This window comes from Cynocephalus volans, chromosome 6, assembly GCF_027409185.1.
Source record: "Cynocephalus volans isolate mCynVol1 chromosome 6, mCynVol1.pri, whole genome shotgun sequence".
Lineage (NCBI taxonomy): Eukaryota > Metazoa > Chordata > Mammalia > Dermoptera > Cynocephalidae > Cynocephalus > Cynocephalus volans.
Window position 1 is genome coordinate 8,957,103 of NC_084465.1, and position 121,830 is coordinate 9,078,932.

The window sequence follows — 121,830 nt, forward strand, 5'->3', positions numbered from 1 at the left end:
GAGTGTGTTTTTAGTTACTACAATTTTGTAAATTCTCCAGTTTTACTTCTGATATTGATATTCATCCTGTTGTGGTTAGAGAAGATACGCTGAATGATATCTATCTTTTAAAATCTATTAAGGCTTAATTTGTGGCCTGATTTATGGTCTATCCTAGAAAATGTCCCACGTGCACTGGAGGAGTGTGAGTATGCTGCTGTTGTTGGGTAGAGTGTTCCCTATATGTCTGTTGGATCTAGTTGGTTTACTGTGCTGTTTAAGTCCTCTTTTTGCTTAATTATTGTCTGTTTGGTTGTTCTATTCATTAGTGAGAGCAAGTGGGCCACTGAAGTCTCCAACTATTACAGTAGAACTGTCTATTTCTCCCTTCACTTCTATCAGTTTTTGTTTCATATATTTTAAAGGACTGTTAGTAGGTCCATAAATGTTTATAATTGCTCTATATTCTTGTTGTATTGAAATTTTTATTAATATATAATGTCCTTCTTTGTCTTTTATAATCTTTTTTGGTTTAAAGTCTATTTTGTCTGATGTTAGTATAGTCACCTTTGCTGTCTTTTAGTTACTATTTGCATGGAATATCTTTTTCCATACTTTTGCTTTCAATCTATTTGTGTCTTTGGATCTAAAGTGAATCTATTGCAGACAGCATGCAGTTGGAATATGTTTTTTATCCAATCTGCCAATCTTTCCATTTTGATGGAAGAGTTTAATCCATTTACATTTAAAGTAATTACTGATAAGGAGGGACTTACTTCTGTCATTTTGCTGTGTCTTCTATATGCCTAATAGCATTTTTGTCCCTCATTTCTGCATTATTGTTTTCCTTTGTGTTTAGTTGATTTTTTTTTTGTAGTGAAACATTTAAATTCCTTTCTCATTTCCTTTTGTATATATTCTATAGCTGTTTTCTTTGTGGTTACCATGGGAATTACATTTAACATCATAACACTACAACATTCTACTTTGAATTCATACCAGCTTAACTTCAATCACATACAAAAACTCTGGTTCTTTAAAAGCTCCATCCCTATCCTTTTTGGTTGTCGATGTCACAGAATTACATTTTCATACACTTTCCACCCAAAAACATAAACTAATAATTCTTTTAAATGCCTTAGTCTCTTAAATCATGTAGAAAACAACAAGCAGAATTATAAACCATTGTTGCAGTAAAGCTGGCTTTTGTAATTACCCACATATTTACCTTTATTGAGATTTTTATTTCTTCATGTGGCTTCAAGTTACTATCTAGTGTCCTTTTATTTCACCCTGCAGGACTCCCTTGAGCATTTCTTGCAGGGCAGTTCTAGTGGTAATGAACTCCTCAGCTACTTGTTTATCTGGAAATGTCTTAATATTTCTCCCTCAGTTTTAAAGAATATTTTTGCTGAACGTAGGAGTTTTGGTGGACAGTTTTGTTTTTTTTTTTTATCTTTTAGCACTTTGAATATATCAGCCTGCTGCCTTCCAGCCTTTGAAGTTTCTGATGAGAAACCTGCTGATAACCTTATTGAGAATCTCTTTTATGTGATTAGTAACTTCTCTCTTGCTGCTTTCAAGATTTTCTCTTTGTCTTTGGATTTTGAAAGTTTGATTATAATGTATCTCAGCATGGGCCTCTTTGAGTTCATTTTACTTGGAGTGTGTTGACCCTCTTAGTTTTTTTTTTTTTTTTTTCTTTTTTTTGGTGGCTGGCTGGTACAGGGATCCAAGATCCAAACCCTTTGGCCTTGGTGTTATAACACTGTGCTCTAACCAGCTGAGCCAACCGTCCAGCCAAAGTTTTATATTCATGTCTTTCATCAAAGCTGGGAAGTTTTCAGCTATTATTTCTCCAAATATTCTCTCTTCCTTCTCTCTATCTCTTCTCTTTCTGGGGTTCTCAAAATGAATATATTGGTCCACTTGATAGTGTCCCAGAAGTTCCTTAGGCTCTGTTCACTTTTCTTTAATCTTTTTCTTTGTGCTCCTCACACTCAGCAGGTTTCATTGTCCTATCTTCAAGTTTGCTGATTATTTCCTCTGCCTGCTCAAATCTGCCTTTGAATTCCTCTAGTGAATTTTTTACTTCAGTTATTCTAATTTTCAGCTCCAGAATTTCTCTATTGTTTCTTTCTAGGTTTTCTATCTCTTTGTTAATATTTCCATGTTGTTCATACAGCTATATCTTTCCATTCTCCACATTTCCTGATCTGCCATTAGGTCTTTTTCAGGAACAGTTCTGTTGATTTATTTTTTCCTTTGAATGGGCCATACTTTCCTGTTTCTTTGTATGCCTTGTAATTTTTGTTGATGTTGTTGAAAACTGGACGTTTGAATCTAGTAATGTGGTAACTGGAAATCAAATTCTTCTCCTTACCCAAGGTTTGCATTTTTTGTAGTTTGTTATTGTTACTGTAGGCTGTCTCTGTGCCAAAGATTAGCCTGAAGTGTAAACTTAAGTTCTTTTCAGGTCTTTTCTCAGCCTGTACCTTTCCTTGGGCACATAGTCACTTTCTAGTTTCCCCTGTTTATGCAGTTACTTTTGAATGCCCCAGTCTTTTTTTTTTTTTTTAAACATGACGGGTAAGGGGGTCTTAACACTTGACTTGGTGTTATCAGCACCACGCTCTCCCAAGTGAGCTAATGCGCCATCCCTATATAGGGATCTGAACCCGTGGTCTTGGTGTTATCAGCACCACACTCTCCCAAGTGAGCCACGGGCCGGCCCTGAATGCCTCAGTCTTTAATGTCTGGCTCCCAGAAGGGAAAAAAGAGGAAAATGATGTGGGGAGAAGGGCACTCCCTTTAAATCCCCTAGATGTCACTTCAACCAGAGTGGGAGCCAACAACAATGGAGGGAGGTGCAACAACAGTGGCTGTGAGCCTATCAGTCTGCACTTCTGTAATCAGAAGCAGCAATCAGTGATCAAAGCACAGGTCTCTGATATTTGGAAGAAAGGCTCCTTTTGCCCACCCTGGCTCCCATAGCTGTGTGCAAGTTGCTCCAGGAACACATGCACATCTTCCTGCCACAGGGCTGGGAGTGGGGGATGTGTAGATGCCACTGTGCTAAGAGCTGAAATTGACTGAAATTAACCACAATAATCACCAAACCTTCCCCTGGAAGTTGCAAGCTTTTATTAGACTCCAGAGTTCCATACTTTACCAGTGCATCTGTCTAGCTGGGGAGACATATTCCTGGTGCTTCCTACTCTGCAATCTTCCCAGAGTCCCACTTACAACTGAGTTTTATATAGTGAATTTAAATTCAGTATTTTTGCTAAATGCTTATTAATTCTAACAATTTATTTGTAGATTCTTTTAGATTTTCTAAGGATATGATTATATCATCTGAGAAATTTGAAAGTTTTGTTTTCCTCTTTCCAAACTTTATACATTTTAGTTATTTTTCTTACCGTATTGTATTGGCTAGGATCTCCAGTGTACTGTTCAATAAAGGTATTGATAATAGACATCTTGTCTCACAATTTCAAAATGAAAAGCTTTCAGCCTCTTACCATTAAGTACATGTTTTGCACTATACATTTTGTAAATAGCCTTTATTGAATTAAATTTTCCTTCTATTTCTAGTTTGCAAAAAATTTTTGGAACTTGAATGAATGTGGAATTTTATCAAATCCTCCTTTTTGAGTACCTATTGAAATAATTATAATTTTTCTCCAGTGTATGTATAATATTCCATAAATTATGTTAGATATTAAATACTTTATTACAAAATAGACTTTCTGTTAGATGGTTTTGCCCAACTGTAGGCTACTTTAAGTGTTCTGAACACATTTAAGATAGGCTAGGCTAAGCTATGATGTTCAGTAGGTTAGGTGTAATAAATGTATTTTTGACTTTCCATATTTTCAGCTTACAGTAGGTTTGTTGGGATGTACCCCATCGTAAGTTAAGGATCATCAGTATGCTATTTAATTATCATTTGTTCAAACTATTTTTTAATTTTCATTATGATATATATTTTGGCTCATGGGTTAATTCGAAGTATATTTCTTAATTTCTAAACATGGGAATTTTCTACTTACCTCTCTCTGGTTGATGTCTAGCATAAATGAATTGTGATAAAAGAATATACATTACTTATCAATCCTTTAAAAATTGAAACTCTCCTAATTTTTCAATACGTGGTCAACTTTTCCAGGTGTCCCATGTTTTCTTGACAAGAGTGTCTGCTCTTCAGTTGTTGGACTTGGAGTCCTTGATTCATACTCATCTTTTTACTTTCAATCTTTCTGTATCTCTAAGTTTTAGATGTGTCTTTTGCGCAGGATTCTGACCTCTATCCACTAGTCATGCGAGGCTTCCAAAAGTTCCACTCAGCTTCTCAGCTGCCCCTTCAAGACTGAAAAACACACTCAGAGTCGAAGCAGTCTGGAGTGCAGGGCTTTGACTTTCTGTCTCCTGTTCTTCTCAAATCTCCATCTGGTATTTCCTGTCTAACTAGTCGGCTCTTTGATGCTTTTAATGAGATGCTTTTCATATTTTCCATATTTTTGTTGTTCTCATAGGAAAGATTGTTTCAAATTGCTTTGATCATCAAGGAAGGTGGAGAAATTCCCAGGGAGAGGAAAGAGACTGCTTTTGACCTGGTTTTCAAAATCACTAATTAGTTACCTCTGAACAGTAGGAAGATGTATATATTTCCTCCAAACTTTATAAAAGGTAGTAACAAGAACAAAGAGATAAGGGCCCGCCCATGGCTCACTTGGAGAGCGTGGTGCTGACAACACCAAGTCAAGGGTTCAGATCCCCTTACCGGTCATCTTTAAAAAAAAAAAAAGAACCAAGAGATAGCCTGTGCCTTCCTTCTGAAGATTACAGTGAGATTTATAAAATGAGACACCAAAAGAATGTGAAGTCCCCACATAGGCCACGAAGGGCAAGAGTCCCCTGCTAGAGGTGGGACTGGGCTGAGCTAGCTCTTGAGTGAAATGTGGCCCCAGCAGCTATTGTCTGGATGATGGTCAGGAGAGAATTCTTGGAGCTTGTCCTGATTCAGACCTTAAATTGTATCACAAGACAAGGCACATGAATTTAATGGCCACAGGTGGGAAGAAGGGGCAAAAATACCAGCAACTGCTTCTGTGATTAAAATGATGAACAAAGCAGGCAGCACCTGGATTTGAACCAGGGATCCCTTGATCTGCAGTCAAACACTCTACCCCTGACCTATACCCCCACTTATGTGTAACTTCTCTTTAGCGCCTTTTCATCTATGGCGCTGCAACTAGTATATCTACTTATTTACAATTCAGTGTTTTTTCTGCATGTTCCAGAAACTGGCAAGCCACTCCACTACAGTCTGCCCTCCCTGCTTTCCCTCTCCAACCTTAACTAGTCGCATCACTCCAGCCCTCTTCTTTCTCACATTGCGGTAAGGACGCCCACCTTTAAACGTGGAAAGGACATTTGACTCTAGTATTTTTCCATAAGTCCACACGGAACAATGAGACAAGGGCTGCTAGTCCCACGTTTTTAATGAAACTCACACTCAGTCCAGGGACAGGCTCCTCCACACTCCAAGGCTTTAAGGAGGGGCTCATTATTTCTCTCATCCATTTATTCATTCAACAAACACTCACGGAGCTTGTTAGGCGACAAGCCTTGTCATCCATGTTGAGGACACAGAGACACATAAGAACATTGCCCTCGTTCCTCAGACAGTTTTAGTCCAGATGGAAGACAAACCCATGAACCAAAACGTTTCCACAGAAGTTGCAGTAGCCTGTGGGAGCAGGCGTGGGGAGCTACCCTGCCTGGGGAGTCCAGAGGGGCTTCCTGGAGGAGATGACAAGGACAACAGATGACAAGGATGCCAGATGAAGAAACTGGGGAGGCCTTCAGGACAAGGGAGGAATAAGAGCAAAGGTAAAAATAAAAGCGTGGAAAGGGGAGGTCAAGTGTGTCTGGAACTCAGTGAGGCTTGAGACTGATGTGACAGGAAGGCGTCCACCCAGCAAGCACTTTGGAAGGCTGGATTTCCACCACCATGAGTGAGACTCACAGTCGCTGCCCTTGGAGGAAAGCTTGTGACACACCCATGGCAAGCCACCTGGATGAACCCTCACAGCCACACTGCTGTCTCTTTCTAAATACAAGTACATGGTCTTGGCCAGAATAGAATCCAGGTCCGGAGGGCACCAAAGCACACGGTTAACACAGTACAGTTAATACGAGAGATGCTGGGTGGGGGTTAAGGACCAAGATTGGTGACAAGGGCAATTATTTGCCTCCTTGTAAGTTTTACTCTTTGGCATCTAAAAGTGACTCTAGCAAGGGGGCACCTGGATTTGAACCAGGGACGCCTTGAACTACAGGCAAATGGTCTACCCGTGAGCTCTGCCCCATGGCTTATTTGTAGGTCACAATTGCACCCTTTGAAGTGTGTGGCAGACTGCTGTTTCTGGACTCTTCCAGCCAAGTTCTTTGTAGGCGCAGCCTGGCCCGTGACAGCCTGGCCCTCACTGTCCTCACTCACTCACTGGTCCACCCATAAACACCTACTGACCATCGGCCATGCACCAGGCACATCCTTACCTCTGCCACCCTGTTCGTCTGCCCTGCAGAGGGCGGTCATTGGCTTCCTCATCTTAACAGCACCCTGCTCCGCCTCCTCCTTTCCTGCACTTGGGCGCTGGGGAGCAGAGAGGTCTCTGCAGGGACAGAGGAGCAGGTCTGGAACAAGAACCTGGCCACACCCCCACACTCCGAGACACAAGGTGAACCCCTTTCTCCCTTCCCGCCATATGCATCGTTCACTCAACCCCCTACAACCTGCTAAATATTGTGGAGAGGTAAGGTGAACCCGCTCCAGATTCCCTCTCAAGGAGAAAACTAATTTGGGGGGTGTGGGGTGACACCATGATCACCAGCTTGTGGCCGCACAGGGCACAGAAGACTGGGTTTTAAGACTCACAGCAGAGGGCAGGGAGGAGTGTGGGGACGGGGTGTGTGGGATCGAGCCAAGACGGACCCCTGATTGGTGGAGAAGCCAAAAGGGCTTTGGTTCCCCTGTGAACCCTTCCCAGTGCCCCGCCTGCCTGTCCTCTCCCCGTAGAAACAGTCCCCGACAAAGTCTGTGCTGCCCACAAGAACCTGCCAAGTAGCTTTTTTGTGCAGAATTATCAACGAGGGTCCCTGACACCCTTGGCACTGGCTGTGCCAAGTTCACCCAACACTCTGAAGTAATTTCATACTCACCATGCTGTCTTCTTTTTTCAAGGCCACTTCAGCATGACAGAATTGACTGGATTGACCCAAGGGCGTGCTATTTTTAGTTCCAACTGGCCCCAGGAGAAGGGGGTGTCAAACTAGCCAGCCCACTCAGCTGCAGGAGCTGGAACTGGTCCCTGAGCTGAGTGTCCCAGGCCCAGCCCCCTCCAGGACAGAACCTCTCCCTCGCCAGCCTTGCCTGGGCACCTTTCCCCTGGCAGTGAGCCCACTCCCGGACCTCCAGCCCCCCGTCTCCACCACGCCATCTCTTTCTGCCCCCCATAACACTCAGGGGGTCTGGGGGGACTTGTTTGAGCAGCTCTGTTTGGAAACAGTGCCCCAGGCTCTGAGGGACAGGAAGGCAGAGGGAGCCCAGGAGAAGAGAGAGAAGCTTAGGCTTGGTCCCTTGGGAGGTAGGACAGAAAGGAAGACACATAGAGGACACTGTGAGGACAGAGCCCACGGGAGAGGTGGAACCACTGAGACGCTGGCTGGGAAAACAAGGTGCTCCGACATGGTTTTCAGTCGACTGTGGTTACCAAGAAAGAAACCGTAGCTAAGCATAGTTTCAACTTACTCAGGAAAGCAAGAAACGTGGGCTCTCAGCAGTGGAGTTTTCAACCTGTCTAAGTGGCGGTCACAGTGGTGGCGGGAGAGACGGCAGGGTCCAAGGGTCCCCCAGCCCTTTGTTAGACCCGAGGTGCAAAGGTCACTGTTGTTACTGCTGTTTTATGCCAAGGAAAAATTTGCAATTTTTACATCATCATCTCATAAAACAGAATTTTTTTTAAAAATTTATGTAGCAAGTCTTATAAATTTTTTAGCGTTATGTCATATTTCCAACAGTTAGAGAAAATTGGTATTCTTTCTGAGGTTGAGGGACGGTGGTGTGACTTTAAGACAGGCAAAAATTCCTTAGCTCTGACACCAAAAGCTCAACTGATGAATTGGACTTCATTAAAACTGACAACGTTTGCTCTTTGAAAGACACTGTTAAAGGAATGAAAGGACAAGTCAGACTGGGGGAATATTTGCAAACTGCGTATCTGATGCAGGGCTTGAACCCATAATGTATAAAGAACTCTGGAGTCTCAATTATAAGAAAACAACCCAAATGAAAAAATGCACGGAAGATCTAACAGACACCTCACCAAGGAAGATAGATGATGACTGTAAACATATAAAAATATGCTCACCATCATTAATAATTAGGGAAGTACAAATTAAAACCACAGTGAGATACCGCTAAATGACATTAGAATGTAAATCAGAAAGACCAACCATAACAAGTGTTGGCAAGGACGTGGGGCAGGTGGAACCCTCATGTCGTGTTCGCGGTAATGTGAAATGCTACAGTCACTTTGAAAACAGTTTGGCGGTTTCTCCAAAAGTTAAACATACATCTACTCTATGGCCCAGCTGTTCCACTATTTACTCACGAGTAGTGAGAGCATGCAGCCCTACACTTCTGCACGAACTGTCCACAACTGTGTTTGCTCAAGCCAAAAACTCAGAACAACTCAAATTTTATCAACAGGTGAAAGGATAGACAAATCGTGGAATATGCATACAGGGAATGCTGCTCACCAATAAAAATGAACGAGCTATGAACATATACAACAACAGAAATGGATCTCAAAAATTGTCTTGAGTCAAAGAAGTCAGACCACAACAAAACCCAGAGTACCTATGGTGAGATTCCATCTATGTGAGATTCTGGAACATGCGAGCTCCTCTGTGGAGAGAGAGCAGGTCATGGGGGGCTGGGGAGAGGCAGTATTTAGGGAAATAAGGAAATGATGCTTTGCCTGGAGCGGGAAGGCAGGGGTGGGGTGCAGCGCTCCATTTCCTCTCGGTCCCCAAAGCCTTGCAAGGCCGGGACCCCGCACCCCGTCGCGTGGAAGAGCTTCTGCTTTCGCCCCGGGAGGGGGTCTTAGGGAAAGCCGAGCACGCCCCGCTGATTCACCGCAGCCCGCGCAGTCCCCGGCAGCGCCCTGAGCCCCTCGGGAGGTCCCGCCAGGCTGGTTGTCGTCGTCCCGCCCCGCCCCGCTGGCCTCGCTCCGGCCGTGGTCCCCGCCGCCCCAGCCCCGCGGGCGGTCGCGCTGTCGTTCCCTCGCGCTCGCTCCGCAGCGCCGCCTGCTGGGCGCCCGGCCGTCGTGCAGCGTCCCCAGGCGCCCCCGCGGCGCGTCTCCTGCCCCGCCCCAGGCCTGAGCCCCCGGCTGAACTCGGGGGGTTCCGCGTCCGTGTTGAGGAGCCTTCCCGCCGTGGTCCCTCTGGGCCTTGACCTCGGCTCTGCTTTGGCCAGAGGACACATCTGGGACCGGGTCGTCACTAGCAACTTTGCCGCCTCTAGAAACGTTGAACTCTGGGACCCCTCGTCCCCGCCTGTCCCCATCTCTGATGCGTCCCTCCCCCACCTCCTGCTCCTTCCCCCCCCCCCCCCCGTCTGGTTGGCCTTTTGATGTTGACATCCGCGGGTGTTGTCATGGGTCCTAGGAGGGGCAGGACGGCGGGGATGGAGCTGCGTGGACTCCGGCTTCTAGAAGAACCGGCGTGTGTGAACAAAACCTTGGCCTCGGGGCATGCTGGGAAGACGGTAGAGTGACACCGCACCTCTTGAAAGGTCCTCTTAGATCTGTGTCCTCACCAGTCATTTCTCTTCTCCACTAGGCCAGTCTCTACCTGCCCCTCTCCCTTGTCCCAGGACGTCTGTGTCAACAACTGATAAACATGAAAATCACTCCTGTGCATTTCTGGGCCCTGTTGCTTGGGAAATTGCCGTCTAAACTTCTGCCTTTGCACCAAAATCCTTCTAAAATTAAAAATGGGATACCCTGGATGGGAAACCTTCATAATGCACAGCCAAGGACTCTACCACTGAACTATATATAACCCCAGTGTAAAATAAGTTATTCTATTGCTACATTTTGTGTGACCAGCCACACCAAGGCTCCCGAGACGCACTGACTGACCATTATATTGGCTCTCTATGTAGCCGAGAGGCTAGTTATCCAGGGACCTCACTGCCTGCCGTCCACCTCCACCACACGCTGACCACGACAGTCACACCCAGGACTCCTGCCTTCCCTCGGCATCCCTGAAACTCCAAGATGGATTGCTTTAGTGCCACACGGAGCCCCTTGCTGTTGGATGACTGCTTCTCATGCCCCGTGGGACCTCCGCACATGACCCACCAGGCCATCTGCCCTCACTCTGGGGGTGAGGCACGGCCTTGGGCAGTCCTTGGTAGCCCCTCTCTTGGGACCCAGCAGGGGAGCCTGGCCATGACCCTGATCTGGAACCAGAGACTTCTCCTTGCGCTGAGGTCTGCACTTCAATGACCAGGTCCCATGGGATGCATTTGCCTTTGGGAGACACCCACGGGGACCTCACCCACTGGGCACTGCCCTTCCCCAGGTGACCTGCGGTCAGCTCTCTGCCTTCTCAGGCCGCCTCTGTCATCTGTTTGGGGAAGGGCACCCACGTCAGTGGGAGGACAGTGAGGATGAAGCTGCTGTGAATTCTGGTCTCTGGGAGACCTGAGTTATCCTGTGAAAACAAAGGGAACTCCCAGCAATGAAGTGAGCATATGCTAATAATAACTAGGGCCCTGGAGTCGGAGAGAACTGGGCTTGTATTCAGACCTAGTCTGTTTGCTTGTTTGTTTAGAGTTCCTTGCTTTTCTTTTCTTTTTTTAATTAGCATATTCATTGTTACGAATCATACTTATTCTTTATGCCCCTTATCCAATCTCTCCCTGTCCCCTGCCCCCTCTAATAAACATAGATTTCTCTCTCCTTCTGATAGAGGAACCATTTCTCTGTTGATTTCTGCCTAGATGACCTGTCCCATGCTGGGAGGTGGGTTCAGGTCCCCACTGTTACCGTACAGCAGATGCTTCTTCTGTTACTCTGGAGTGTGATTTGTGGAGAGAGAAGTTCCCATTTTTTTTCTTTTCCTTTTTTTTTTTTTTTTGGTCTCCGCTGGTGACTCTCCTTTGGTCAGTGCATTTGAGTGTCCAGTGGGCCATCTGCACGGTGGCTGTGGCGACTGCTATGGCGACTAGTCTCTTTTGCAGCAGCCGTGGGTGGTGGGCTACCCGCGTGGAAATGGTGTTTTTGGTGTGCTCTTTACCTGGTTACAGGTGCATTTGGCTTCCCCCAGCTCTCTGCCTCCAGACCTAGTTTAAAACATGGTTTTTCCACTTACTAACTGTGGGACCCTAAGTAAGTCATTTAACCTCACTGAGCCTCTATTTCCATATCGTCAATGTGGGGATAACAATAGTGCCTGTTCCTGTGGTCGTTATGGTTATTAAATGAGAAAGAGCACTTAAAAGCATCTGGAACAAAGTAAACTCTCAATAACCTTTAGTTCTCAAAACTATTGATAAAATGCTATGAAATAAAAAAAATTTTTTAAACGCAGCCTCAACAGCCACGAACTTTTGACAAATCACAGTTCATCAACACTTCTTAAAATGGCAAAGAATTGGAACCAACCTAAATGTCCAAACTTGGGAGAACCGTGGGAGTCAAGGTGTAGCAAGGGACGAGGCCGTCCCAAAGGCACCTCTCCCTGTCTTCCTAGCCCCTCTCCATATGGTCTGTTGCTTCCCTGGCCTCAAAGGACAATTCCACATTCCACAGTCCCCAAGCCAGATCCTTCTAAGCCTAGTGTGCATGTCACTGCCTCTGCGGAGACACCGCTCCCTGCACCTCTGGCTCCCCGGACCTCTGACACACCTGCCTCATCAGGCAGATCCAGAGTCACTGCCACACCTCTCAGCAGGGTCGTGCCACCTCTCTGTATCCACAGTGGCCGCATCTGTGCTGAGAAGTCAGGCAGAGGCTAGGACAATTCGCCTGAATCCTGCAGCATCATATCACCCATAGTCACATTTGGTGCCTGGGCTTAGAGCAACTTGACCATGTAAGGAGGGGAGAATCCAAGCCTGTTGCAGCCGCACTGCAGGATTGCAAAAGCGCGAGGGGCCCAGTAAAGAGGAGAGAGAACTCGCCTCTGGCATGGGCAAAATACTCAGCAAACAGAGGTCACTGATGAACTCGATAAAGGCTGCTTCCGTGGGTCAGGTAAAACGGAAGCTGGGCTGGAGAGGGAGGTACAGACGTGGAGTCGGTGAATAGAGAGGATGGTTTTGAGTAGTTTTGCTGGGAATGGGGAACAGAAAAATCAGGTGGGAGCTGGAGAGGTCAGGAGGTTAAGAGAGACTTTTTTGGGAACACAGTTGATTGCACATATCTGTGGGGTACAGAGTTGAATAGTATTACCTGTGCGCGATGTGTGAGGCTCAGGTCAGGATAATTAGTATATTCAACATTACACCATGCAATCAATTTTTGTGGCCCTTGACCTGTGCTCCCTTACCCCTCCCCCTCCCCCATCCCCACCTCCCGTAACCTCAGTTCTGTTCTCTCCTTTTGAAAGTTCAACATTTTATTACGGTTATTGTATCTTTCTTTTTTTTATTTATTTGTTCATTTTTTAGCTCCCACTTATGAGTGAAGACATGTAGCATTTCTCTTTCTGTGCCTGGCTTATTTTGCTTAACATGATTTTCTCTAAGTTCATCCATGTTGTTGCAAATGGCGGCATTTCATTCTTTTGTATGGCAGAGTAGTATTCCGTTGTGTAAATATACCACATTTTTCTTATCCGGTTGTCTGACGATGGACGTTTAGGTTAGTTCCAATTCTTGGCTATTGAATATACAGCTGCAATAAACACGTGGGTGCCGATGTCCCTTCAACATGGTGGTTCCCATTCCTTTGAGTATCTGCAGTGGGATTGCTGGATCACATGGCAGCTCTATCTGTAGTTGTTGGAGGAACCTCCATACTGTTTTCCATAATGGCTACAGTCCCACCAACAGTGTAGGAGGGTCCCCTTTCTCTGCATCCTCACCAGCGTTTGCTATTTTCTGTCTTTTTCATAATGGCCAGTCTGACTGGGGTGAAACAATATCTCAGGGTGGTTTGATTTGCATTTCCCTGATGATTAGTGATGTGGAGCATTTTGTCATGTTTCTATTGGCCATGTGTATGTCTTCCTTTGAGAAATGCCTATTCAGCTCCTCATTTTTTAATCGGTTATTTGTTTTTTTACTGTTAAGTTGTTTGGGTTCCTTGTACATTCTGGATAATAATCCTTTGTCGGATGTATAGTTTGCAAATATTTTCTCCCACTCAGTTGGTTGTCCTTTCGCTCTGCTAGTTGCTTCTTTTACTGTGCAGAAGCTTTGTAGCTTGATATAATCCTTTTGTCACCTGTGCTTTGGGGGTCATATTCATAAAGTCTTTGCCCAGTCCTACTTCCTGACATGTTTCCCCTGTGTTTTCTTTTAGGAGTTTGATAGTTTCAGGTCTTATATTTAAGTCTTTAATCCATTTTGAGTTGATTTTGGTGCATAGTGAGAGGTACGAGTCTAGTTTCATTCTTCTACACATGGAGCTCCAGTTTTTCCCAGCACCACTTATGGAAGAGGCAGTCTCTTCCCCAGTGTGTGTTCTTGGTGCCTTTGTCAAAGGACATCACAGACGCGAGGGAGGCAGTTGCAGCCACCGGCCTCTGCTGCCCCCACGAGGTGAGAGACTTTTTAAAGGTGGGCACTATTAAGGCATGTTTGCATGCCTCTGTCATACTCCTGTAGAGAGGGAGAAATGGTGCAGGAGAGAGAAGACATCATGGCAGCACAGTGCTTGAGAAGGCCGGGGGTGGAATGTAATTCACGAGTGACAGGTGGGCCTTGGTGAGAGCGGGAACACCTCCTCTCAACAGAGGAGAAGGCAGATTCTGTGAGTACAGATGGAGACTGGTTGGTTGCAATTGATGGAAGAAAAGTGAAGATGGTTCTCATCCCATTGCCTCAATTTTCTGAATATTCAAGATTTTCAGCTACAGTAGAAGATGGGAGGGAGAGTTGAGGGTTTGAGAAGAGCACAGAAGCGGTGAAGGACCAAGCTCACTGTAAGAACCCAAATGCCCCAAGGGATCACACCCTGATCACATAAGTCCTTCTCGGCCACACCCCATCATGGCGCTGGTTGCCCTTCTCTTCCGCATTCTCCTTCCCACCGGCGCGAATCACACGCCAATCAGCTCACCCCCCCCCCAAGCCCCATGCCTATGCTAAATAGGGATTGTATTTTGAACCAATCAGCTTTCCCTTAAAGCCCTATATATATGTGTGTGTGTGCTGCCTAATAAAGGAGCTCTCTCCGGTGGATCGTCAACTGGTGTCGTTGACTCGTCCTATCACTCGCCCAGCGAGGATAAACGCGGACCAGAGACCTGGGTCGCAGGTGAGTCTAGTCTGCACAGCTGGGTGGTTTTCCCCAGCAATGTCCCGCTGCTCAGCTGTGAGCGTGGAACCAGCAAATACCTGGTGAGCAGAACAGAGGGAGAGGGGCAGGGCAGGCAGGGGTATTTGCAAGTGTGATGGCTGCACTGGGCTGGGAGGGGAGGCCACCAGGGGAGGGAGTGGCGGGGAAATGACATGGGCGATGGAGAGGGGTCTTGACGAGGTCAGAGGAGAGAAGGTGGTGGTCAGCACTGCACGGAAGTCAAGACCTCAGAGGTAGTAGCGTGACTGGTGACCACAAGGTGTGCATTTCAGATTCCTACCGTGTATTCAACAGTGCTTAGCTTAGGGCCACCTGCCACCCACGGGTCAATGTGCCCCTTGAGAACAGGATCCTGCCTTACTTTTGTTATGAATGCCAGCCCTGAGCCCAATCCTGGTACATAGTAAGTGTTTGATAGGTATTTGTTGAATGAATGAATGAATGGAAACTAAATCCTGCATAACTGCTGTGCTAAGTGCTTCCACCTTCTCTAAACAAGAAATGGAGAAGCTTATTTGAGTTTAATGCAGAACAAAGGACAGAACTCAGGCCAGGCAGCTGAACTACAAATAAAAGATTCCAGGTATCTCCTTAAAAGTTCAGTGTTTTTCCATAAGATTTTATTCCTTAGAACCTGGTGCTGACAAACAATTACACCAGTCCCATGTGCCCACATTCTCCCCGAGCTGCTTCAACGAGGGCGCCCTTCTCAGAACCGGACCTGGAGAAGAGGCGGGAGTGGCCTTGGGGAAAAGGAAGGGACAGTGGAGGTCACGTGGGGAGAAGGAGAATGGGATGAAGGGGGTCACTGGCTAGTTGGTGCTTCCACAGACATGTATCGAGACCCTACCATGGTCAACCTGTCCCAGGTGCTGGGGACCCCTCGCTGATTAAGGCTTCCTCTGGGCACCCAAGGAGCAAATGGTCCAGAGAACTGTCGCCACTGCAGATACAGCTGCCAAGGGACAGAAGATCCTCGCCTAGTCTCAGGCCTCCAGGAGAGGTCTCGGCGGCCAAGGGCTCTTTGGGGCTTGAGCCTCCTGTGCAGAGCAACAGAGTGCAACGCTGTTCTTGTTGATGTCTCTGTGCCCAGCACGGGAGAAGGGAAAGCAAAGATTGCAGGGCTGTGGGACTAGACCTCCAGGTTAGGCAGAACGTGAGGAGGAGCAAAGGTCGCTGGCTCAGCTCACCCACCACCTCATTAGCCCAGTGCCCCTTCTTCCCCTCTGGCCTCCATCAGCCAAACGCCGCTGGGCCAAGCAAGGCTTTGTTTCAACTCTCGGTCTGGTCCTATTGCGCCCTCTGGCGGACGTCCGTTGTTTCTGTGCACCCAGCATCTAATCCTCCAGCTCCTCTGGATTCTCCCATTGCTTCCCCTTTGTCACCACCTTTTTCCACAAATACTGTCTCCCAAAAGATGAACTCTGAGAGTGGAGAAAACAAGGGGGTACCCGGACTTGAACCAGGGACCTCTTGATCTGCAGTCAAATGCTCTACCACTGAGCTATACCCCCTGCTGGGATAAGGATTCTTATAAATATTATTTCAGCTTTACAGTCATGTTTTATTACCATGACAGTCAGTGGCAGAGATTCAACTTCAAACACCACAAAGTAAAAGAAGAAATTTATTGGGTCACAATGTTACCAAACCCCAGTCCGGCTGCCTGCCCCCATACAAAAGCCCTGGGTTGGCTCACCAAAATCTGTTACCCCAGGCATCCAGCTCCTGTCTGAGGCTCAGCAAAATCTTGTTACTGAACCCAAGTCCAGCTGCCTGCCCCAAACAAAAAACAAACAACTTAAAAGTCAGATGCTGGTGAAAATGGAAGTCGGTTCTTATTCAGGAACAGCGGTGACCTGAGAAGAGATGTCAGGCTCACCCATCTCCCTATCAACCTGAAGGACAGTGGCCAGACTAAAGCCATCTCAAAGACTCAGATTTACTGAGGGGTTTTTAAAGACGGGGTCAAGGGAATGGAATGTAAGAAACGAAAAGCAGAAGGGAGGGGTCGTGTAAGGGGCCAGGCGCGAATTCTCACCGAGGCTCCTCTGGCTTCTGCTCCCGTCCTTGCTGTTGTCTCAGGGTCCTGCTGGAGGGTGGGGTCAGCACAGCTTTACTGATGTCGCCTTTGGTTTCTCAGGGTCTGGATAGTATGTGTCTCGTGGCAAGTTTGCAGCTCCAGGCTGACTGGAAAACCACTTTACATTTATGTAATAAGGTCATCATGCCCCATAACCAAGATTCAAAATATCAAATAACCATGGAGAAAAGAGAGAACTCAGAGAAGCGCATGCTGAGAAAAAAACTATGTCTTTTTTTTTCCCTAAAGCCCATGTGGCTTTAGGTCCCAACATGGCCTCAGTCCTGCTCACTCCTACAACAATGAAGAAATATCAGTGAAGAACCTGACCTTCAAGAACTCAAGTGTTCAGAACTCTCTCCCTCCAGCTTTTTTCCTTGGTTGCCTCTTGGGTCAGCTTTAATGTCTCAAACCAGTGTCACCGTGCAGCTGAGACCCAGCCTCCCGCATTGGTAGGCTCACATCTCCACTGTGGTTGCCGGAGAGAAAAAGGCTTGAGTCTGAAAAAATCCTAGGGAAGGACTTTAGCTGGTTTGGCTTGGGTTCTGTGCCTATTCATGACCAACCACCGTGACCACGGGATAGGACATGTGAGTGGTATAACCATTTCAGGAGTGAGGTCTTGTCAGAATATATCTGCTCCCACTCAGAATAGATGCCTATAGTGTGCAGAGGAAAGGTGGTTTTCCAAAAGAAGTCAGGGGTAGCCAAGGCATGGCCACAGGCGACCATCACTGCAGCTCTAGTGCCTTCTCAACGGAGTCTACCATACTGAGGAAGACTAGCAGTGACTTTTTCTGGTGCTCAGAGCCATCGCAAGCCCTACAAAGCCACATTCCTCAATGGCAATCATTCATTCATCCAACAAGTGTTCAGGAGATGCCTGCTGTGTGCTTGACCCTAACAACCACACAGGTCCTGGTCTCCAGACATAACGTCCTGACATGGCAACAAATGACGATAACTTTGGGAACACAGAAGAGAGAGCATTAACTAAAAGCCTGACCGCAGATGGGGGTAATGACGTGTTCCCCGTTTGAAGTGGGTCTTGCACTCCGAGGAAGGAGCTTACTTAATAAACATGGGAGGTTAGCAGGAATTCCAGGTGAAAATGTCAGTAAGAGCAGAGGAGTCAAGTGCAGTCTAGACAAGAAGGTGCAAGGATGGTCGTTGCACAGCGTTGGGTGAGATGTGGGAGAGGAGCCTGGAAAGAGATGTTGACGCCCAAGGGCTATTTGTAGCACAACAGGACCCCTGTGCAGAATTAATAAGCCCTGAGGGTGACTTCAGAGGAGAAAAGGGACAATCGGACCTGCCAATGCGTTGGGGCTGGAGCTTAGGGCATTGGACTGCAGGTGAGGAGGTTGGGTTCAAGGCCAGATGCCCTCTCCCTATTCTGGCTTTCACACATGAACGTCCTTCCGTTTTACTCACATTGGAGTCCACTTAGGAGATGAAATCTCTTACTCAGGGGGTGTCTTCACTGTGCACCCCAAGAGGCAATTTCCCTGTTGTGGGTTGAATTATGTTGCTAAAAAGATATGCTGAAGTCCTAACCTCTGATGCCTGTGAACATGACCTTATTTGGATATAGGGTCTTTGCAGATGTAATCAATTCAAGATGAGGCCATTACGGTGGGCCCCTAATCCAGTATGACTGGTGTCCTTGTATAAAGAGAAGAAATGCAGATGAACACAGAAGAACGTCATGTAAAGACAGATGTAGAGATGGGAGAAAACTGTCTACAAGCCAAGAAACATGAAGGATTAAAGCCACCACTAGAAGCTAGAAAGAGGCAAGAAAGGGCTCTACCCCAAGCCTCAGAGGAAGCAGGTGCTGCTGGTACCTTGATTTCAGACATCTGTCCTGCAGAACTGTGAGAGAATAACCTTTCGTTGTTTTAAGTCACCCCATTTGTGGGACTTTGTTATGGCTGCCCCAAGAACCACTACAGTGCCCATGCAGGGGTTAGTGGGGCCCTGAGTCCGAGGCTAGGATTTGGCATGCACAGGAAACAGTGAAGTGGCCCCAAAGGGCCCCTCCAGGCCAGTAAGTGCCAGCTTCTCCAGCTTTGCTGACCTGCTCACATGTGGGGGTCCTGGATTGCTGGGGCTGCAGCCTCTCTGGCCTGGAAATAGCTTTCCCTGGAGAATTTTGCTCTCCAAGGAAGCGGGGTGCTGAGTAAGAGAAGGGAAGGAAATATTCAACTTAGATTGGGAGAAAATAAATGACATCCGCAGTGTGTGGTGAAGTAGAGAACTGCCCACTACACAAAACCCGATTCCTCACATAGGAAGCCAGGGGGCCGGGCCAGGTGCTCTCAGGTAACGTCCACCTCCTCTCACCCACCAGAAGAGGGCAAGCGAGGCGGGGACCGTAGCACTCTGGGGAGGGTGGCAGAAGGGGCCAATCTGCAGTGGAGGTGAGTGTGGCCACATCCTAAAACATGTCAACTGAGCCCTTTTCTCTCTTCAACCTGTCTAGGCCTCTGTTTCTTCACCTGTTAAATGGGGATAATAAAAGTTCTCACAATTGTAAGGATTAAATGAGATTCTTTAGAGCAGGGATCAGCCAACCATGGCCTGCCACGGGGATACATCCCTGTGAGCTAAAAGTGGACCTGACATTTTTAAATGGCTGGGGGATGGGAGAATATGAGACCCCATAAGATTTGGGGTAAAAGTAAATAAGATAATTAAAAAGAAAAAAAAAGGCAGAGTACATGCTTAATAAATATTAGCCATTGCATTACAAAAAAACTTAGTGGCACATGAAAATTATATGAAATTCAAATTTTAGTGTCCATAAATCAAGTTCCATTGGAACCCAGCTGCTCTTTACTGTCTGTAGCTGCTTTCCTGTCACAAGGACAGAGGTTGCAATAGAGACTGTATTGCCTGTGAAATAACAAATATATAGAGTCTGGCCCTTTTCAGAAAAAGTGTGCTGACCCCGGGCTTAGACTCCTTAGGGTAGCGCCCATCTCATAGCAAGTGCTTAGTAGGCAATGGCAGTGTTATTACAGCAGCCAGCAAGCACGGTCAGCTGCAGAGTCCAGAGGCCTTGCTCCCAGTTCTCCCCATCAGCAGCAGCTGCAGCCCCAGTGCCAATCCTCACCTGCAAGACTTCCAGGTAAACTCCTCTCAGACACAAAAACTACAAAGTCTGACGCCATACTAGGGTGGCACAGGTGTGCAGGCATGGCATGTGTGTGCATTGGTAGGAGTATACACTGTACAGCCTCGATGCAGGCATCTGGCAACAATTCTCGCAATTATAAAAGCACAAAACTGTGACCCAGGAATTACACTTCTAGAAACTTAGAAGTATATGTGTGCATTTGTGAAATGATATTTGCACGGAGTTATTCCACAGCCACATTCTTTTAATTACAAAACTTTGGAAACAACCCATTGCTCGTCATCTGAGGATTGGTTAAATAAATTACGGCACAGCCATACAATTGAATACTAGGCAGCCGTTAAAAAGTGCTGATGCGCTTTATGCACTGATATGGAAAGACTGCCAAGAAGAAAGAAAAAAGCAAGCTTCAGGGCAATGTGTATACACCGTAGTATGCCACCATTAGTGGAAAAAGAAAGAGGGGCACTAACATATTTGCTTACATGTGTGTGAAAAAACCGTGAAAAGATATAGAAGAAACTGGCAAGTCTAGTTGTGCAGGGAGGGGAAGTGGTGGCTGGGGACAGGGGTGAGAAGGGATATTGTCGAATACCCTTTTGAATTTTTAAAAATTTTTTTAAAATTTAAATTTATTAGCATATTCATTCTTAAATATCATGATATTTCTTTATGCCCTTTACCCGACCTATCGCTTCCCCAAACCCCCGTCTCCCTCCCCCATCTCTAGCATCCTTAGGTTCATTCTCTCCTTCGGAAAGTTCAACATATTGTTGTGGTCTTTTCTTTCTTTCTTTCCTTCATTCCTTCCTTCTTCCCTCCCTTCCTCCCTTCTGAATTTTGAACCATGTAAATATATTATTTTTTCAATAGTTTATTACCTATCCAAAAAGGAAGTGGACCAAGAACAAAAATTCAAGGAGGCCTCAATTTCTCCCTCTTTGCATCGGTCATCTGTGCTCCCACATAAACATGTATGTTCTTTACAAAAAGTAAATATAAACATTATTAAAACACCCATAATATTTTAAAGATATTAGGAGTAATACAGTTCCCAAACCCAGTTGTTTGTGTAAACTATAATAAAATACGAATAAAAAAGGACACATACTTGCAATTTTTAGGCACCTGCTGTGGACGGAACGTCCCCCCCACAACTCATTGAAACGACCTCCATTGTAATGGTGTTAAGAGGGTGGGAAATCCAATTAGGGTTGTTGAAAGGTAGGGCCTTTGAGAGGTGATTGGATTGTGAGGACTGTGCCCTCTTGAATGGATTATTCCATTCATGGAGTAATGAGTTATCACGAGCATGGTTCTGATGGCTTTATAAGGAGAGCAGGGGAGCCACTCAGCTCTCTCCTGCTCAGGCCGTTCTCACCACGTGATACCCTGCATTGTTGTAGAGAGTTCCCACCAAGAAGAAGGCCCTCACCAGGTGAGCCCCCTGGACTGTACACTTGCCAGTCTCTAAACTGTAAGAAATAAATTTCATTTCTTTGTCAATGACCCCGTTTCAGGTGTTCTGCTATTAGCAACAGGAACGGACTGATACAGCACCCTAGGTCAAACTTACCAAAGCACCGGCTCTAGCACTAGTGTTAGCACTGGTCTCCCACTGGACTGATGCCTTGAGAACACCACCGTGCCTCATTTGCCTTTGCAGCTCCATCACCCAGCACAGTGCCTGGCACATGACTTGGGTCCAGTGAATATTTCTGGAATGACAAGGGCCAATCCAAGCCCCTGGAGGATTGCCTTCTGCAGCCCAGCCAGCAGAGGCAGCGCCTCCCAGCCCTGTAACGTTCAGCAAACCGAGGGAGGGCCACAGAGAGAAGAGGCCTGTGGCCAGTGCCTGCTGCCCCGGCTTCTGACCCGCAGCTCGGTCACGCTGTCCTATAAACTGTTCACCCTCATGGTCGTCAGCAGTTTACCTTCTGTATGAACCTTCGAGGGCTGCCATAACAAAATACCGCAGACTGGGTGGACTAAACAACAGAAATTTATCTTTTTCATAGTTTTCTCAACAGCCACCCAGTCTATTGTATTTTGTTACAACAGCCCCAACTGACCAGTACAGTCAATATGATCCTTTTTGTTGCTGTTTCTTTTGTTTTGTTTTGTGTTTGATTGTTATCAAGCACTAGCATTCTAAGATGACAAGGCTGGTGAAATGGGACCTCCCACATATTCAATCCTGTCCTATCCTTTTGGAAAGCAATTTTGGCAATACTGTACTTATTATATTGACTTGGTCATGACACTTCTAGGAATCTATTTTAAAGAAATAAATGTCCATGGAAAATAAATCCAGGAAGAGCATCACCGTACTATTTATAATTTAAAATTAGAAGAAACCCTAAATGATCAGTAGTAGGAGAGTGGTTAACAACATTCATTCATGGAATGTTATGTAACCATTTTAAGGAAACATCTAGCTTTACTAAGCATCTTCTGTATGCCAGACACTGCACTAAACAGGATAGACAGAGATGAGGAAAGTGATGCTTGCTTTCAAAGAATTTGCATTTTAGTGGAAAGAGACACAAAACATTCATCCAATCATTCAAATATTTAGTAAGCACCTACTATGTGCCAACCATTATTCTTGGCACTGGACATAAGCAGGAACAAAAGAAAATCCCCCAAAATCTCATGGAGCTGACTTTCAGGGAGGAGCACAGATAATAATTTAACCATATGACCAACTCAGACTGGGTCTGTCGTTTAACCATTGCTTAAGCTTTCTTGAAGATGCAGCAGAGCCCAAATTTGCGAGACATGCAGCCTGGGCATGTGCAGTAGAAAAAGCCTTGTTCTCTAAATAACACCCAGAATCAATGTCCCCCACCCCCCCCCCCCCCCGAACCAAGGAAGCCAGGACATGAGCCCTTTCAGAAGCAAAGGGTCTGTTGTCCAGGCAATTCTGGTGCTGAAAACCGCCATTCCATACATTACCATAAATGGCCAAACTTAAATCCCACCCAATCAAAACCTGGCCCACCAGCACTTCTGCATACCAACCTGTCCCTTAACGCATCGTATTAGTCCGTTTCTGTTGCTTATAACAAAATACCTGGAACTGGGTGATTTACAAGAAAACAAAATTTATTGCTTATAGTTTCGAGGCTGGAAGTCCAAAGTCCAGGCAACACCTCTGGTGATAACTTTCTATGGTGGCAACTTCAGTGAAGGCAGGTATCACATTGCAAAATGGCGGAGCAGAGAGAGCAAGAGAGACAGCTCCTCATGCACTTCCTTTTTAAACCCTCAGAGCCATGCCCATGACCAGCATTTTTAATCCATTCACTATGCGCATGGTCCCACAATCTAATCACCTCTTCAAGGGTCCACCTTTCAATTACCATAATAGGATTTTCACTCTCATCTGTTTACAGTGGGGGTTAATGAGGTTGGGGGGCATGCATTCTACAGCACCCATAAAAGTTTGACCTAACCCCAGATTGGGGAAACAGATTTGAGCATCGCCTCATTGGTGGTCTGCCATACAATAAAGTTCTCTCTTCTCACAGAGCTTTCTATGTGCATCAGGCACGAACCTATTGTTCAATAACAATTTGGCGATAGAGATGCAACCCATGGACCCTTGACTGCCTACTCAAGGCTCTGTAACCCCTAGAAGGATTGCCAACCCTTGTTGCTGACCCTAAGCAACCACCTAGACAACTTTTAGTCTGGCAGTTTGGCCATTGAGACCTGCTGTCCCCACCACAATGTGGCAAGTCCCTTGACACCCATTCAACTTTTGTGAAAAGAAATTGCTCCAGAAAGAAGACATCCCTGGGTGAGTGACCTCACTATTTGCCTGTACCCTACTTTGTCTTTTGATCTCATGAGAATTGTGGGTTAGAGTCCCACCCTAGAGAGACCTTGGTGGATTAGAGTCTCAGGACTTGGGTTTGACTTCCAGGAAAAATTACAGACAATATAAAAGATTATAACCATGGAGGTGCTCACTTAACTTGGTTTGGGATTTCAGGTTACGAAAGTACTCAATTTTCTGTTTATTTTGTATGCTAGTCTTGTTCTGTTTGTTTTATTGGCTGATTGAGACTAGATTCTTTGGTGACCATAACAAAACCTTCTAAGTCCTGCATTTATGAGGGTTGCCAGACTCTGAAAATAAGTTGTTCCCTCTAGTCCTTTAGAATACTCTCAGGTGACTGAGAATCTTGCAGAGTGTCAGGATCTTTACCATGACATGAAGCAGTCTCATAGGAACTCCCATCAGAAAACATCCTGTTCCTGGGTCAGAAGGAACTTTCAAGTGTTCGTCTGGGAGCACATAAAGGATTGATCTTCCCAGCGTCTCAAGCAACCCAACACTGCCTAGTGTTTAGGACCCTCTGTGACATGTGAGTAGATTGACCAGATCAGGGGTAAAATCCAGAGAAGTGATACCTATAAGCAGCACAGTTGCTGATCCAAAACTCACTCCCTAGAAAAAGGATCTTTGTTCTGGTCACCTTAGACAAAGTTCTCCCCAAATTGTGGGAAATGTAAATAGCATTCCCAATTGCAGTCCTTCAGGATGTATCTTTCAGAATTGGGCAAAGATAAGCTATGAACAAATGAAAAGAACAAATATCAGATTTAAAACTAGTTAAAATCCTTTGTATACTCAAACTTCTTGCTTTAGATCTCCTGCAGCAGGGCAGTCCAGCCTGTAGTCAAGTGGTTAAGATTCTGAACTTCCAGCCAGGGAGCCAGTTACTTAGAAACGTAAATTTCTTCAAAATGTTAACATCCAAAAAATTAGCCAAGTGACATATGAGCAGATGTAAACTTACTGCCTTGCTTTCTTTAAAACTAAAGGGCCGCAGCCACGTGCAGTAGATAAAGCTTTAATTTGTTTCATTTATTGAGATGTTTGAATCCACTGTCCTTTTTAAATTCATGAGTTTTATACTGTATCTGTCCCATGATCTTTATTTGTTTCTGTTTTTATGTATGCATATATACACATGTAAGCTGTATGTTGTGTGTACATGTATATGTCTATACATGTGTTTGTATACTGTCTACATCGTACCAAATTGGTTTTTAAACAAGGCACACTCATAAATTAAGTAAATAAGCCAAAATGCTGTTCAAGTTCATGTGACTTTTGTAATCTTTGAAAAAATAAAATTAGTTTTTAAGTTATTGATAAAATAAATTTAATATGTCTTCAGGATTTAATTTAGATATTTTTGCTTAGATCTATACTGGTCTCTGATAGATGTTTTACGGTCATAAAATGTTGCTTCTGTTATATCTTTGATATTTGCTTAATTTGCCTATGAGCTAAAGGCTGTGAGGACTGGCTGCTGGGTTTCCCCCACAGTCTTGCACATACCTTGTTGTGAGCTCATGTCTTTGGTTATGAGCCTCTGAATTCAGGGGTCTAGATAGGTGACTATGGTGATGCCTGAGGACATGTGTGTCCACAGTGCATGGGTTACCAGCTACAAAGCAAAGCCAAGCCCAAAATGATCTTGTGCTCCCTGTCCCAGCTCTGTCCCCTGGCTATGCTGGAAGGAGTCATATCTTCAGACATTATCTTTGTAGCCCTGTTCTCTGTCTTGGGCTCTGTACCTGATATGTAAATGCAGGCAAGCTTTGACCTTCATGGCTGCCCTGGGTACCACAGTGACCCAGGATGGCTAGAAAGGACATTGTGGAGGGTACCTGTGTCCAGTATCTCAAAGACCTTCATTAAAACTGGTTGATACAGGTTTAGCTTGGTTTTACTTTTTCCAAGGGAAAAGGGTTAATTTAAATCGCTAGTTTTGTTTTCTATGAATGACTTAAATATAATTGTTAAAAACAAGTAAATTAGGTAAATGCAAATAGATAAATGTTTATACATAAACTTGTCTTAGTTTCAAAAATCTTTTCAGTAGTTTGAAATCTCAAGGTCATGTTACGTTAAATTAAGTATAAGGTAATCATAAATGTCCGAGTCATTTCTAAGTTAAAATACTGAAACATTAATTATTAAACAGAAATTTAAGTTTATATATTTTTACATCCTGTTTTACACGGTATTAAAAAAATCTAAATATATTTAGATCTGTTAAAAAAAGAGGAAACATGTCTTTCCAGAAATTAGGAAATGGTTTTTATCTACAAATATTGATATAAAACAGTTCCAAATTGCTTGCTTCCTAGGTTTTTCACTGGAAATTGGGGTTACTAAGAGTTAAAAGTACAGTTAATATATGTAATTAAAATGATGAGGTAGAAACAATTCTCCACACAGACTGTGTAAGGAAAGTAGGATGTCAGGGAAGTAGAATATGTTTTTGGTAAAAAAGTTTATAAGAAATGAGGATGTGGTTTTTGTTGAAGGAAAAGAAATTTGTGTAGTTTTGAGGGTATTGAGAGTTTCAAGTTAAAGGAGTAAAAAGAAATGTTATGAACAAAACTGAATGAATATCATTGAAAAAACTATAAGAGGTTATGAAAGGTTTATAGAAATCCTGTGTAGCCAAAACTGAGATTGAACAGATTTGTTTATAAAGGTTTATTAAAATTAGCTTTAGTATTAATAGTACACTGGTACAAAAGTGAAACTTGGTTTTCTCTTTTAAAAAAGATTTTCACGTAATGTTGATAAAAGATGGTAAAAGATTTGTGTTCACTTTTTGAGTAAACTGCAGGGAAAAAAAGAGTGAGAGTAAGAAACAGATTCTGTATATTTGTCAGGTCTTTGAATTACTTAGGGTAACTGAGTAAGAATTTTGGGGTTTTTTTTTTCAACATAGGTAACTTTATATTTTTATAAATGTGTTATTAATTTATGTTCCAAAATTGTATGAAATTCCTAAAATCTGACATATCTTGATGTATGTTACCAGTTGTAGTTTTGGCTATCCTAAAAATTGTTGTGGGCCAAAGAAATAACCAAATTTCTTTGCAAATGGTGCCTTTAACCATGCCATTTTGAGTGTTAATTGTCCACAGTATGTTGCTTTATTTTGATGCTTCTTCTAAAAGATTTTTACAAGCTACTATAATAGTTGTGTCTTCCGAAAAGTTCATGAAAAGGATAAAACACTCTGACAGGTGCTCTAATATAACACAGTCCTCTGCTTGGTGACTTTGAAATTATTCAAGTGGACTGGGTGAAAACTCCAGAACTCTAATGAAAATGAAAAAATTGGACTCGTAGAATTGCTAGCCTAATCTCAAGGAGAACAGGAATTAATTACACAAGACTGAATTGATAAAGGACTGATATAATTTTTTAATAATTTTTTTGAAATATCAGTAATCCTTCTTATGTTTCGTTTTCCAGATTTTAAGGATATTTATTCTCTTTGCGGCTATTTATAGCTTTACAACCATTTGGTAAAGTATATTTTTATGAACAAAATTGAAACATTTACCTTTCTCTCTACTTGATCCCCCAAAGATTTTGACACTATTCCTGAGTATTCTTATTTATGTCAATAGTTATTTGCACAAGTTCAATAAGAATCTGTTTTGTAACAGATTGGAGACATTGGTTATTTTATCAAGGCTTTGACTAGAATGCCATATTTTCAGATATGATCAGACTGCTTTGAGGAATTGAAATGGCCTTTATAAAGCCAGACTTGGAGAAAGACTGGTTTGACACCTTGCCTACATGATTGCAGCGTTCCTAACCTTGTGGCAAGTAAATAATATCATTTTCTCTCAGGCCCAAGAACTTGAATATATTTGCGGGACCGCCAGAAAAGAGAAATTCACCCCAGTCTACAGGTACAGTGTGAGAATGAGCCAAATCCTTGGACTGGCTTCCTAAGCCTCGAGAGGCTTTTAAAGGTCTAATCTGAGCTTCCTTATAAAAGTCACAGCAAAGCCAACTTTTAAAAATCCTATATGATAAATCACAACTCTTGCTGCATAATTTTTATTGCAATTATGCAAATAATCAGCCCAGAGGCTAATCTTATTTTGCAAATAAGTTAGTTTTGTCATAAATATCTTTGATAATAAAGGAGGACCAGGGAGAGAGAAAAATCATGTTTCAGAAAAAATATAGTACACCTGTTATTAGATTCTGGCCCTATGCATTGTTTTTGAGTTTTTATTATCTGGGCTGAATTCTGAATTTTTAATTTCTTCCAATATCTGGCTGCAACTCTTCATACTAATGTTTCAACTTACATATAAACAACCTTTGTGCCTATTGCTGTATGGATTATTCGGAAAGTTTACTGGGATACCTGATGCAAATTACTAACTAGGAAAAAATTGCCAGATTGCCACTTTGTCTGTTATATAAAAATATGCCTCTGGTTGCTTATTGTTTCCTACAGATGTTCCCCTACAGTAACAAGACTTGGAAAAATCATCACCCTGAAGACCAGTTATGGCCTCAATGAAAGGGTGTTACACCTCTTTTCCCTTGTAACGGATATGAAGAAAAGAACTTTGCGAATACCTCTTGGTGGTTGGCCATGCAATAAAGCTCTTTCTTCTCACCAAAGTCAGTGTCACAGAGTCTGGCTTTCTATGCACATCGAGAAGCTAGGCCATTGCTCAGGAACAGTAGTAAAATAATTATACGTCAGGTAAATATCCGTGCTGTGAAGAAACACCCAGCAGAATTAAGGACCATAGAAATGACTAGAGTGGCAGGCACATGTTGTTATTTTAGATCGAGTACTAAGGGGTCACATCTGAAAAGCGATCTGAAGGGCATAGGAAGCAAACAGTGTAGACGTCTGAGGGGAAGGGCTTTCAAAAGGGGGGAGCAGTGAGAGCAAAGGCCCAGAGGCATGACCAAGTGTGACCAGGTGAAGGGAGGACAGGAAGGAGCCAGGTGGGCAGCGCAGACCACAGAAACCACAAGAGATCTTGCTGCAGAACACAACTTTTGAGTCAGGGGGTGGGGGGCAGATGAGATGAGAGAGGTTGGCAAATGAGGACTTTGGACATTATTCACATTGTCGGAAGTCACTGAAGATTCAAGCTGGTGAGTGCCATGATTCCAGTTTTTATTCAGTCCATCACTCTGATAGGTTTGTAAAAGAAGGGAGTGAGTGGGATAAGATTATTTAGCTACATGGAAAATGCTCATTTTAAATGTGGAAGGGGGGTTACTTAACCACTTATATTTTACAAGTGTATGCGTAAACACATGAGACAGAACAAAAGACTGGGAGGCATGATATCAAAATCACGGTAGTGATTGGCTGAGGTGTTTGGGGATTTCTTTCTTTTTTTTTTTTTAAAGATGACTGGTAAGGGGATCTTAACCCTTGACTTACTGTTGTCAGCACCACGCTCTCCCAGGTGAGCTAACCGGCCATTCCTATATGGGATCCGAACCCGTGGCCTTGGTGTTATCAGGACTGCACTCTCCCGAGTGAGCCACGGGCCGGCCCTTGGGATTTCTTTTCTCTCTAAAGATTTTTCTGTAACATGCTTCATGTTACATTTATGACTCTTTAAAGGGCTGTCAGCTCTCCACTACCTACATAAAATTGAAATTCCAAGGTTTGGCAAACAAGGCCTTTCATTTAACCACCGGGTCCAGGACATCAGTAACTGTTTTTTCATCATACATGCCCAGAACTCAACACGTGTTGATTTAATGACTCCAAATCCACCAACCTCTTCATGCCAGGTCCCCTCATGCCACCCAGCTCCAGGCACTCTGATTTCCCATTTGTGAACACTTGGTTCGTGCTATATGGAATTCTACATAGAATGATTTCCTCCCTTGAGACACTAACTTGTCCTTTGAGAACCAGCACAAGTGTTATGCTCCCAGGCGCACATCTCTGATGCTCTAGGCAGATGGTCTCTCCCTCGCCTGGGTTCCCATATCAATGTGTGCTCCACTATTTCACTGTTACTGCTTTGTACTGGATTCAAACCCTTTAGTGTCTCACACACACACACACCCTCAGAGCTGGATTCTCTCACAGCAGATCCCACATTGTAGTTATTTCTACACATCCTGCACCAGGCATGGAAAATGCTATTGAATAAGTAAGTAATTAAATCCATAAACTGCAATCCCCCAATTGCACTGTAGTTTCACAGTAAAAGGACAGAGACTCTGTCTCAAACTCCTGCTCTCTTCAGCAGTGCTTGGAACAGGTAGAGCGAACACCTCTCAAGCACCCCTGACATCAGGACTGCAGTAGCACAGCACTCTGTGCTCAGAAGGGCCTGTGTTTGGTTTTATGCTCTACTGTCACTGTCTCAAAACTCCTAATAATCGTACCTTTTAACTTGTGTTTTGCAGGTGAAGTCCAAAGGGGCAGAGGGCATGACCTGAGCAGAGGAGATGCACACAGTATGTTCCTTGCTGCTCTATTTGCATCTAAGGCTTGTGACACCCCATTACACAGAATTCCAGGGGCCCAAGATACATGGAGTCCAGCGAGAATCAGTGTGATACCGATAAGCATGTTCCATCTACTTCTGAGAAAATGGGGTGCTGACAGCCTGAGAGGCCATACTTTCCTTGGAACCAGAACTTTCTTCAAAGGCAGAAAGAAGGTGGTGGTGCTCTAATAAACACAAGCAACCATGGAAACGCATCATATGCTTTCTACTTTGCACTACACATGTCCTTGCACTTGTGTTAGCCAACCACTCACTCTGGAAATGATGACTTAGAAGGAAAGGGAAAGAGAGGGCAAGCCATAGCTCCTTTTCCTTACAGTCCCTCCGCTCGTTATTAATCTGAAGACAGCACTAGTAGAATGTGCACATATCAGGAAGTGAAATAAAAATAATTGAGTTCGTTGTATGTGGTGTTTCCTCTGTTCTGCTAAGAATGAAATGCATAAACATGTACAAACTGCAAATATGAATTATGTAATTCCAGTGATTCTGTCTTATATTTACAAATTATATCTTATATCTTATAAATATAAATTCTCTTATATTTGCACTTAAAACTGTCATTTTACAATACAAAGATGAATGGTAAACTTAACGCTAATAATTTAAATTTTCAATTTTTTTTAGAATGACGCTAAAGAGCAAATAATCACCTATGCAGGTCAAGAGAGAGACTGTGGAAGAAAGGATAAAGCTTTGCATTTTAGTACCCTCAATGGCACTTTTTTCTTGGCTTTTAAACAAGGGACCTCACATTTTTATTTTGCACTGGGCCCTGCAAATCATGTAGCTGGCCTGATTCTGCCTGCACGCTGTAGTTGCCAACGCCCTGTGCAAGGGCAATGGCAACCATAAGGCTGGTGAAGGGGCTGGCTTGCAGTGACAACATTGAAAGCTTCACAGAAGTAAAACCACAAGCCCGGGAGAACCAACTGACAACTTCAGGCAAACTAAACACCAGTTCAGTTAGGACAGCTTTGAAAGAGGCTCCCACCTCCTATAGTCACAGGGCAGTCTGTGCAGGAAGTCAGATGTAAGTGTGCCAGGGAGACAATGTCAAGCACCAACAGAGCCCCTAAGGGGCAGTGGGACCTGAGGCCTCACATGGGGGTATTTGGATGGATGAGCCAGAGAAACTGGGACCACCCCCCCAAAACCCCTTTCATCTTCCGGAGAGTAGAAGGAGCCTCCTTACCCCTGCTAGGAGAAAAGAAGACAGCCTGGAGGCCAAGCAGTGGCCTCTCCTGGAGCAGGCGAGAGCCTCTCCTACCTCACTTACCCCAGGCCAATGGCCAGTCACGTCTCAGCATGGCCCAGCAGGGAAACACAGTCCCAGGAGGAAATGAGCTCTATGCCAAAGAATTGCAGGACCTGGATAATGTGCATTAGTCTCCTAGGGCTGCCTCAACAAAGTATCACAAACTCAGGGGCTTAAAACAGCAGAAATTGACTCTCACAATTCTGGAGGCTAGGAGTCTGAAATCCAGGAGTCGGCAGGGCCATGCTCTCTCTGAAGCCTCCAGAGGATCTGTTCTGCGTCCTTCTCTCAGCTTCCGGTGGGACCGGCAATCCCTGGTGTTTCTTGGCTGGTAGACGTATCACTCCAACCTCACTCCATTATACCAAGACATTCTCCCCTGTGTCTCTATCTTCATGTGGCATCCTCTTCTTATGACACCCATCATCCTGGATTAAGGGCCCACCCTCGTCCAGCATGACCTCATCTTAATTTATATCTTAAGTACATCTACAAAAACTCTATTTCCAACTTAGGTCACAGTCACAGGTACCGAGGGCTAGAACTTCAACATATCTTTTGGGGGAGACACAATTCAACCCACGACAATGTGCCAGCAGCAATCAGAGCAAAGCGTGTGGGTCTGGATCACTGGGGAGGGGGTGGATATGAGGCTGGATAGGAGAGAATTCACCGACATGGATGCCCTCCCCCATGACTCGGGATTCAATGTTCCAGCAAGGTGACCTGGAGCCAGTCTTAACCATCTGCTGAAGGCTTCTTGAAGCTTGGGCATGACAATGGCCTACAGGAAATGAACTGGAAGTCGTAGGGAAGCATAGTAATGAGGAAGGGATCAGAAAGCTCTTGAGGGTGGAAATGTGTCTTAGCTCAGGCTGCCATAACAAAATGCCATAGACTGGGTGGCTTAAACAACAGCAATTTATTTCTCACTGTGCTGGAGGCTAGAAGTCTGAGATGAAGGTGCCAACGTGGTCGGGTCCTGGAGATAGCTCCCTTCCTGGCTTGCAGAGAGCCACCTTCTCACTGTGTCCTCACATGGCAGAGAGAGTTCTGGTGTCTCCTCCTCTTCCTGCAAGGGCACTAATCCCATCATGAGGGCCCCACCCTAATTATCTTGTCTAAACCCAATTACCTCCCCCAAAGGCCCTGTCCCCAAATACCATCACATTTGAAGTGAAGGCTTCAACATATGGACATGATTCAGTCCCAAGCAGAATGTTAGAATGGATTTACCAAGTGAGACCAGAGAACCCACCACCTTTCTTTCCTGGAGGACCAGAGGACTATCCCTGCAATAGGGATGCACTTCTTATTAAGGCAAGGGTGACACAGGTATCTCAGGGTGACTGTTGTCTGTAGCCTGGGGTCGGTGATAGCAGTTGCTGCCACAGAACTGAGATCCCTGGTGCCAAGAGAAATGATGAAATTCCTAATGGCAGAGGCCAGGTCAAATTCAAGACCAGTCCAGGATCTGAATTATTGGTAGCCCCATCGTGATAAGACCCAACATTGTTCCTGGTTCACTTCAACACTTCTAGGACTTTTGTCTAAAAATGAATCTTTTGATTTGACATTGTCAAGAATATTAACTAGTGGCTAACAAGTCAGCCACCTACCTAGTTATCACTTCTTGAAAGGATAACTACCATACACATATTTTTCCCAGTTTGGGAACATGTCTACAGTTGGGATACACTTAACATCTCGCATTGATAATAGAGTGTCACAATGAAATAAACGCACTTTTTCCTTGTTTAGTAAAATAAAAAATAAAGACGTGTCTTACAATCAATAGACCTAAGACTCAATGAAATACAGCAAATGTATAAATAACTAGAATTCAAGGTAGGAAGTGGTAAAGAAGCATTAAAATGGGCATCAGATCAATGACAATAAAATTGGATATGGCACCACTTCTGGAAACATTTTTATTCATCCCACAAACAGAAGGTGCTTTCTGTGGGCTGGGCACAGTGCTGGACACTGAGGTCCTGCCCCCAGGCATTGACAGGCTGGCCCCCCAAGCCCACCTAGATTCTGCCTGTCTTTGAAGCCCTGTTCTTAACGTCAGTCCATCCAGTACTTTTTTTTGAAAGTTCAAAATGGAAGCACAGTTGAAAATAATTGTAATTCACTGCAAGTCATAAAAACCTGGAGTCAAATATTGTTCGTGCATCACAAATGAGAATAATCACTGACAAGGTAAGAAGGCCGAGAGAGGAAATTTACAATTCCTCATAAATATTTCCTTATTTACAGAGGTTATAAATGATTATGGCAATTTACAGAGCTTCCAATAAAAACCAACTCAAGATACAGACGCAAGAGCCCGGGAGCCAGTATGAGAAAACGCCTCATCGGCCTGAGTCCTCCCGAGTTTACTAACATCTGTCACATGCCCTCCCGTGAAGCAGATGGTATAAACGGCACCAGCTTCTCCAGGGCTAGCGCTTGGAAACACACATGGATACACTTGAAGTACTTAGGGTCACAAGGAGGGGTGGGGAGTGGCAGGATTATCTCACAGCTGGGGCTCTGAACTCCCAGGGGGTTCTAGGGGAGTGGGAATCACAGCTGGAGCCCATTGGCTGAGATCCCCAGTAGCTAAGGAAACAAATCTATCAAAATGGCAGGGTCCCAAACTGGACAGCCACCCATGTGAAAAGCCCAAGTTATTAGCCTAAATTGCTCAGGGGGGCTCTTAGCTGACGTAGGCCACGTCCAGGTTTCCTTCCTCCCCTCCTCTCAACTTTCAGGTGCTTCTGCCACATTCATGGCAGCCCGCCCCAGGGTCCACCATTGATGGTAGAGACCCCTACAGCCCCATAACTAGCCCACATAACAAGCCCCCATAACAGGCCTTGGTTTTCTTTGTATCCCCAGTGGCCAGCACATGCTAGGTCTTCAGGAAGGCCCCTTTGCCTGCCCACTCCAGCAATGGCTTGAAGGCAACTCTGATGCCAACTGGACAGGGTCTTACAGGGGTCAAAAGGGCTGGTCATGAGCGCTGGGCCACAGCCAGCCCAGGTCTTTCTGGGTAAATGTGGCCCACACAGCAGCCTCTTCTAGGGAATGGGAGGAAGGGAGACAAGTCAGGGAAAGGTTCCACAAATCTTGTGACAACTCACCAAGTCTCTTGAATTCATGCCTGAGGGACACTCGAGCTCAGCTTACTAATCAGGAGGCTGGGCCTGGCGTGGACCTGTCCACCTGCCGAGGCACCTTAGCATGTGCACAGTGAGCACAGGGAAACCACGGGGTATGGCTAAGAGTGAACAAGCCCTGACTCCCCTTCAAAGGACGGAGTAGTTGCCATCTCCTAACTGGGAAGTGTGTCTCCCAAAATTGCTCCCTTAAAAGAGCAAGGCAAGAGCAAGACACTTCCACCAACACCCACTCCCCACCCCCAACCGTCCCCCACCGTGAGGCTCAGGCTTTGGGGCTACACCCTTAACCAGGGCCCCGCTTCCCTGAAGCAAGAAGCCCCTTGGGCACTTTGCCCACCTCGCAGTCCCTGGGAGAACAGCCCTTCCCCGAGAAAGCCAGACGACAGCACAGGATACTGTGACCCAGTGAACAAGTGCCCCTTCGGAGAGGCAGCTCGGATCCTGTGCCCTCAGTGGCCCCCTTAGGGAGTTCTCTGGGTGCTACCCCGGGCTCTCCATCTTCGCACGAGAGAGAGAACTGTTTAGGGAGCCCCCAGACTTTCCAGGTCACAGCCGCTCAGCTGTCTCTCCCCAAGGCACCCGCTGTGGTCCCGATCGGGTCCCGGCGCTCTCAGGTCTGGGTGCGGCAGAGGGGTCACTGGGGGGCCTTCCCGACACTGCACCTTCGAGGAGGACCGCGGGTGGCTCATGGGTCAGGGAGCCCCTCTCACAAGCCGCACAAGAAAGAGAGACCCGGCTGGCACGGCTGCCCTGGTGGCGCCCTGTGCGTGCGCCAGTGACCCGCAGCGTGGGCCGTGGACAGGCGGCCCGAGCGCTTCTCTCGCAGGGCACACTTGGCGGGCTTCTCCCCGGTGCGCGGCGGCGGTGGGTGGCGCGCGAGACCAGTGGACAAAGCACTTGTCGCACTTCGTGCAGATGCAGGCACGCTCGGCCGCGGTAGCTGGCGAGGGTGGCCGGGGCCGTGTCCTGCCGCGCACACAGCTCCGTCTGGCCAAAGCTTTTGCCACCCTCCCTCTCCTTGGGGGCAGGAGGCGGATCCCCAAAGGTTCCCCTCTCCAAAGCCTCCTTGCCAGGCCCCCCTTCAGCTGCCCAAGCCGGCTCTTGCCTCTCGGACTCGCCCTCCAGCCTCCTCTTCTCTTGGCTCACCAGCCAAGTCTCTGCTGGGAAGGGACACAGAGGGGACAGTGAGTGGTCTCTACCACAGGCTTTGGAGACAAGCCTCACCCCCACCCCTGCCCTTTGCTCTCCTGGTATATCTGAAGGCCCAGGCTCAGCATGAGCCTGACACTAAGGACCCTCACTCTGGTTCCGGCCTACTGATCTCCTCCCTGCCTCTGCCACGGTCCACCTAATGTCACCCAAACCCCCTGTTCAGCCCAGCACTGGGCCTTGGCTTAAGGGTCCTGTCTGCCTAGAATGCCTGGGGCTTCCTCTGCCTCTCACCCCTGCTTCTAGCCTCACCTGTCCCATGGAGCCTCCCAAGGCCAGCACGGTGACATGTCCCCCAACAGCACCTTTGTCTGTGTCACACGTGGCCACAAGACATCCCCTACCACAGCTTCACTACAGAACACCTTCAACTGTATCCACGTTGTAAGCACATGGGCTTTTTCTTGGGATGCTGTCCATGATTTTCCTCAGATTCACAAAGGTCTCTCTACAAAGTTTCCTCTTCTTTTACCCTGTTGATCTGTGTTAGGCTCCTCTCTCTTCCTAACTGCAAGCTCCTGGAAGGGGAGTCTGTGTCTCAGGCACACATAAGTCCCTGCAGTGCCCAGCACCACGCTGGCTACGGGCATGTGTGTGGAATGGAGTCAGGAAACAGCTTCGGGAGTAAAAGGAGAGTAATTTCATGGAACTATAGGACAGTACACGGCAAAAGACACAGCTGGCCTGCTCGCTGCCTCCCCCTCAGGACTCCTGTGCAGAAGGCCCTGCTGGAGGTGCTCTGCAGCCCCCCAGGGACCCCATGTCTCCTAAAGCCTAGGGATGCAGCCTGCAGCCCTGCCTGCCGAGCCTCACCTGAGCACAGGTGTGTAGTCACCTCCTGGGGGCCCTGCTAGTTCCTCCCACGAGCCTCTTCCTCCTGCTTGATCCAGGTCAGAACTCCTGGGGGAGATGCCAGCTGGCCTGTTTTGAAGAGAGAGGAGGAGTCCCCGGGGCTTCTCTCCTCTCACTGCCTCAGTCTGGGACCAGACACCACAGGGCACTCCCCAGAGAACTACAGATCCCAGCAAAGGCAGAGCAGATACTGGGGATTTCTGAGAACACAGACATAAAGAGGCAGGGAGTCAAGATGGGGGAGCCTGGCCTGCAAATGACAGGGTGCAGGCTGTGACAGGGACAGTCAGTAGTCTTCCAACACTGCCCTTCTTCAGTAGTGACAGAGCACTTGGTGTTTTGCAGGGTCTGTGCCCACCTAGAATACAGACCACGTAGGACCTCCCCTGCAAGAAAGGTGCCATGTGGCAGGTTCTGTCTAATGGGAGGTGAGGGGCCCTGCCTGTCCCAGCTAGGTGGCCTCTCAGTGCCTGGGTTTCTTCATCTATGAATACACATGCAAATGAAAAGTTACAACAGGCTTAAATGGGTCAACATCTATAAAGTACATAGTAAGTATTAAAAGTGTGTTTATTAAACAAGAACAGATGTATTGGCCTTAAAGCTAAAGGCATCCCATCTTGATTCCTTCATAATGGCTACGCACACGGTAGTGAGCCGCCTTGAACCACTGCAACAAGGCCACGCCCTAGGAAAGGTGGAGCGACAAGCCAGAAGGAGCCTAGGTCGGTGACACTGTGAGCTGCCAAACAAGCCCTGTCACCATTATTTCGTCTAAGCTATTTTTGGTTGTTCTGTTTTTTTCAGTCTCTGTTACAGCAGCCAACCATATATCCTACAGTGCCCTTGGGTAGACGTCCTTCAGGGACGTCTAGGTGACCTCACCAATCTGTGCCAATCTCTAAAGCCCATCTTAAGAACAAGGAATAATTATTGCTCCTCCTTCCTGCCCCAGCCTTGACACAGGGTAGGAAACAGTTTCAGGAGTAAAAGGAGAGTAATTTCATGCAACTATGGGAGGATATTAAAGAATTCTTGTTAAACGAGTGAGTGGATAACGTTCCAAGCTGCCGGTATCTAACAGCTATCCACATCACTACACGCTGTGCCAGGTTTTGTACCCAGGACTACAGGGGCACAGCTTGTTCCTCTCCACTGTACACGAGGCACCTCTAACACAGTCACACAGCCTGGCTGCCACACACCAGGCTGGCTCCCCACAACTAACCAGGGCCCTGGAAACCAAGTTCCTACCAGGCTTCAGAGAAGGAAGTCGATCAAAATGTACCAACACAGAGACACGAGGTAGCGCCAGGGCATGGGGGGAGCGAGGCATGCACTCCTGTGCGGCTGCAGGGGCTGGACAACACTGTGTGTTTCCAAAGTGGTGGCAGCAATGAATGTGGATACCCCAGCAGCACCGACAGCGGTGTGGGCAAGAAGTGCTTTGACGTGAAAAACTGGAATGTAGCAGCCCTTTGGGCCTGGGACACGGCAGTTGGTAACTGTGCCAGCTGTGGGAACCACATCAAGGATCTTTGCAAGAATGCCACGCTAACCGAGCGTGTGCTACTTCTGAAGAGTGCACCGTTGCGTGGGGCGTCTGTGACCACACTCTTCACTTCCGCAGCATTTCTTGCTGGCTCAAAACGTGGCAGGTGTATCCACTGGACAACAGAGAGTGGGAACTCCAAAAGTATGGCACTAGAAAAAGAATTCTTCATCATGCTTAACTGTTTTGTTATCATTTAATGACTGACTCTCCTGTTACTTAATTATAAATTAGATAGGAGTGTGAAAAAAAAGGAGCAACACAGAAAGATCCTAAGACATATTGTTGAGTGAAGACAGCAGGATGATATGCACAGTAATTTGTGTGTTTTAGCCTGAAGGTTACATGCCAACCTGATAATAGTGGCTCCCCTGGGGAGGGCTGGGTGGGGCAGGTGGCCAGGAGAGAGCCATTTAGCCTTACCTGTAACCTCCGCAGTGCTTAGTGAGAATGTGTTCATGTAAGAATACAAATGCATAACTAATGTAAGAACACATTCGCATAACCAAAATGTCAACACTTTCAAATGTTAGAGGCAGGTCAGTCCCTGTTCTGAAGGACCCTGCTGCCTTGGTTCTCAAACTCTGACCACATCAGAATCACCTGAGGAACGTGTTGGAATTGCAATGCCCAAGTCCACCCGGGCCTACTGAATGAAGACCAGTTTACACCTTTCCTAGAATTCTGGCAGGAGGATCCGCCTGTGGAAATACCCCGTAGATGAAGCAGTCTCGCACCTGCACTGCCGGCCCACAGAGGATGTCGGGGCAGCTCCTAGTGGCAAGGCCGAGTCCTGGGGTGTGAGGGAGAAAGCAAAGCTGTCTCCTGATGAATCTGGAAAAGCTCACAGAGAGGGCAGGACACAAGAAAGAAACCACTAAAAAAGCAAGGAGTACCCAGGCCACGGGTAGCCCCCAAGCCCCCTGAGGAAGCCTCACTCGTCCACTTTCCAGTGCTCACTTGAGCTTCATTCAGAAGCAAAACCTGCTTCACGGCAGAGCTGAGCCCAGGGCTGGGGGGCCTATGGCCCAGGGGCACCTTGGCTAGGCCCTGCCTGCTCTGCATCTGCCTGGCAGCTGCTACAGTCTTGGGGACCGTGGCACCGGCTGCAGCCTCTGAACAAGCCCCTGTCCTGCCCACACCTGCTGCAGAGGCCCAGCCTGTCCAGGTCTTGCTGTGGCGCCTGGGCCCAGCCCCCGTCCCTGCACCACAGGGAAGTTAGCACCACGCGGCCCCTTGCAGCACCAGCACGAAGTGAAACCACAAGGGCCACACGCTGCCCACCTAGCATCTTGCTCCTGGCTCCCAGCACAGGCTGGCTGCTGTCTTCATCCTGCTGCGCCCAGCCCCTTACTCAGCCCTGCTCTCTCTGTGGTGTTCCCACCCCTGCAGGATCCTGAAAATGTTAGTTTTAGCCTCAGTCCTATATGCCAGCCACTCAATACCTTTGTCAATACCCAGCTTCTTCCCTGCACTGGGCTCACTGTGACTTCATTTACCTATTCAAAGAACCTACTTCAAAGGGGAACCTTTCTCCCCACATAAAATGTAAGAATCTAGAAAGCAGGGAGGAGTGTCTCAGCACGATCCTTTGTGTTCCGAGCGAACCGGGCTCCAGAGTTCTTGTCCCCTGCTTCAGAGTGGTCCCACTTTCCCCTGTTATATGTTTCCATAGGACATTTGAATAAAGGGTTCCTCACCTTAAAAGAAAAAAATAAAGCTTTACAACTGCATTCTGATCCAATGCTATTATTTGAAAGATAAAGAAAACTGAGCTCTTATTCTGGTTCATTGCTCATTTCATAATTATTCATTACCATCCTAGTACATGTCAGGCACTGTGTCAGGTGCTGGGTGCGGGGGCATTACAACAGAACTCAGTCCCTTCCCTCAAGGAGAGTGACACCCAGAGGCTCTGCCCTCTGCCCTTCCTCACAAGCTCCCTAAGTGGTCTGAGGCCATAGTGATGGCTCCAGAGGGACAAGCATTGTGGGATGTGGCCAGGCATTCCCTGGGCACCAGAATACCTGGGTCTGGCCCTGACAGTCAGCTATGAAGTCCAGCAGCTCACTTCCCCTTCCTCTGCCTCTATTTCTCCAAATGGGGATTCCTGACACCAGATGCCTTCACCGAGAAAGTGGGAGGCCCAAGCCCACCCTTACCCTCAGGGACTCACCAGTGCCAGGGCTCTCCCCAGCCTCCAAGCCAGGCAGGCTGTGGCTGTCTGCCCCATCTCCCCTCTCCCCAGAGGTCAGGAGATCTAATTTGGTGATGGCATGGTCTGTGGGGAGACAAAAGACAGTGACATGGCTCTCCTCTGCAGGCCTGCAAGGATGCAGGTGCCCTCCAGGCTTGCAGCAGGACCTACTCCCCGTTCAAGGTGGAGAGGGGGCACTGAGTGTACAGGGTCAAGGCCTCCCATCTTGCCAGGCTGGCCATGCAGGAGACAAGCCTGGAAGAAAGGACTCCCATCCACTGCCCTGGCTCCCCTGAGGCCAGCATCCTCCATCACCCTGCCTCCTGCAGCACACTGGGACCCTCTTCTAGAAGACGAAACTTTGTCATGAGGCAAAAGGAAGTAAGGTACTATGTCCTGGGCCTCTGCCTGCCAACGAGGGAGGGAAGTAAGTGGACAAAATGCCAACTGCTCACCTGCCCAAGGCAGTGAGAGAATTCAGCTTTGCAAAAGGCTACAGTGGGAGTGTGGGAAAGGTCTAGTCTAGGTCTACTCAAGTCTTATACAAGCACACACACACACTTGCCAGAAGAACCTAACGTTCCAGAGCTGGCCCTCATTTTCTGGACCTGGAGGACTCTTAAAAACAAGCCCACAATTAATCCTTCATCATTCAGCACGAGTTTCTCGAGAACTCACAGTGTGCAGAGTATAGCTCAGGGAGTCCTAGGGATGCAAATATAAAGTAGGGGAGGCCCCCATACTCCAGAAGTAGACAGGCTGGTGAGGGAGAGCTGTGCACATAAGAGCTGACTCTGGTGCCAAGTGAAGGGCAGGACAAAGAGGAGCAGATTCCAGTTCGTATCTAGTCTCCACAAGACCTTGGACAGTCATTTAACTGCTCTGCATTTCACTTCCTAAAACCTAAAAATGAAAATTCTACCTGCCTGAAGACAGAGGGTTAATGAAATTATCTCAGTGTGACTCTGGCTCTCAGGTTCAGAAGTCTCATTTGATTGAATAAAGGAATTAAGCCAAGGCTTAGAAGCCCCCAAGTAGTCTCTCACCCAGGGAGGCCAGGTATCAAGGTTCTCCTTCACAACGTGCCTGCAAGAGTGCCTGCAGAGCTCCTTTGGCCAGTCCTCTGGGCTACCCCCCTGCTGCTCTGAGAAACACACGGCCACATCTTCAGGAGTCACGGGCACCTGCAAATACAGATCACCCACTGTTGCTTTGCCTCCCACGGATTTGTCAACCTTTTTCCCCGGGGTGACGGAGCCACCAAAGATTAGTCAAAGCCCCTCTCTTCTGAGCAGTAAGAAGTCTCAAAAAGGGGTTAATGTCCCAGAACCCTCAAGAGTGAGGCAGTTCTTCCATTTGGGAAATTAACCACGAATTGGGGTTCTCTTCCTGCATTTATTCTCCAGCCCAGCAAGTTACAGGAAGAGATATAGGTGGGGTTTTGCTAAGTACAGTTTAATAAGTTTAACAATAGAAGCTGGTAACATTCACTAAGTCAAGCAAGGTCACCTTCTATAATGCAATTTGCAACAAAGGCTTGATTTTAGCAAACACTCTCTTCTTACCACAATTTCCCAGTATCTTCACACATCAATCAGTAACCTGTCTGTCTTTGAGCCAGCAACCTTGTTGTGTTACAATTCCTTATCTACAACAGAGACTTTATAGCCTGGGGAAATTCTCCTGTCCTTTGCAAGGTCAATGTTTGAAACTGCAAGGCTTTGGAAAACCAGGCCCTGTGAAGTACATTTGCTTTATGCATACTCCAGAACCCACCATGAGTGACAACCATTTCAGAGAACAGCTAAAACCAGCTCCAGTCTCTCCTCTCCCCACCTCCAAACCAGAGGGCACCACTGACCAAACCACTGGGCAAATGCAAGCTGCTCTAACCATGTTTGCTACAGTCAAAGGGCAGAACCAGCAGCTAAAGAGATTCAGGGTTAGGGCTCCTGGGTCTCCTCCCCTCTCCTAGGTACACATATATCTTCTATTCCAAATGTGGGCTTCATGGAGGGGCTTCCTGGTGATTTCTCCTACCTGTGCCAGTCGTCATTCTCAGAGGTCATTCTGGAATAAGAGATATAACCATCACTGCACAACCATATCCCTCCCAGCAAACCCCATTCCATCTGCCAAAACAGGCATCTTTCCTGTGTCACACTTTCCTTCTGACATTCTTCAAGCCCTTATAGTCAACTGGTGACTAACATTAAGCATCAAGAGGTTGCACTTCTGCAGCCAAGGGGCCTTACTCTACTATGAGTGTGAGAACCCTTCTGTAGGTCCCCTCACCCACATCCAGTTCCTGTACCTTGGGGTCCTCCTCCTTGCTGCCCAGGGGCAGCCACAGGACCCAGAAGTTCCTGTTGCGCAGCAGGTTCTCTATGGTCTCCAGCCGCAGCTACAGCAGCCCGTACTCCTGCAGCAGGGTCCCCAGCATGGCCCACTTGCCCTCCAGCTGGTTCCCGAACCTCACGGCCGTCTTCTCACAGTCTGCCAGCTTCTTTTCAGCTGTCCCTGTTCGAACCTCTAGGCCTTGAAGTTGAACAGCCTGGGACTCCATCTCTCCACAGCCTGCACAGTAGCCAAGAGGGCCAGAAGGGAGATCTCCACAGACTGGATCTGAGCCTCTCATTGGAGGTCAGACCCCATATGCCAGTCCTGCGACTAGAAACAAGGAGATGAGTCAGCCACCAAAAGGAGAGGGGCCAAGAGACATTCCTAGCTGGAACGGAAGGAAACTTCTTCTGGGGGTTAGAAGGCCTCACTGGTCAGACCTCCAAACAGACTCCACTCAGAAGACAATCAAAACAGCAGACATGAACTCCACACAGCCCCCGTGGGAAAAATCTGGAACCAAGACCCAGGGGCAATGGGAAATGATACAATAAGCATTGCTGTCATAAATGAACAGAGTACAACGGATGTGAATCCCAGCTCCACCACTGACTAGTTATATTAGCATAACCAATCACTTAACTGACCACCTCTTCTTCACCCAGGAACAAAGTCCAGAAAGCAGCAGGAGCCAGGAAGTGAGTGAGAAATCTGAGTCCAGAACACGTGCTAGGGGTCAGGGGTCAGGTGCAAACCAGGTTGCAATCTCAGTCCTCACCTTCTAGAGCAAATCCACCCCAGGTAGTGGGCTCAGAGGGGAGTAAGGCCCTGCTGTTCTGGCCTTGTAGATCTCTAAGTTCCTTCTGCCCTGACATCCACTGGTGTGTGACTTCCTGCCCTGCCTGAGATATCAGTCCGTGACCCAGGTGCCTCATCAGCCAGCCCCTGAGTAGTCTCTACACTAGGAGGCCAGGTCATAGCTGACAGGAAATGAGGGCTAGAGAAAGTCAAAAGCCTGCACTTTAGAGTAAGTAGTTAGGACAAGGAAATACTTCAAAGAATTCCCTGTCCACAGGAAGTGGAAAGTGTACCATGTATTACGAGAAGTAATAACATAAAATATCCAGCAATGCCTCCGTGGGGGACAGCTGAGGGACAATGTGTCATTCCTGGAAATAGAACTCTCCTGGAATGTGACTCAATACCTACCCTGCTGTTTGCATCCTGTGCTATTGGAGGTACAAGCCACATTCTCTAAGATTCTATTTTTCTCACTTATGAGGACATCATAATTTCCCTCACTCTTAAGGTGGTTGAGTGGATAAGATGCACTAAAGGCATGGAAAAGCACTCAAGATGTATGACATTATCACATATTCTATTATTAAAGACAAATATAAAGGCCACAGACCAAAGATCAGAACATGCCATGAACCAAAGACTGTGACTAATCCAGTTCTGTGCAAATGAGTTTCCCCAAGACCTCCCCCTAAAGAGCACTCAACAAAGCGTCCCATACATACTAGGTACTAGTCATCAGACACCTGTCCCTTCCTCCTGCTCTTACAGCATGACCTATCCATGGAGAGTTTGGCATCTGACCAGCACAACAAAGTGCAGCATGGAGGAGGCAGATACAGCCTTCACATCCTGACCTCCCCTGCAATGCCTGCCACAAATCTCACATCCAGCAATGAATCTAAAAACCTCTGCAAAGCTATTTCTACCAGGAGATGAGCTCCCTGCCTTCAGAGACACAAGAAAATCTCATCTCAACAGTTCTGGTCACAAAGGCCAGGGACAGACTAGGTCAATCCTGAGCTGAAACACTCTAACCAAAAGCCCCCTACAGTGCAGTTTTCACCCCAGCAGTAGTAGGAAGGACTTTCTGGGGAATTTTGGAAGAGATCAGGATCCATCCTGGAATCCATCCTGGCTAGAGTTAGAGCTCAGTTGGAGACCTTTATGGGACCGTCAAGAGCTAAGGTAGAGACTCTGGCTCCACAGGAGGAAGCTAAGGCTCTAGCCTGGGGTGAATACACCCTCTTCGGACCATGGCGCTAGTCCCAGGCTAGAAAAGGGGAACGGGAATGAGGTGGATTGTCTCTATGAGATGACCAATGGTGGCGCGGGGGGGCGGGGGGGGTGGTACCTAAAGGCCAGGCCCACGAAAAGAAGAGCCTTGGGGTGTCTGGAGTGAGTTCCCACTCCACGCCCACGCACCCGGACCCACAGGATATCAGGGCTGGAGCGAACCTTGGAAATCCTGTGGTTAAGTCCAGTCTCCTTATTCTATAGATGAGGAAACGGGGGCCCCAGAAAGGAGACGGGATTTATCGTGTGGCCTTAGGCGTCCTTGTCCTCCTCCCTCCACCCAGGTTGTCCTTTCCAATTCCAGGAGGGGCAGGGCGAGGGGCTGGCCATTCTCCCAGCGAACGCAGTACATGGCTCCACGTCCCCGCGTCCTCCGTGAGGTTGTCCCGCCCGGGCCCATAAGACGCCGCCGCCGCTGCGCGTGGCCCCACGCAGGCCCGACCGCCCGGTCCTCTCCGCAGGTGGCGCCGGCCGGCCCTGCCTTCCCCGCACGGACGACGCTCGCGCGACCGTCGGGAACCGGGGCGCACGGGTCCGCAGCGCCAGGGCCGGGCACGCGGCTGTGCAGACTACCTGGCCGGCGGCGCCGGCGTAGAGCCCGCCCCGCCCACAGCCCGCTCCCCATTGGCTGGCCCGGCAGGCTCCGCCCCCGCCCCGCGTGCGATAGGTCCCCGCGGCCCGGAGCCGGCTCCGCATTGGCCTACCTGGGAAGCCCCGCCCCTCCGCAGGCGCCGGGACTTGGTGGGCGCCTCGACCCCATCGGCGAATGCGGCTCCTTCGGAGCAGGCCGCCGGCGTCGCCAGCCGTAACCGCCCCAGCGGCCGCTCACCCCCCACCCCAGAGCAGGAACCAGTCACTTCGCACTCGTTTATGCCACCATGTTTATTGAGCACCGACGGGGCAGGAGGCTGCCGCCTTCGCAGTTCTTAAGGGCCTTTACCGTCGCGGCCCCACCAGTGTTTTACAAATAAGGACGCCCGCCCGGAGCTGGGAGAGTTTGGGGCCCGACCAGGGCTCCCACGTCCTGGGTTCCCAGCACCGATCAGAGCCTCCGTTGACTCATTTCAACGTTAAGAACTTCTTTAAACACGTCCTACTGAGAGCCAGGCAAACCCATACAGCCCAGAGCTGAGGACACTGAATGCTTTGGAAGAAATCAAAGGGCGGCTCCCGGCCTCATGATTAACCATGGTTTGTCTTTCTGTGAGATATCTGTATTTACACAGGGTGTTCAGTATTAGGAAAACAGGCCGAGGAGAGCACCTGAGACTAGCAGCTGAGGGTTAAGTTCTGAGCAGCTTACACTTGCCACCACATCCTGTCTGAGCACTTGCTGACAGCCAGCCCATCGCTGAGTTGTGGGGCCGTTGGCAAGGGTTGGAGGTGCCAGAGCAGAGAAGCAGGATCCACAGCACAAAAGGGAGGTGCCTCTTCTCCCCAAACCCAGAGGAGCTTGGCTGAACTGTCACTGGCTTGTATGATACTTACCCTCGCCCCAGAGATAACAGCAATGTGACCATCTACCCCCAACTCTGTTTGAGACTTTAGGACAGGTGTGAGGGTCAGAAGGGCAACAGGAAGCAGCACAGCCAGGGATCCAGACACCTGGAAACAGGCCTGACCACTGGCCACTTCTCATAGTACCAGACAAGACAACAAACTATCAGGATAGCTAGGAACCCATCACTCCAGCTGCAGAATTACCCACACCCATCTGGTCTATGGACAGCACTCAGAGTGGGGTGACTGAGAGGCACAAGCACCTAGCTGTCCTTAAGACTTCTCCAAGAGAGGAGCTACTATTGCCTGAACTTGCACGTGCTTTGCTAAGAACTTGTTCTGCTGACATGACATACAAAGGGCTCCTGGGGGACATAGCCCAGTGGGGAAGTCTACCACACTAAACCCAGTGGGATCACCACTCACTCCAGAAGACTAAGGTCCTTCCTGAGGGACAACACGGAAGAGAAAGGAGGCCCTGAACTTGAAAGGAAGGGCAAAACCAGGATTCGTTTGTCCCAGTGCCTTCAACTTTGACCCTGAGCACTCTAAGGTGAGGTGGGACGCACTGGGGCTATCACCCTCTTTGACAGACAAGGAAATTAGAAGTGGCTGAAGGAGTCACCCAGATCTCCTAGCCCAGCTCTGCCCCAGAGCCCAAATTTCTCAAGAGAACCCTTCCTTTAATGCAACAAAGCAGGCCTAAAGACCAGAGGCCAGTTGGGCTGACCAGCCTCACCCTGACCAGGATCTTTGTCTTAGGGAGGAGTTTCCTGGGCTTGCTTTGTGGCCCCCCAAGGTATCTTTTGGGGTCCAGTGGATCACATGCACCCCATGAACCCTGAGACCATGGGGGGACATGTCACCCACTCCTGGCTCCGGCTTCCCCTGTCAACTGATAAGAGGAGTAAATACTGGATATGACCACCCTGTGGGGGAAGGACTAGGAACACTGGGAATCTCACTGGGCCAAGAAACACACACTTGGGAAGAGGCTTAGTTTCCAGGACAGCAGCCAGGGCACTCCATCAAAACCCACTGGCTGGTCTAGACTGAGCTCCCCTTCCAGCCCTGCCAGCCCCACAGGCGGAAGAGGTGGCAGAATAATCTCTGCCCCTTGGGAGCTCTTGGTCCCCTTTGCAATGACACACAACACTTACGAAAGCACTAGAAAAGCTTTATAAGAAAAAAAAAGTTTCAAGATAAATGAGGCAACTCAAACTTCCAGTGCCTTTTCTTCAGGCCGTCTGTCCACTCTGCTGTTCCTCATGCTGACCAGCAGGCAGGAGGAGACCTCTGCACAAAATCAAAATCCCAGGTCCTCAATGTTTCTATCATCCCTATACTGGAAGGAAGGGCCATGATCTCTGGTCATCTTGACTGTCTGTGGTACCTTCCAAAGCCCCCCATCAAAAATTGGCAACCCTTAAGCCTAAGGAATCCTTTACCAGTCAGGAATGTAGAAAAGGCAGCAAAGGGACAAACTAGAAAACAGGAAACAGAGGCATCTGGACGGGGACACACACACACACACACACACACACACACACACACACACACACACACACACACACACACACACACACACACACACACACACACACACACACACACACACACACACACACACACACACACACACACACACACACACACACACACCACACACACACACACACACCACACACACACACACACACCACACACACACACACACCACACACACACACACACCACACACACACACACACCACACACACACACACACCACACACACACACACACCACACACACACACACACCACACACACACACACCACACACACACACACACACACACACACACACACACACACACACACACACACACACACACACACACACCCTCCAAAAGGGCTGCCACCTCCCATTTGAGTGAAAAAAAGAAAAAACCTCTCTCCAAAGCCATCCCAGAATGAAGCACCAGCATCAGGCACAATGGAGAAAGGCCCCACAGGTAGAGAGCATGTCCTGCCAGAGGTACCCTAGGACAGTAAGAGGGTGCCCCTAGCAGACTCCTGCCTGGTTAGCCCTCCTCAGAATGGCTGGGCCAGGGCAGGGTTGGACTCCCCTGGCAGGCAGAGGGAGCAGGGAAGTGTGGGTCCGCCTGCTCCTGGGCATGAGTCAGCATGTGGACAGCCAGGTGGTGGTTGCGGTTGAAGGCCCGGCCACACTGGGGGCACTGGTATGGCCGCTCACCAGTGTGGATGCGCTGGTGACGGAAGAGGTCCGAGGGCCGGCGGAAGGCCTTGCCGCAGTAGGGACAGGCGGGCCAGCCCTGACTGTTGCCCGTGTGCAGGCGCTGGTGCAGCAGCAGGCTCTTCCTCTGCTGGAAGACGCGCAGGCACTCACTGCAGTGGTAAACCTTGGCCGCCGCTGGCCTCCGCCCCACAAAGGCACGGCCAGCCGGGGAGTGGTAGCCCTCGGGCTCCTCAGGGAGCCAACGGATAACAGGGCCGGGCACCACCACCTCTCCCGGCTCCAGGGTGGAGTGGCCTTCCCCCCAGCTGGTGGGCGAGCTGCCCCGGGCCTCCCCATGCTCCTCGTGCTCCTCCTCCACGTGGGTCCGCTGGTGGATTGTCAGGTTAATCTTCAAGCGGAAGCTCTGCCCGCAGTCAGGGCAGGGGAAGGTCCGTTCTCGCCGGCGAGGGAGGACGCGGGGCAGCTCCCCCCCAGTCCCTGATGGCCGCGGCTCCCCCAATCTCACCCTTGGCACACCTTCGGCATGGTGCTGGCTGGGGCCTCCAGTCCTGTTCCTGGGCCCTCTGGGAAGCCTTCGCTTGGTCTTGCTTGGGGACGCCCCCAGGAAGAGCTGCTCGGACATCATCTCGTCCTCAGATTGTGCTTCTGTCTTGATGGCCACACCACCACCACTACCTGGCAAAAGGAGTCTACGTTGGTTTCCATGTGGACCCCACCAGCCCCTGGGGTCACTCAGCCGGACCTTGCATCTGGCTCAACCCCACTCCTGCCTCCCAGAATCCTTTCTCCTGCAAGTGCTGGCAGCACGGAACAGGGGTTCTGCTCACTGGGCAGGGCCAGGCATGTCGTTCAGTCTTGTTTGCTGTCATGTGCTTCACTCCCGGAGGCTGAGCTAAGTGTATCAGGAGAGGAGATCAAGCTGCAAAGCCAGGAACAGGGGGTCTGGGGTGGCACGGGTCAGACAGAGTGGGAGCCAGACAGTGAGAAAATGACAGGCAGACATAGAGGCAGAAATCCTGGGCAGTGAGACTCTGGCCACAGCAAGAGTTCTGACAACATCCGCTACAATCTGTGAAGGACAGGGAGCCCCGTGGGCCTGCCTGCCTCCAGACTATGGAGAGAGGCCTCTGCGGCCCAGATGTGGTGAGAGACTTACCCCCACTCCAAGTTACTCATGCACATAGCGACCCACACAGAGTGTGCACTCCCTGCCTGGCGCTGCACACTCTGGTGACAGACAGGGGACCCTACGACCTGGGAATCCTGCCTGGTTCTCAGAATGGGTCTCACTTGACTCTAAGCAGGGACTGAGGCAAAGGGGCTACCAAGACACAGCAACAAAAAGGATGAAAAGGATGGTCTAAGGCTGTGACCGGTGATCACAGTGACATGCCCAAGCCCTGAGTCTCAGCAGATGGCTCTCAGGGGTCCCTAATGCTAGGAAGGAAGGATCCTGGTGCCAAGCCCTATCACAAAAGCACAGACTCTAGACAAAGAGACATAAATTTAAATCAAAGGCCAACACACACAAACTGCAAAACATAGGATAACATGACCCTAGGGACTTCACAGGTTGCCATGAGGCTGAAACAAGACCACAAGTGGTCTTTCTATCATCAACTTGCCATGGACCTGGTGAAAAACAGCTTGTTTTTGGGCAGTACCTTTCCAGCCAGACCAGATCATAACAAGGAAAGACCAGGACCACAGACTGATCTAGGGCCCCACAGCCCCCAGGGAAATAATACCTGGGGAGCAAGGGAAGGGGCCCTCAGGAGGAAGTTCCCCCCCAGGTCTCATCACCTGACCCCACCCCACTCCTGAAGGGCCCCCTGAGCTCCTGTGAAGCTCCACCTTATCCCTTCCCTCACCTGACCCCATGCCAGGCAGGATGTCCCTGGGAGGTGAGGTTGGTGGCTCCCTACCTGGAGATTTTCCCTCCTGTTTAATCGAGGACAAAGTGCTGATGCTGGCTTGAGGCCATGTGAGAGAGCATCACGTGAGGGCCTTCCCCAGCACCCGGTGCCTGCAGGGCAGCATGACCACCTCCCCAGCAGGGCCTGGACATGCTCAAGTACCTGCCAGGAAGAGGGGCCCAGGGCTTCTGCCTGGAGGGCTCCAGAGGTGAGAAGAGAGCAACGAAGGCCACACCCCAACCCCCATGCAGGCCAGCTAACAACTTGTTCCTCAGCATCTGACCACCACCCTGATGGGCCGCAAAAGGACAGGGGGCTTGGAGAGTCCCCGGGGCTCTCCATGAGTAGAGCCCAAACTTCCACACTCACTGGGAACACAGGGAAGGGAGTGGATGCCACATCCAGCCTGAGGGAGGTCATATTCAGTGGGGACATACTCAGAAACCAATGGAGAGAAAGCAACCAGAGGCTGAACATCAGGCTGGTGGCAAGAAGGAAGAATGGGGGCAGGAGCCAGACCAGCCACGGGCACCCTGGAGTGTTTGCAATGTCAGGCTAAGTGCCCTCTGAGGCACACATTTTTGTAAAAGGATGAGCAGAAATTGCCTTAAACAGAAGCAGAGAAAGGACTGTGAGGGTGGGGGGTGGGGGGGGTCAAAGCTGGAGTTCCTAAGAGGCCTTCAGAAAAAGGATGTTTACTGAGAAACTGTGACACACTGGCACCGTGCTGGGCACAGGACACAGACTGCCTTGTTGACTGACATGACCAGCGTGAGAACCCTGAGGCCCAACACATGCCCTGTAGCCCTGCCCCCACTCTAGCCAGACGGTGTGCCTAGGCCCCCAACCCACCTGAGGAACCCGCACCTCAGACCATGTCCCATACTGAAAACACCAAAACCTACCTTCTTTTAGGCCTATCTCAGGGATCCCTTACCCAGAAAGCCCAATGGGTCCCCAGCCATCTCTCCAACCCCTGAGCTTCTAGCACGTGCTGTCAGTTCCCTTCTCTGGTGACAGTGCGCTGCTGCCCCGACTGTGCTCACTCACCGGCGCCTGGCCCGGGTGGGAGCGCTCTTGCTCGGGAGTCTCGCTGCTGCTGCTCCAGGGCCTGCCCTTCTTTGGGCTCCTCCTGGGCAGGGCTGATTGGGCCGGGGGTGTGCTCGGGATATGGAGAGAGGCCTGGAAAACACAAATCAGTGACACTGAGCACAACATGGAAGTCTCCCATCCAGGTGGCCAGGGACTCTCTGCGGGATGCAGTCCCTGGGATTCTGGGGCATCAAACCAAAAACACAGGGTGCGATGACGTGGTGGCAGGATTCTAGTCTAAAGCCTCCCTGTCTGAGGGAAGGAAAGCACAGCACAGTAATTCACCTGAGAGTACAGACAGGTCATGACAGAAGAAATGCCACATCACCTGTCCTCGGCCCACGGGGTGGCTGCTGGCCTCCCCAAGAGGGGCCTCCTCCTCCCAGCTGCTCAGTGGCATCAAGGAACCCAAAGGAGAGGCAGGAAATGTATACTGAAGATACGGCCTTTGGAGCTTCAGCATTTCCACCTCAGTAATTACCTTTTGCGACAATTCTTCCTCCCCGCACCTATTCTTACAGCCAAGATGACACAAAATGTTTGCTCAGTGCTTGGCTCCTGGTATGATCATAACCAGCCCAGTTGTCACTGAAGTTTTCAAATGGTGAGGCCCCGAAATGAGCACATATGCCCTCTCCCACAAAAAACAAAGCTCTGATTTTTAAGAAAAAAACCTGCGATGAGAAATTAGCACATGACAAAGGCTGGCAGTGAAAGAGCTGATGGATCTCAATCATCTGACACAAAATCAGCCAGGTTCACATCACTTACCCACTCATGCTGAGAATAGCTCGAAATCAGACGGTTACCATAAATGGAGAGGAAATCTAGAATCAATGAAAAAAGCAGCACTACCTTCAAACGTGAGTTTGAATTTACCATGCTGAATTTTCCTGAACTGCGGGGTCCAGAGAACTATATGTCAGAGACACAGAAGCAACCCAAGTGGGGCCCTGTCCACCTCCACCTCGACCAACATTTCTCTTCTAAGATAAGTGGTAAAACCAGCTGCGGTGTTAGCAGAGGGTGAAATGGTGAAAAATAATCATACAACCAAATTTGTGACTGAGGATGCTGCCACCAGTTCCCCTTCATGTACAAGGAGTTATATGGGACACCAGTGGGCAACGGTGCTTGGCAGACATTATCTACTGAACTGCTGCCAGCCACTGAACATGTTACTTCCATGATAAACCCAAAGACAGTTGTTTCATCAGCACGTCCTTAAAATGTAAGCTCATCTTCTGAAGTTTTATCTTGGATTCTTCCTACAACAAAGAGGAACACACTGTTCATCCTACTAAAAAATCCACAGCATCACAAGGGGTGAGCCTGGGCAAAATGAAAGCCTCAAGAAAGAATCAGAAAAAGAAAGGTCTCAATCAGGATACAAAATCTTGACAGTTCAAGAGCCACCCAGCATTGAAAACCATTTTGTAAACTGTGGAAAGAAGAACCAAGTTCTGGAACAGGTGGATTTGTGGGGAACAGCAGTGGAAAAGCAGCAGCTCCCCAGAGTCACAGCAGACCTGAAGCTGCTGACGTTGCCTCTCCAGAGGCATCACTCCTGCCAGGTGAAGACCTCACACAACCCCCCGGACTCCAGTACCCCCCGATGAAGACAAGACGAGGTCTTCAAAGTTAAGAAACCAACCTCACTGAAGATTATTTCGAAAGCCAGAGACACAGCAGCATCGTCTCCAAGAAAATTCTGCGAGCCCAGCTTTTACCAACTACACGGGAGCAGACGCAGCGTTGACGGCCAGACCCTTGGGCAGGTGGGCCCCTCAGCTCCAGGACAGAAGAACCAGACTCAAAGAAACAACATACACTGAAGTCCCTAGATTTCAGTTTGATAATCTACAAATCTTTTCTTTCTTTTTTAAATGAACATATTCTGAATGTGGTTTCTGTCTTAGAGACCAGGAGAACAGACATTTACTTTCATATTTTCCCTCTAAGAGGGTTTATTTAAATATTTTGAATTAAAAGTGATTTAAAAAGAAAAAAAAAAAGAGTCTGGCTTTTTAGGGACTGTGGTTCAGAATACTACAAAGGTGGCTCCCAAACCCAAGTCCTCTAACAGGCTGGTGTGTGATCCCCTGGGGATCATCCCCAAGATTATCATCTGTGGTGCTGGGTGGGGCCTAGAAAGAACGTATTTATTAAAAGCTTTCTAGAGGAAAAGAAATGAACAAATAATTCACAGAGTAAGAAATGAAAATGACCCCTAAGCATATAAAAGATACTCAAACACGCTCTGTAAGAGAGGTGCCATTAAAACTACACTGACAAACTTCTCACCTATTAAACTAACAAAAACCCTAAGTTTGCCCATATTTTCTGTGGCAAGGTGGTGAAGAGACCCTCTTTCGCAACAATAATGGGATTGCAGTGAAACAACCCTCATGGAGGGGAATTTGGTGATAAATTCTCACAAAATTAACATATTCATAACCTTTTTTTAGGGGGCAGCTAGACCAGCTGGGAATCCAAACCCTTGACCTTGGTGACACCACCATACTCTAACCAACTGAGCTAACTGGCCAGCCCCTACTTTTTAATTTAACTCTTTGAATATATAAAACATTTTATGTTTGCAAAGTCAAAATGATTTAACAAGGTACATTCATGGAAGTCTCATTTCCATCCTTGTCCCCTCTCCAGATAATCATTTTTTTAGTTTCTTATTAATATTTCCAGTATTTCTTTTTGGAAATAAGAACACATAGATACATTTTTTTCCCTATCCCCATCTTATACAATATGTTGAAGGTCGAAGTTTCAGATCCCCATGCCAGCCAGCAACCAAAAAAAAAAAAAATCAAAAAGTAAAAAGAGCAATCTCTAAAATGCTAAAAATAAACAGAAACAAATGACTGCAACTGTATATCAAGTTGGTGACATAACTGCATAGAGAGAATAATTATATCAAGTGGGTTTAAAAATTATTATAAGTCCTGAATGGAATGTATGCAAAGGACAAAAAGCTGCAAAGAAATCTTACATTTCGGTTAGAAGTCTAATAGTTAGTAGTAATATTGGCTTCATTATTTTGAAATTGTAAGATACAGGAAAACAAAATGTTAGAATTAGATAATGCAAGTAACTAATTATGCTAAACTGGGAATTTAAGATTTCCATGTAAAAGGAAAATCATATAAACACAAAATCGAAGAATATTAAATTTGAATTAGAAATATCAATAGAAACTCATGATTTTTTTCTTTTTGAAAATATACATTTTCTGAAAATATCTATAAGTAGTGAAAAAATTAGTAACTAGCACTTATATTGTCGTCTCCAAATACCATTCCTCACTGAAAGGAATCAAATATCCATGGAGAAATTTAGATTTCAGGTCTGGGGCAGGAAATTAATAAATCTGCCACATCTTATTGTGTCTGAAAGCCACTGAGGTCACATCAAAATGACCTACAGGCCAACTTTATAATAGAGGGACATGGCTGATGATCACAAACAGAAAGACACCAGACCTTTTGCGCCTCCTGAGGTGACACAGCCGGTAGTACACAGCACCACCTCTGAAGCAGTCGTGCCAAAAAAAGTTGTACCTGAATGTAAGTAAGCCTCCCGATCTACCTACCAGTTTACAGAAAATAAAACAACATTTTAAATGACACCCAATTCAAAATATGGGAAAAATGGCATTTTAAAAGACATAAGACAAATGAATTAAAATGCCAATAAATAAATGGCATTAAAGGTGGTGGGGGTGTCCTTCAACTGAAAAACAGATAAAAAGGTGGTTTATCTATACAATGGAATATTATTTAGCCATTAAAAGGATTCAAGCACTCATACATGAAAGGCAGACATAAAAGGTCGCATATTGTATGTTTCCATTTATATGAAATGTCCAGAATAAATAAATCCATAGAGACAGGAAGTAGATTAGAGGTTAGTAGTTCCCTAGGACAGGGGAGTGGCGGGAGGGGAACAGGGAGAGATGCTAATGGGCACAGGGTTTCTTTCTGATGGGAGGAGAACGTTCTAAAATTAGACTGTGGTGATTACACTCTGTGAATACACACTTTTAATAGGTAAATTGTACGGAATGTTAATTATATCTCAATAAAGCCGTTAAAAAGGGAGGGGGTTTTTATAGGCTTTTTTTGGACTTAAGAGACTTACAAACCAAGTGTAAAATGTAGACTTTGGTGTATTAGAATTAGGTTCCCAGCACCTATAGAAGACATTTTTTGAGACGATAAGGGAAAAAAGAACAAGGACTAGAAATTAGATGATATTCTGTGGATGGGGTAATGGTGTTGTGGTCATGTTTACAAAGAGGAAAAAACAGCTGGATGACGTACACGTGGCACAGTCAGGATCACTGTTGAGTCTGGGTGATGATCATTTACAGGTTCGCGATTCCATTCTCTCTGTTTTTTTTTGTTGTTTTTTTTTTAATTTTTGTTAAAAAAGCCCCCCGGAGGATTCTTATGTGCAGTCAGCTTGGGAACCACTGTCCTGTGCACTGCTATGGGGAGGAATAGGCCCCAACCTCTCCTCCCAAGGGCCCGCTTCCACAGAGGGACGCTGGAACGTTCCAGGCCTTCCTGCTTCAAGCTGGAGCTGGGGAGCAGAAATCGGGGCTGGAAGACAGGGCAGACACACACACAAGTGAAGACGCCAGGAGGCGGTGATGCTACTGCTGCTGCTGCTGGTGTTACTGAGAGGAATAAAAAGCCCTACTGATGACACGATGCTCAGTGCGTCCTGCTTCACGCCAGCCATCTCACTTGGTCCTCACAACCACCACGTGCAGGGAGTGTGACTGCACCCTCTTACAGATGCAGACACTGCATGGCTCTAAGGAAAAGCTCTCCGCCACCCCTGCTCAGGGGGCCTTGCACAGAGCGCCCCCACTCTAGGTTAAGGGTCTGTGCTCCTTCCTGGCCTCCCAGGGCCCAGCCGCTCCACCATCTTGCCCCCACACTCACCAGCGCCCGGCTTCCCTGGACGTGCTGCCTCCTCCTCGCTCCCCTTCCCCTGGTCCCCCCAGACTCCAGGACAAGGCTCCTCTCCCCTCTCTATCCGGGTGAGGATGTCCGGTTTGGAGATGACATAATCTGCGTGCAGAACAGGGAATGGGTGAGCACTGGGTTACAGATGCCCACAGAGACACAGAGATACCCAAAGTAATAGAAGCCAAAGCAAAGACAGATTGTGGGAGGCCAAACTGTGGACAGAGGCCCAGACCCTCTTACACAGCCTTACCCAGGGAGACCAGCATCTCATAGTTGCCCCTCATCACGTTCTTGTAGAGCTCCTTCTGCCAACTGTCCAGCTTGCCCCACTCCTGCTCAGAAAAATACACGGCCACATCGTCAAAGGTAACGGGCACCTGGAACACAAGTGTCACACTCACTCGCTCACATGCTTATAGGCACAACCTCTTGGGCTTCCCCACTCCAGGGCACCCAAGGCTACCTTGGGGACCTCCCCCTTGCTGCCCGGGGGCAGCCGCAGGATCCAGAAGTTCCTGTTGCGCAGCAGGTTCTCCACGTTCTCCAGCCGCCGCTGCAGCAGCCCGTACTCCTGCAGCAAGGTCCCCAGCATGGCCCACTTGCCCTCCAGCTGGTTCCCAAACTCCACCGCCGTCTTCTCACAGTCTGCCAGCTTCTTCTCAGCTGTCCCTGTCCGTCCCTCCAGAGTCAGCAAGCGGGCCAGGCAGGAATCCACCTTCTTCTCCAAGGCCTGAATGGCAGCCACCACCGTCCACAGTGTGATCTCCGTGGAGTAAAGGTAGGAGTTCTTCTCAGCATCAGACTGGGGCAATGGAGAAGGCGTCGAAGGCCTCTGGTCCTCTGTTTGCTTGTCCCTCTCCAGAGCCTGCTCACAAGAAGAGAAAAGAGAGATGTTATGAGAACTATACAATCAAAACTTCCTCCTGAAAAAGAAATCTGAGAATGGCACCTGACCTGGCAAAGCCCCATTTGGGATCCTAAGGGCCAGTCCTCAGCAGAGCAGGGGTAGATGGGGAGGCTGGGACATCAGCTACAAGCCCAGCCTCGGTGACAGGAGATACTGGTGAGACCAAGGTGTTAGCAAGTGGAGAACAGGAGGAAAAATGTGGCTGAAGAGAGACAGCATCTGCATTCTCAGACAAGTGACTCCCCTTTGTAAATCTCAGTGTCCTCCTCTGAAAACAAAGGGACAAGCCTTTGTAGCTCAAAGAACATGAACTCTGCAGTCAGAGAGCCCAGGGGCAACTCTCAACTCCACTGCTCACAAGAGGGCCGACTTTGCGCAAGGTTTTACAAACATATTTTAACTTTTCTTTCGCATCTAGAAAATAAAGACAATGAAAGTACTTACATAATAGGATTATGAGAATTAATGAGACAATCTTTGTTAAACAGCACTTAGTGGGCCAGCCTGTGGCTCACTCGGGAGAGTGTGGTGCTGATAACACCAAGGCCACAGGTTCGGATCCCTGTATAGGGATAGCTGGTTAGCTCACGTGGGAGAGTGTGGTGCTGACACCACCAAGTCAAGGGGTGAGATCCCCTTACCGGTCATCTTTAAGAAAAAAAAAAAGCACTTAGTACAATTTCTAGCACACAATAAATGGTAGATGGGCGCCCCATGTTGATAGGGCTAGCATGATTATGATGACTGCTATGGGCTGAATGTTTGTGTCCCCCCCCAAAATCCATATGTTGAAGTGCTAATCCCCACTATGATGGTATTTGGAGGGCCTTTGGTCATGAAAGTAGAGCCCTCATGTATTCAATTAGTGTCCTTATAAGAAGAGACACAAGAGAAATGATTTCTCTTTCCACCATGTGAAGACACAATAAGACCGCCACCTGCCAACAAGGAAGCCAGCCCTCACCAGGGCTGGCTAGCCAGCACCTTGACCTTGGACTTCCAGTCTGCAGAACTGTGAGAAATAAATTTGCTGTTTAAGCCACCAAGTCTACAGTATTTTGGTATGGCAGCCCAAGCTGACTAAGACAACGATGACATTGAGGATGGGGATGGTTCTGGTGCAGGGACAGGGTATGAAATAGTTCATAGGGCCTTTTTTCCCTCAACCTCTTTCATTCTATCGTCCTTCAGTGCCTTGGAAAAAAGGCTCTGCAGTGCCTCAGTTACCCTGGTGTATGACGTGGAAGCCCTCTCTGAACACATAAAATGGCCCCAGTACTTGTTCATGTTGCTAAAAGCCTTGCTGGAAAGACAAATTGACATCTCACCCCTCCATTTCACTCATTCTTCAAGGTTAAATCACCATCCAGTGCTGTCCGTTTGACTTGCAACTTATCTCAAATCTGTCCACTCCCCTGCTCTTCCACCACCATCACTGAAATTCCCCCAACAATACGCTGTCCACAAGGTACTCAGTAATCTCTTAAAAACACAAACTAGACTGTTTCAGTCCCCTACTTAAAACTCTTCCACAGCTTCACAGTGTACCTAGCATAAAATCTAAACTTTCCACTTTACTTCTTAACTCCAGAGGTCGCAGCTGACCTCTCTATTCTTATATCCGCCCAGTTATTTGCTGCGCCACAGCTACACCGGCCTCCCCTGGATTCCCAGGATACACCAGCTCTCCTCCACCTTTGCATTAGCTCTTCCCGCACATCTCTGCAGGCTTGGGTCCCCTTCACGTCTAAGACTCCAGCTTAAACATCGCCTCATAGAGACTTGCACTGACAGGTCTAACGTCATAGCACTAATAACTATGATGTTCCATGTTCGCCTGTCTCATGGCTTGTCTCCCCCATGAGAACATAAGCCCTAGGAAGGTATGTGCCATTTGCTATTGTAAGAGGGTACTTCAAAAGGTTCATGGAAAAATAGAATTCCAAGGGCTGGCCAATTAGCTCAGTTCGTTAGAGCACAATGTCAATAACACCAAGGTCAAGGGTTCAGATCCCCATACCTGCCAGCAGCCAAAGAAAAAAAAGGAATACAAATCTTTCCATTAACTTTTTGAAGACACTCTGATCCCAGATTCTAAAAGAGAGCCCCACTGGTGGCAGATGCTCAATAACTACTGAATGAATGAATGAATGATTAAATAATTACGCATACATTCATTCAATAACAATTACTGAATTTCACAGTAAAGGCACAACGAGGATGCAGAAAACATTGATGTGGTTCTTCCTCCTCCAGGAGAAAAACTGCATAGAAATAGTTATAATAGGGCCGGCCCGTGGCTCACTTGGGAGAGCGTGGTGCTGACAACACCAAGTCAAGGGTTAAGCTCCCCTTACCAGTCATCTTTTTTTTTTTTTAAAGAAGGAAAAAGAAATAGTTATTATTATTATAACAAGAGTCAAGGGCAAATCTGTCCTGTTTGGGGAGTTTCCTGGGATCTCAGGTGCTGCAGGACCACACAGGGAAAGGAGCAGAGTCGATAGGAATGGTCAGAAGGGGTACTTGAAGAAGCCAGCCCTGGGCTAGGCGGGGCTGATGATGTCCCCTATGCAGTTAAAAAGGCCTTGCAGGGGCCCCCCCCAAACCTTTTGTCTCCCTTGCACTCAGAGAACAGGAAAGGACACACATCAAACTCACTAACTAAAGGGGAGAGAGAGAGAGCTCCCCTAATAAGCACCCAGAAAAATCGATGTTTCAAAAACTTTATGAGGTATGTTAATAATAGTAGACACCATTTATTGAGGTATTTACAAGTGTCTAGTATGTCAAAAATGGCCAAAGGACTTCTCCGAATTGGACATACTGCACACACTATAAAGGCAACATTCTAAAATCTGCTAATCTTTAGGGAGAGAAGGAAAAAATAACCCTACAATCCCTGCTGTAAACACTGTTCAGTATCTTCCTTTTGGGTAAAAGTAGAATATTAGGTATCTTAAAAGTGGTCTAATTCCAAAGTCCTGGCGTGGGGCTCCGTCCTGTAGCACACGAGTGACCCCGGGCCAGTCCCCTCCCCAAGCCTCAGACTCCGCGGGTGTCCCCTAGGCTGGTGACCTCTGCCCTCTCTGCCCGCCTCGGGGCCGCGGGGCCTTCACTGAGGCCGTGGGTGGGGAACAGCCATTCCGTTCGGAGGCAGCACTCGTGGTCTTCAAGCGTGACTCCGACGCCGCACCTGGCAGGGGCCGCGAAAGGGCCCGGCCTTCCGGTCGTGCGACGTCGGGGCCCCGCCCAACGGGCCTGGTGTTTGGGCCGCCCGCTCGGTGGCCTTCCAGCCCGGCCCGGACGCCCACACGAGGGTGGCCGACGGACCGCGGGGCCCGCCACGGGGCCGGCCGGGCCGTGAGCGGGGGACGGCGAGTGCGGAGGCTGCGCGCGGCCCTCCCGCCGGCCGGCCGGGGCGCGGCCCCAGACCCTCGCGCGGGCTCACGCGGCGGCGGCGGCGGCAGCGCGGCCCGGCCCGGCCCGGCCGGCGTCCGCGGGGCCGGGGCGCTTACCTGGGAGGGCGCCGCTTCGGCCATGGCTGCCAGCGTCCCTCGCTGGGCTGCGGTCCTCGGCCCGGCCTGTCGGGCCTGGCGCGGCGGCGACGGAAAGCGGAGCAGGAGCCGCCCAGCCTCGGAGCTCCTGCCGGGCGGCCGCGAACTGCGTCCCGAGCCACGTGCCCCACTGGCCCTTTAAAAAAGAGCTGCGTTCGGCGGCCGCGCCCGAGGGCGCGCACAGCGCCCCCTGCAGCCCGTAGGACCGCACGCGCGGCCGCCGCCCCCCGGCCTTCCGCGCCCGCCCGGGGGGCCGCGGGGCCCGGACGCAGGCGCGGCCGCCACTCCCACCCGGGGCGCGGAGATCGATGTCTCGGGCGGGCGCGCCGCGGCCCCCAAGCGGGCTTCGTCGGGCGGAGGCGACCGTCTGGCCCGGCCGGTCCCTACACCCTCTGCAGGGCGCTGGGGCTCGGGGAAGCCCAGCGTCCCACGCGGGAATCCGGGCCAGGGGCGAGGGAAGGGAACGCGCAGGCCTCTTGGAAACCTCGGAGCACACACACCGCGGGGCGGGCGCTCCCTGCCGGGGGTCGCAGGTGCGGGCCGACTTGCTGTCTCAGCGCCTCAACGAACCGAAGTGACCCTGTTAGCTTGGGAAAAGAAAAAGTATGCATCGTGTGCCCCGGGGGAAACAGGGGAAAAAATAAATAAAGTTTTTAAATCTCTCGCTTTAGTTTCCCAGAACAAATGTAACGACCTTAGGAGAAATTAATTTTTTTTTAAACCCTCCCCACCCGCAACCCCGTTCTCTTGGGTCTTCAGTTCTTTGGGAACCTTGGACCTCTTCCTTCTCCGCGGGGGCCCAACCCTGAGCACATGCCCTGCCCAGGCGTCCCTGCCGAGCCCCTGGAAGCCCTCTGCCACCCGTCTCCATGTGCCCATCGGCCACCAACTGGAGTTCCAGGCCGATATCACAGGAAGGGTAAATCCATCGCTAGTTCAGGCCCTGAGGCATCTACAGTAAACTGAACTGCTCAGTCTAGGATGACGCATTTTCCTCCTCTGTAACCTGAGAGACTTACTCTGGAAAACCAGAATTAACAACTGAATATAAAGTAAGAATTTTGTATGCAGTTTAAGTTTTCTGTCTTTTCTGCATTTTCCATTCATCTTATAGTTTTTGTTCAATAAGCCAGCAAACTCTTCTCACTAGAAATTAATCTGCAGTTTTGTTTCTTTGTGTATTTGGGTTGTTTTGTTGTTTTCTCTTTGGGCAGGGAGGGGGATCATTTCTCCAAATTTGATCCAAACCAAAGTGAATGTAAAGAAACTGGTACCCTCTCTAAGTAATGGGCTCTCCTAGAATTTGGGGCAAGGTTAGGAAGTGTTAACTTTTAAGGTAACAAAAAATCAAATCAATATTTAGCATTATTCATTTTTGAAATTCTTGTCGAAGTAACCCAACCTAGAAGACAAATTGCAAATGTGTGCTGAAGGTATTAAGAGCATCCATAGGATCTCATCAGCAGTCAGTCCAATACGCTACGGATCATAAAATACTTGGTAAATTTTGACCTTATAAAATAACAGTTAATGTCCAATGCAAACAGAAAGAGTCTGGACAATGAATTGGTGACGAAAATGTTAATATTTAACAAGCACTGATCAGGGAAGAGTGCTATAGCTTTTGACAGCTGGTCTTAGTTTTTAGAAAAAAAAGGTTTCTCTAAGTCAGTGGTACTCAACCTTTAGTGTACATCACGTTTACCTGGGGGTGCTTGTTAAAATACAGACTGCTGGGCACAAACCTCAGCGTTTCTAGGCCTGAGTCTGGAAGGGGTGGGGTGATGAGAATGTGCATTTCTTTTTTCTTTTCTTAAAGATGACCGGTAAGGGGATCTCAACCCTTGACTGGTGTTGTTAGCACCACGTTCTCTCAAGTGCGCTAACCGGCCATACCTATATAGGGATCCGAACCCATGGCCTTGGTGTTATCAGCACCAAACTCTCCCAAGTGAGCCACAGGCCGGCCTTGAGAATGTGCATTTCTAATTAGCTCCCAGGAGATGCTGCTTCTACTGGCCTGGTGATCACAGTTTGAAAACCACTGCCCTGTTTATCAGGCTCCCAAAGGTACCTCCCAGTGCTGTGCTCTGATTTATAAATGTATTTAAAAAACAAACACTTTGCATCACAATGTAGTTTCCTGAGCAGACCAGCCTGGGTGTCAGGCCAGGTATAGCTGTGATATAAACTAAAATTACCTCCATCTTTAATTATTAATTTGTCTCTTGTGAGTTTGCTCTTTTTTGGATTAGATCTCCAGGGCCTGAATGTCTTTGGCTGAATAGGCAACATTGGATTTCTAAAGTGGAGGTCCTGACCCTGGACTACCAGGGGTGCAGGTCACTCTTAAACAGCCAGTCATCGACCTCTGTTACAGAAGGTGGAGTTGTCAGAGGCTGTGGGCCACCAAAATAGCACCTAGCATCACTCAAAGTGGGGTCAGGACCCTCAAGAGCCATTGTCCCCAACACAACTTCCTCAGCCAAGAGATGGGGTTCAGAAAGAGTTCCTGTGGCCCATGTCACCCTACAATCCAGGCATGTAACTTGGATTAGGAAGAGGACACACATAGAACCATAAAGTTATAAGGAGGGGAAGCCTTAGTAGAGGGAGACCAGAAGTATAACCAAGTCCCCCTTCCTCCACGAAGCTTTCCCGATCTCAAACAACACTGAGCTCCCTATTCTGTGAACACCCATTATATTTGTTCATTCAACATATGGTGAGCACCTCTGTACAAAGCACCCATGCTCAGAGCTGTGGAGGCTGGATGCACTGAGAAGCGGTCCTTGCTTTCCATAAGCATCACAAGCTGTTGACTCTCCTTGGTGGCCTTGTCCATGGCTCGACTCCCTTCCCACGGAAGGTGTACCAAGTCAGATCCTCACTGGCTCTTGCTTGGTCGCACTCAAAAACCTTCTAACATATTCGCCCACCCCCCAGCATGACATCTCTTATTAGATCAATATTCTCAAATCACAGCTAGAATCAGGTCACTTTCGTTCAAAATTCTTCAGCTCTCCATTACCAACTGAATAAAATCCTAACTCAACCCATCCCTCACCACGTCTCCTACTACTCTCCTTCTCACACCCCACCCTCCAGTCAAATTGCATGAATTGCTGTTTGTACATGCCCCATAATGTAACGTCTCCTATTTTGGTCATGTCACTTCCATTTAGAATGTCCGTCTTCCCATCCTTAAAGGACCAGTTCAAAAGTCACTTCATAAGCCTTCCCCCCATCCCACATCTAAAATAATTGTTATCTGAATTCTTAAAGCCGTTTAGCCTCACTTAAGACATACTTCTCTACCTTGTGTTAGATTCCCTCAGCAGCCTGTAAGTCCAAGAGCATGATCTGACTTACCCTTGCATCCTCTGCAGAATATTGCACGTGGAGGCTACTCATACTTTCAAGTGAACCACCTCTAAGGCACAGTGGAATTCTGTGCTCGTCTTGGAAAGGGCTGTGCAGAGGTGCCGTAGAGGAAGAAGACTGACTTTGATAGAGCACAAACTCAGCCAGGGCAAAGATCACTGTTTTGTTCAGGGATGGATCCCAAGTATTTAAGACAGTGCCTAGATAACAGGTGCTCAATATCTAACGGTTCGATGAAAGAAATGCACGAGGGAAGCTTTCACAGACAGGGCTTATAAACTCAAACTTTGAAAACGTAAATGATGTTTGGCCCAGAGAGAAGGGCATTCCTGGGAGAGAAAAGGCATGGCTTGTCTATTCAATACACGAGTGCAGTGGGCAGCAGCACAATTGAGACAGTGAAAGGTGAAGAACCCTGGGGGCGCAGGGGGTGGTGTCAGGGCATCGGAGTCTTTCAGTTCTCTACTGAAAAGTTTGCTCTTTATCAGTGGCTACTGAACGCCATTGCAAGGCATTCAGAAAAGCCACGTCCAGTTGTGCTCAGGACAGTAATTCCAGCAGCAAAAAGGACACGATTAGGAGTAGAGCAGTTAGGTTACTTCAGGTGAGTGACAACTAGGATCTTACCTGTGAGAACAGGAAGGAGAGAAAAGACAGGACAGATTAAAGTCACTGTTTGGTATTTAATTCTTCCTTGGGCGTTGACTTAAATCTTTCTAACTTGATCGTCCCTGTCCTTCAGACAGTCCGTGTCCCGTTTTCTGCTCAGCACCTAGCAGAGCAGGCTTTCAATGAAGGACAGGGAAGTAGGCAAGAAGAGCTAATTTTTCATATCAGTGCCTCTAAGTGCATAAAATCATCTGGAGATCTTGTTAAAATGCAGATTCTCATTCAGTGGGTCTGGGATGGAGTCCAAGAGAATGTACTTCTATCAAGCTCCCAGGGGTAGCCAATTCTGCTGGTGCAGAGAGCACACTGGGGGTAACAGGAACTTAGAATCTAACCTTGACATTGAAGTACTTGCAAAAGCTATAGCACCTGATAGTCAAGTGTGTGGACTCTGAAGCAAGACAGTCTGGGTTCACATCTCCACTGCCATGTTACTTTACTTCTCGGGTCTCCCCTCACATCTCACGTCAAATGGAGCAAAACCATACCACATAGGGTTGTGTGCGGCTTAGTTTTTATGTGAGGAACTTAAAACAGTATCTTGCACACAAGTGCCCAATAAATGTTAGCAGTAGTCCAATTATTTAATACTAATTACTTCCCTGCCTCAAGAAAAACAATTTTGCTGGAGAACCAGGACATCTTGCATTTTGCTTTCTCCCCCACAAGGTAAGGCACGAGGCTGGTCACATTAAAACCCTCAACAGTTGGGAGGTAAGAATAATCAAGGATAACACTGAGGGGGTATCATAATGCAAAAGCTCAGGGGTGGGAAGAGACCATGGAAGGAATTTAGGCGTTTGCTCCAGAGGTTTTCCTACATAGAACAAAGCTCTGCACCTTGCACAGCACCTGTCCTCTGACCACTCCACATCATGTCTATAGCAAGGTGACTCCATACCTCACAGTGACCCATTTCTTTTTATCTGTTTGTTTGTTCCTTTTATCCTCATATCCCACTCACTTTTCCCAAGGGCAACTGTAACGTCTTTAATATGTATCTTTTGGTTTCTAAGTGGTCCTACAAAATGTTCTGTGTACGTGCATTTTTTCATTTTGATTTACATAAATGGTATCATGTTATGGATCTAAATTCCTTACATTTCGCACTCAGTGTTGTATGTTAAGATCAATCCATGTGGCTTCATGTATTTTTCTTTTTTAAAAAAAGATGACTGGTAAGGGGATCTTAATCTTTGACTTGGTGTTGTCAGCACCATGCTCACCCATTGAGCTGACCAGCCATCCCTATATAGGGATCCGAACCCATGGCCTTGGTGTTATCAGCACCACACTCTCCCGAGTGAGCCATGGGCCGGCCCAGCTTTGTGTATTTGTAAGCCAGTGTTGCTAACAGCTGCCTGGTACTCCCTTGTGAACCACCATCTTTTACACATCCCCCCTCAACCTTCCCACAGCTAACACCCAGATTGTTTCCAGCTCTCCACCACCACAAGCAGGTCCCCTGAGTGGTCTCATCCACACCCTCTTCCTGTTTGTCCTAGGATTAAGTAAAAGCACAAGTCAGGCTGTGCCATCAGTCCTCTTTGTCACTGCTCCAGGTCAGGCACCTTTTCCACCCTGGCCCCAGGACAGTGTTCTGGACAAATGGAGAAAAACATCCGATATAAGCTTTTTGTTGTTTTGCTAGTAGCAAGTTTTATTCTAGGCAACTATAAATCACCCAAGGGGACATTCACATACGACCCAGGAGCCCACTCAGATCTCCCTAAGCAACAATGGGGCAGACATTCAGCACTTCAAGAGACACGCATTTGTGTGCTTTTCCTGTCATCTCGGGAATAGTCAGTCCCAGGACAAATTTGGAACACATAATCTGAACAACCTCAAGTAATGACTAGTGTAACAGAAACAAACTCAAATAACCACTGGTACAAGATGAACAACTTTAAATAACAAAGTAGTCTTCTGCCCCAGGAGCCTGCAGAACCAGTGAGGACGAGGACAGGGTTAGAAGAGGAAGAGAAGGGTATGGTGAGACACTAAACTGCCAGATCCAGCTCCTTTACAGGAAGCTTTCTTCTCAGAAGGGCCTTTGGGATCTACCCTACCTACTCTCTTCCTCTTGGTCCTTTTGAGACAATTAGCCCCATTTAAGAGCCAAGCACCCCACAAGAGGGAGCCCAGCACTGTGTCCCCTGTTCTCTGGCCTAAGTAAGTGTAGGTGGGCTAAAAGAGCCCATAAACTATTCCCTCCTAGAGGGTAGGCCCAGTCCCCACATTAGGAACAACTTCTACAACTCTTGAAATTTAAAAAACAAATATTGGGCTGTATTTTTTAAAAATCAACTAGTATCTAATTCCAAAAAAGGTTCTTCAGAGTAGGGTAAGCAGTGCATTTAAATTATTTCTTCTACTTGTTATTAATAAAGAGACTACAAAAGAGGAGGAAGGGTTATGCTTTCCAGAACTCTTCCACACACCTGCTCACTCCTGTGGCCCAACTCAACCCTGTGAGAAGACATGAAATGCTAGACAAGACCTGGAACTGGCCACCAGTCCCTATGGGGTCAGAACGCCAACCCCAGCACATGAGTATCAGCATGGATGGGAAAAGCAGAGGCCTGAAGGTGCCCAAAAGACAACACACTCAGCAGCAGGGTGAAGACAGCAGGGAGAGGCCTGGCCCTTGGCTCTTCCTCTTCCATGTAGTTTTCAGGACAGCCTTTGGGCTTGGCTTGGTACTTGGTCAAGGGAAGCAAATCAGAAGCAACTCCCCTCACGAAGCAGTCAGTCCCTGACTCTGCACAGTGTTTCTTAGGGGGGACCAATGCCAGCCCCCTCCGCCCCCCAGACGGGCGAGGGGCTGGCACCCTTAAAGCAGGCCATTAGGCCTTCCAGGCTCCAGGGCCAGCCCACCCCGCTCGCGCTGGTGGATCTTCTGGTGCTGCAGGAGGTGCTGCTTCTGGACAAAGCTCTTCTCACACTCAGTGCAGCTGTAGGGCCGCTCGCCTGTGTGGATTCGCTGGTGCCGCACCAGGTCCGACGGGTGGCTGAAGCTCTTGCCACAGTAACCACAGATAAGGGAGCTCCGGCTTTTCCTCCAAGGGATGTGGCCGGGCAGGGCAACCAGGCTGTTGGGTGAGAACCTCTCCTGGATGCGCTGGCCAGGACCAGGCCCCTCCTGCAGGTGGCAGCGCTGGTGGGTCACCAGACTCACCTTGCAGCTAAAGCTCCTCAGGCACACATCGCACTGATGCAACTTCGCCTTCTTGCTCGGGGGTTTAAGCCGTGGCCTAGGCCTAAGGCTCTCCTCTGGCTCTGTGGCTGTGTAAGACTCCCACCCTGAGTGGCTCCGCAGATGTGCAGCCAGCTGCTGCTTGTAGCAAAAGCTGATCTCACACTCAGAACATTCATAGGAGCTTGAAGTGTCCCTTTTCAGCCTGAGGCCCTGCCCACATTCCTGACCCAGTTGTACCTGCCTATGAGATTTCTGCTTCGAACGGCAGCCCAGAGTTCTGCCACCACTAGGGTCTCTACTGCTCTCAATGGGCTCTTCTAGATTACAGTCCCCAGGACCTGTTTCCAGGAGGACAGAACTACTCTGACCATTCCAGAGATCAGTCTGCTCCGGGCTCAGGAAAGCCTGCTCTTCAGCAATGCCCGAGAACTCTCCAGGAAGATCCACAGAGCCTTCCTGCTTGTACTGTAGCTCTTGCTTGATCATGACCCCATCTGCTGCAAAGAGGAAGTAGACCAACAAAAAAGATCACATTCTAGCATCTTTGGTTTCTTCGGAGCCAAACAAACATCAGTGAATTTCAGAAGGGCTCAACACAAAGCAACCCAGGAACAAGTGCATTAGGACAATCTGGAGGAGGATGAGACTAAGTTCCAAGATTTGTAAGAAACTAAACCTATATTCTTGTATAGACATGTTGACTGGAAGTCTGAATATATTACTCTTACAGAACAATCTCATAAATAACCTCCAAGCTTGTCTACAAATTTATATTTAAACTTGGTGAAAAATGACAAAATGCACTGTAACAACTATACTAATTTAAGAGGGTGTTAAAATAACAAATTTGAGTGATTAAAGAAAATTAAACTAAACCTACAGCTTAAAAATTCATGTATCAAAACGAAAAAAAAAAAAACTCATGTATCCCACTCAGTTCTTCCTATTTCTTCTTCCCAAATGACCTGCTTACCAATTCTTTTTTTTTTTTTTTTTTTTTTGTCGTTTTTTCGTGACCGGCACTCAGCCAGTGAGTGCACCGGTCAGTCCTATATAGGATCCGAACCCGCGGCGGGAGTGTCGCCGCGCTGCCAGCGCAGCACTCTACCAAGTGCGCCACGGGCTCGGCCCTGCTTACCAATTCTTTTCCTGCATTGCCCTCCCTGCTGAAGCTCTGACCCACCTACTCTGTTTAGAGTTCTGACTACAGCAGGTTCTGACTACAGCCAATTACATACTCTATTCTGTGGGGCATGAAGAAGAGCAACATGGTCATTAGTCTTAAGGATCCACACAGTGGAAGGAGTCAAGACATACATATAACAGGTGAATGATAATCATATATGATTCTAGAATAAGTAAATGCCAGAAGAGGTTACGGATAGTACCAGATGAGGTTACTGATAGTACCAGATGAGGTTACTGGTAGGCAGTTCTGCAGCAGAAAAGCTATAGGCTGCAGGGAGCTTCAGGGGATAGGTGGGGGAAGGGGTGGATAATGTAATATTCTGGAGTCACTCACCTGGGTGGGCACCACCAGGGCCTTCCTCCTCCAAGTCACCCAGCATCTCTGTACCCAACTCTGCTTCTCCCTCTGACTGGCCAAGGACCTCTGGGTTGGAGAGAGCACAGTGTGAGCCCAGGAGAAAGTAAAAGCTCACCGCACATTGATCAGCTGTCGACGAACAAGGTGACTAGTAGCAGGGAGTAGATACTAAAACTTCAAAAGATTCAAAGGCTTCTGTTCTTGTCACTTTCCCCTAGCAGTTTGGGACAAATGGAAATTTCTGGACAATCCCAATGGCCGCTTTGGCTAGCTGCTGCCCCTGCAACTCCTTCCCTAGGGCCACCCAGGCCTCAGGCCACCAGCGCAGAACAGCAGCTGCTCTCCCGCCACCACCGCTTCTTCCCAGGCACGTGCCTTAAGTCTTCCCAGTGCTTCCTTTCAGGGCACCTCACTTCACCCTTGCTAAGGCACTACAAGGTATGGTAGGCACTGTGACAAACAAGGAAACAGCCACAAAGAGGGTATGTGACCCAGCCGAGGTCAAATGGTCACCTCTCTGGCCCATTTGCTAATTTCTCCCCCCCCTACTCTGCTCCAGTCACACTGGCCTTCTCAACATTCCTCCACAGACTCTACCAAACAAAATGCATTTATTATGTAACAGGTAATATTTTACATATAAAGATTTACCCCTATTAAGCAGCACTTCTAATCAACATAATATAAACACGAGACCACAATGACTGCCTGTAATTCAAGCCAAATGCCAAGAGAAAATTTTTGGTTTGCTTGTGCTGTCTGCCTCATCCCAGGAAACACAGGATTTCTTGTCAAATAGTCTTAAATACCAAAAACAGCATGACAAAGAGTAGCCTTATTATACCACAATGTACATGATGACAAATCATCTCTTAGTAAACATTATCAAGAACTAAGCAACCACAAAGAAGAAATACAAAAGGCAAAACACAGACCTTTCCAAAAGTTTCTGTAAAAGGGAGGACCCATTTCTCAACCCAACACCGGCAAACAGAGGATCCAAAGCCAACTGGAGACACAGGTGTAGGCTGAATGACAAGCTACTGGCCAGGAATTGCAGGATGTCTGAGAGGGATTCTAGGGAGAAAACTGCCACTCACTCAGGGAGACCAGTGTCTCATAGTTGCTCTGCATCACGTTTCTGTAGAGCTCCTTCTGCCAGTCCTCCAGATTCTCCCACTCCTGCTCGGAGAAACAGACGCCATCATTCTCAAGTGGCCTGGACACCTGAAATCACAAATGGTACACAATGAGTGCCTCTACTCTGAGCCGTAAAGGAAAAGTCAGCAATTCAGAAGCTTAGATAATAAAGGGCTGGGCTCCCCTTCTTGCCTAACTTTAATCCTCGATGGGGCTACCTTGGGGTCCTCCTCCTTGCTGCCTGGGGGCAGCCGCAGGATCCAGAAGTTTCTGTTGCGCAGCAGGTTCTCCACGTTCTCCAGCCGCCGCTGCAGCAGCCCGTACTCCTGCAGCAGGGTCCCCAGCACGGCCCACTTGCCCTCCAGCTGGTTCCCAAACTCCATGGCCATCTTCTCATAGTCTGCCAGCTTCTTCTCAGCTGTCCCTGTGCGTCCCTCCAGGCTCTGTATCTGGGCAGCCTGGGACTCCATCTTCTTCTCCACAGCCTGAATAGCAGCCACCACTGTCCAGAGTGAGATCTCTGTGGTCTGAAAATAGGGGCTTTTCTCTGATGCTTGTGAAGGAAGTGCAGGAGAAGTTAAAGGTGTGGAGCGTCGTTTCCTCCTGTGCTGGAGGGTCAAAGATACAGGGTCAGTCAGACAACGTCATTTCCAAACATCAAAAAAAGAAAGCAGTGTCCAAGTCCAGAAGTGCTCAGAGCTACCTGGTTCTTCTTTTTTAAAAAAACCATGTTCTTTTTTACTCTGATACTGAAAATTATATGTCTACATTGTAGTAACTTTGGAAAATACTGGAAAGTAGAAAGAAAAAATTACGTGAAATACTACCACACAAAAATAAGCTGTCAGAACTTTGGTGTATTTCCTATAAGTTTTCTTCATCTTTTATTTTTTTTCTAACAAAACTGAACTCATATTGTACTTGTTTTGTTACCTGCATTTCACACTTAGCATATTCTATGAGATGTTCCTCTCAGTGGTCATTTTTTTTAACCAATTTCTATTTGATATTTTGGACTATATAATAAATGATGTCATTTATATCCACTCTTGCCTTCACATCCCTGCCAGACTTCATAGAGGATCACATCACCCCTGCTGAAAACTTTCCAATGGTGCCCTATAATAAGGACAAATTTTCTTAGCAGGACCTACAAGACCTAACTCATTCATCTTTGCACCCTAGGAGCTAGTATAGTGAATACACATGCTAAATCCTTAATAAACATTCACCAAAATGATTTTCTAAGCCTACTGAAATTATCCACATAATTCTCATTTTTATAGTCTGTCCCTGACAGCAGGAAAATCACAGTTGTTGAAGCTCAAAATTACTAAAAGCGACCCTTGGGAAGTCTTTCCGAAGTTGCCTTCTTACCCCTATTGTCCAGGTACAGGTTCACCTCCTGTTCTCGTGCTTTACGCAAGGCTGCTTCTCTACCCACAGTGAGAACACTAAGGCCAACACACTGAGAAGAAATATCTCTGAAAGAACTGCTGGGGCCAGTGGTCATGGTCTGGAGGAAACATGGGACAAAATGAAACCAACTGGCACAGAACTAAACACTTAAGTCTGGCTAGGACCTATTCTAGTTACTCAACTCAGTTAATTCATTATGAACCATACAGGACAACAGCTTAAATATCTCCCCTAAAAAAGATTTAAAGAAAAGTTTAAAGTGAAGGATAAATACAAGTAAAACAAAACATTAGATTGGATAAAATCATTTCATCACATTTGTTTGGGTTATCTAACTTTTCCTTACTGTCTCATAGGATTTCTCCATAAATTCTGGAAACTAATCTTTATATGTGGCGCAAATATCTTCTCATTTGTGCCTTTCTTTTTTACTCTCCACTATCTTTTGATAAAAAATTCTTAACTTTAATGTGGTTGTATTTTATCAGTGTTAATTCTTTTATGGTTTGAGCTTAGCATAAAGTATAAAAAAACCTCCTATATTCCACAATACTGTATTCTAAGCACTTTATAGTTTTGTTTTTCACATTTAACTATCTACCTCAACTAGAACAGATTTGTGTACAGTGCAAGGTTCAATTTCCACATGGGAAATAAACAGATCTAACACTAATGAAAAATCAATCATTTACTCACTGATGTTATTCTCTGTCATAAATCAAGTTTTCATGTATTTTAGCCTGTTTCTGGAATCTTTATTCTGTTTTATGGTCAAGTTTTCTATCACTTTACCAATTTTACAGTCTTAATGACCATCGTTTTATGATAATTACTGATATCTATTAAGCAAGTCCTGTCTCCTTGTTTTATAAATATTTTAACTGTTTTTGGCCCACTGATACTTTACAAACCTAAAGAAGTTCACAAATATATCTTTAGAGATTTTGTTTGAAACTGCATCAAATCCACAGCTAAATTTGAGAAGTGACATCTTTAGGATAAAATGTCTCAATCCATACACATAATATGTACTCAATTTTTAAGGTATTTTAAATATCTCTCAATATTTTAACATATTCCCTAGGTACCTGTTCCAACTGCTGTATAACAATCCCAAAACTAGTAGATTAAGACAACAACATCTATTTTGCTCGTGAATCTGCAATTAAGGGAGGGTTTGGCAGGGACAGTTTATCCCTACTCCACTCTGTGCCAAGTGGGGCAAATCATAGGCAAGCAAGTGCTAGAATCACTTGTGGAATTCCAGGCCTCTTGGAGGGGGTACATGGAGATGTTCTGTTCAACAGCCCACCCAAGGTCCCAGTCTACAGCCAGTAAATATCAACTGACAGACTTGAACATACTTTCATATCTAATAGTTTTTTTGTTTTGTTTTGTTTTTGCCTTCCCTCTTTTGTCTTCATTATATCTCTATATGCTGATTTCATATATTGATATAGTATATGTATAAAAAATTAATCATATCTTCTATACCTGTGCTGTCCAATAAAATAGCCACTAGTCACAGGTAGCTGTTTATATTTATATTGATTTAAATTAAATAAAATTTAAATTAAATAAAATTTAATGTTCAGTTCCTCAGTGCTATGGTCTGAATGTGTGTCCCTCCAAAGCTCATGTGGCTTGATCCCCAATGTGGCAGTGTTGAGAGGTAAGGCCTTTGGGAGGAGACTGGATCATGATGGCTTGGCCCTCGTGAATGGATTAATCCATTCAAAGATTAATGGGTTAATGGATAAATAGGTTTTCATGACAGTGAACTGATGGCTTTATAAGAAGAGGGAGAAAGCACAGGAAAGTGCCCTTGCTCAGCCCTTGCTATGTGATTCCCTGTGTTGCTACAGGACTCTGCAGAAAGTTCCTGTTTTAGTCCGTTTGTGTTGCTATAACAGAAATACCTGAGACTGGGTAATTTATAAGGAAAAGAGGTTTATTTGGCTTACGATTCTGGGACAGCTGCATCTGGCACAGGCCTCAGGCTGCTTCTACTCATGGTGGAAAGTGGCAGGCAGCCAGCGGTTACAAGCAGATCACATGGCGAGAGGAAGCAAGAGAGAGAGAGAAGGTGCCAGAGTCTTTTTAAGCAACGAGCTCTCATGGGAACTAATAGAGCGAGAACTCACTCATTAATCCTCCCTCCCCTAGGGAGAGCATTAATCCATTCATGAGGGATCCACCCCCATGACTCAATCAGTTTCCAACACTGCCACATTAGGGAACAAATCTCCACATGAGTTTTGGAGGGGACAACACATCCAAACTCCATCAGTCCTGTTGCTTTGCATTGCTTCGCCCCCACGGATTTGTCACCCCACTTCCCCTGGGAGACGGAGATGAAAGGATTACTCAAAGCCCATCTCTACTGAGCAGTGAGAGGCCCTGAAGTGGTTAATCTCCTGCAGGAACCCTCAAGAGAGAGGGATCCCTTCCTTGGGAAATTAACCCCACTTCCCCTGGGTGACGGAGATGCAAAGGATTACTCAAAGCCCATCTCTACTGAGCAGTGAGAGGCCCCAAAGTGGTTAATCTCCTGGAACCCTCGAGAGAGAGGGAGCGAAGCAACACAAAGCAACAGTTCCCATCACAAAGAAGGCCCTCACCAGATGTGCTTTCTCGACCTTGGACTACCCAGCCTCCAAAACTGTACAAAATAAATTTCATTTCTCATAAATTAACCAGTTTCGGGCCGGCCCGTGGCTCACTCGGGAGAGTGTGGTGCTGATAACACCAAGGCCCCAGGTTCAGATCCCATATAGGGATGGCCGGTTCACTCACTGGCTGAGCGTGGTGCTGACAACACCAAGTCAAGGGTTAAGATCCCCTTACCGGTCATCTTTAAAAAAAAAAAAATTAACCAGTTTCAGGTGTTCCAAGTGACAGGAAACAGACTAATACACTTAATCATACTAGGTACATTTCAAGAGCTCAACAGTCATCTGTGACTAGCAGCTACTGTACTGAACAGTGCAGAGCAGAACATTTCCATAATCTCAGATAATTCTATTGGATGCACTATACCCCTAAGAATTCTGCTTCATAAAATATTAAGATTGTGTTAAAATCTTCTATTATAATGAATTCTATTATAGTGAATTTTCCTTGTAGTTCTGTCAATTATTGTTTTATATATTTTGACACTATGTAATTAGATGTGTATAAGTTTAGAAAGGTCATATCAAATTGGCAAATTGAATTTTTTACCATTATAAAAGTAACAGTAGTCTTCTATCTCTAGCAATACTAATATACTTAAACCAACTTTCTTTTCATTGGTATTTGCCTGGTATATTTTTTCATATCCTTTTATATTCAAGCATTTCTAGTCTTATATTTTAGTTGTATCGCTTATACACCATATAGTTGAATTTTAACCCATCCTAACAATCTTTGCCTTTTAATTAGAACATTTAGCTCATTAATATTTATTGTAATTGCTGATTTTGATTTATTTTTACTTTGTGCTGTTTATCCCATCTTTCTTTTCATCTTCTTTCTTGCCTTGTTTTATTTTTTTGGCAGCTGGATGGTTTGGGGATCCAAACCTTCAACCTTGGTGTTGTAACACCACACGCTAACCAGCTGAGCTAACCGGCCAGCCTACTGCTTTTCCTTAGATGATTTTTTTCTTATTCTATTATTCCCCCTTCTCAATTAGAAGTTACACAGCCAATTTCCAGTCTTTCAGCAATTATCCCAGAAATCATGGGAAGCACACTTTTATTTTATTTTATTTTATTTTATTTTATTTTTTATTTTTTTCAAAAGATGACCGGTAAGGGGATCTTAACCCTTGACTTGGTGTTGTCAGCACCACACTCAGCCAGTGAGCGAACCGGCCATCTGTATATGGGATCCGAACCCGGGGCCTTGGTGTTATCAGCACCGCACTCTACCGAGTGAGCCACGGGCCGGCCCCGGAAGCACACTTTTATTAAGGACCTTTAAACACTTGAATTCTGATCATATCTTCTTAATTTTTACATCAATGCTGCCACGTACTTTAATTCTTTTTGGTTTTGACCCCACAAGAAATTGTTACTGTTTTACTCAGTCAATATTTGTTCAGATTTATCCTTTTTCATGGATCATCACACTTTCTTATATTTTCAGACTTTCCATTTGGGACATTTTCCTTTTACCTGAAGAATACCCTTTAGAATTTCCTTTAATGAGAGTGTATTAGTAGCAAACAGCCAGTTTTCATTTAACATTTAAAATGTCTTTATTTTATCCTTGTTTTTGAAAGATATTGTTGCTGAGTAGAAAACTCCGGGAGGGGCTGGCTGGTTAGCGCAGTAGGTTAGCACAGTGTTATAACACCAAAGTCAAAGGTATGGATCTTGGTACCAACCTGCAACCCAAGAAAATAAATAAATAAATAAATAAATAAAACTCCAGAATCACAATTATTTTCTTTCAGCCTTTTGACAATATCATTCTACTGTTGCCTGGCTTCCATTGTTGCTGCTGAGAAGTCAGCCCCCATTAGCCTTACTGTAGTTCATTTGAAGGTAACTTTTTTCCTCTGGTTGCTTTGAAGAGTTCTCTCTGCCTCATATTCTGTACTTTCACAATTATGTGTCTAGGTAGAAATTCCTTTTTGCTTATCCTGACTGGGACCTACAGAGTTTTTATGTATTGGTATTTGTATCAGTCTTACAATATCAGCAGTCATTAGCTACTCATCAAATATGACCTCCAATATAGATTGTACGTGTGTGTTTTCCTCTGGAATTCCAATCAGATAAATGTTAACTTTCTCAATCCGTCTTCCATACCTCTTCTCATGTTTGCCATCTTTTTTTTTTTTTTTTTTTTTTTTTTTTTTTTTAGTCTGGGCTGCTTCTGGATAATTTCTTTAGCTCCACCATCCAGTTGACTATTTATCTCTTCAGCATGTCTAACATGCTAAGTAAAGCTTTCCACCGACTTTTACATTTTAATTATATTTTTTGTTCTTAAAAGCTCTATTTTACTCTTTTTCAAATCTGGTCATTTTTTAGTCTCTTGGCCTCTACTCACATTTTCCATCCTTTCTTTTATCTTAAAATGTACAAAGGTACTTTAAAAAATTAATGGAAAAATAGAATTAAAAGATAATACAAATTTTTCCATGAAAAGATTTCTGTTTATTTCTGATAAACAGCTGAAAGCTCTACTTTAAACTAAACTCTTGGCTGGAGGTTTCTTGAACCATCCAGGTAATACGAATTCAGGCAACAAATCCACATGATGCCCATCATAAATTCACAAGGGGCACCTCACTCCCATATCTCAGTGCCAAGGTTTGACACAATTTTCTTTGCAATCGCCTGTAAGAGCTTACTTTCAGTTCACCCTTACACAGAATGTTGCCCTTTGAAGTCTCAGCTTTATGAGTTTGGAATACAGGGATTCTTAGACTCTCCATCTTAGGCTCTGAGTTTTGGCTTCTATTTTCTAGATCCCTTGAGATCATAAACACCAAAGATGAATGTTCAAAAGATCCCCTCAAAGTTGGCTTCAGAACTCTGGTTACCTCTTAAGAGTTCCTTCTTTCACTTAGTTTTTGGGCTCTGAGTATTCCTTATTGACATACATTTCATATATATTTACATGGTTTTTTCCCCCAGCATTTTTAGTTATTTTCATCAGGGCACCTACTTGGCCATACTGTCAAATAAGAGGTGGAGAATCCTCATCTGAAGTGATAATGTCTGAGAATAAAAATATACTCAAGAACAATTTAAGTAAGTTCTACAATAATAAATCCATAAGTTACTGAAAGCATAGTTTGGGATTTGGGTGGATCTTTAAGGCTTCCTCTTAACAAGGTCTGTTGATGACACATAGGTAACTGTGGACTTACGAGTCAGGAAGAAACACTCTGGCAGGGTTCTCTAGCCCCACTCTGGTACTAATCTGGTCTTGAGGAAAAGCCAAGTCTTTAACTAGTATCTGCTTAGCTTAAAGGAGTCATATGAGGTAAATTTTGTGAACATTTATGTCTCGTCTTCCCAATTCAACTGTTAACTTCCTTGAAAGCAAACGCTGCGTTCTCTAAGTCTTCCAATCCCTACCTTCCTAGTGCTTAGCACTTCCTACAAGAATCAAATATTATAGTACACCCTGCTCGTGGTAAAGTTTTCAGCACAGGATCTCCTTGGCTCTCCGTTCCCACAAAGACCTCACATGACTCCGAAAGTGTTTCTAGACAAAGAAACGCTGCGTTAAAAACTAATTCAATTCCATCTGCCCTTTCTATAGTAAACTCTTCTGTATTATCAAATTAACCTCTACTTTTTTTTGATAGTCAACAAAACAATTTTAATATTAATACTTAAAATTATTGAGTTGACTTTACTGTTTTTCTGGGAAAAAAAGAACACTAGATGAGCTTTCAAGAAAGTTTTTAAAATAATTTGCTGACTTCACAAAATTGTTCCTCATTTAGACATTATTTATTTATTTATAGGGAGCTTACAATCTATAAAGCATCTAATACTAAATGTCTGATTGACTAACTTTTCCCATATATTATGCCCCATAAGTGTAATATATATTTTGGAGGTATCTTTATTCTTATACATTCAGAATCCCAATTTTTCAGCAAAGTTCTATGAAGCGTAATTATATTTGGTATTTCCGTTAAAGTAGCCCTGTCCAATAGAACTTTCTGCAGTGTTCTATAATCTACACTGTCCAATACAGTAATGACTGGCCACATGTGGCTACTGAGCACTTGAAATGTGGCTAATGCAACCGAGGAACTGAATATTTAGTGTTGCTTAATTTTAATTAAATTTAATATAAATTAATTAAGTTTACTGGTCACAAATTACTGTCTGGTTACACATTGCTAGTTGCTACTAGATCAGACACTGCAGTGTTAAAAGACTCTCAGGCAAATCCTCAGCAATTCATTCAGGCACAATTCTTAAGAAAAATCAAATACAGAACGAGTTTGGGAGAATGGCCTCCATTCCAATTTTTTGGATTAGTTTGGAAAGAACTGGTATTAATTCCTCTATAAAGTTTGATAGAATTCAGTGGTGAAGCCATCCGGTCCTGGGCTTTTCTTTGTTGGAAGATTTCTGATTACTGCTTCAATCCCATGAAAGCTAAAAAGATAAACTTCTTGGGGAAAACATATGAGAAATCTTCATGACACTGGGCCTGGGTGGTCGCTCTTGGTCTCTGGCGCCCTGCGACCAGCACGCGCTCCTAACCTCTACTTTGGAATAGTATCAGAATGCCAGAGCATAAAGGAATCTTAGAGATCATCTACCAACTAATCCAACAATGTGAATTTACAGTTAAGGAAACAGGCCCAGAGAGGTGAACACAGTGGCCTAAAATCATCCAACTGGAGAGCTGAGAGCTGAGTTACGTCTGAACTCCAGTTTCCTGCCTCCATACCCATAGTTTTCCTCACACCAAGCTCCGCGTCGTGACATTTCCTGAATGGGAATGGCTGGAGCAGGGGGAAGCAGAAAGGAAGAGAGCTCGGACAGCTTCATACACAAAACCCAGCAACTACACTGTGGGTAACACGTACCCCCAAGGAAGGAACGCCCAGCCTGACTTCAACCTGTGGCTGCAACCCCTGTACAGAAATCCGTAGCAGGAGAGCGTGGCAAAAGAAAAGAGCAACACGTCAGCTCAAGAACGATCTGGACGCAGGACAATGACTACTGGGGTCTCAGAGCACCGGGTAAGCTCACTGGTAGCGACGGTGACCCAGGATTCCCAACCCGCGCCACCGCTCCAACATGCAACCGAGCTCTCCTTTGGCACCGTCACAGCTCTAAGAACACGAAGAAGCCTCGGAGAAGTTTCTGGGCGAAGGTGCGCAGCACCGAGTCTCCGACCCTGCGGCGGAAGGACCGGAGAGGAAAAGAGGGGAGCATTGGGGTCGCGGCTGGGAAGGTCGGAGTTCACCCGCTCCGGCGGGAACCCCGGGAAACCCAGCCCTCGACTGAGCTCCGACCGCGCAGCCCCGCCCCGGGCAGGGGCTCCTCCATCCCGCACGCGCCCTCGAGTCCGTACAAGGACGCCGCTTACCCGAGCAGGCGCCGACTCCGCCATGGCTCCAGTCGCCCCTCAACACCCGGGCCCCCCCTGAAAGCCCTCGGGCTGCGTGCCAGTCCGCTGAGCCCCCAACCGTCCGGGAAGTCACCACCGCCGCCGTGTTGATACAAGGTGCATTCTGGGAACAGGGCGCTCCGCGGCCCAAGATCGGCTTCAGCCGCTCGTCCTCACCGCGCGGGGTTCCTATTGCGCCCCCGTGCGGCGGGAGGGTGAACAGCAGCTTGGAACTCCAGGCGAGTGTGTGGGGCTGTAAGAGGGTTCAGTCCCTAAAAGTCGAGCGCACCTTTCGAGTTTAAGGCAAACCCACTGGCCTTTGTTGGTCTTCTATGTGCCCAGCATTCTGCCAGATGCTTTAAGGGATTCAAAAACGTATAAAACTCAAACTTTTCTCTGAGGGAAGAACATGCAATCTAATTGGGGAGTAGAAATATGGTCCCAAATGGCAAGTGGTTTTATTCCCAAATTTCACCTGTTAATTTGGCTTTTTACAAACTAGAAACTCAGTTTCCACATCGACAGTGTGGGCTCAGGGCCCAGGCCAACTCACTATAGCCTATTAATTATGGTAATCAGATACCTTGGAAAAACCCAAGCCTTGGTTTCAAATATTTAATCCAGTCCTCATGCTACATGTTAGAAGATGTATTGGGAATTTGGGTTTGGAAAGCATAGCCACATTACCATTTGATCACCGTATGATCACCCAATACCAACAACGACGCTACAGCCATTCTTGCCTAGTTTATACCACATTGTCTCTACAGAGACAGGCAATGAACTTCCACTTGGAATGATAGGCATGAAGTGCGTCCTCTGAGAACTAAACTCTTAAGATCAACAGAAAATTATTTTCACGTGACTGGCTCCTTTTTCATATGCAGAGCTCAGTTCAGATTCTACTTCGTCAGACAGACATTCCCTGTCCACCCTATCTACAGCCCAACACCTCCTGCATCCCAACATTCATTCTCATTGCCCTGCTAGAATGTTTTCGTAGTGAAATTCATCACTATCTGAAATAATCTAATTCTTTCATTAGTTTATATTTTAATTATCTGTGTCTCTTCCACTAAAATGTCTTTTCACTGTATCTGCCATTTATTGTACAAAGAAGTGCTCATAAATATTTTTTAATGATTAAATGGTCAATTAAAGAGTAAGGATATGAAAAGTCATCTCAAAGAGAATTATTTCCAGGGCAACCAGATTGACAGGAGCATGATGAAATCATTAATAAGTCTAAAGAAAGAATGGGGTGGCCTGAGGAAACTAGTCAGCCATGGAGACACTGCCCAGGGTCTGACCTACTCTCTCAATCCAACACACACTTGCTGTCAATACAGGAAAAAATGTATCATGATTGTGGAGACACATATCGGGACATGAAATACTGAGGTCCTTAGACATTCATTCTCTCTCCTGTTGCTGTGCTCACCAGGCAACTTTCTGATGATGTGCGTCCCCCTATAGCTGCCAGGAGACAACATGCAGGTCAGGCTGATGCAAATGTCCAGTCCTCCCCTGGAAATTATTAAATTGACACTCTGGCTTATACATCAGTCTCTTGAGAGTCAGCATGATTCAGCACCCCTGACTCTGAGCCTGGAGCTCTGGAAAAGGGTTTAGATCAAATTTCCCTGCCTGCAAGGGAGGCAGTACCTGGCACTGATTTGCAGTCTCTGAGGCTTGCAGGGATGGTGTAGCATAGTGAATTAGAAAGTGGGGCCCTAGCCTAGCACTGCCATTTACTAGATGTGGACCTTGGACAAGCCTTTAACTTCTCGGTACCTCCATTTCCTCATTATTTATTGGGGAATAAAAACCTAGCTCATAGAGTTGTTGTGTGAATTAGATGAGTTAACTCAAGTACTTAGAACAGTATCTGTCATAGCGTGAGAGCTCATGGAGTGCTCGTGAAGTGATGTGGCTTATGCTCAGCGTCCCTGTCTTCCCACTGAGAATTCGAACACCTCATCATAGGGTTGTTGATGGAATTACAAGAAATAACTCACACAAAGTGCTTAGGTAGCTGAATGTCTGGCATACAGCAAGCACTCAATAACAGGCAATTTTTTGTTTCCACTTTGCTTTTGTTTTGCATGTTCCAAGCCTCATTCTGCGATGAATTCATCAAGATAAATGTCACGTTCTTGTGTCTTTTAGAAGCCACCCATTTGTCTCTTCCCATGGACACTCAAATCTTGACACATGCCTTTTAAAAAACTTTTATATGAAATAAAATAGTGGCAGAAAACTTCCCAGGTATAGGAAAAATCACAGATCTTCAGATCCAGGAAGCTCAACGATCTCCAAATGTATTCAACCCAAAAAGACCTTCTCCAAGACATGTCATAGTCAAATTGGCAAAACTCAGAGACAAAGAGAGAATCTTAAAAGCTGCAAGAGAGAAGCGTCAAATCACCTATAAGCGAGCCCCAATCAGGTTAACATCAGACTTTTCATCACAAACCCTAAAAGCTAGAAAGGAATGGGATGATATTTTCAAAATACTAAAAGACAAAGATTGCCAGCCAAGAATACTCTACCCTGCAAGGCTATCCTTCCGAAATGAGGGGCAAATAGTATATTTCTCAGACAAACAAAAACTGCGGGAGTTCACTACCACACGACCACCCTTACAAGAAATCCTCAAGGGAGTACTGGGTTTGGTTCCTGAAAAATAACTACCACTGCCATAAAAACCCAAGAAAAATCTAAACCCGCTAGTATAATAAAAATGGCATTCATGAAGAGAAAACAAGCTAACAAAAGCACTATCTACAACCTAAGGAACCAACAAACACAGAAAACAAACAGTAAATCAGAAAGCAAGGAACAAAAGACACCTAAGACAACCAAACAACCAATAAAATGCTAGGAATAAATCAACACCTTTCAACAACAACTCTTAATGTAAAAGGCTTAAATTCCCCAATTAAAAGACACAGACTGGCTGACTGGATCAAAAAGCAGGACCCAACTATATGCTGCCTACAAGAGACCCACCTCACCCATAAAGATTCACACAGACTAAGAGTGAAAGGATGGAAAAAGATTTACCATGCAAACAGAAAAGAAAAACGAGCTGGAGTAGCTATTCTTATATCTGACAACATAGACTTTAAACTAAAAACCATAAAAAGAGACAATGAGGGACACTACTTAATGATAAAAGGACTGATCCATCAAGAAGACATAACAATCATAAATATGTATGCACCCAATGTTGGAGCAGCCAGATTTATAAAACAAACTCTATTAGACCTAAAGAAGGAAATAGACACTAATACCATAATAGCAGGGGACCTGAACACCCCACTGTCAATATTAGACAGATCATCTAGGCAAAGAATCTGTAGAGAAACACAAGATCTAAACAAGACTCTAGACCAATTGGAATTGGCAGATATCTACAGAACATTCCACCCAACAACCTCAAAATATTCATTTTCTCATCAGCACATGGATCATTCTCCAGAATAGATCACATATTAGGTCACAAATCAAGTCTCAATAAATTCAAAGAAATTGGAATTATCCCATGTATCTTCTCAGACCACAATGGATTAAAACTAGAAATTAATAACAAACGAAACTCTGGAAACTATACAAACACATGGAAATTAAACAGCATTCTACTTAATGACATATGGGTCCAAGAAGAAATCAAGCAGGAAATCAAAAAATTTATTGAAACTAATGAAAACAATGATACATCATACCAAAACCTGTGGGATACTGCAAAAGCAGTATTGAGGGGAAAATTTATTGCATTAAACGCTCATTTCAGAAGAATGGAAAGATGGCAAGTGAACAACCTAACACTTCACCTTAAAGAACTAGAAAAACAAGAACAATCCAATCCTAAAGTTAGCAGACGGAAAGAAATCATTAAGATCAGAGCAGAACTGAATGAAATTGAAAACCAAAAAACAATTCAAAAGATCAACGAATCAAAAAGTTGGTTTTTTGAAAAGATAAATAAAATTGACAAACCATTAGGATGGCTAACAAAAAAAAGAAGAGAGAAGACTCAAATAACAAAAATTAGAAATGAAAAAGGCGATATTACAACTGATTCATCTGAAATACAAGGAATCATTCGAGACTACTATAAACAACTATACGCCAACAAATTTGAAAATCTGGAGGAAATGGATAAATTTCTGGACACACACAAGCTCCCAAAACTGAACCGTGAAGACGTAGAAAATTTGAACAGACCAATAACAATAAAGGAGATTGAAGCTGTTATCAGAAGGATCCCAACAAAGAAAAGCCCAGGACCAGATGGATTCACAGCAGAATTTTACCAAACATTCAAACAGGAATTGACACCGATTCTTTACAAACTATTCCAAAAGATTGAAACGGACGCAAATCTCCCAAACTCATTCTATGAAGCAAACATCATCCTGATACCAAAACCAGGTAAAGATATAACCAAAAAAGAAAACTACAGGCCAATATCCTTGATGAATATAGATGCAAAAATCCTCACTAAAATACTAGCAAACAGAATACAGCAACACATACATAAAATTATTCATCACGATCAAGTGGGATTCATCCCAGGGATGCAAGGTTGGTTCAACATACGCAAATCAATAAATGTGATACATCATATTAATAAACTCAAACACAAGGACCATATGATCATATCTATAGACGCTGAAAAAGCATTTGATAAAGTTCAGCACTCATTCATGACAAAGACCCTCTATAAGTTAGGTATAGAGGGAAAGTATCTCAACATAATTAAAGCCATATATGCCAAACCCACAGCCAATATCATCCTGAATGGGGAAAAGCTGAAAGCTTTTCCTTTAAGAACAGGAACTAGACAAGGATGCCCACTCTCACCACTCCTATTCAACATAGTGTTGGAAGTACTAGCCAGAGCAATCAGAGAAGAGAAGGAAATAAAGGGCATCCAGATTGGAAAAGAAGAAGTCAAACTGTCCCTGTTTGCAGATGACATGATCCTATATATCGAACAGCCTAAAACCTCTACAAAAAAACTGTTGGAATTGATAAATGATTTCAGCACAGTAGCAGGATACAAAATCAACACACAAAAATCAGTAGCATTTCTTTTCTCCAATAGTGAACATGCAGAACGAGAAATCAAGAAAGCCTGCCCATTTACAATAGCCACCAAAAAAATTAAATACTTAGGAATTGAGTTAACCAAGGAGGTGAAAAATCTCTATAATGAGAACTACAAACCACTGCTGAGAGAAATTAGAGAGGATACAAGAAGTTGGAAAGATATCCCATGCTCTTGGATTGGAAGAATCAACATAGTGAAAATGTCCATACTACCCAAAGTGATATACAAATTCAATGCAATCCCCATCAAAATTCCAAAGACATTTTTCTCAGAAATGGAAAAAACTATCCAGACATTTATATGGAACAATAAAAGACCACGCATAGCCAAAGCAATGCTGAGCAAAAAAAATAAAGCTGGAGGCATAACACTACCTGACTTTAAGCTATACTACAAAGCTATAATAACCAAAACAGTATGGTACTGGCATAAGAACAGACACACTGACCAATGGAATAGAATAGAGAATCCAGAAATCAACCCACACACTTACTGCCATCTGATCTTTGACAAAGGCACCAAGCCTATTCACTGGCGAAGGGACTGCCTATTCAGCAAATGGTGCTGGGATAACTGGATATCGATATGCAGGAGAATGAAACTAGATCCATACCTCTCGCCGTATACTAAAATCAACTCAAAATGGATTAAGGATTTAAATATACACCCTGAAACAATAAAACTTCTTAAAGAAAACATAGGAGAAACACTTCAGGAAATAGGACTGGGCACAGACTTCATGAATACGACCCCAAAAGCACGGGCAACCAAAGGAAAAATAAACAAATGGGATTATATCAAACTAAAAAGCTTCTGCACAGCAAAAGAAACAATTAAAAGAGTTAAAAGACAACCAACAGAGTAGGACAAAATATTTGCAAAATATATATCTGACAAAGGATTAATATCCAGAATATATAAGGAACTCAAACAACTGTACAAGAAGAAAACAAGCAACCCAATTAAAAAATGGGCAAAAGAGCTAAATAGGCATTTCTCTAAGGAAGATATCCAAATGGCCAACAGACATATGAAAAAATGCTCAACATCACTCAGCATCCGGGAAATGCAAATCAAAACCACATTGAGATACCATCTAACTCCAGTTAGGATGGCTAAAATCCAAAAGACTGTGAACGATAAATGCTGGCAAGGCTGCAGAGAAAAAGGAACTCTCATACATTGTTGGTGGGACTGCAAAATGGTGCAGCCTCTATGGAAAATGGTATGGAGGTTCCTCAAACAATTGCAGATAGATCTACCATACGACCCAGCTATCCCACTGTTGGGAATATACCCAGAGGAATGGAAATCATCAAGTCGAAGGTATACCTGTTTCCCAATGTTTATCGCAGCACTCTTTACAATAGCCAAGAGTTGGAACCAGCCCAAATGCCCATCATCAGATGAGTGGGTACAGAAAATGTGGTACATCTACACAATGGAATACTACTCAGCTATAAAAACGAATGAAATACTGCCATTTGCAACAACATGGATGGACCTTGAGAGAATTATATTAAGTGAAACAAGTCAGGCACAGAAAGAGAAATACCACATGTTTTCACTTATTGGTGGGAGCTAAAAATATATAAATTCACACACACACACACACACACACACACACAAAAAAAAAAAAAAAACCGGGGGGGGGGGAGAAGATATAACAACCACAATTATTTGAAGTTGATACGACAAGCAAACAGAAAGGAAATTGTTGGGGGGGAGGGGGGGAGGGAGAAGGGAGGGAGGTTTTGGTGATGGGGAGCAATAATCAGCCACAATGTATATCGACAAAATAAAATTAAAAAAAAAAAAAACTTTTATATGAGGTTTCACAATTATTCCCATCGATGGCAATGATATTAGAGGAATCAAGAGAATAGACACTCTTAGTACGTGTATCCTATCACTCTATATCTGTAGAATTTGAATGCAACATGCACAGCTGAAAGTAACCTTAGACATCACCTCACCCACACCCTCATTTTTTTTAATGACAGAAAAGTATTCTTTGAATCACAAATCATATACTTTAAGTTAAAAATAATGCTTTAAAAATATTTATCTTATCATTTAAACTTTCTATCATATGTAGATTTATAGCATACATATTAGCATATGTATATGTATGCCTAAACATTTTTTACTCAAGAAAGTTTATAGACTGTGGCTTTATTACACACAGTTGAGACCTGTTCTGTTCTGTTGCTCTTGCTGTTCTGCAAGTCCCTAGATGGCAGGGCCATATCTTTTGTGTTCCTTCCCTCATATTAATAACCCCCTGGAGCACATGCTCTAGTAGGCTTCCAGGTCAGCAAGAATGCTAGAATGAACACACCTTGGCTCACAGTGTTTCTCCTGCTGTATATGTGTCTGTAGTGGACACCCATTAACTTCATTAGCTGATCTCCCTTCCTCTGGGCTTAGCATCTCCCTCCCTTTGGGAAATGCTCCTCCCTAGGCTCTAGCCATATTATTCAAATGCGTGCTGCCATCTTCTTATGTGGCAACTGCAGCCTGGTCACAGTGACTGTTTGAAGGGTGGGCACCTGACTCAAGCTGGCCCACTCATAGCACCCTAGCTGCCTGCATAGTAATTGAGCCAGGGTGGGCATGTGACCTGAGATGGACCAATCCAGGCTCTTCCCTGGGATTCTTCTAACTTAGTTGAAGGAAAAGGCTAATTTCCTCTCTGTTGAAGCTATAACTACATGAGTCAGGAATAGACCTGTCCCCATTTTTTGGAGTAAGTTAGTTTGAAAGAATAATCTCAACACACAGAAAGGAGCAGAGAGGAGAGACACATTTTTTCTGTGTCCAGCATTGATTGTTCAACTGTTCCTTTGAATCTGTGAATAATTCCAGGCTCCTTCTAGAAAGTTCTTCTTTCTCTGAGGTTGACCAGTCAGCTTCTGTTGATTGCAATCAGAAGCAAATCGACTAATAAAAGTATCAGAGCTCTCTGTGAATCAAATAGAAGGTCCTAGAGGATCAGGAGTGCCTCCCATCTTGTCTTTGTGTCTTTCTCAGCCACAATTCCTTGGGTTTGAAAATACATCTATAAGCTCTGCAGGAAATCAGAAGAGCTCATAACCTAGAGTGGCAGGGCAGGTTTCAGCGACAAGGTGGAACCAGAGCAGGGGCTCAAGAGATCAGGACTTGGACGCAGCTTCCCTGGTCCAGGATGGCTCAAGAGCAAAGGTGGGAATAAATAAACAGGGAATAGTTTGGAAATGGTCAAGAGACAGGCCTGACTGAGCACAGCGGGGGGCAAGTTTGGGCAGTAGGCGATAGAGCAGTGAAAGCTTCCACAGAAAGGCTAAATGTCTGTGTTGGCATCACAGGTGCTGCGTGGAACAAGAAATGCTACTTTAAAGACTGAGGGCAATCAATAGAAACCTGGTGACATAAATAAGGTCCATTCATTCAATGAAAACTATGCAGCTTCAAAACCAAAGAGCAAGTTTTTTAGGTACTGATCAGAACGATCTCTGAGATACCTTAAAAATAAAGCAAGCAAAGTGAAAAACCAAGTATATAGTACAGTACCATTTCTGCAAAAAAGGAGGGAGGGTTATACATGTATTTGCTTGTATTTTCAAAGAAGTAAATATGAGAACTGATGCTTTGGACATTTCCATGTCAGGGAATTGGATGACAAGGAGATTTTTTATCGTGTACCCTTTTACACATTTTGGATTTTGAATGTATTCATGTAAAATCTATTCAAAACTTCATTAATTAATCAGTTAATTGAAAACTGGTGCAGAATCCCTCTTAGGCAGAGAACAGCGTTTTGTTTAGAAGGAGTTTTTTATTGGCCATTTTAATCGTGAAAAAAGAGGCCTGAGGGCATGACTTGGAAGGCAGGAAGTAAGCAAAGATAAAACAAAAGTGCTGTCCATGATAAATTAGGGTTGGAGGATTTCTCTGGGGTCCTGGGAGAAAAGGGGTGAGAGGACCTCAGAATGTGGGAGAAGAACTACTCTTTAGAGAGGCAGGAAAAATACAAGATTGAGAGCGGGAATGGCAAATTCTGAGAACTTCCTGACGGTGAGAATGATTTGAGGTCTTTTAAGAACAATGATGACTAATATGTGAGGTCTAATTTGGGGGCATCGGCTGTGCTAGGCTCAGATGAGACCCCTTCTGTAACCTCCAAAGTATAGAAGTCTACTACACAGAAGCATCTTAATGGGGGAACTCAAACACAGAAAACACATTGAGCTCCACCATCTGGGTTAATGCAGAGCCAAGAGAAGAGACTAGAAGCACGAAGGAAGGTAGACGTGAACTTGAGAATCCAGAAAGCAAAGAAGTGAAGCATGGGTTGACAAAGGAAAATGAACCTCTCCTCACCCCCAAATCCTTGAGATGTGGGGCAGGGGCTGCTGGTTTTGGCACTCTATATAGGATGGTGTCTCTAGCCACTTAAGGGTTAAAGGATATTGACCTCATAGGGATGAAAGGGGTGGGGACACACAGATAAGCCACACTGGCTTACACTTCTTCTAATAGTGCTTATAGTTATCTCTTGAATCGAAGACAAATCGAAGATGTTCTTTTATAACAGGAGATAGTAAATCTATAAAAATTATAATGCTGAGAGGGAATACGGTTTAAAATATATCTAACAATGTTTGAACAGAGGTTCTCAGCCTTTGGGACACAGTACCAGTGTCTTACTAGAAGAGCGATTCTTATGGAAAGAGACATATGAGAACGTCGCAGGGGTGGGGAGGGGGGTGTGATTCTGACATACACCCAGGGCCCCTCCTCTCAAGAATTACTGGTTTAGAGATATCCCTCCTTAAGGGCTCCCTAGAAGACACTGGAGGATAGAGTGACAGCCATGGCCTCCACCAAAGAGAGCTGATAGGATGCTCTATTGCAAGTTTTATAACAGTGACAATTGATAGACCAATACTGTAAAATTATAGGCACAGGCTGGTTAACCTTGGGCCTAGTGTAAAATTTCCCGTTCTCCCCCTTAGTCCCTGCTAATACCCAATACCCAAGGGACCACATCCCAGAGAGCCAGTTATGGTGCCCAAATCCTTGAGGTAAAATAACTTTATTTACCAGTGTTTTTGTTTGTTTGCTTGCTTGTTTGGTGAGTCTGGCTTAGATCTGCCTTCTCAAGACTTCCATCCTCTCTCACCTCCTTTTAGAGCTATGCGCTCTCTCCTTCTAAGTAGTTCTAAAGGGGCTGCAGTACAGTGGATCCCAGGCTCATTGGCAGCCTGTCTCTGGGACAGCCTGGGCATCCAAGGCCCTCCACGGCCTGACCTCACTATCCTACAAGATCACCCACAGCTTCTGCACACCCTCCTGGCTCTGGTCACACCAGTCCTGCCTGACAATCCCAATTCCTGTCTCCCCGCCTTGTTCATCCTCATCCCACATGGCCCCGTCCCTCCTTCCTCTGTGAGCCATCCAGCTCATCCTTCGAGCCCTGACTCCTCTATGCAGTCTCATTGGACACTTCGTGAGCTCCAACTCCTCACATCAGCCCCGTTGTCAAGCAAGCTACGCTGCCTTGGGTTCCAGTCGCCTCTTTGTGTGGGTCTGTCTCCCAACGCCAATCACTTGTGCCCCTGTAGAGCCCATCCTGACTAGACACACGCTAAACACTAAAAAGATAATTAATTTAGTGAACAAAGGGCAGAGGCCAACATCCTGAGTGCCACTGTCTTTGATCAGTTCTGGGGGTAGAGCTCACTTTAGGACTGTTTCCAGAGCCTGCGCTGGGGGTTGGGTGACTTATGGTGTAGCTAAGGGCTACTTGGTGCAGTGGGAACCACCAGACTAGGATCTAGGAAACCAGAGACTTAGTCTTAACTCTCACTAGCTCAAGACGGCCTCCCTAGACCAGTGCTTCCCAACCCTCTCAGTCTGATGTCCTTGTGGCGAGACTTAAGGGAGATCAAACATGTTTTCCACCCTCATGCAGTCATATGCTTTCTAGTAGTTTGTTCTCACAAATATCTTTTCTCTCCTATTACATTTCAGGCTCCCAGAGGGCAAGGACTGGGTCTTATACTTTGTTCCCTAATAGCAGATGTTCACTAAATGTTGAATGATGTCCCAGTCCCCAATGCATCCTCAATCTCATCCTCCTAACACCCTGCCTTCCTCCTTCTCCACAGTACGACACAAGCGAGCAAAAGCTGAGGAAGGGACTGAGGTCATGAGTGTGAAGTTCGCTGAGCTGAACACCCACTTCAGGATCCCGTTTAGCACCCTAAGCTCCTTGGAGGAGCAGCTCTTGCAGACTGCTGCTTGTGACTGATCATCTGGTACAGTGCAGAGAAAGAAATGACACCATATGGACATCCCTGTTAAAAACTCTCTAGGCTGACAGGGACAGAAAGCCCAAAAACGTATACCTCTAGATGTGGAAGTAAATCAGATGTCTGGGAAACTGAATACAGTTCTGGAAGGACATAGAAGGAGCTCTTAACACTGGATGCTTCTGAACAGGGAGTCTGCTGGAAAGGAGCTTTACTCTTCATTGTGTCTTTTTTTTTTTTTTAACTACTTGAATTTTTATTTCATGCATTAATTTAAAAAAATTAAAACAGTTAATTTAAAAACACATTTTCTCAGAAGGAAAATAAAAATCCACTCCCAAAGCAGGACCCTTGCCCTGCTCCAGGAAGTAGACTCCAGCGTCTACACTGAGGGTCCTTGCTGCCTGGAAGCCGGCAGAGGCCAATATCCTGAGTGTCCCCGTCTTTGATCAGATCTGGGGGTAGAGCTCACTATGGGAACCTCCTGGGGCCTATGCTCAGGGTTGGGTGACTCACAGCATACCTGAGGGGTACTCGATACAGTGGGGTCCACCAGGCCAGGATCCAGGAAACCAGAGACTTAGACTTGGCTCTCATTAGCTCAGTCACTTCTTTGGGTATCAGCTCCTTGGGTGTAAAATAAAGGCAATAGACTCAAGCTATGTGCTCAAATGTGTTAAACCCATGTCTCGATAGTGACCTTTCCCCTTTCCTCATACTCCCAACAGCCAAAGAGAATTTGATCTCATTTTCCATGATCGAGATTATAAAAATATCGATTTTCTGCATATGCTTTTGAAAAGTGGCATACTATCCCCTCCCAACAATCACTGAACTAGAATCCCCTTCTGCTCTAAGAAAATTCCATTTAACCTTATCTGTTTAATTTCTTATCTCATTTTCTTAAGATTTACCTCCTTCCAAAAGCAGAATGAAGGAAAAAAACCCATCTAATTGGATTCCAGTTCATTGAGGTCTTTACTGTAGGAAGCCAAGCTGGAGAGCCCTCCAGCTCTGTGAACATGCAGTCTGCGATCTGGATACCTTTTATTTAATTTCAAGAATTCCCTTTGCACGGCAAAAAGGGGTCTGAGGAAAGCAGAGCAGCGCAGATGAAGGGAAGGGCAGAAGCAGGGTGCTCACAGAAGTGGTGCCCAGTGCTGGCCGCCCACTGGGCTCTCTGGCTGGGAAAGAAGCAGGATCCATGGGAGGAGCAGGAAGTCATTTTTGACACAAACAAGGGACCTGGGGCATGCCACTGCACCCCAGAGCCTGGCCATGCAAGACGCTGAAATGGAGAACGTGGCCCCGCAGGATGTAGCAAGTGGAGCCGTGGAGCAGATGCACCAACACGAAAGGGGGTCTTTTGGGCGCTTCCCAAGGCGCCTGCAGGGTCTGGAGCATAGCAGGGTCTGTGTCCATGTCCATGAGCATGGTCAGTTAACAGCACCAACTGGGAGGCCCAGGGCAGGAGAGAGACTGAAGCTCAGCCTCTAGCACCCATGTGCCCGGCCCTCCTGGAAAGAGACTTGCTCTCTGGATGGCTGCTCTTGCAGCAAAAGCCTCTCCCTCACCCCTGTGCCCTGGGAAAACTGGAATAATCATCAGGGTGAGGTCTGACTCAGGGCACCAGCTGCCTCTGGAGGGCCAGGCCACTATTGTGCAGTGAAAAGATGCTGCTGCACCAGACTGAGGGACTGGAGGTGGAAGGACAGGCTGGGGGCGAGAGGGCCACCGCCAGGAGCTCTCCGGAAGCACAACCCGGAGCATTTTGTAGCTAATCTGTTCCTCATTCCCAGTAATCCCATGAGGTGGGCCCTGTTGCTTCTGACTTTTTTTTTTTTTTTTTCTTTTTTCTTTTTTGGTGGATCAAGGGGAGGAAAGGGAGAGGAGAGAGACCTGAAGGCCGGGCCGGCGTCGTCTCTCAGAGAACGGAGGTAGGCAGCGTGTGTGGTGGGGACACTGCGCTGGGGACACCGCGCTCGTCCTGTGTGATCTGGGGTAACCGTCTGACCCGTGGCTCACTTTCCTCAGTTACCGAGTCAGGAAAATCCCACCCCACCTATCTCAAAGGGATAGGCTAAGGGTGACCATAGATAACGAATAGAAAACACTTTTAAAAAGGTATAAAGCGCTATTCAAACGCGAGGCAGTGTTGTCATCAGAAAGATGTCACCCTTAGCCCATCCCTCCGCTTCCTTTTTCAGGGCGTCTCCTGGCCTTGGGATCTTATCTCCTCATCTCAAAAGCGTTTGTACACTCCCTGGTGGCTTCCCCTGATCACCATCTGTAGCCCTAGTGGCTAGAGGGCACCTCGGTGGCCTGGGGGGCAGGGGGTGCCGGGACTCTCGCCTCCTTGCCGTCCCCCAGGCACCTTCCCCGGCCGCCTGGTCCACCCTACGAGATGAGGACGCTGTTCAGGTCTGGGGTGCCCCTGCCCGACCCTCGAGGACCCTGTCTGGAGTGCAATTCCTGTTCCCGATTTCCAGCAGGTGGCGGGTGGAGGGTGGCAGGCTGGCGGGTCCGCAGGACGCCCCCCCGGCCCTGGCCCCCACCCTGGCTCCCGTCCGGCCCTCCCCGTCCCCCCAGCCCAGCCCTAGTCTCGCTCGGACGACGCCTGGAGGGGCCGCGGGGCGCCGAGGCCCGGGCCGCCGCTGTGCACGCGCAGGTGGTCCTTGAGCGACTCCTTGTAGCGGAAGCTCTTGCCGCACTCGCCGCACGTGTAGGGCCGCTCGCCCGTGTGGATGCGCTGGTGCTTGAGCAGGTTCTGCTTGCGGATGAAGCTCTTGCCGCACAGCGCGCACTGGAAGGGCCGCTCGCCCGTGTGCAGCCGCTGGTGGTTCTGCAGGTGCTCCTTGCGGCTGTAGGTCTTCTCGCACTCGGAGCACTTGTAGGGCCGCTCGCCGCGGTGTGTCATCTGGTGGCGGATGAGGCCCGAGTGGCAGTTGAAGCTCTTCTCGCACTCGGCGCACTCATAGGGCCGCTCCTTGGTGTGGCTGCGGTGGTGGATGATGAGGCTCTTGCGCACGCCGAAGCTCTTGCCGCACTCGGGGCACGAGTAGGGCTTGCTACGCGCGCCGTGCAGGAGCAGGTTCCGCCGCAGCCCGCCGGGGCAGCAGCTGCCGCAGCCGCCGCCCGCACCTGCGCCTGCACCTGCACCTGCTCCCGCGCCGCCACCGCCGCCGCCCGCGCCGCCCTCCCCGCCCGGCTGCGCCTCGCCCGCGCCGCGCTCCCCGGGGAGCGCCGAGAAGCCGTCGTCCAGCAGCCCGCGGCTCGGGGGACCACCCGGGTTCTCCGCCACTGCCAGCGGAGGCAGGCTCTGCTGTTGGGGCTGGGGCTGAGGCGGGGCCGGGGGCGGGTTCTTCACCATCAGCAGGCTGTCACCTGGGGGAGGGGCGGGGGAAGAGACACGAAGAGGTGACTTGCTGACAATGCTCAAGCCTCGGACCCAAAACCGTCCCTGGGAGAGGGCCCAGGTCTTCAACTAATTTCCTCTGTGTCTATGTGCTAGTCACAGGCTATCTGGGCCTCGGTTTCTCCAAAAATTAAGGGTTTGAACAAGATGATCGGTCACGATATGTGTGGCCCTCTGACCTGCCCAAAGCCACCCTGCTGGACAACACCCGCAGCGGGTCAAGCGGGTAGCACGCAGGAAGGCCAGGAAAGCCATCCAGAACGCTGAGGGCCGATCACACACCAGCTGGGGTCAGCCAAGGAGCTCCTGGAAATGGCAGCAGCCTTCTCCTGTGGCGTCTTCTGCTCCCCTGGCTGCCGGTCTGGTGAGCAGCAGGAGGGATTACCCCCTAGGATGTCTGTCTGTCTTGTGTGTATTTCTGTGGGGTCTGAGCCTGCTATCCAGAAGTCACCTTGGAAGGTATTATTGTCCTGAAATAAGATATAATTGTAGTCCCAAGGACAAGGCTAATTTATCTCGGGAGAATCTCTCAACAAGAGGGAAAGAATTTGCCAGAATTTATCCAAGGTGAAAACCTGCCTAGAGGCCTCCTGGAATGACATGCAGGGAGCTGGGCCCATAACCACCAGACAGATTTGCAGTCATGCTTCCACTAAGCAAGCAGCATCTGCCTTGACCGGCAGGGTGGCAGCTAGGATGGTGAGAGTCCCGCCCCGGCATCTGATGGCACCTGGACCCTGATCACACTGTGACGGGGACTCCCTCCCCACCTCTGCCCAGGGCCCAACTGCTGCCTGGGGGCCACTTCTCAGCCACATCTGCCATGTTTCCACCAACCCCCCAGGATCATTGGTGTCTGACTGAGGCCTGTCCTCCTTAAACGATGCCCTTAAACAGACTGGCCCAGCCCACCCCTTTCTGTCCCAATCAAAACTTCCTGGGCAGAGAACCATCTTCAGACGACACTTGCCAGGGGCAGAGGCCAAAACAGTTTTCCTCGCCTTGATGCAGGATGACTCAGGAGGTTAATGACAGCTCCAGAGCATCCCGTGGGACCAGCTGTGGCCTCTGTAGGTCTTTGCTGTTCCCTCTACCCAAGCCCGCCACTCTCACTCCTTCACAGGTGTAATTCCCAAGAGGCTTGCAAAGAAACCACATACACACAAACCTCCAGGGACTGTTTCCCAGGAAACCCAACCCAAGACAATCCCACTTTGATAATTCTTCAAACTCAGCATGAGCATCAACCCCGTCAGGCTCTACACCCCAGCCTCCTCTCCTCCTGACCCAGTGTGGCTCCCACGGTCACTAGCTGGCAAACATCCTGGACGCCTTTGCTCCTCTCTCCTCGACTGCACTTGCCTGGACAACCCAGTCTGCAACTGACTCACGCAGCTGAACATTGCTGCAGAAATTGCACAAATCTCACAAGGGGCCCTCCTGGCTCCTGGCTCCTGGCTCATGTCCCTAGTGGGTTCCACTTTCACTCTGCGATGATTACGTCATGCCTCCTTCTCCTCTAGCTGCCACAGCCCCACCCTATGCAGGGCCACAATTGCTTCTCCTTTTGAGTCCCTGTAGTAACTGACTCAGATATAAGCACATGACTTAGTTCTGGCCAGTGAGTGTGAGGAGAAGTTTGCTGGAGGCTTCTGGGAAGGTTTTCTCACCCCTTAGAGTGTGCAGGAAAAGATGGACTTTCCTTTTCCTGCAGGGTCTGGATGTGATGCTTAAAACAGCTTAAGACGCTGCCAGCCTGAGGCTGAAGCCACACCAAGGATGGCCAAGCAAAGAGCTGGAAAGAACCCAGGTTTTTGAAAACATAGCTGCATCCTTGAATCAACTAAGCCTGAACCCGAACTACCACAGGACTTCTAGTTATACAAGAAAATAAGTTTCCTTATTCTTTAAGGCAGTTCAAATCAGGGTTCTAAAGCAGTTGAGAGCATCCTACCAATTATAATGGTCTAATTATTTCCCCACCTAAAAAAACACCCTCCCTAGACCCCATGTGCCCTCTGCCCCAGTTCACCACTCTTCTGTGTTCCTTTTTGTTTGTTTGTTTGTTTAAAAGATGACCAGTAAGGGGATCTTAACCCTTGACTTGGTGTTGTCAGCACCACGCTCACCCAGTGAGCCATGGGCCGGCCCCCTGTGTTCCTTTTCACAGCAATATTTATCAAGTTATCTATATCATCATGTGTCACTTAATGGCAGGGACACATTCTGAGAAACACATCATTCGGTGATCTCATCACTGTGTGAACATCCTAAAGTACACTTACATCAACCTAGACGGTGTAGCCTACTACAGACCTGGCCTATTTGGTATAACCTTTTGCTCTAACCACCATCATATACGCACTCCACGTTGACCAAAACATTGTCATGTGGCACATGACTGTGCTTGCTTTTACCACTTCTTCACTCAGGCATGTGTTCCCCAACACTCCACTGAAACAACTTTTGTCAAAATCACCCACAATCTCCAACTTGACAAATCCAACAGCCTTTCCCTGTCCTGCACACTCAGCCCCTCCCTCGTCCCTGGGAGATTCTCTCCCAGCCTCTGTGAGGCTATGCTCTTCTGGTTTTTCACCAGGCTCAGACTTGGGATCTCTTTCATTCTTTGTCTGTACCGTCCCTAGAGCTCATACAGTCCTCAGCCTTAAAACAAGCTATGCGTAATTCCTTGACTGGTCTTTTCCCCTGGTTCCTGGGAAGTAGCCTCTAAATCCTTGGAGTTTCCTGAGTGATAGGAATGTCTTTGTTATTCATGACGGACCTTGATGGTTTACACTGAAGAGGTGGCTCCCAGTGGGCCCCTCCGTTTAAGATAACAAGATAACTCAGGGTGGGGCTGGCAATGCCAGAAGGACCAACCACATGATTAAAGGGTTGGGGTTTGGAGCCCAACCTTCAGGGAGTGGAGAGGGGCTGGAGACTGAATTGAACCGCGTGGCCAAGAATTCAATTAATCATATCTACGTACAGAAACCCCAATAAAAACTCTAGACACTGAAGCTCAGGTGAGCCACCCTGGTTGGCGATACTGTACTGTGCGTATTGCCACACACTGATGTGCTGGTAGGGTGACACATCCTGACTCTACAGGGAGAGGACAACAGAAACTTTGTGTTTAGGACCCTCCCAGACCTAGCCTTATCGGTCTATTCTTGGCTGGTTCTGATTTGAATCCTTCTGCTATAATAAAACTGTAATTACAAGTACAGCAATTTATTGAGTTGTGTGACGCATTCTAGAAAATTATTGAACCTGAGGGGGCAGTGGGAACTCCCAAATTCATAGCCAGCTGGTCAGATGTGAGGGTGGCCTGGGAACCCCAACCTTGTTGCTGGTGTCTGAAGTGGGGCAGTCTTACAGAGGACTGTGCCCTCAATCTGTGAAGTTTGGCCCAGCTCCAGGTAGCTGGTGGTGGAAGTCATTGCAACCTATAACTCCCAGATCAATCTAGCCTTGAGCTCTCTCTTGAATTCCAGACTCCTATGTTCATCTACTTGATACTGCTACTTGGATGTCACCTCAAATTTTAACAGGTCCAAAGTAGAACACTTGATTTCTACATCTAAAGAACTAAACTGGTTCTTCTCCAGGATTCAGCAAATGGCACTACCATCACCCACTCCTTTAACACTCAGACCCAAGAGTCATTCTTGATTCCTCACCCACCACATGCAATCCACCAGGTATACTTCACAGTGTGTGTCAAATCCATTCACGTCTTTTCGTGTCCGTGGCTACCACCCCAACTCTGAGCAACCATCATCTCTCCATCTGGTCTGCATTAAATGTATTAGCTTCTAAAGTGGTCCTCTGTTTCTGATCTTGCTGCGCACCCCACCCCCCAATCCATTCCTAAACATATCTTTTAAAAATGTAAACCAGAGCATGTCACTATACTACCCTGTTTAAAACCCTCTATTTATCTCCTTTCTTATTAGAATAAAATCTAAACTCTAACTTGGCCCATAACTCGGTGAGGCTCCTTTTAAGGTAGTTCAAATCAGGATTCTAAAGCAGCTGAGAGCATCCTATCAGATTCAATGGTCTAGTTATCGGGCCGGCCCGTGGCTCACTCGGGAGAGTGTGGTGCTGATAACACCAAGGCCCCGGGTTCAGATCCCATATACGGATGGATGGCCGGTTCGCTCACTGGCTGAGCATGGTGCTCACAACACCAAGTCAAGGGTTAAGATCCCCTTACCGGTCATCTTTTAAAAAAAAACAAAAAAAAACAATGGTCTAGTTATCTTCCCACTTAAAGGAACACCCTCCCTAGGCCCCAGATACCATCTTATCTCATTTCTCTGTCCCTTTTTAAAGCAACATTCATCAAGAGTTATATATACAGTCATGTGTCACATGTATAGTTCTAAGAAATGTGTCATTAGGCAATTTTGTCATTGTGCCAGTATCATAGAGTGCACTTAACATAAACCTAGATGGTACAGCCTTCCATACACCTAGGCTATATGCCATAGCCCATTGTTCCGACCACTTCACATACACTGTCGTTACTGACCCAAGTGTTGACCTGCCTATCACTCCAGCTCATCCCCCAAAGCCTTTGTGGCCTGTGCCCTAGCTCTTCCCTGTTCTTGGTCTTCTCTTCTCCAACAGCCCCCAGTCACCTCCTTTTCCTCATCTAGGACACACTCAGATTACTTCCCCAGGGAGAACTTTCCTAATCACTCTGCCCTTAGCCCTCCTGTCCACTCCCATCCTCCTGTTTCCCCCAATTCTACAATATCCTCAGAGCACTGACCACACCCTGACTTTATCTTGTCTGCTTGTTGGCTTACTGTCCACGCCCATCCCTCAAAAGGAAAGGTCTTTCTTCACTGCTTATTCTAAGTGCTTATAACACAGTGTAGCACATAGTAGGCACTCGGCAAATACTTGTTAAATAAACAGAAACTAAAAAAGGTTGGAACCACTGTTTTAACCCAAGGCAAAGAATAAGGTGGGACTTTCAAGAGGGTGCTTTCGATCACATTCCGTGGGTGTTGGCATCTGGGTAGGGCGGTCCTGTTCCAGCCCTGACCACCACTTGCCCCAGAAGCACCTGGTAGCCATTGAACTCCAAAGTCCTATCCATACTCCTTGCTTCGATGGAGCCTCATGCACATTAGCTTTGGTAAACTGGATCTTTTTCCTGTCTTACACCGAGAGCAGAGACTCAGTACACACTCATTAATATATAAATTCAGGAATCTCATCTACTGAAATGCCATGTCCAATTCGGTTGAAGTCTCACTCTGAGTCAAACAGGACCCCAATTCTTTTTCTCTTGCATATCCCAGGGCTGGGAGAAGAGACTGGCAGGGACAGGGATCATATATTTCTGCATTTTATTCTCTCCCCCCACTACCCTCTCCCCTTCCAAGCCCTTTCCAGGAGACTCTTCCACATAATACCATGTCTTCCCATCTGGTTGCCCTGGCAACAACAACATGAGGTTGGTTTTAAACCTCACAGAAACCACAGGCACTGGTTAGATACTAGTTTCAAATTCTGACATTAATAAATGGGAATAGAGGCTCTGACGAAGCCTATAGTGACTGGGCAGGCAGGAAAAGCACTTCCAGATATTCTTGTCTCCCAAATGCTAAGTAGGTCAAAGGCCTCCCCAAAATAAAACACCTTAGCTCAGTTGGTTAGACCATGGTGCCGATAACACCCAGGTCCAGGGTTCGATCCCTGTACTGGCCAGCTACCAAAAAAATTAATTAAATAACTTATTTATTTATTTATTTATTTTTTAATTTTTTTTAAAAAAGATGACCGGTAAGGGGATCTTAACCCTTAACTTGGTGATGTCAGCACCACACTCAGCCAGTGAGCGAACCGGCCATCCGTATATGGGATCCGAACCCGGGGCCTTGGTGTTATCAGCACCGCACTCTCCCGAGTGAGCCACGGGCCGGCCCTTAAATAACTTTTTTAAAAAGATAAAACAACATGAGGTACATGGTTCCGTGAGCCATGATATTGAAACTGAAGAAGAAAAATGATTTGGTAATTTGCAAAGCTCTGCGAGTTCTCCACACGCCTTCCTAGGTCCCTTCCCACCACTGCTCAGGTCCCCAGGAACAGCTCTTCCAGGCCCACGTGCTCCTAGCCAACTTGGAAGATCGGAAGGTAGCCCTGAGGGACAGGGTTTGGGCAGCATTCCCTGGCACAGTGTCTGATGAGCTGGTCCCCATGCCTTTGAGGCCAGAGTCAGAAATGTGGCCTGGGGACTCTGTAGTTGGCTGCCATCTTTTCTTCCTGTGCTTGCAGTCAGTCTCCTGGCTTTCCAGCAGATCCACCAAGAGGATTGCTGTAAATTCTTTTTCAAAACGGGCATACACTGTTCCTCTCCTGTCTCTTGACAGGTCCTCCAGGCCCATCTCGACTTTTCCAGATCTGAACTAAGTTGGTCTTACAGAGAGTGTGATCCACTCACCTGAGTTCGAAATGGCCAATCAGATTCAGAAATAACCTGTCCTCAGTCTTACATGGATTTTAAGCTCTTACAGGACATCAGGAGTATGCACAAGGAACACATGTCTAGGTAGCTCTTAAACACTCTGATCAACCGGAAGACACTAAGTCGGCATCTTAAGGGCAAGTTGATGGTACTGTGTCTGGCAAGGAATACTGGCCCGATGCTAAAAGCGTTAAATAATCCATAAACGTATGCCTAAGATCAATGGTCAATAAGTGGAGCTTCAAAAAGGCCCAAGAGACACAAGTCTGGTGAGACGTTTGGTTCCATACCTGCTGAGGGGGAAAACCCTCTCCCTATTTGAGCTTCAGTATCTTCACCAGCTACAACTACAGGGATGTCAGTGCAGGGCTGACTCGGGTGCTGCGGGCAGCGTTTTCCACCACGTGAGGCACCTGCTGCTGTCAGCTCTGCCTCAGGCACCACTGGCTCTCTCCTTTCCCTGCCACTGTGGGTTGATGTCCTAACCCCCAGTACCTCAGAATGTGCCTTTATTTGGGAATAGGGTTGTTGCAGATGTAATTAATTAAGACAAGGTCATACTGGAGTATGATCCAGTATGACTGTGTCCTTGCAAAAAGTCAGCCATGTGAAGACAGAGACAGGGAGAACGCCATGTGAAGGTGGAGGACTGGAGCAGTGTACCTACAAGCCAAGGAATGCCAAAGACGGCCACAACCACCATAAGCTGGAAGAGGCAAGGAAGGACTCCCCTACACGTTTCAGAGGGAGTGTGGCCCTGCCAACCCCTTGATCTCAGACTTCTGGCCTGTAGAACTGTAAGAATAAATTTCGGTTGTTTAAGCCACCCAGTCTGTGATACTTTGTTACAACATCCCTAGGAAACAAATACACCTGTCATGCTCCAAAAACAAAGGGGACATAGGGCCGGCCTGTGGCTCACTCGGTAGAGTGCGGTGCTGATAACACCAAGGCCACGGGTTCGGATCCTGTATAGGGATGGCCGGTTAGCTCACTGGCTGAGAGTTGTACTGACAACACCAAGTCAAGGGTTAAGATCCCCTTACCGGTCATCTTTAAAAAAAAAAGAAAGGGGACAGTGTTTGGTAAGGACCTTTCAAGGGCTTCCTCTGACAGAACACCACGCTGAAGGGATTTGCTGAGGTGGGCAACCACCCCTCATCTCAGGCCTCAGCTATTCAGCTCGACAGCAAATGCCCAGGGGCCCACGTAGCCACATTACTTACTGGGGCCAGAGTCTAATCCAAGCTCTCCTTCCATGGAGTCTCGTGGGCCCCATGGGTACGGCTGCTCCTCCTGCTTGATCCACGACAAAATGTCATGTGCTGAGATGAGGGACTCTGTTGTCATGGAAAGAAGGAAGTCTTAGATTTTGTTCATCCCGCCTGGCACCCCATCAAAGGTTAGAAAACCATCACATGCAAAGCTCCAGCTCGCAGGGTGTGTGGCGGTTTGGGTACGTGTGCCATGTTTACAAGCCGTCCTTGTTAGTCTCTAAAGTGCCTTCTGAAACGGGCTCTCACTTGCTGCGCGCTACATTTTGAGTTGGACAAAGAGGAGGAGGCTCCTCCTGAAGTCTGTGCAGTAGCAGAGCCAGGATTAGAACTCAGGGCTTCTGACTCTGTACACTGAGTCCAAGGAACCCGTGGGGCCAGGCCAGGCCAGAGGAAGGCCTCCACTCTGAAGGACTGTGGGCCCATGGCTGACTGGTCTGACTCAGAAACCAGTGCTGGCAGAGGCAGCGGCCAGAGGCCACCAATAAGAACCACAGTGAAGCCTGACGGCTCCTTGCAGGCTGGCTCTGCTTTCCACCTGCCCTGGGTCTCCTAATTTCTCTGTTGTAAAACTGACAAACTACAAGGAATCCTAGATCCTACTTCTCGTCTCCTCTCCCTGGTGTAGCGGGTGGGATGAGACTTTGTTGTCATAACTGCCAGGTGGGATGACACCAGTTTTCCCCAGCTCTGCAAACACACTTGAACACACACACAGGCCCCGGCAGGGGGAGCTTCTCTCCTGTTCTTTCACGCTTCCCTGAATGCCTGGACACTCGCCAGAAATGTCTTGGGAGACATCTAACTAGTCTAGTATTCATTCCCTCAGGAGAAATTCCAGAAAATGTATATTATTTTCTGGCACAGAAATATACACAGCTTTTAGAAGCTTTTTGATTGTTTTTATTGTTCAAAAATCAGTGCTGAAGTAATTTTAGCATCAGTTCCATTGACACACTAAATTACCCATTTAACAATTCCTTTTGAAAAATGCTGCTTGCCCTTGGTATTCATTCTGGCACCTTTCTCACCTGAATTGGGGTCTGTGGGAATATCTCTCTCTGCCAAATCCTGCTGATCCCACACGCACTGGTGTTCCTCCTGTTTAATCCGGGACAAGAGGTCCTGGGCAGAAATTGGGGAGTCTACTCGTGGGAACAAGAGCAACAAAGGCATTAGAGGACACGAAATTTGCCGCAAATTTGTGCTTTGAGTAAATCTCTGATTTCATGCAATTATCTCCTTCCCCTACAAATCAGATATAGGCATAATTAAATTAGTCTAATTAACTAAAGGTTTAAATTGACCCCAATTTATGGAGCTTTTGCTGCAAATAGATACTGCAGGGGAGTGACATAACAGTGACTTTAAGAAAAAGAGTCTGTCTGTGCTTCAAGAACTTAGAACTCCTCAGAATGAGGTTCCCCCTCTAGTGCTGAGACTACCAGCAGAAGTTGTTTTCCTCCTAAGGGGGTTTCCAGGAAAACGACACCTTCCAGGAAGCCTTTATCTTAATCATTTGGACAGGATTTTTCTAAGATGGAAGAGAAGATCTTACATTTTCTTTCTCTTACAGAGTCTATTAAACCTAATTGACCCTTTATTGCCTTCTTATCTCTTAAAGATCTCTTTAAAGACAGTAATGCTGTGATGCTTTCAAGGAACATGCCTGATGGGAAGTGAACGGGCTTTCTTCTACCCAGACACTATTATCACTTACCTATGGGTTTGAGGCTTTGACTAAGGGGGGGATGAGGTTTGTGGAGCTCTAACCTGTGGATAAGTAAAGAGCTACAGTATGTTAATATATCTTGTGATGGTTAATTTTATGTGTCAACTTGGCTCAGCCACGGTACCCAGATATTTGGTGAAACATTATTCTAGATGTTTCTATGAAGGTATTTTTTCAGATGAGATTAACATTTAAATCAGAAGACTTTGAGTAAAGCAGATTACCCTCCATAATGTGGGTGGACCTTGTCCAACCAGCTGAAGGCCTAATAGAAAGACGGGCCTCCCCCAAGCAAAGGGGACTCGGCAGCAGAGGCCTTCACACTCGGGCTGCAATATCAGATCTTCCTCGGTCTCCATCCCGCCGGCCTGCCCTGTAAATTTTGGACTTGCCAGCCTCTACAGTCACTCAAGCCAAGTCCTTAAAATAAATCTCTCTCTCACTTTTTACACACACATACCCCTATTGGTTCTGTTTGTCTGGAGAACTCAGACTAATACACACATCTGCCCTAACAGAATTCCCATGTCCAACCAGAGTCCAGCTGGAACCCCAGCTACAAGGAACTCCCCTCAGGACCGCAGGCATGTGGGGGCCTGGCCCACTACCAGCCCATCAGTACTGGTTTAAAACAGTGGAAGCTCTTCCCGGTCAGGGAGCAGGTCTCACTGTATATTCCCCACCCACAGAGCCAAGTGCCTTACACTTAGTACTCTGCCATGGTATTTTTAGTAAAGGGGAGGAAGGAACAACTAAAAACTGATAATACACAGAAGAGAGGAAACAGAACAAGCTAAGCCCAGGTGTACCAGCAAATCGTCAATGTCGAGTGCCATGCTTATGTACCCTGGAGAAACCCTGTCTTAACCCAGTCCTGGGTCCACAGCTCTTCCATTGCCATGTTGGCTCCCTGGCCTGGCACCCAGAACAGATGACTCCAGGGACCTGTGGCCCATGCTGAGCCTCTCCCCGCCTCTCCCTGGTCTGAATGGCCATGAGGCTCACTCACCAGTAATGGACTCCGTGGGGATGGCTCTTTCCTCCAGGCCCCGCTGACCCCGGACACACAGGGCTTCCTCTCGCTTCACCTGGGAGGATGTATCCTGTGCAGGCACCAGGGGCTCTGCTCCTGGGGACAGAGAATCACATTGTTGGTGTCTTTTTCCTGCATGATGGTCAACAGGACGTTCTGGGGTCAGGAGGCTAGCTGATGGAACTTACCAGGGGAGAGCACAGGGGTCCCAGGTTCCTGTTGGAACCATGGGGGACCCCAAGGAGCAGAAGGTCTAAGAAGCAGAGAAGCAACCAACATTCAAGAAAAAGGGACAGGCAAGCAGCAAAATCGGGTGTGATGAGACTGGAGAGAGAATTTGGAAATTACCCCATGCTGCATTGCCTGGCTGGATGCTAACCAGGACTGGGCCTCAAGTTTGACTTCCACGTAGGAGTCATTTGTCTTTGTTTTTCACCCTAGTCAGAAAGAGTTGGCCGAGCTGTGGCCAGATACACACATACATGTATATATATATGATTAGTGAGAAGTTGGGCTGGGCAGAGAGGCACAACCACATCCTATCCTTGGATAGATAATGCGCAGCATCTTTATACATAAAAGACAATGACATATCCCCTGTGTAGAGCTCCAAACAGGACATTTTCCTCTTATGGTATACTAACGCACAATGTACTGGCGCCTGGCAGGAGACAGACAGCTCAGGCAACAGGCGAGAGATTAGATGAGGAATCTGAAGACAGGGATGCTGGTTTCAACTCTGCCACCAACTCGGTGGATGAGTCATTTAACTTCTCTGGGTTTCAGTCAGCCCTTTTCATCTGTGAAATGGACGCAGTGGTCCCTGGTCTATCGTGCACTGTGATGATTTGATAACTCAGTGAAACTGCTGGGGCTACAGTGCTTTCAATGTAAAAAGCTGCCACACAGTACTAGGTACTGTTACCACAGCTGCTGAGCCCAGTCATTTGTAGTGCTTGATGAAGACGGGGAAAAAGCCATTTAGATGGGATGTCCAGGACAGGCAAACCCACAGAGACAGAGAGTAGATTAGTGCTTGCTGGGGACAGGGGAGTGACTGCCAATGGTTACGGGGTTTCTTACGATGCAGATATTCTGGAATGAGATAGTGGTGATGGTTGCATAACTTTGTGAACCACTGAACTGTATACTTTAAAAGAGTGAACTTTATGGTCCATAAGTTATATCCAATAATACGAAAAGACTTGGAGGAGGGAAAGATCACTGCCTGGAGACCTACCTGCTAGGTGAAGTTTCAGTGAAATGCTCTCTACTTAAAAACAAGGAAGGACAGAGGGCCCAGACGGGGGAGAGTTCACACAGCCCAGCAGAGGACACGGTTGGAGTCCTCTGATTTCACCAAGACCAACACTGCTCAGCAGCTCTGAGGCCCCGAGGAAAGACCTTGGAGGCAGAGCTGGGACTAGGACCCTAGAATCTTCCATCTCAGTGAAGCTGGTCAAGTGCGATGTTCTCAGGGAACTGGATTCTTTGGGACTTATGATTCCTTCTAGAGTGAGGAAGAAGCCTTGTGGGCAAGTCTGCATAGGAGGGGTGTGTCTGGGTCAGAGTGAGGTGGTGACACTGCAGATTACAACCCAGTGATAAGCCTTGGGCCACGGCCGGCTGCACACACAGCCACTGCAGACTCCCTGCTACCTCCTCTGTCAACCCTGAGCCTGGCCCAGGGCCTTGGGCTGCTCCCAGGCCTCGGACCTCGCACTGTAGTTCCCCATCGGGCCTGGGAGGTGTCGCAAGCCCAGGCCCCTCCTCATCTCTCCACCCGGCTTATGGTGGATCCAGAACTACAAGGCTTTAACAAACCAGAAGACAAATAGCTGCTGTGCAATTTCAGGCCTGAGACCTCTTCCTATAAGTGACCGCCAAATCTCACTAGGCAGAACTGGCCCAGGAGCAAGTCAGGAGCCGCCCCTGCTGACATGGGAGTGCCTCCCAGTGGTGGCAGTGCACGACCTGGCTCTCCTCTGCGCCCTTCCTGGGACCTGGCACCATCTTCAGCTGCCATCACCTGTGTCCGGGGCTGTGGGGATTTCTCTTTCTTCGGGGTGACGTTGCTCCCACACACAAGGCTCTTCCCTGGGCTCAGCCTGGGCAGGAGCATCTGGCTTGGGCACTGTACCCTCGGCATCTGGAAGGCAAGGAAGGGCTGAGGGAAACTGACCAGTGAACCCAGACCAAGGTGAGGGGAGAGTGCTGGGGCGACCCCATCTCCCTGTCTCTACCCGAGTGGCCCTGCATGGCGCCAGTGATGCGAGTGATGCAGGTAATTTCTTACGAGGAACCCTGAAGACAAGTCAATAGACTCCCAGATTTCTAGTGTAGAAACAGCTGGTTTCTGAAAGCCACCATCAGACCCACTGTGGCTTACCCCAGGCTGTTGGGGTTATTTTACTGTGTTCCAAAAGAGCGGTTGTGTAACATTGAATTCTATGGCCAAAGGCCCTGGTCCTGGGTTTCAGATTTTCATCCTATTATAAATTGTTCTGTCTTACTAGCATCATAAGCAAATAGTGTCTGGAGTTTCCATGAGTTATAAACATGAAACACCTTGCCCAGGTGGTGTTAATGTGAACTTTTAATCATTCTTAATCATTAATCATTACTAATCATTAAGCATTTCACAGCCCTCTCCAGAGACTGCTTGCCAGAGAAGACAAAAGGTGTCCTTACCCAGGGACATCAGGGTTTTGTAATTCTCCTTGACCAGGTTGTTGTAAAGCTCCTTCTGCCATTCATCCAAGTTCTTCCACTCATCCTCCGAGAAGTAAACAGCAATGTCCACAAAAGTCACCGGAACCTGGGCCGACAAGAATTTTAGTTGAGTGCCTCCTGCTTGCTGCTCCCCCTGCCCCCCGCCCCCGTGGCTGTAGGACCCATTCCACCCAGAGCCTGGCCTAGGCTCCCCCAGGCTGCCCACCCCCAGCCTCCGAATCCCAGCCCGCATCAGTCCGTTCCAGTGGGGCCGGTCCTCTCTACGCCTGACCTCCCCATGCCTCCAGTAACAAGGATGGCCAACACTGACTTTATTTTTCTTCAAGCATTTACTCATGCCCTTTGTTACTTCACTTTTAGGTCAACTGGATACCTGAAGGTAAAGCTGTAGTTAATGTGCTGTTTTTGGTGTTCAGGGTGACAGAGGTGTGGCAGGTTCCCAGAGTGGGTATCAGTGAGCCAAGGACAGTAAAACCCTGTTATAAAACCTGTCTTTCAGGTCAGGTCACCTCTGTGTACACAGTTACATCTTTGTCATTAAAACATAAAATCTAAAGCATGTGCTAAAACTGCAGGACCTTGGCCTGTTTTGTTCACCACTGGATCTCGTACATCTAGGGGCACATAGTAGGAAATCAGCAAATACTTGTCGAATGTGTTGAACAGTGGCCGCCACTACCAGGAAGTTCCAGTGCATCGCCTACTGTCAGTCAAAGTATTCTGATCTGTTAACATAAAGCTGTTATTTCAATTTGACAAGGACCCTTGTCTATACGCATTTTAGCCACTCACCAACATGACCTCACCTTAAACCAAATTGTTCAAAACAGTTTCACTTCCATTAATAACTGAAATTCCTTTTCTGACCACACAGGCTTCCCTCTTGCCTCTTTCACATCCCTTTGGAACCAGCCCTTCACTCTCACTCTGAAATCCAGCCCCTCAAGTCTCCCTCATCCCCCAATCCTAGTCATTAGTCTTTGCACCTGCATTTACAGGGCCAAGGCTGGCCCGTATCACACCTTGGTGCAAATTAGAAAAATATAGCAGAGTCGGGGCTACCAGTGCACAGCTTGGTGAGTGGGTAGCACCTGCACATAAATTAGAAATGTCAGCCGATGAGCCAGGTGTGTGTAACTCTAAGGGCGCCCCGTGCAGGTGCGATGTGCACACCTGTATGCGGTGGCCCTGTCCCTACTGACTGATAGCTCTCCATCTTGCTTTAGAATCAGAACTAGAACATCTACCTCCCTGGACCTTCCACCACACTCAGGCAGATCGAACAGACCCCCTTCCTTCAATTTAATTACTTGTTGCTAGACAAAATTCACAAAATTCTGCAGACAACATCCAGCATAAGTAAACACTTGTCTCCTGGCCGATCTCTTGTTGACACCTGGCTATGTTCCCTAGGAGGCTTGTTAAAAACTGTCACCCTCCCAACACTTAACTGACCTCCTCTCACCTCCTCCGTCCATCTTTGACCTCAGGTAGATGCTGGCGAGCTCCTTGGCTGCCTTCTCTTTCTTGTCCACCAAACCCACCAGTACGTGCCCTTCATTTCTCCTCCACCTCCTGCCTGGGAAACTTAATCCAAACAATCTCTTCTCTTTTACATCTTCAGTTTCTCCCTCTCCACCGGCTCTTTCCCTTCAGGGTCCCCCACCTAAGAAGAACCCTCGCTCAGCTCTGCTCCCTCACGTTACTCTGTCCTTGCTCTTCACTGGAAACACCCCCAGACACATTCTGCTCTTTCTTCTTCACAAACCACGCACACTTTAACCCCTGAAAATCTGCCTACGTACCCTCCACTCTCTGCCACTGGATCTCTGGAAGGTCATCAGCAATGATCTTGTAATCCTTCTGTTGTAATCCTCACCTTTCAGACCTCTTTGGAAGGTCAGACCACCTTTCTAGAATTTTCCCCTGCTTGGTTCCCATAACTAGGCTGCCTCTTGTCCACCTGGCTCGTGTCTTTACTGTTTCCTCTTTCTCCCTGCCAAGACCAAGGCTCTGTCTTTACCCTTTCCTGTTTCTTCACAGTTTTGGAGATTTCATTCTTTCCACTTCAGCTACCACCTCCCGCAGACGACACTCTTCCACGTTCCTTGCTCCCTCCAAAGTTCAACGGCCTTCTGAGTAGTTGCATTTAATCATCTCTAAGTACCTCAAACTAAAGGTGTCCAAAGCCAAGTTCATTATCTTTTCCAACATAGTAACTCCTCTGCCTCACTTCACCATCTCTGTGAAGAATCAAAACTCTGGAATCATATTCTCACAACTGAAAATAGACATCACTTTTTAAAAACTTCACTGTTTTTAGTGAAGTCTGAGACATGGTCTCAGACTGTAGGGAGCCTATAGTCTAGCTGGATAGAAAAGACTGTTCATGAATTAGCAATGAATTAAGGAGCAGATACAATAGAATCAAGCAGACGCAAAGGATCTGAGTACCCTTCCTTGAATCTGACAGATAGAGAGAATGTGTCTAGCACACGCAAGAGTACACAATGAATTATAACTGCTGCCAGCAACATAATTAACATCCTCATGGTGCCTTATGGATGTGGTGGATTTAAAATACTTCCACAAATTCTTTGACAGTCAATTCAAAAGGCAGAGACTAATTCTCTTCCCCTTCAGTGTGGGCAGAATTTGGTGACTTGCTTCTAACAAAGAAAGAAGTGACAGTGAACAACCACTGAGACAAGGTCATAAAAGACACTGCAGCTTCCGTCTTGGTCTTACTCGCTCCAGGGGGAGACAGCTACCATGTTGTGGGGATGCTCAAGCAGCTCTGTGGGGAGGTCCATGTGATGAGGAACTGAGGCCTCCTGCCAACAGCCACATGTCTGAAGCGTCTTGGAAACAGACTCTCCAGCCCCACTCAAGCCTTCAGATGACCACAGCCCTAGTCAACAGCCCAACTATAACTTCATTGCTCTCCAAGCTATAACCACCAGCGAGGCTCCTCCCAAATTCCTGACCTGCAGGAACTGCAAGATGATAAATAGTTAATTTTTTAGGCTGCCACGTTTCAGGGTAATTTGAAACCAACACAATGATTTATATAGTGTTTTCCCATAAAATCAATTAATCCTTATAACTCCATGACATAAGCATATTATCATCTTCATTTTATAGAGGATAACACTAGAACTCAGAGAATTTACTTATTTATACTTCACTTCTTTCAAAAGAGGAATTGAGGAGGTTTAGAGATGACAAAAAACATACTTGACCAATGGTCAGAAAACCAATACGTGGCAAAGTCAAGATTCAAAGCTAAGTTCTCTGATTCCGGACCCCATACAATTCCATCTTTCCATAAGGGCACACGTCAACTCAGTGCTCCTAACACCGAATCCAACATACGGAACATATAACCATGCCATGTAAGGATACAGTACTGAGTTAAAACACACAGTACAGACAAGAGAAGAGGGCAATGTGTAAGCACATGCTGACTGCGCTACACGAGCAACATAGGCAAAACCATAGTCTCTCTGGGCTGCAATAGCCAGGGAATGTTTTGTGGAGGAACGAAAGCCACTATTACAACTCAATTCTGTGAAGCCTCAGTAAATAAATGTCAAACAACTCCTCCGGCAAAGTCATTGGATTGGCTGCCTCAGCAGATACAAAGACATATAAGACCCATCCCTCCCATGGAGCTGTTAGCTCTCCAGCTAGAGAGAGTCACTTGACAAATATTTTTTACATGCCAACTCTAAGCCAGGTACTGTAATAGGCACAGAAACACAGCAGTGAACCATGCAGAATTTACATTCTGCTCAGGGAAAATCAACCAAGAAGACAAAAAAAGAAATAAATACTTAAGATCCCAATAACATAAGTGCTTTGGAAAAAACTAGAGTGGGGACAGGGAAGAGAGTGTGCTGGGGGACTTGGAAGGTGGCTGTGGAAGGGCACACTGATAAAGTGAGAACTGAGCAGACCCCTGATGGAAGTGCAGGCCGGGGGGCTGTGCAAATATCCAGGGTAGGAGCTTCTCAGTGGCGGGTCCCCTGGGTGGGAGAATACAGGGTATGCTGGCAGATCAGTGAGAGGCCAGGGTGTGCAAGGGAGCCAGCGAGAGAGAGTGCAGTGGGGACACAGTCAGAAAGGTGAGAGGACAGCACGAGCCACATGTGAAACTCAGGCTTTTCTTCTGAATAAGATGCAAAGTCATTTGGGAGGTTTAAGCAGAGGTACAATGTGACTGGCTTATATTTTAAAGGGATCACTCTGGCTGCTCTGTTGAGAATAGATGCTATGGGTTGGGGGGGACGAAGGTAAAGACAAGGAGACCCCTTGGGAAGCCGTGGCAATAATCAGATGAGGAAGGCTGGTGGTTCAAACCAGATGATGGTGACAGAGACAGACGTGGCAAGGAGTGGTCAGATCCTGGATATATTTTGAAGAAAAACTAGATGGTACCTACTACTGTATTGGAAGTAGGCCATGAGAAAGAGAGGGGACAAGTATGACATGACTCCAGGGCTCTGGCCTGAACAACTGAAAGAATAGAATTGTCATCAACAGAGATGAGGACCACTTTGGGCAGAACAGGTTTCAGGCATAAGATCTGGAGTTCAGTGTGGTAGTGTTAGATCTGAGATACTTGCTGATGTCCAAGTGGAGTTGCTGCATCGACAGGGAGGAATGTGAATCTGGCATTCAGGAGGGAAGTCTGGGCAAGACACAGAGAGAGGGGGTGTGGGAGGAAAAGAATATACCTGAGAGGTGACAGCATTCAGACTACATTTAGAACCACAAGACTGGATGAAGTCATGAGGGACTGAGTGTGAATAAAGAGCGAAAGGCCAAGCCAGAGCCCTGGGCCACTCCAAACATTAAGAAGTTAGGAAAAGGAGGTGAAACCAGCAGAGAAGATTGAGAAAGAACAGGTAGTGAGGTAGGAAAAGAATCAAGAGAGGAAGGTGTCCTGGAAGCCACGTGATAATGTGTTTCAAGGAGGGAGCATGCAACGCTACTGATGGGGCAAGGAGGACGAAGGCTGAAACTGACCTGTGACTTTAACACCAGGGCCATCAATAAGGCCTTGAAAAGCCAATAGGCTGGAGGGGTGGAAGCAAAAGCCTGATCAGATCAGGTTCCAGCTACCGATTTACTGTAATCCTGAGAACAGAGGAACATGTTGAATGAGGAGCTGAGGGATGCAACCAGCAGACTCCAGAAGACAGCGAGACAGACACTTGACAAGACAGGTGGCCCAGCTCCTTCCACAGACAGATTGCAAGGAAAAATAAGAGATGGAGGAGGAAGCTATAGTATAAAAAGGTCTTAAGAGCCATCTCAATCACAATGTGTAGACCCAGGAGAGAGGGGAGAGCTGACGGTATGGAGGAAAAAGGGGAGAGATGAGAGGGTGACCTGCTGGAGGAGGGAAAGCGGGGACACCGAGCCACAGCAGCAGGGGAAGGCAGCATCTGTGGGCACTGAGGCAGCAGATGGATGAACGAGCTGGCTGCTCACAGAAGCCTCTTTGGGGTGACCCCATTCCCACAGTGAAGCAGAAAGCAGGGCCGTCAACAGAGTGCGGCATCGATGCTCTGGGAGAAGAGTAGGGGAGCCAACGGAACAGGAAACTGGGCATCAATACTGAACTTCCAGAAGGGCCTGCCTGAGGCTAGTGATCACGACTTGAAAGTGCTCCATCTCCAGACAAGCATGTACAAAAACAGCCAATGACAAATGGTCACTGGGAGGTGTCAAGTGGAAAAACCAAGCACTGAAGAGTTGCAGGAATTTGCAGACAACCAGATAACTGAGGGAGAGTCTGGGAACAGTGAAAGCAAAAGCTCCAAGACAGAAACATGCAGACCCTATGGGGAATGGGCAGAGGCCAGCCAGAACATTCGAGACTGGGTTGTTTAAGTGGAGATGGGCTGCAAGAAGACACTGAAATTAGACAACGGGGAGCTAGACAAGTTTGTCAGGGGAACTGACAATATGAAATCAAGGGTTTCATTCATCTGTGCTATTCCTCACCTCCATCCCTGACCCCAGGGACTGCCACATACATACCTTAGGGGCCTCCCCTTTGCTGCCCGGGGGCAGCCGCAGGACCCAGAAGTTCCTGTTGCGCAGCAGATTCTCCAAGTTCTCCAGCCGCCGCTGCAGCAGCCCGTACTCCTGCAGCAGGGTCCCCAGCACGGCCCACTTGCTCTCCATGTGGTTCCCAAACTCCACTGCTGTCTTCTCACAGTCGGCCAGCTTCTTCTCAGCTGTCCCCGTGCGTCCCTCCAGGTTCAGCAGCTGGCTGGCCTGGGCATCCACCTTTCTCTCCACCGCCTGAATGGCGGCCACCACGGTCCAGAGCGAGATCTCTGCTGTGGGCAACTGGGGCTCTCGCATCATGCGGTCAGGGAAGACGGGTGCCCTATCTGGGAAGGGCGGGAACTGAAAAGGCATCGGTCGCCGGGCATCCATGTCCCATTCCTGAGCCTGTGTGGAGAGGGAGAAAGTGACAGCCCAGGTTGAGACACTGTGTGAGAGAGGAAGGTGGCCTGAGAGCAAGGACAAGTAATCAAATATCACATATGGCCTTCTGCCAAGCCCCACCCCTTAGGCTATGGTGAGCATTAATGTCCCCAGCAATAGCTAGAGCAGCCACCCACCCACCCAACTAACCACGCTCCCATTTCGTGCCCATGGGAGTCAGGCTGGTCACTAGTTCACCCACCTTGACACCTGCCTAAAATGTCCACGGACCACTTTGAATAGAACAACTGCTTTCTTCAAGGGCTAGCCTTAACGGCAAATTTTATATTTGCCCAGTGTTTTTTGTTTCAAAGTTAGAATTTTCCTGTAAGTTATCTGACACTGATCTTCCCAGAAATCTCTCAGCAGGTTAGGGCAAGAATAGTGATCTCCTCTTTAAAGATGATGAAATCGAAGCACCAAGAAGCGGCTGGTCATTCCACAGCACCTCCCTACACTGCCAACTGGAGCCGCTCTAGGTGCTGCCGGTAACAAAAGACATATTTTGAGAAAGTGCTGCCACCACTATTCCTACCAGGGCCACGGTAAAGGGACAGATAAGAGAGCCCAAGCTGGCAGGCAGAGGAGCAGCTTCTTTTTTTTCCATACACAACTATTTTTTCATGCTTTTCAAAATGAAAATAGATTTACCCAAAATGTCCTCCTCATTAGGAGGGGAGGAGGGGACATCCTTCATCCCCAAGAGGAAGAGAAAAACTCCTCTGGGCCCCCTCCCTGCTCCATGACTGGGGCCTCTCCCCTTCTCTTCCAGCACAGGGCCCTCAACCCGGAAGGTGAGGCCAGGAGGTGCAGGTTAGGAGCTGAGCCCTGTGGCCAAGAGGGGAGAGTTAGGGGTGGTCACGGTTCACTGGCAATCTGGGAACTGGTGCGATACTGTGCCACCACCCAGGTGGGACAGGGGGAGGTGTCATTTTCTGTTCTCCCTATTGCTGCTGAAGAGGCCCTTAGGTTAGGAAAGGTGGAGGCCTGCTTCTCTGAGATGACCTGGGTGGGCACTGACCAGCATGCCAGCCCCTCTCTCTAACCACGGCAGCCGTCCAGCCCCAGAGGAGCACCCCACAGCTTCCTGAGATTCGCTCCATGACACAGGACAGCGGAGAGCAAGGCCCTAGAAATGCCAGGCCCTGCCAGGTAAGAGGTGGCGGTATTCCCATCAAAGCCATGCGTCTGGGCTCACTGGGGCTTCACTCTGGCCTCACCCACAGAAGGGGAGAGGGCTGACAGCGGGAGTTTAGAAAGTCACAGGCCCAGTTCAGTTTTGGCTGGCTTGAAGAGCTGAAGCTGAAAAATGCTCAAGCACAGCACAGCAGCTCCCGGCTACCCTGTCGGAGCGGGCTGAGCAGGCCCAGCAGGTCAGCTGGAGCCTGTCCCCTCGGGAGCTATTCCCGCCTCTCAGAACCCCGCTGCCCTTGTTCTAGGCCCAACGCTGCAGCCCTGGTTCTCAAACTGGTCTGCACGCCGAGGTCACCTAGGGAGCCTGAAGACATGACCGCTGGCCCCTCAGCCCCGGGGACTCTGCGCGGGCGCTTTGGGAGGAGGCTCGGGCGCCCGGAGTCCCAAAAGCTGCTCGGGCCGTTCCGCCGTGCGGCCAAGTTTGCCAGCCGCCGGGAGGACGGCAAAGTCACCTCTCCACGGCCCCTTCCCTGGGTCACACCGGTGCAGAGGAGACGCGAATGGCTCGGTACACTTGCTGAAAGACGGCAATAGAAGAACATGGTTTAAATCTTTCTGTCCATCTGCTTACGGTGGGAACAGCCAGGAGGCATTCACCGAGGGGGCCGGGCACGAGGGCTGCCGGCCGGGCTCCGGTGCCGCGCCCCGGGAAGGGCCGCCCGGGTCCCCAGCCCGCGGGGCCTCCGCGCTGCGGCGGGCACTGGCCCGGGGATCGCGGCCGGGCGGCCGCGCGGGTCGGGCCTGCCGCTCCGGGGCCTGCGCCCGGGCCCGCCCGCCCGCTTGGGTCCACGGCCCCCCGGCCCCGGTCCCCGCGCGGCACGAGGGCGCGGCGAGGCCTCCCGGGAGGACGGCGCCCCGCCCCCACGGCAGGCGGCGCGGCCATGGCGCCGGCGGGGGCTGCACCCACCTGCATGGGCGGCATTCCCTCGGCCATCTCCCCGCGCAGCGCCGGCTCCTGGTGGCAGACGTCCTCCGGGGGCAGGGCCTGGGCCCAGCTCCAGCTCCCGCTGTCCAGCCCCAGGCCCTGGATGCCCAGCTGCTGGGGCTGCGGCCGTGTTGACACAAACTGCATCCTGGGACTGCTGTTCCCCGCTCGGGCCGGCCAGGGAGAAGAAGAACGTTTTCCAGGCGCCTTCCCCCTCGCCGGGGCCGGACAGCTCCATCTACAGCCCGTAGGAGCAAACAGTCCCCTTCGGCGGCGCTCCCCGCCCCTCCGCCGCCCGCGCGCCAGCCAATGGCCTCGGAGCTCCCGGCCGCCTGCGGACAGCGGCCGGGGCCACTCCCGGGCCGGGGCCGCCTCCGTCCCCGAAGCGGAGATGCGGCGGCTCGGCCGGGGGTCGGGGGTCCCGCAGTCTGGGACGGCCTGCCTTAAAGTCCCAAACCACGCTGGGTCCTGGACCGTGGGCTTGATTTCTATTAATTCTGCAAATGCCTCTCTAGAGAAAATGGTGCCCGACCCTTCTGAAAATTTTGCAAGAGTGATTCTGTCTTCAGATACTTTCTTCTGGCCTTTACCCTTCCCTCACCCCTTTGCAGGCTTCATCTCCCCACTACCCCTCCTCCGGGTCCACACTTACCTGTACCAATCCCAGGGCCTTTGCACTAGTCCGGATGATAGAGAAGTGAGCTGTGCTGATGTGCCCAAAGAGGACCGATCTCTTCCTCCAGGTAAGGTGCACTGCGTTTGAACAGTGGCCTCTTCAAACACCTTTAAATGCAGGTTAATGTCACCTTGAAATATCAGGCCAAGTCAGAGGAGGAACCAGGGAGAGGCCAGGACAGGCCAATGGAGAATATAGGAGAGGGGGAAATTCATTTATTCATTCCACAAATATTTACTGAACACCTACTATGTGCTAGGTACCGTTTAGGCAAAGGATGGGCTTTGCAGTTGCATACCCTGAATTTAAATTCCAAAATCACCACTCACTAGCCATGACTGAGCAATTTATTTCACTTCTCTGATCCTCACTTATTCTCCTCACATATAAAGAAAATAATGCGCACTCTATTTTAATGTGGTAAAATTAAATAGATGAGAATAGTGCCTGGCACAAAGTAGGCACCCAGCAAAGATAGTTATTACCCCCACCCTACTGCCCCAAAGATAAGTTCTAATAATTATCTTCAAAATAGTGTCTACTTTGTCTTCCTATATGACCAGTCCCTATCTTGTTAAGGGCAGAGATCTGTAAGGTTTCTTACCCTGGGTATAGGCAGACCTGCTGGTACATTATCAGCCCAAATAAGACATGTGCCTAGAGTGCCATATTCAGAAAGACAATTATCAGGTATTTTCTGTTTGGGCACACTCCCAGGTTATAGAAATGAGTATTTCATAAACTTAGTACTATCCTTGAGGAGCTTACAGGCTAGTAAAATTTATGCTCCCAGAAGTTGGTGATTTCCTTCCCTGTTTCCTGGCCACAAGCTGCCCCTAATTGTAAATATCATGTCTACCATTATTAGGGGAACCGGGCAAGTACAGTCTGAAAAGCTCTAGGCAAATCTATTTCCACCAGCAAGCCACATTTCAGAACACACATTCTGACCTATGGATGATCAACTTCCCTTCTTCCTGGAGGAGGCAAAGGTAGCATTTAAGCTATCTTCTCAGCAGTTAAAACTACTTCCCTTCCTAAACATTTGATTTTTATGATGTCCCTTTTTACACAATAAGACACTACCATAGTACATCCACTTCACGTTTCTCCTCTACAGAGGGTGGATTTTCACACAGCCATCCACACTTTCACCCCTTATGGCCAGAGTAGCTGCACAGTCAGTGGTCCAGTTCACTGTAATACGAGTAAAGCTGCAGAATTTAAATGCACAGGCTTCACTGTATTAGCATTATTTTATAACCACCAAGCCTAGCAACCACAGGCCATAAAAACCTATAGTGAATACAAGCAGAAGGGTAGCGAAAGGAGTGATTAAGGGGCACTTCCAGAAAGAAAACCAGAAGGGCATGGGGAGGGGGCTGCTGTAGCCATATGGGCTGTGGACCCCATTATAGGTGCTCAGTGACTGACAGCAGACAGGGCTGAGATATCCAAGGGTGGAAGAGATCCTGCACTGGGCGAGGTGGGCAGTCATTAGACTGGTTTCTAGGAATCACTGGATAACTATGAGGCACATACATAAATTTATCGAGAAGCAGAATGAGCAGCTGGGTAAAGTGGATTATGAATGTCAAGTATCATGGTTCATATACGTTTCTCATAAGGGAAGGACCCAGGCCTGGTCCTCAGTTTCTCATGTGGAATTGACTGCTTTTCATCTCCTCACCTACAAATTCTATAGCTACTGCTCCAGACAGGGTATTTGAAGTGATCGATGCTAAACTAAAGGATGCTGGGGATGCCAAAGGAGAGAGGATTCATAAATGCCAGAACATTTATGTGCCTACCATTTCCTAAAGATTTCTAGTGCTCTGTGTCCTTTCAACAACTGCAACAATCTTTATTTGAGGAAGAAAACCTATAGACTTACTCTTAGCTAAGTGAATAGGGTAAGCAGATTTGCACTTCTATCTTGGTATTTGCCCCACGCTTAATTTCACAAGAGCGCTAAGGACTACCAATGTAATCAATGGGATAGGGAAACGAGGGCAGCCTCAGATCCTCAGGATCCCCCTGTCCCCACCCCAGGGCATGTCCATGGGTACAGCTTCCTACCTTCACTTTAGAGCACTGAGCCTAGTTATGCCAGCCTCCAAGGAAGGGCAGCTCCTTAGGTTATAATGTCATTGACATCCTCAGTGTAACTAAAAATCAGAGGCAGGGTTCCACGGAGGGGAGGAGTGCTGGCAGGAAGGTGATAAAGCTCCAAGACCACTTAGAAGGAACAGAAAATGTTAATGTGGGGATCACAGTGAAATGTTTTGTATAATAAATTTTAAGGGCAATTTGCTTTTGCCAATGAGTTTTCAACATCCCTTCCTTTTACAGACTCATGTTTTGTCAAATTCTAATTCAAACTTAAATACTCAGACACACACACTCATGTTCTCCCTCTCTTCTTTTTTTTTTTTTTAAAGATGACCGGTAAGGGGATCTTAACCCTTGACTTGGTGTTGGCAGCACCACGCTCAGCCAGTGAGCGAACCGGCCATCTGTATATGGGATCCGAACCCGGAGCCTTGGTGTTATCAGCACCGCACTCTCCCGAGTGAGCCACGGGCTCACAGTTGCAACACAACAGACACAACAGAGGGCTTTGAAACCCTTTATGCAGAAGACATGTTTTATGCTGGTAATTGCAGTTATGTTCTCAAATTTTCTCAGTAGGCAACCCTTCAATTTTCTTTAGATCTCTGTACCGGCCAGTCGCCAAAAAAATAAAATAAAATAAGGTATTAAAACCACGTGTTATTGTTAAATCCAAGCTGGCAATGACATCACCAAAAGTCCCTTTTTGTTCTTCAGCAAACTCTGCTTTAACAAGGAAGTGCAGGCCTCATCAGGATTGAGGTTAGGAAGGTCTACAGCACATCACAGGGCACCAGTCTTATCTGTGCTCATCCAGTCCTGCCAACATTTTCTGTCCCAGGTCTCTGGACATAGCCTGCAGTAGGCACAGCTGAAGTGAATGCTGCTCTTCCCAAGGCCTCTAGGGCTCCTGGCTTAACTGCTGAGATCAGTCAGAGCTTTTGTGACAACCATTCCCACAGCCTTATTTCCTCCTGAGTCCTGCCTCTAGAATCAAATTATGACTTCCCATTGTGGATTCAAAGACCCTTTATTAATATGCAGTCCACAGCTCCCTGCTCCAGTAAAGCAGGCTAACTGGGCATTTTCAGTCCAAAAATTTCACTTTCTCTTTCTATGATTTTCTAAACCTTGCAGGCACATTAGAATCACTTGGGAGAGCTTTTAAAAACAAAACATCCAGGCCCCATCACCAATTAAATCATACCAGGGCGGGCCCTGGCATATTTTTTTAAGCCTCCCAGGTTATTCTAATGTGCAGCCAAGAACAAACTAGAGTCTTCCTAATATTCCTCATCTCCTTGTCTCAGCCCTACAAGATCATCTGGGGAAATGAAAATCCTAATTTATTACTTATTGGCTAATAACATAAATGACTGGTTTAATTATTCTTCTTCATTGTTTTTATCCTGCTGTTTACTCATAGAGGTTGACTTGTGGATACTGTCTTTCTTATACAATTTATAAAACTCAAGGCCAAGAACTCACTTCATGTACATAGATTTATGTACATATTTACTTTTTTTTTTTTTTTTTTTTTTAAAGATGACCGGTAAGGGGATCTCAACCCTTGGCTTGGTGTTGTCAGCACCACGCTCAGCCAGTGAGCAAACCGGCCATCCCTATATAGGATCCGAACCCGTGGCCTTGGTGTTATCAGCACCGCACTCTACCGAGTGAGCCACGGGCCGGCCTTACATATTTACTTTTGAATTCTGCTTATTTAACTCGGTCTCTCCAGAAATGTGCCTGCTGCCTTCCTAATCTCTTATAATTCTTCATATATATAAAACTAGTTATCTTACAAAAGTTGCTGGTAGGAGTCAACACATTA

The 121,830-nt window shown here is 47.2% G+C and overlaps 3 protein-coding genes, 1 non-coding gene and 2 pseudogenes across 5 annotated transcripts; 2 read left to right on the top strand and 4 right to left on the bottom strand.

Annotated features, from left to right (window-relative positions):
- Positions 1–16,027: 16,027 nt before the first annotated feature.
- Positions 16,028–16,099, bottom strand: TRNAC-GCA (transfer RNA cysteine (anticodon GCA)). Its single transcript has one exon. It is a non-coding gene; the product is annotated as a tRNA-Cys (tRNA).
- A 21,874-nt stretch (positions 16,100–37,973) lies between these two features.
- Positions 37,974–38,388, top strand: LOC134380826 (E3 ubiquitin-protein ligase RBX1-like; annotated as a pseudogene).
- A 9,544-nt stretch (positions 38,389–47,932) lies between these two features.
- Positions 47,933–61,158, bottom strand: ZNF783 (zinc finger protein 783). The gene is made up of 6 exons (XM_063099178.1): positions 61,004–61,158; positions 57,045–57,446; positions 56,832–56,958; positions 56,555–56,683; positions 51,546–51,677; positions 47,933–49,254 (listed from the first exon to the last, which is right to left on the bottom strand). Exons 1-6 carry the CDS (start codon positions 61,025–61,027, stop codon positions 48,404–48,406), a joined length of 1,665 nt encoding a protein of 554 aa, XP_062955248.1. The 5' UTR covers positions 61,028–61,158; the 3' UTR covers positions 47,933–48,403.
- Positions 51,801–56,309, top strand: LOC134380040 (selenocysteine insertion sequence-binding protein 2-like; annotated as a pseudogene).
- Positions 61,159–66,728: 5,570 nt separating the features above from the next.
- Positions 66,729–80,591, bottom strand: ZNF212 (zinc finger protein 212). 2 transcript variants are annotated; one of them, XM_063099181.1, is made up of 5 exons: positions 80,467–80,591; positions 71,202–71,591; positions 70,944–71,070; positions 69,820–69,909; positions 66,729–68,791 (listed from the first exon to the last, which is right to left on the bottom strand). In XM_063099181.1, the coding sequence occupies exons 1-5, from the start codon at positions 80,488–80,490 to the stop codon at positions 67,932–67,934; spliced, it is 1,491 nt and encodes a 496-aa protein (XP_062955251.1). In that variant the 5' UTR covers positions 80,491–80,591; the 3' UTR covers positions 66,729–67,931. The 2 variants fall into 2 exon arrangements, with proteins under 2 accessions (XP_062955251.1, XP_062955250.1); XM_063099180.1 differs by having other exon boundaries at positions 66,729–68,794.
- Positions 80,592–94,470: 13,879 nt separating this feature from the next.
- ZNF282 (zinc finger protein 282) lies at positions 94,471–117,401 on the bottom strand. Its single transcript, XM_063099161.1, has 8 exons — positions 117,191–117,401; positions 114,634–115,053; positions 108,541–108,667; positions 107,879–107,998; positions 105,826–105,945; positions 104,116–104,229; positions 103,037–103,150; positions 94,471–95,286 (listed from the first exon to the last, which is right to left on the bottom strand). Exons 1-8 carry the CDS (start codon positions 117,353–117,355, stop codon positions 94,499–94,501), a joined length of 1,968 nt encoding a protein of 655 aa, XP_062955231.1. The 5' UTR covers positions 117,356–117,401; the 3' UTR covers positions 94,471–94,498.
- Positions 117,402–121,830: the final 4,429 nt, after the last annotated feature.

What these genes read in the sequence shown, in the direction of transcription:
- ZNF783 (XM_063099178.1), bottom strand. Translation starts at nt 61,027, where the DNA reads ATGGCCGAAGCGGCGCCCTCCCAG. An exon ending in CCGAAGCGGCGCCCTCCCAG is followed by an intron (nt 57,447 to 61,003) that starts GTAAGCGCCCCG and finishes TCTTGTGAGCAG; the next exon opens with GCTCTGGAGAGGGACAAGCA. An exon ending in TGAGATGCTGGTCTCCCTGG is followed by an intron (nt 56,684 to 56,831) that starts GTAAGGCTGTGT and finishes TTCTGCACGCAG; the next exon opens with ATTATGTCATCTCCAAACCG.
- ZNF282 (XM_063099161.1), bottom strand. Translation starts at nt 117,355, where the DNA reads ATGCAGTTTGTGTCAACACGGCCGCAGCCCCAGCAGCTGGGCATCCAG. An exon ending in GCAAAGGGGAGGCCCCTAAG is followed by an intron (nt 108,668 to 114,633) that starts GTATGTATGTGG and finishes TTGTCGGCCCAG; the next exon opens with GTTCCGGTGACTTTTGTGGA. An exon ending in CAAAACCCTGATGTCCCTGG is followed by an intron (nt 107,999 to 108,540) that starts GTAAGGACACCT and finishes CTTGCCTTCCAG; the next exon opens with ATGCCGAGGGTACAGTGCCC.
- ZNF212 (XM_063099180.1), bottom strand. Translation starts at nt 80,490, where the DNA reads ATGGCGGAGTCGGCGCCTGCTCGG. An exon ending in GCAAGGAGGAGGACCCCAAG is followed by an intron (nt 71,071 to 71,201) that starts GTAGCCCCATCG and finishes TTGTGATTTCAG; the next exon opens with GTGTCCAGGCCACTTGAGAA. An exon ending in CCCTGGTGGTGCCCACCCAG is followed by an intron (nt 68,795 to 69,819) that starts GTGAGTGACTCC and finishes TCCTCTTTGCAG; the next exon opens with CAGATGGGGTCATGATCAAG.